Raw genomic sequence first — 144,179 nt, 5'->3', positions numbered from 1 at the left:
TATCAGACTTTCACATAGGGCAAATGTCATTGAGCGTTCCGATTTCAGTTCCAGAGCGATACGCCCAATGAGTCCTTGATATTTAGTCTTTTTCAGCCAATTTTCTGGATTTTTGAAAATGTCACTTTTTTGTGAAAATATCCACTAAATGACGGAATAATATGTGTGAGGATACAACAGGAGAGTTCCAAAAGTGTTTGGGTAGAATATATATCCCACGGGGGTAAAATTGAAAAAAGTTGAAAAAAATATTTTTTGGGACTTAGTCATTTTTCCAGCGTTTATCAGACTTTCAGATAGGGCAAATGTGAGTGAGCGTTCCAATTTCAGTTCCAGAGCAATTCGCCCAATGAGACCATGAAATTTAGTCGTTTTCAGCCAATTTTCTGGATTTTTGAAAATTTCACTTTTTTGTGAAAATATCCACTAAATGAGAGAATAATGTGTGTGGGTAGAATATATATCCCACGGGGGTAAAATTGAAAAAAGTTGAAAACATTTTTTTCTTTGGACTTAGTCATTTTTCCGAAGTTTATCAGACTTTCAGATAGGGGAAATGTCAGTGAGTGTTCCGATTTCAGTTCCAGAGCGATTCGCCCAATGAGACCATGAAATTTAGTCGTTTTCAGCCAATTTTCTGGATTTTTGAAAATTTCACTTTTTTGTGAAAATATCCACTAAATGAGAGAATAATGTGTGTGGGTAGAATGTATATCCCACGGGGGTAAAATTGAAAAAAGTTGAAAACATTTTTTTCTTTGGACTTAGTCATTTTTCCGAAGTTTATCAGACTTTCAGATAGGGGAAATGTCAGTGAGTGTTCCGATTTCAGTTCCAGAGCGATTCGCCCAATGAGTCCTTGATATTTAGTCTTTTTCAGCCAATTTTCTGGATTTTTGAAAATTTCACTTTTTGTGAAAATATCCACTAAATGAGGGAATAATATGTGTGAAGGTACCCCAGGAGAGTTTCAAATGTGTGTGGGTAGAATATATATCCCACGGGGGTAAAATTGAAAAAAGTTGAAAAAAATATTTTTTGGGACTTAGTCATTTTTCCAGCGTTTATCAGACTTTCAGATAGGGCAAATGTCAGTGAGCATTTCGATTTCAGTTCCATAGCGATTCGCCCAATGAGTCCTTGATATTTAGTCGTTTTCAGCCAATTTTCTGGATTTTTGAAAATGTCACTTTTTTGGGAAAATATCCACTAAATGACGGAATAATATGTGTGAGGATACAACAGGAGAGTTCCAAAAGTGTTTGGGTAGAATATATATCCCACGGGGGTAAAATTGAAAAAAGTTGAAAAAATTTTTTCTTTGGACTTAGTCATTTTTCCAGCGTTTATCAGACTTTCAGATAGGGCAAATGTGAGTGAGCGTTCCAATTTCAGTTCCAGAGCAATTCGCCCAATGAGACCTTGAAATTTAGTCGTTTTCAGCCAATTTTCTGGATTTTTGAAAATTTCACTTTTTGTGAAAATATCCACTAAATGAGGGAATAATGTGTGTGGGTAGAATATATATCCCACGGGGGTAAAATTGAAAAAAGTTGAAAAAATTTTTTTCTTTGGACTTAGTCATTTTTCCGAAGTTTATCAGACTTTCAGATAGGGGAAATGTCATTGAGCGTTCCGATTTCAGTTCCAGAGCAATTCGCCCAATGAGTCCTTGATATTTAGTCTTTTTCAGCCAATTTTCTGGATTTTTGAAAATTTCACTTTTTTGTGAAAATATCCACTAAATGAGGGAATAATATGTGTGAGGGTACGTACCCCAGGAGAGTTCCAAATGTGTGTGGGTAGAATATATATCCCACGGGGGTAAAATTGAAAAAAGTTGAAAAAATTTTTTTCTTTGGACTTAGTCATTTTTCCAGCGTTTATCAGACTTTCAGATAGGGCAAATGTGAGTGAGCGTTCCAATTTCAGTTCCAGAGCAATTCGCCCAATGAGACCTTGAAATTTAGTCGTTTTCAGCCAATTTTCTGGATTTTTGAAAATTTCACTTTTTTGTGAAAATATCCACTAAATGAGAGAATAATGTGTGTGGGTAGAATATATATCCCATGGGGGTAAAATTGAAAAAAGTTGAAAACATTTTTTTCTTTGGACTTAGTCATTTTTCCGGCGTTTATCAGACTTTCAGATAGGGGAAATGTCACTAAGCATTACAAATTCAGTTCCAGAGCGAATTGCCCAATGAGTCCTTGATATTTAGTCTTTTTCAGCCAATTTTCTGGATTTTTGAAAATTTCACTTTTTGTGAAAATATCCTCTAAATGAGGGAATAATATGTGTGAAGGTACCCCAGGAGAGTTTCAAATGTGTGTGGGTAGAATATATACCCCACGGGGGTAAAATTGAAAAAAGTTGAAAAAATTTTTTTCTTTGGACTTAGTCATTTTTCCAAAGTTTATCAGACTTTCAGATAGGGGAAATGTCATTGAGCGTTCCGATTTCAGTTCCAGAGCAATTCGCCCAATGAGTCCTTGATATTTAGTCTTTTTCAGCCAATTTTCTGGATTTTTGAAAATTTCACTTTTTTGTGAAAATATCCACTAAATGAGGGAATAATATGTGTGAGGGTACGTACCCCAGGAGAGTTCCAAATGTGTGTGGGTAGAATATATATCCCACGGGGGTAAAATTGAAAAAAGTTGAAAAAAATTTTTTCTTTGGACTTAGTCATTTTTCCGAAGTTTATCAGACTTTCAGATAGGGCAAATGTGAGTGAGCGTTCCAATTTCAGTTCCAGAGCAATTCGCCCAATGAGACCTTGAAATTTAGTCGTTTTCAGCCAATTTTCTGGATTTTTGAAAATTTCACTTTTTTGTGAAAATATCCACTAAATGAGGGAATAATGTGTGTGGGTAGAATATATATCCCAAGGGGGTAAAATTGGAAAAAGTTGAAAACATTTTTTTCTTTGGACTTAGTCATTTTTCCGGCGTTTATCAGACTTTCAGATAGGGGAAATGTCACTGAGCATTCCAATTTCAGTTCCAGAGCGAATTGCCCAATGAGTCCTTGATATTTAGTCTTTTTCAGCCAATTTTCTGGATTTTTGAAAATTTCACTTTTTGTGAAAATATCCACTAAATGAGGGAATAATATGTGTGAAGGTACCCCAGGAGAGTTTCAAATGTGTGTGGGTAGAATATATATCCCACGGGGGTAAAATTGAAAAAAGTTGAAAAAAAATTTTTTTTGGACTTAGTCATTTTTCCGGCGTTTATCAGACTTTCAGGTAGGGCAAATGTCAGTGAGCATTTCCTTTTCAGTTCCAGAGCGATTCGCCCACTGCATCCTTGATATTTAGTTGTTTTCAGCCAATATTTTGGATTTTTGAAATTTTCACTTTTTTGTGAAAATATCCACTAAATGAGGGAATAATATGTGTGAGGGTACCCCAGGAGAGTTCCAAATGTATGTGGGTAGAATATATATCCCACGGGGGTAAAATTGAAAAAAGTTGAAAAAAAAATTTTTTTGGACTTAGTCATTTTTCTGGCGTTTATTAGACTTTCAGATAGGGCAAATGTCAGTAAGCGTTCCGATTTCAGTTCCAGAGCGATTCGCCCAATGAGTCCTTGATATTTAGTCATTTTCCGCCAACTTTCTGGATTTTTGAAAATTTCACTTTTTTGTGAAAATATCCACTAAATGAGGGAATAATATGTGTGAGGGTACGTACCCCAGGAGAGTTCCAAATGTGTGTGGGTAGAATATATATCCCACGGGGGTAAAATTGAAAAAAGTTGAAAAAAATTTTTTCTTTGGACTTAGTCATTTTTCCGAAGTTTATCAGACTTTCAGATAGGGCAAATGTGAGTGAGCGTTCCAATTTCAGTTCCAGAGCAATTCGCCCAATGAGACCTTGAAATTTAGTCGTTTTCAGCCAATTTTCTGGATTTTTGAAAATTTCACTTTTTTGTGAAAATATCCACTAAATGAGGGAATAATGTGTGTGGGTAGAATATATATCCCACGGGGGTAAAATTGGAAAAAGTTGAAAACATTTTTTTCTTTGGACTTAGTCATTTTTCCGGCGTTTATCAGACTTTCAGATAGGGGAAATGTCACTGAGCATTTCGATTTCAGTTCCAGAGCGATTCGCCCACTGAGTCCTTGATATTTAGTTGTTTTCAGCCAATATTTTGGATTTTTGAAAATTTCACTTTTTTGTGAAGATATCCACTAAATGAGGGAATAATATGTGTGAGGGTACCCCAGGAGAGTTCCAAATGTGTGTGGGTAGAATATATATCCCACGGGGGTAAAATTGAAAAAAGTTTAAAAAAATTTTTTTAGACTTAGTCATTTTTCTGGCATTTATCAGACTTTCAGATAGGGCAAATGTCAGTGAGCATTTCGATTTCAGTTCCAGAGCGATTCGCCCACTGAGTCCTTGATATTTAGTTGTTTTCAGCCAATATTTTGGATTTTTGAAAATTTCACTTTTTTGTGAAGATATCCACTAAATGAGGGAATAATATGTGTGAGGGTACCCCAGGAGAGTTCCAAATGTGTGTGGGTAGAATTTATATCCCACGAGGGTAAAATTGAAAAAGTTGAAAAAAATTTTTTTTTGGACTTCGTCATTTTTCCAACGTTTGTCAGACTTTCAGATAGGGGAAATGTCAGTGAGCGTTCCGATTTTAGTTCCAGAGAAATCCGCCCAATGAGTCCTTGATATTTAGCCAATTTTCAGCCAATTTTCCAAATGTTCCAAATGTGTGTGGGTAGAATATATATCCCACGGGGGTAAAATTGAAAAAAGTTTAAAAAATTTTTTTTTTGGACTTAGTCATTTTTCCAGCGTTTATCAGACTTTCAGATAGGGCAAATGTCAGTGATCGTTCCGATTTCAGTTCCAGAGCGATTCCCCCAAGGCGTCCTTGATATTTAGTCGTTTTCAGCCAATTTTCTGGATTTTTGCAAATGTCACTTTTTTGGGAAAATATCCACTAAATGACGGAATAATATGTGTGAGGATACAACAGGAGAGTTCCAAAAGTGTTTGGGTAGAATATATATCCCACGGGGGTAAAATTGAAAAAAGTTGAAAAATTTTTTTTCTTTGGACTTAGTCATTTTTCCGAAGTTTATCAGACTTTCAGATAGGGGAAATGTCATTGAGCGTTCCAATTTCAGTTCCAGAGCAATTCTCCCAATGAGTCCTTGATATTTAGTCTTTTTCAGCCAATTTTCTGGATTTTTGAAAATTTCACTTTTTTGTGAAAATATCCACTAAATGAGGGAATAATATGTGTGAGGGTACCCCAGGAGAGTTCCAAATGTGTGTGGGTAGAATATATATCCCACGGGGGTAAAATTGAAAAAAGTTGAAAAAAATTTTTTCTTTGGACTTAGTCATTTTTCCGAAGTTTATCAGACTTTCAGATAGGGCAAATGTGAGTGAGCGTTCCAATTTCAGTTCCAGAGCAATTCGCCCAATGAGACCTTGAAATTTAGTCGTTTTCAGCCAATTTTCTGGATTTTTGAAAATTTCACTTTTTTGTGAAAATATCCACTAAATGAGGGAATAATGTGTGTGGGTAGAATATATATCCCACGGGGGTAAAATTGAAAAAAGTTGAAAACATTTTTTTCTTTGGACTTAGTCATTTTTCCGGCGTTTATCAGACTTTCAGATAGGGGAAATGTCACTGAGCGTTCCAATTTCAGTTCCAGAGCAAATTGCCCAATGAGTCCTTGATATTTAGTCTTTTTCAGCCAATTTTCTGGATTTTTGAAAATTTCACTTTTTGTGAAAATATCCACTAAATGAGGGAATAATATGTGTGAAGGTACCCCAGGAGAGTTTCAAATGTGTGTGGGTAGAATATATATCCCACGGGGGTAAAATTGAAAAAAGTTGAAAAAAATTTTTTGGACTTAGTCATTTTTCTGGCGTTTATCAGACTTTCAGATAGGGCAAATGTCAGTGAGCGTTTCGATTTCAGTTCCAGAGCGATTCGCCCACTGAGTCCTTGATATTTAGTTGTTTTCAGCCAATATTTTGGATTTTTGAAAATTTCACTTTTTTGTGAAGATATCCACTAAATGAGGGAATAATATGTGTGAGGGTACCCCAGGAGAGTTCCAAATGTGTGTGGGTAGAATTTATATCCCACGGGGGTAAAATTGAAAAAAGTTGAAAAAAATTTTTTTTTGGACTTCGTCATTTTTCCAACGTTTGTCAGACTTTCAGATAGGGGAAATGTCAGTGAGCGTTCCGATTTTAGTTCCAGAGCAATCCGCCCAATGAGTCCTTGATATTTAGCCAAATTTCAGCCAATTTTCCAAATGTTCCAAATGTGTGTGGGTAGAATATATATCCCACGGGGGTAAAATTGAAAAAAGTTTGAAAAATTTTTTTTTTGGACTTAGTCATTTTTCCAGCGTTTATCAGACTTTCAGATAGGGTAAATGTCAGTGATCGTTCCGATTTCAGTTCCAGAGCGATTCCCCCAAGGCGTCCTTGATATTTAGTCGTTTTCAGCCAATTTTCTGGATTTTTGAAAATATCACTTTTTTGGGAAAATATCCACTAAATGACGGAATAATATGTGAGAGGATACAACAGGAGAGTTCCAAAAGTGTGTGGGTAGAATATATATCCCACGGGGGTAAAATTGAAAAAAGTTTAAAAAAAATTTTTTTTTGACTTAGTCATTTTTCCGGCGTTTATCAGACTTTCAGATAGGGAAAATGTCAGTGTTCGTTCCGATTTCAGTTCCAAACCGATTCGCCCAATGCGTCCTTGATATTTAGTCGTTTTCAGCCAATTTTCTGGATTTTTGAAAATTTCACTTTTTTGTGAAAATATCCACTAAATGAGGGAATAATATGTGTGAGGGTACCCAAGGAGAGTTCCAAATGTGTGTGGGTAGAATATATATCCCATGGGGGTAAAATTGAAAAAAGTTTTAAAATTTTTTCCAGCGTTTCTCAGACTTTCAGATAGGAAGAGACGTGGAGGTCAAAGTGGATTAAAAAGACAATATCAATGCCCCTTGGAAGAGTGGTGGAGGTCGCAGTTGATTAAAAAGACAATATCAATGCCCCTTAGAAGAGTGGTGGAGGTCGCAGTGAAATAAAAAGACAATATCAATGTCCCTTGGAAGAGTAGTGGAGGTCGCATTGGAATAAAAAAACAATATCAATGCCCCTTGGAAGAGTGGTGGAGGTAACAGTGGATTAAAAAGACAATATCAATGCCCCTTGGAAGAGCAATGGAGTTCAGAATAGTTAAACCAGACGGTGTTAATGCCCATTTTAAGTGACGTGGAGGTCACAGTAGCTTAAAAAGACGTTTTTAATGCCCCTTGGAAAAGTGATGGAGGTCGCAGTGGATTAAAAAGACAATATCAATGACCCTTGGAAGAGTGGTGGAGGTGGCAGTGGAATAAAAAGACAATATCAATGCCCCTTGGAAAAGTGGTGGAGATTACAGTGGAATATAAAGACAATATCAATGCCCCGTGAAAGAGACGTGGATGTCACAGTAGCTTAACAAGACGTTTTAATGTCCCTTGGAAGAGAGGTGCAAGTTGCAGTGGAATAAAAAGACAATATCAATGCCCCTTGGAAGAGTGCTGGAGGTTACATTGGAATTAAAAGACAATATCAATGCCCCTTGCAAGATCTGTGGAGTTCAGAGTGGTTTAAATTGACGGATATAATGCCCCTTGGAAGGGACGTGGAGGTGACAGTAGCTTAACAATACGGTTATAATGCCCCTTGGAAGAGTGGTGGAGGTCGCAGTGGATTAAAAAGACAATATCAATGCCCCTTGTAAGAGTGGTGGAGGTTACAGTTGAATAAAAAGACAATTTCAATGCCCTGTGGAAGAGATGTGGAGGCCACAATAGCTTAACAAGACGGTTTTAATGCCCCTTGGAAGAGTGGTGTAGGTCGCAGTGGATTAAAAAGACAATATCAATGGGCCTTGGAAGAGTGGTGGAGGTCGCAGGGGAATAAAAAGTCATTATCAATGCCCCTTGGAAGAGTGATGGAGGTCGCAGTGGAATAAAAAGACAATATCAATGCCCCTTGGACGAGTGGTGGAGGTTACAGTGGAATAAAAAGACAATATCAATGCCCCATGGAAGAGATAAGGAGGTCACTGTAGCTTAAATATATCATTTTAATTCCCCTTGGAAGAGTTGTGGAGGTCGCAGTTTAATAAAAAGACAATGTCAATGCCCCTTGGAAGAGTGGTGGAGGTTAGAGTGGAATAAAAAGACAATATAAATGCCCCTTGGAAGAGCTGTGGAGTTCAGAGTGGTTTAACCAGATGGTTTTAATGCCCCTTGGAAGAGAAGTCGACGTCACAGTAGCATAACAAGACGGTTTTAATGCCCCTTGGAAGAGTGGTGGAGTCCACAGTGGATTAAAAAGACAATATCCATGTCCCTTGGAAGAATGGTGGAGGTCGCAGTGGAATAAAAAGACAATATCAATGCCCCATGGAAGGGACGTGGAGGTCACAGTAGCTTAACAAGATGGTTTTAATGCCCCTTGGAAGAGTGGTGGAGGTTGCAGTGGATTAAAAAGACAATATCAATGCTCCTTGGAAGAGTGGTGGAGGTCGCATTGAAATAAAAAGACAATATCTATGCCCCGTGGAAGGGACGTGGAGGTCACAGTAGCTTAACAAGGCGGTTTTAATGCCCCTTAGAAGAGTGGTGGAGGTTGCAGGTGATTAAAAAGACAATAACAATGCCCCTTGGAAGAGTGGTGGAGGTTACAGTGGAATAAAAAGACAATATCAATGCCCCTTGGAAGAGCTGTGGAGTTCAGAGTGGTTTGACCAGACGGTTTTAATCCCCCTTGGAAGAGACGTGGAGGTCACAGTAGCTTAACAAGACTGTTTTAATGCCCCTTGGAAGAGTGGTGGAGGTCGCAGTGGATTAAAAAGACAATATCAATGCTCCTTAGAAGAGAGGTGGAAGTCGCAGTGGAATAAAAAGACAATGTCAATGCCACTTGGAAGAGTGGTGGAGGTTACAGTGGATTAAAAAGACAATATCAATGCACATTGGAAGAGTGGTAGAGGTCGCAGTGGAATAAAAAGACAAAAACAATGCCCCTTGGAAAAGTGGTGGAGGGTACAGTGGAATAAAAAGACAATTTCAATGCCTCTTGTAAGAGCTGTGAAGTTCAGATTGTTTAATCAGACGGTTTTATTGCCCCTTGGAAGAGACGTGGAGGTAGCAGTAGCTTAACAAGACTGTTTTAATGCCCCTTGGAAGAGTGGTGGAGATCATTGTGGATTTAAAAGACAATATCAATGCCCCTTAGAAGAGTGGTGGAGGTCGCAGTGGAATAAAAAGACAATATCAATGCACTTGGAAGAGTGCAGAAGGTTACAATGGAATAAAAAGATATTGTCAATGCCCCTTGGAAGAGCTGTGGAGCTCAGAGCGGTTTAACCAGACTGGTTTAATGCCCCTTGGAAGAGACTTGGAGGTCAAAGTAGCTTAACAAGACAGTTTTCATGCCCCTTGGAAGAGTGGTGAAGGTCGCAATGGAATAAAAAGTGTAATGTACACGCCCGGACTGACTGGCATGTGCGTGTTTAGTGGTTCCACTGTGCCATGAACCGGAGAGTGTCTGGAGGGGTGTAACTAAGTATCTGCCCGATCCGACCAAGGTCGCACGACGGCATACGACTCCCGTGCACCAGGGAGGAACCGAGCAGAGGGACCAGGGTCTACTCCAGGTCAGACTCCGGACACGGCTGTTGACCCACACCGGGCAATACAGGAACAAGCAGACTAGAGAGCAGGCTGGGTAGGGTCCAGTACAAACTGGGAGACAGATTCGGAGCCGCAGATGCGGTAAAAAAACAGAGTAAAGCGAAACCGCAGGTGCGGTAGTCAAGGCCGAGCAGAGCAGAACCGCAGACGCGATAGAGAAGGCTGAGCAGAGCAAAACCTCAGACGCGGTAGACAATGCTGAGCAGAGCGAAACCGCAGACGCGGTGGACAGGGCTGAGCAAAGCGAAACCGCAGACGCGGTGGACAGGGCTGAGCAAAGCGAAACCGCCGACGCGGTGGACAGGGCTGAACAAGGCGAAACCGCAGACGCGGTGGACAGGGCTGAGCAAAGCGAAACCGCAGATGCGGTGGACAGGGCTGAGCAAAGCGAAACCGCAGACGCGGTGGACAGGGCTGAGCAAAGCGAAACCGCAGACGTGGTGGACAGGGCTGAGCAAAGCGAAACCGCAGTCGCGGTGGACAGGGCTGAGCAAAGCGAAACCACAGACGCGGTGGACAAGGCTGAGCAAAGCGAAACCGCAGACGCGGTGGACAGGGCTGAGTAAAGCGAAACCGCAGACGCGGTGGATAGGGCTGAGCAAAGCGAAACCGCAGACGCGGTGGACAAGGCTGAGCAAAGCGAAAACCGCAGACGCGGTGGACAGGGCTGAGCAAGCAAGAACAGTCGAAGCGGCAAGCAAGGCAGAGCGGAGGGGACAGGGCTCAGTTCACACGGAACACACAGGAAGGGAAAGGCAGAACCAGATACCCAGAGGGTACTTGCAGTGAAGTAGCGAGTGGACCACAAACTCACAAACGGAAGTACAGTGACAACGAGCAGGAGTTAGGTACGAGTTCAGACTCTGCAGAAAAAGGGAAGGTACGGACATAGAGAAAAACAAGAAACAGGCTAGGAGAGTATTCAGACAAGAACAGACACAGCAGCAAGATACAGGAGCGGGTCTAGGTATGCGGCCCCTAGAAGGCGGAAAGAACAGGCTAGGAGCGTGCTCACACAGGCCTGGAAATACAGCCTCCAGGATAGGCAGAAGACAACAGGCTAGAAAATAATACAGACAGGACACAGTTCAGACACGGGAACTGATACCGAAGGCAGGAAACATAAACGGGACCTGGCATATCAGTGTCCAGAAGCCAACTGACAGAACACAATGCTCAGGCATGGGTTAATTGGAGCAGCTGGTTTAAATACCAGGTGACAGACAGCAATAGGCTGAGGACGCACAAGGGGTGTGCCTGCAGCAGGTACAAAAAGCAGGAAGTGATCGGGCGCCGCCCTTAAGCAGCAGAAACAGAAGCAAACAGACAGCATGGAGGGAAGCTAGAGAGATATTCTGGATTGGAGATCAAGTGCGTGCTCTTGCACAGTGGGAGATGAACCACTATGCAAGGACGCTGCCAGGTGTGTTACAGTACCCCCCCTTACGCCCCCTCTTCTTCAGGCCTGCCAGAATCTTCCACAGAGAATTCGAGGGCCAATCCTTCACTTCAAGGAGATCACTTCCACTGTCCACAGGAAAAACTGGTCTCATTTGGTTAGCTAGGATGCTACCTCCTATCCAGACATCCTCAGCAACAGAAGAAATGGGTGGAGTACCAGGAACAGCACACAAGGAAGTCTCTCTCCACATATTTTCAGGTGGCACCCCAGAGGGTACAGAAGACAACTGGAAGTCCTCCGCCGGGTTGGAGGGGGGCAGAGACTCGGGGGTAACCTCCGCTTCGGATTACACTTGTTCAGACTCACTGGATGAAGCAGGCGAGGTATCAGGTACCGAGTATAGGAGAGTCTCTGTCCATTCGCTATCAAGTAGCACCCCGAAGGGTTCAGGAGACACCTGGAGGTCCTCTGCCGGGTCAGAGGAGTGCAGAGACTCGGGGGTAACCTCTGCTTCAGAAAACACTAGGTCGGGCTCACTGGACGAAGCAGGCGAGGTATCGGGTGCCGAGCATAGGAAAGTCTCTGTCCATTCACCACCAGGTGGCACCCCGAAGGGTTCTGAAGACAAGTGGAGGTCCTCCGCCTGGTCGGAGGGGTGTAGAGACTCGGGGTTAACTACCGCTTTGAGGTACCCATTGTCAGGCTCACAGGACGGAGCGGACGAATTATCGGGTATCGGGTGTAGGGAAGTCTCTCTCCATTTATCATCAGGTGGTATCCCGGAGGATTCTAGGTGGGTAGAAGTCTCTTCGGGCAGGAGAACAGGTGTGCTACCCACGCATATTACCCATAGGGGCTGCTCCGGGATACAGGGAAATGCAGCTTCAGCAGGGATTTCAAGGTTGGGATCAGGAGGTCTTTGGGAGGACAGACCCAGGCGTGACGGCTTGCCTCTACTCCTAGCACGCCTGGACTGCCTCTTGAGGTTGGGAGAAGTATTCAGACATTCTGGATTGGAGATCAAGTGCGTGCTCTTGCACAGTGGGAGATGAACCACTATGCAAGTACGCCGCCAGGTATGTTACAGTACCCCCCCCCTTACGCCCCCTCTTCTTCAGGACTGCCAGAATCTTCCACAGGGAATTCGAGGGCCAATCCTTCACTTCAAGGAGATCACTTCCACTGTCCACAGGAAAAACTGGTCTCATTTGGTTAGCTAGGATGCTACCTCCTATCCAGCCATCCTCAGCAACAGACGAAACGGGTGGAGTACCAGGAACAGCACACAAGGAAGTCTCTCTCCACATATTTTCAGGTGGCACCCCAGAGGGTGCAGAAGACATCTGGAATTCCTCCGCCGGGTTGGAGGGGGGCAGAGACTCGGGGGTAACCTCCGCTTCGGAGTACACTTGTTCAGACTCACTGGATGAAGCAGGCGAGGTATCAGGTACCGAGTATAGGAGAGTCTCTGTCCATTCGCTATCAAGTAGCACCCCGAAGGGTTCAGGAGACACCTGGAGGTCCTCTGCCGGGTCAGAGGAGTGCAGAGACTCGGGGGTAACCTCTGCTTCAGAAAACACTAGGTCGGACTCATTGGACGAAGCAGGCGAGGTATCGGGTGCCGAGTTTAGGAAAGTCTCTGTCCATTCACCACCAGGTGGCACGACGAAGGGTTCTGGAGACAACTGGAGGTCCTCCGCCTGGTCGGAGGGGTGTAGAGACTCGGGAATTTCCTCTGCTTCAGAGTACACTAGGTTAGACTCACTAGTCGAAGCGAGCGAGGTATCAGATCCAGGATATAGGAAAGTCTCTGTCCATTCACCACCAGGGGTGTAGAGACTCGGGGATAACCTCTGCTTCGGAGTACACTAGGTCGGACTAACTGGAAGAAGCGGGTGAGGTTTCAGGTACCGAATATAGGAGAGTATCTGTCCATTCGCTATCAGGTAGCACCCCGAAGGGTTCAGGAGACAACTGGAGGTCCTCCGCCTGTTCGGAGGGGTGTAGAGACTCGGGGATAAACTCTGCTTCGGAGTACACTAGGTCGGACTCACTGGACGAAGCGGACGAGGTATCAGGTACAGAGTATAGGGAAAACTCTGTCCATTTACTACCAGGTAGCACCGCGAAGGGTTCTGGAGACAACTGGAGATCCTCCGCCTGGTCGGAGGGGTGTAGAGACTCGGGGTTAACTACCGCTTTGAGGTACCCATTGTCAGGCTCACAGGACGGAGCGGACAAAGTATCGGGTACCGGGTGTAGGGAAGTCTCTCTCCATTTGTCATCAGGTGGTATCCCGGAGGATTCTAGGTGGGCAGAAGTCTCTTCATGCAGGAGAACAGGTGCGCTACCCACGCATATTACCCGTAGGGGCTGCTCCGGGATACAGGGAAATTAAGCTTCAGCAGGGACTTCAAGGTTGGGATCAGGAGGTCTTTGGGAGGACAGACCCAGGCGTGACGGCTTGCCACTACGCCTAGCACGCCTGGACTGCCTCTTTAGGTTGGGAGAAGTATTCAGAAGAGCATAGTCATCCTGTGTGGATTCTGGATGGACAGTAGTCTCTTCGGGCAGGAGGACTAGTGTGCTACCTACACACATTACCCATCGGGGCTGCTCCGGGATATTGGGAAGTGATCTTCCGCAGGAGCCTCCGGTTTAGGATCATCGAAGACATTAGAAAGGTCACCAGGAAGGCCATTATGTCCAGGACGATAGAATCCTGTGCGTCCCCTAGGGGGGTGATCCATTTCAAGGCATCACCCGCTAGGTAAGACATCATGAATCCCACCTTAGCCCGATCGGTGGGAAAACAAAGAGGGTAGAACTTGAAGTGTAGCATGCATTGCTCCACAAATGCACGACTCTGTCTTGGATCCCCATAGTACCGTGGCGGATCCGCAGGAACGAGTGCAGAAAGAGCCATCTGGACGGGTGCGAAATTCGCCTGGAACTCAGCTAAAGAAAAAAAATATATATATATATTTTTTTTATTTAATTTTAATGCACGTAGTCGCTGGAAAACGTCTCAGAGAGCGAAGGCCGTGGGACTCAACGGGAACTATGGCCTGAGCATGCTGTAATGCACACGCCCAGACTGACTGGCGTGTGCGTGTTTAGTGGTTCCACTGTGCCATGAACAGGAGAGTTTCTGGAGGAGCGTAACTAAGTATCTGCCCGATCCGACCAAGGTCGCACGAGGGCATACGACGCCAGTGCACCAGGGAGGAACCGAGCAGAGGGACCTGGGTCTACTCCAGGTCAGACTCCGGACACGGCTGTTGACCCACACTGGGGAATACAGGAACAGGCAGACTAGAGCGCAGGCTGGGTAGGGTCCAATACAGACTGGGAGACAGAATCGGAGCCGCAGATGCGGTAAACAAACAGAGTAAAGCGAAACCGCAGGTGCGGTAGTCAAGGCCGAGAAGAGCAGAATCACAGACGCGGTAGACAAGGCTGAGCAGAACAAAGCCACAGACGCGGTAGACAAGGCTGAGCAGAGCGAAACCGCAGACGCGGTAGACAAAGCTGAGCAAAGGGAAACCGCAGACGCGTTGGACAGGGCTGAGCAAAGCGAAACCGCAGACGCGATGGACAGGGCTGAGCAAAGCGAAACCGCAGACGCGGTGGACAGGGCTGAGCAAAGCGAAACCGCAGACGCGGTGGACAGGGCTGAGCAAAGCGAAACCGCAGACGCGGTAGACAGGGCTGAGCAAAGCGAAATCGCAGATGCGGTGGACAGGGCTGAGCAAAGCGAAACCGCAGACGCGGTGGACAGGGCTGAGCAAAGCGAAACCGCAGAGGCGGTGGACAGGGCTGAGCAAAGTGAAACCGCAGACGCGGTGGACAGGGCTGAGCAAAGCAAAACTGCAGAAGCGGTGGACAGGGCTGAGCAAAGCAAAACCACAGACGCGGTGGACAAGGCTGAGCAAAGCGAAACCGCAGACGCGGTGGACAGGGCTGAGCAAAGCGAAACCACAGACGCGGTGGACAGGGCTGAGCAAAGCGAAACCGCAGACGCGGTGGACAGGGCTGAGCAAAGCGAAACCGCAGACGCGGTGGACAGGGCTGAGCAAAGCGAAACCGCAGACGCGGTGGACAGGGCAGAGCAAAGCGAAACCGCAGACGCGGTGGACAGGGCTGAGCAAAGCGAAACCGCAGACGCGGTGGACAGGGCTGAGCAAGCAAGAAACGCCAAAGCGGCAAGCAAGGCAGAGCGGAGGGGACAGGGCTCAGTTCACACGGAACAGACAGGAAGGGAAAGGCAGAACCAGATACTCACAGGGTACTTGCAGTGAAGTAGCGAGTGGACCACAAACTCACAAACGGAAGTACAGTGACAACGAGCAGGAGTTAGGTACGAGTTCAGACTGTGCAGAAAAAGGGAAGGTACGGACATAGAGAAAAACAGGAAACAGGCTAGGAGAGTATTCAGACAAGAACAGACACAGCAGCAAGATACAGGAGCGGGTCTATATATGCGGCCACTAAAAGGCGGAAAGAACAGGCTAGGAGCGTGTTCACACAGGCCTGGAAATACAGCCTCCAGGATAGGTAGAAGACAACAGGCTAGAAGATAATACAGACAGGACACGGTTCAGACACGGGAACTGATCCCGAAGGCAGGAAACATAAACGGGACGGGGCATATCAGTGACCAGAAGCCAACTGACAGAACACATTGCTCAGGCATGGGTTAATTGGAGCAGCTGGTTTAAATACCAGGTGACAGACAGCAATAGGCTGAGGGCGCACAAGGGGTGTGCCTGCAGCAGGTACAAAAAGCAGGAAGTGATCGGGCGCCGCCCTTAAGCAGCAGAAACAGAAGTAAACAGACAGCATGGAGGGAAGCCTGAGAGACATTCTGGATTGGAGATCAAGTGCGCGCTCTTGCACAGTGGGAGATGAACCACTATGCAAGTTATGTTACAAAAAGACAATATCAATGCCCCGTGGAAGGAACGTGGAGGTCACAGTAGCACAACTAGACTATTTTAATGCCCATTGGAAGAGTGGTGGATGTCTCAGTGGATAAAAAAGACAATATCAAAGACCCTTGGAAGAGTGGTGGAGGTCGCAGTGGAAAACAGAGACAATATCAATGCCCCTTGGAAGAGTGGTGGAGGTTACAGTCGAATAAAAAGACAATATCAATGCCTCTTGGAAGAGCTGTGGAGTACAGAGTGGTTTAACCAGATGGTTTAATGCCCCTTGGAAGAGACGAGTGTAACGGGTCTGGGAGGCAGAACCTCTGAGCAACTTATATAAGGGGGCGGTCTTTGTAAGGAAGCGGGTGGCGACCAGGGAAGACAGGCAGGTAGTCACAGCAGGTGACCGGGACAGTCTCTGGGTAAACAGGCAGGAGGTCACAGCAAGTGACCGGGGAAGTCTCTCGGTGAACGGGCAGGAGGTCACGGCAAGTGACCGGGACAGTCTCTGGGTAAAGGGTAGGTACGACCTGTGACGGCTGAGCCTCCAGGTAGGCTAGCAGGTAGATGGCAGATGTGTGCTCCCAGGTGAGCAGGCGAGAGTCTCTGGATAAGCAGGTGGTCACAGCATGTGACGGTTGAGCCTCCAGGTAGGCTAACAGGCAGGTAGCAGATGAGCGCTCCCAGGTGAGCGGGCAAGAGTCTCTGGACTGGCAGGTGGTCACAGCACGTGACGGCGGAGCCTCCAGGTAGGGTAACAGGCAGGTAGCAGATGAGCGCTCCCAGGTGAGCGGGCAAGAGTCTCTGGACTGGCAGGTGGTCACAGCACGTGACGGCGGAGCCTCCAGGTAGGCTAGCAGACAGGTAGCAGGTGGGCGCTCCCAGGTGAGCGGGCAAGCTGGTCCATAGACAGACTGACAGGTTTCGGAAGGCAGACCGTCGGACCTCAGGCTAGCAAGCAGGTAAGAGGATAACAGGCAGGAATCAGACAGCAATCTGGCAGGAAACTGGCAGGTAACTGGAAACGGGACCTGAGGGCTGAAGCAGAGTAGTGAACAGTGCAACAACATTGCTCGGGCACCTCCATTTTGGAGAAGGTGCCTTATATATGGTGAAGTCCTCCGGCCATTGGCCGGGGACTCCTTAGGACGGTGCGCGCGGCCCCTTTAAGAGGGGGGGAGCGCGCGCACGCGCGCCCTAAGCACCGTGGCCGGGAAGGAGCGCGCGCTGCAAGCAGAGCGGGAGGAGGACGTCGGGCTCGGAGCGGAGAGGTGAGGGGAACAGCGTCCCTGCCAAACAGAGGGCAGGGTCGCCCACGCTACAGTACCCCCCCCCTTTAGGCCCCCCCTTTTTTAGGCCAGACAGAAATTTAGCAAGGATGAGAGGGGCATGGATGTTCTCCTGGGGCTCCCACGTTCTCTCTTCAGGACCAAACCCCTTCCAATCTACTAGAAAAAAGGTCTTTCCTCTTACCCTTTTTGTGGCCAGAATGTTCTCTACCTCAAACTTGTTTTCAGCGGAAACCGGAGCAGGAGGCGTACCTGTAGACTTGGAAAAAGAGTTAAGTACCACGGGTTTGAGGAGAGATACATGGAAGGAGTTAGGGATCCGCAAGTTGGCCGGGAGTTTCAATTTATAGGCCACCGGGTTGATCTGACTGATGACCTCCAGAGGACCGATGAACCGAGGCCCTAACTTATAGGAAGGAATCTTGAGCCGGACATACTTGGACGAGAGCCAGACCTTATCCCCTGGACGGAATTGAGGAGGATCCAGACGTTTTTTGTCAGCATGTCTTTTCATACGCTTGGACGACTGAAGGAGTGCGGACCGGGTACTCTCCCATAAGGAGGAAAATTTGTTAACAAGAGATTCCGCAGCCGGATTATCCACCGAGGTGGAGACGGGAAATGGGATCCGAGGATGCTGACCGAAGACTACAAAAAATGGGGATTTGGAGGAAGATTCGCTCTCGTGATTGTTGTAAGAGAATTCGGCCCATGGCAGGAGATCCACCCAGTCAGAATGGTGGGCATTAACGAAGTGCCGGAGGTAACTGGTCAGGATCTGATTGATCCGCTCCACTTGACCATTAGACTCTGGGTGGTAAGCGGAGGAAAAGTCCAGGGTGACGTCTAGCAATTTACAAGTGGCTCTCCAGAAACGTGAGGTGAACTGTACCCCACGATCCGACACGATGTGGAGGTGGCAGGCCATGAAGACGGAAGATGTGGCGGATAAAGTCTTTAGCCAGCTCGGGTGCAGACGGGAGGCCTGGCAGGGGAATAAAGTGAGCCATCTTGGAAAAGCGGTCAGCGACCACCCAAATGACCGGCAGAGACGGGGAGATCAGTTATGAAGTCCATAGCAATATGCTGCCAGGGGGCAGCAGGCACAGGAAGCGGAAGGAGGCGACCGGCTGGCAGGTGTCTCGGGACTTTGTTGCGGGCGCAGGACACACAGGCAGAAACAAAGTCTATTACGTCCTTGTGCAGGGTAGGCCACCAGTAGTGCCGGGTAATAAGCTGGAGGGTCTTTTTCTGACCGGCGTGGCCAGCTAGTTTAGACGAATGGCCCCAGTGTAGGATCTTCTCCCGATCAGGTACTGAAACGAACGTCTTACCGGGAGGGAGACGATTTAGACTCACGGGAGCCACTTGCATTACTCTGGCGGGATCGATGATATGCTTGGGTTCTTCCTCGAGATCAGACACCAGAAAGGATCGGGACAAGGCGTCTGCTTTGATGTTTTTGTCAGCCGGGCGAAAATGAAGAACAAAATCAAAGCGAGCAAAAAACAAGGACCACCGGGCTTGGTGCGGGTTAAGTCTCTGGGCATGCTGGAGGTAAGCCAAGTTCTTGTGGTCAGTGTAGATTATTACCGGGTGAAGAGCCCCCTCGAGTAGGTAACGCCACTCCTCCAATGCCAGCTTGATGGCCAATAACTCTCGGTCTCCTATGGAATAGTTGCGCTCAGAAGAGGAGAAGAGTTTGGAGAAGAAGCCACAAGTTACCATTCTCTCGGAAGATGATTTTTGGGTAAGTACCGCTCCGGCTCCAGAGGAGGAGGCGTCAACTTCCAGGAAGAACTGCTTGTTGCCGTCCGGGCGATGCAGCACCGGGGCGGAAGAGAAGGCCTGTTTTAAGGAAAGAAAGGCCTCCTCTGCTTCGGGCGGCCACTCTCTGGGATTAGTGCCCTTACGGGTGAGCGCGGAAATTGGGGCAGTCCGGGAAGAGAAGTGCGGTATGAAGAGGCGGTAGTAGTTGGTGAAGCCCAGGAACCGCTGAATAGCCTTCAACCCTTCCGGTCGAGGCCATTTCTCGATGGCAGACAGTTTCTCTGGATCCATTCGGAGGCCGGTCTGAGAAATAATGTAGCCCAAAAACGAAAGCGAGGTCTGCTCAAAGAGGCACTTCTCATATTTAGCGAAGAGGTGATTCTGCCTGAGCAGGACCTGACGAACATCCCTCCGGTGAGTCTGGAGATCCAGAGAGAAGACCAAGATGTCGTCCAGGTACACCACTACGCAGGAGTAGAGAAGGTCCCGGAAGATGTCGTTGACCAACTCTTGAAAGACGGCAGTAGCATTACAGAGACCAAAGGGCATTACCAGATATTTATAGTGGCCGTCCCGGGTGTTGAATGCAGTCTTCCATTCATCCCCCTGACGGATACGGACCAGGTTGTACGCCCCACGGAGGTCCAGTTTGGTGAAGATTCTAGCCCCCCTCAGACGATCAAATAACTCCGGAATGAGGGGAAGGGGGTACTTATTCTTCACCGTGATCTGGTTAAGGCCTCTATAGTCTATACAGGGACGGAGAGAGCCGTCCTTCTTTTTAACGAAAAAGAATCCTGCTCCCGCCGGGGAGGTAGATTTCTGGATGAATCCCCGGGCCAGATTCTCCTCAATATATTCGGACATCGACCGGGTCTCAGCAGCGGACAATGGGTAAATACGCCCACGGGGAGGCGTAGTACCGGGTAACAGGTCGATAGGACAGTCGTATGGTCTATGAGGGGGTAAAGTCTCTGCCTCCTTTTTATTAAAGACATCAGCAAATGACCAATAAGGAATCGGAAGTCCAGGTAGATTAGTTGGGGTAGGAGAAGGATGGACGGGATGAACGGGAACCAAACAAATCTTATGGCAGTCCTGTCCCCAACGAAGGACTTCTCCGGTCCTCCAGTCAAGCACGGGTGCATGTCTCTGGAGCCAAGGTAGGCCTAGTAAGAGGGCGTGAGAGAGTCCAGGCAGAACATGAAAAGAGATGCTCTCAGAATGCAGCATTCCCACCTGCAGAGTAATGGATTCGGTGATGAGTTGGATGGGACGTGGTAAGAGGCCCCCATCCACGGCAGCGACAGATAAGGGTACAGCCAGAGGTTTGGTGGGAATGCGGTGTTTTTCTTCCAGGGACTGTGAAATAAGATTCCCGGCTGCTCCAGAGTCAAGTTGGGCTAGTTCGAAAAAACGGTTCTCCCCGCAGATAATTGAGACTGACAGCAGCAGAGATGGAGAGGATTTATTCTTGTCTAGGTCGACCTCTCTGAGCGAACCTAGACACAGGCGTTTCCCGACCTCTCCGGGCAGGTAAGGATCCGGTGCTCCTTGCTGCAACAGTAGAAGCAGCTCCCCTCGGCACGGCGTAAGTCCTGACGGGTTTTGACCATCTTGGTCTGGTCGACCTGCATAGGCTCAGGAGAGTGAACCTGGGGAGAAACGGAGGGAGTGACGGGTTTCTGGAAGGTAGGAGCTAGACGTGGAAACCTCTTCTCACGGGTGACCTCTTTGGCACGCTCCTGGAACCGTAGGTCAATCCGGGTGGCAAGAGTTATTAAGTCATCGAGAGTGGTAGGAATGTCCCGACCGGCGAGTTCATCTTTAATACGGCCGGACAGATCCTCCCAGAAGACAGACACCAGAGTGTCGTTATCCCAGGCCAGCTCCGAGGCAAGGGTACGGAACCGTATGGCATATTGGCCCACGGTGAGACTTCCCTGACGGAGGCGTAGCAGAGACGATGCGGATGAGGTCTTCCGTCCGGGTTCGTCGAAGACTTTCCGGAAAGCCGTGAGAAAGGTAGGCAAGTCGGACACCAGGGGGTCTCCTCTCTCCCATAGATGATTTAGCCAAGCCAGTGCCTCCCCCGTGAGATGGGACATGATGAAGACTACTTTGGCCCGGTCGGAGTTAAACTGGTGGGACAGGAGTTCAAAGTGCAGGGTGCACTGGTTTATGAAGCCCCGAGCCAGAGCGGAGTCGCCTCCGAAGCGAGGAGGTGCAGAAAGCCGGGGTCCGGAGCAGGATACCATGGTATTGGTGGGCAGCGGAGCTGCTGGGTTGCGAGTCAAGACACTAGCGGTGGTAGACATTCCGCAGGTGACTCAGGATGGACTCCTGTTGGGACCTCTGATGGGACAGTTCATGACAAAGGTCCGAGAGAGAGGGAGCTTGGGTGCCACCGGGTTCCATGGCCCGAGCAAACTGTAACGGGTCTGGGAGGCGGAACCTCTGAGCAACTTATTCAAGGGGGCGGTCCTTGTAAGGAATCGGGTGGCGACCAGGGAAGACAGGCAGGTAGTCACAGCAGGTGACCGGGACAGTCTCTGGGTAAACGGGCAGGGGGTCACAGCAAGTGACCGGGGCAGTCTCTGGGTGAACGGGCAGCAGGTCACGGCAAGTGACCGGGACAGTCTCTGGGTAAAGGGTAGGTACGACCTGTGACGGCTGAGCCTCCAGGTAGGCTAGCAGGTAGATGGCAGATGTGTGTGTTAGAACCTTGCTGTTAGGTTTTTTTTTCCTTTGCTGGTCACATGACCTTGTTGGCCTATTTAATCCTGCTCCGCCCTTCTGGCTTTGCTGGACTTCATTGTATATCTACTTTCTAGCTAGCCTGTGCTCTGTATCTAACTCTGTTAGTTTGCTTGGTCTACGGACCTCTAGGTTCTATCTATTTTGTTTGTTCGTCTGTCTGCTGCTATTTCTGTTAGGAGGTGTCCCATATTCCTCCCAGTCCTTAGTACTTGTAGGGATTCCCTCCCCAAATCTATAGGTCTCCGTACAGACTAGATTAGGACTTTAGCAGGTCTGATCGCAGGATCAGGTTCCCTGTTACATCGTAGGGATTCAGCTGAGTCTTATAGTAGGGACAGATCTCCTCTCTTTCCTTAGCTTTGGTAGCAGAACATAACAGTAAGTCCAGCCTGTAAATTCTCTAAGGAAAGATTTTTTTTTTGTTCCATCATGGTGTCGGTTCAGGATTTGGCTAAACACCTGCAGGGACTCTCTCTGGAAGTGGCCGAGCTCCGTCAGCACGTGAGTAACTGTCCTGGAGCATATTTCTTGGAGCCTAAGGTATGTTTGCCGGATTTATTTTTTGGTGAACATCGAGAATTTTTTTCATTTAAAAATGCTTGCTTATTGTATTTTCGTTTGAGACCCAAGTCCTCTGGGGATGAATCCCAGCGCGTAGGGTTCATAATGTCACTTTTGCGCAAAGAGCCTCAGGAGTGGGCCTTTTCTTTGCAACCTAGTGATACATGCTTCAGATCAGTGGATAGTTTTTTTTCTGCTTTAGGACTATTATATGATGATCCTGACCGTGTGGCATCAGCTGAGACTGAGTTGAGACGTTTAAAACAAGGATCAGGTAATATGGAAAAATATTGTACACATTTTCGTCGTTGGTCCACTCAAACAGGGTGGAACGATTCTGCTCTGAAAAGTCTATTTCTTGCTGGGCTCAGTGAAAAGGTTAAAGACCTGCTAATTGCTTATCCTACACCTGAGGATTTGCAACAGGCTATGCAATTAGCTATACGGGTGGACAGAAGACTGCGTGCTAGGGTTAATGAGAGCAAATCCTCTGCTATGTCAGTTTCTGGTTATGATAATGTGTGTACTAACAGTGGTGAACCGATGGAGATTGGATCGGTGGCACCCCGCTCTCAAGAAAAACACCGTCGTTTTTCAGAAGGCTTGTGTTTCTATTGTGGAAAATCTGGTCATTTGATTAAAGGCTGTGAGCTTCGTATGAAGAAAGAAAAAAAAATGGTCAGTCACGCCCGTATTGCCTGTTTAAATTCCAAGGGTATATTTTTAGCTGCTTCCACGATTGCTCAGGAAAAATTAATGGAATTTCGGGTGTTTGTTGATTGCGGGTCTACACTGAATGTTATTGATGGGGGATTCGTGGAAAAACTCAATTTAAAACCTGAACCTTTATCATCCCCCATTGCTGTGGTTTCTGTGGATGGTTCCCCTTTGAAGAATATTACTCTCAAGGTCAGTGAATTTCCTCTCACTATTAATGGTGTTCACCATGAGAAATTGGATTTGGTAGTGTTGAATAACTTGCCTTCTCCAGTAATATTGGGTTTGCCCTGGTTAAAATTTCACAATCCTGTACTGGATTGGTCTACCAGTGAAATTAAATCCTGGAGCCATAAATGTTATGACAAGTGTTGTAACGGGCGTATTGCAGCTTTGGATAGGGGAGAATTGCCTGTTCCTATTCAGGATTTTTGGAGAGTTTTTTCTGAGAAAGAATCGCAGGTTTTGCCTCCCCATAGAGACTATGATTGTTCTATTGAATTTGTCCCTGGAGCGACTCTTCCTAAAAGTCGTTTATTTAACCTTACTATTCCTGAGAGGAAGGCTTTGGAGGAATACATACAGACAAGTTTGGCCGCCGGTCACATTAGGCCCTCTAAGTCTCCTGTGGCGGTTGGATTTTTTTTTGTAAAAAAAAAGGACGGCGGTTTACGTCCTTGTCTGGATTTTCGTGAGATTAACAAAATTACGGTACGCAATCCTTACCCACTGCCATTGATTCCTGATCTGTTTAACCAGTTATTGGGGGCCAAGTGGTTCTCTAAAATTGACCTTAAGGGGGCATACAATCTGTTGCGCATGAAGGAGGGTGATGAATGGAAGACTGCTTTTAACACTCCTGTGGGTCATTTTGAGAATCTGGTTATGCCTTTTGGTCTTACTAATGCTCCTGCATTTTTTCAGAATCTGATTAATGACATCCTTAGACCTTTGATCGGTAAAAATGTGGTTGTGTATTTGGATGACATTTTGATTTATTCGCCAGATCTGGAGTCTCATTGGCGGAGCGTGCGTGAGGTATTACAGTTATTAATGGACAATTCGCTTTTTGCTAAGCTGGAGAAATGTGAGTTCGCTGTACAGAGAATTAGTTTTTTGGGCTACATTATCTCCAGCAAAGGTTTTGAGATGGATCCGGTTAAGGTTCAGGCTGTGCAGGAATGGCCTAGGCCTATTGGTTTGAAATCAATACAGAGGTTTTTGGGTTTCGCCAATTACTATAGAAAATTCATAAAAAATTTTTCTAGTATTGTCAAACCTCTGACTGATCTCACCAGGAAAGGTGCTGATGCGGTTCAGTGGTCTTCTGAGGCCATTGAAGCTTTTGTGTATCTCAAGGAGAGGTTCACCTCTGCTCCCATCCTTATGCAGCCTGATGTTACTAGGCCGTTTTTGGTTGAGGTTGATGCTTCCTCTGTGGGGGTTGGCGCAGTATTGTCTCAGGATAACGGGGATGGATTACATCCCTGTGCATTTTTTTCAAAAAAAATTTTCGGAGACTGAATTGAATTACGATATTGGTAATCGGGAATTATTGGCTATTAAACTCGCATTTGAACACTGGCGCCACTTCTTGGAAGGTGCGGAATTTCCCGTTCAGGTTCTTACGGATCATAAAAATCTGATATATCTTGACGCTGCCAAGCGCCTGAATGCCCGTCAGGCTAGGTGGGCACTGTTTTTCTCGCGGTTTAATTTCTCCGTTACTTACATCCCTGGTACTAAGAATGTTAAGGCGGATGCCTTGTCTCGCAGTTTTTCTCCCATAGTCGGTGCTGAGAAAGAGGAAAACATTTTACAAGAAGGTGTTGTGATAGCTGCTTTAGACTCCGTTTTGGAAGATGAGATTCTTAAAGCTCAGGAGAATGCCCCATCTAACACTCCTCATGGGAGGTTGTTTGTGCCTGGGACCTTTAGGAGAGATTTGTTTGTTGAGTGTCACGAATCTCGGTTGGCAGGTCATCCCGGAATCTCTGAGACCAAGAGACTGGTGGGTCGCAGTTTTTGGTGGCCTGGATGGCAGAAGGAAGTCATTAAGTGGGTGCGCCAATGTACTATATGTGCTAGATCTAAGTCCTCACATACTCCTGCTGCGGGGTTGCTTTGTCCTTTGGAGGTCCCCAGTGCTCCTTGGACACATTTGGCTATGGACTTTATAACTGACCTTCCCCCCTCTGAGGGTTTTACTGTCATCTGGGTGGTCGTGGACCGTTTTAGCAAGATGTGTCACTTGGTTCCCTTCGTCAAACTGCCCTGCGCTAAAACTCTCGCTAAGGCCTTTGTCAAGGAAATTGTCAGACTTCATGGCGTTCCTACTGACATTGTTTCTGATAGGGGTCCTCAGTTCGTGGCTCGTTTTTGGCGTGCCTTTTGTGACAGGTTGGGAATTCATTTGTCGTTTTCGTCCGGATATCATCCTGAATCTAATGGCCAGACAGAAAGGAAAAACCAGGATGTTGAGCAGTTCTTGCGTTGTTTTGTGGCAGACAATCAAGAGGGGTGGTCTGAGTTTCTGCCACTTGCCGAATTTGCTCTGAACAATCATACATCTTCTTCTGCTGGTTGTTCGCCTTTTTTTTGTTGTTCTGGGAGACATCCGTCGTTTGGGTCGTTCTCCAAGTTGGGATCTGCCGTGCCTGAGGAGGAGAATTTTTCCGGTGATTTGGAAAGAGTTTGGACGGATGTGCGTGGTAATCTTCAGGAGGCCAACAGAAAATCTAAAGACTACTTTGATAGGAAACGACAGGAGGTTTTGTTCGCTGTTGGTGACATGGTTTGGTTGTCCTCTAGGAATCTGCGGTTGAGGATTCCTTCTAAGAAATTGGGTCCCAAGTTTGTAGGGCCCTTTAAGGTGCTTCAGGTTGTCAACCAATCTGCTGTTAGGTTGGAGGTTCCTACCTCCTGGAGAATTAATCCGGTCTTTCATGTCTCTCTGTTAAAAAAAGCTGTTGTGTCGGATGGTGACGCCTCTGCCTCTGTTCCTCCGGTGGTGGAGGACGGGGAATATGAAATTTCTCGCATCCTTGACTCTAGACGGTATAGAGGTAGTTTGCAGTATCTTGTGGCCTGGAAAGGTTTCGGACCCGAGGATAACTCTTGGGTGAGGTCAGATGATGTTTCCGCGTCCAGACTTATCAGAGCGTTTCACAGGAGATTTCCTGATAAGCCTGGTCCTAGGGGATCCGGAGGATCCTCTTAGAAGGGGGGGTACTGTTAGAACCTTGCTGTTAGGTTTTTTTTTCCTTTGCTGGTCACATGACCTTGTTGGCCTATTTAATCCTGCTCCGCCCTTCTGGCTTTGCTGGACTTCATTGTATATCTACTTTCTAGCTAGCCTGTGCTCTGTATCTAACTCTGTTAGTTTGCTTGGTCTACGGACCTCTAGGTTCTATCTATTTTGTTTGTTCGTCTGTCTGCTGCTATTTCTGTTAGGAGGTGTCCCATATTCCTCCCAGTCCTTAGTACTTGTAGGGATTCCCTCCCCAAATCTATAGGTCTCCGTACAGACTAGATTAGGACTTTAGCAGGTCTGATCGCAGGATCAGGTTCCCTGTTACATCGTAGGGATTCAGCTGAGTCTTATAGTAGGGACAGATCTCCTCTCTTTCCTTAGCTTTGGTAGCAGAACATAACAGTGTGCTCCCAGGTGAGCAGGCGAGAGTCTCTGGATAAGCAGGTGGTCACAGCATGTGACGGCGGAGCCTCCAGGTAGGCTAACAGGCAGATAGCAGATGAGCGCTCCCAGGTGAGCGGGCAAGAGTTTCTGGACTGGCAGGTGGTCACAGCACGTGACGGCGGAGCCTCCAGGTAGGCTAACAGGCAGGTAGCAGATGAGCGCTCCCAGGTGAGCGGGCAAGAGTCTCTGGACTGGCAGGTGGTCACAGCACATGACGGCGGAGCCTCCAGGTAGGCTAGCAGACAGGTAGCAGATGAGCGCTCCCAGGTGAGCGGACAAGAGTGTCTGGACTGGCAGGTGGTCACAGCACGTGATGGCGGAGCCTCCAGGTAGGCTAGCAGACAGGTAGCAGGTGGGCGCTCCCAGGTGAGCGGGCAAGCTGGTCCATAGACAGACTGACAGGTGTCGGAAGGCAGACCGTCGGACCTCAGGCTAGCAAGCAGGTAAGCGGATAACAGGCAGGAATCAGACAGCAATCTGGCAGGAAACTGGCAGGTAACTGGCAGGTAACTGGAAACGGGACCTGAGGGCTGAAGCAGAGTAGTGAACAGTGCAACAACATTGCTCGAGCACCTCCATTTTGGAGGAGGTGCCTTATATATGGTGAAGTCCTCCGGCCCTTGGCTGGGGACTCCTTAGGACGGCGCGCGCGGCCGCTTTAAGAGGGGGGGAGCGCGCGCGCCCTAAGCACCGTGGCCGGGAAGGAGCGCGCGCTGCAAGCAGAGCGGGAGGAGGACGCCGGGCTCGGAGCGGAGAGGTGAGGGGAACAGCGTCCCTGCCTAGCAGAGGGCAGGCACGCCGACGCTACAATGAGGAGGTCACAGTAGCTTATCAAGACTGTTTTAATGGTCCTTGGAAGAGTAGTGGAGGTTGCAGTGGATTAAAAAGACAATATCAATGCCCCTTAGAAGAGTGGTGGAGGTTACAGTGAAATAAAAAACAATATCAAAGCCCTTAGCAAGAGCTGTGGAGTTCAGAGTGGTTTAAATTGACGGTTTTAATGCCCCTTGGATGAGACGTGGAGGTCACAGTAGATTAACAAGACTGTTTTAATGCCCCTTGGAAGAGTGGTGGAGGTCTCAGTGGATTAAAAAGACAATATCAATGCCCCTTAGATGAGAGATGGAAGTCACCGTGGAATAAAAAGACAATATCAATACCCCTTGGAAGAGTAACGGAGGTCGCAGTGGATTAAAAAGACAATATCAATGCTCCGTGGTAGAGATGTGGAGGTCACTGTAGCTTAACAAGACAGTTTTAATGCCTCTTGGAAGAATGGTGGGGATCGCAGTGGAATAAAAAGACAATATCAATTCCCCTTGGAAGAGATGTGGAGGATACAGTGGAATAAGAAGACAATATCAATGCCTGGTGGAATAGACATGGATGTTACAGTAGCTAAACAAGATGTTTTTAATGCACCTTGGGAGAGTGGTGGAAGTCGTAGTGGAATAAAAAGACAATATTAATGCCACTTGAAAGAGTGCTGTAGGTTACAGTGGAGTAAAAAGACAATATCAATGCCTTGCCTCTTGCAAGACCTGTGGAGTTCAGAGTGGTTTAAATTGACGGTTTTAATGCACCTTGGAAGAGACGTGGAGGTCACAGTAGCTTAACAATACGGATTTAATGCCCCTTGGAATATTGGTGGAGGTCGCAGTGGATTAAAAAGACAATATCAATACCCATTGGAAGAGTGGTGGAGGTTACAGTGGAAAAGAGCGACAATATCAATGCCCCTTGGAAGAGCTGTGGAGTTCAGAGTGGTTTAACCAGGCAGTTTTAATGCCCCTTGGAAGAGTGGTGGAGGTCACAGTTAATTAAAAAGACAATATCAATGCCCATTGGAAGAGTGGTTAAGGTCGCAGTGGAATAAAAAGACAAAATCAATGCCCCTTGGAAGAGTGGTGGAGGTCACAGTGGAAAAGAGCGACAATATCAATGCCCCTTGGAAGAGCTGTGGAGTTCACAGTGGTTTAACCAGAAGGTTTTAAGGCACCGTGGAATAGACGTGGAGGTCACAGTAGATAAACAAGATGGTTTTAATGCTTCTTGGAAGAGTGATGGAGGTCGCAGTGGATTAAAAAGACAAAATCAATGCCCCTTGGAAGAGTGGTGGAGGTTACAGTGGAATAAAAAGACAATATCAATGCTTCTTGCAAGAGCTGTGGAGTTCAGAGTTGTTTAAATTGACGGTTTTAATGCCCCTTGGAAGAGACGTGGAGGTCACAGTAGCTTAACAAGACGGTTTTAATGCCCCTTGGAAGAGTGGTGGAGGTTACAGTCGAATAAAAAGACAATATCAATGTTTCTTGGAATAGCTGTGGAGTTCAGAGTGGTTTAACCACACGGTTTTATTGCCCCTTGGAAGAGACGTGGAGGTCACAGTAGCTTATCAAAACTGTTTTAATGCCCCTTGGAAGAGTGGTGGAGGTCGCAGTGGAATAAAAAGACAATATCAATTCCACTTGGAAGAGATGTGGAGGTCGCAGTGGAATAAAAAGACAATATCAGTGCCTCGTGGAAGAGACATGGAGGTCACAGTAGCTTAACAAGACTGTTTTAATGCCTCTTGAAAGAGTGGTGGAGGTCGCATTGGATTAAAAAGACAATATCAATGCCCCTTAGATGAGAGGTGGAAGTCGCAGTGGAATAAAAAGACAATATCAATACCCCTTCGAAGAGTGGTGGAGGATACAGTGGAATAAAAAGACAGTATCAATGCCCCGTGGAATAGACATGGACGTTACAGTAGCTAAACAAGATGTTTTTAATGCACCTTGGGAGAGTGGTGGAAGTCGTAGTGGAATAAAAAGACAATATCAATGCCCCTTGAAAGAGTGCTGTAGGTTAAAGTGGAATAAAAAGACAATATCAATGCCTCTTGCAAGAGCTGTGGAGACCAGAGTGCTTTAAATTGACGATTTTAATGCACCTTGGAAGAGACATGGAGGTCACAGTAGCTTAACAATACGGTTTTAATGCCCCTTGGAAGAGTGGTGGAGGTCGCAGTGGATTAAAAAGACAATATCAATGCCACTTGGAAGAGTGGTGAAGGTCCCAGTGGAATAAAAGGACAATATCAATGCCCCTTGGAAGAGTGGTGGAGGTTACAGTGGAATAAAAAGACAATATCAATGCCCCATGAAAGAGACGTTGAGGTCACAGTAGCTTAACAAGACGGTTTTAATGCCCCTTGGAAGAGAGGTGGAAGTTGTAGTGGAATAAAAAGACAATATCAATGCCCCTTGCAAGAGTGCTGGAGGTTACATTGGAATAAAAAGACAATATCAATGCCCCTTGCAAGAGCTGTGGAGTTCAGAGTGGTTTAAATTGACGGTTTTAATGCCCCGTGTAATTGACGTGGAGATTAAAGTAGCTTAACAACACGGTTTTAATTGCCCTTGGAAGAGTGGTGGAGGTCGCAGTTGATTAAAAAGACTATATAAATGGCCCTTAGAAGAGTGGTGAAGGTTGCAGTGGAAAAAAAGACAGTATCAATGCCCCTTGGAAGAGTAGTGGAGGTCGCAGTGGAATAAAAAAACAATATCAATGCCCCTTGGAAGAGTGGTGGAGGTAACAGTGGATTTAAAAGACAATATCAATGCCCCTTGGAAGAGCAGTGGAGTTCAGAGTAGTTAAACCAGACGGTTTTATTGCCCATTGGAAGTGACATGGAGGTCACAGTAGCTTAAAAAGACATTTTTAATGCCCCTTGGAAAAGTTGTGGAGGTGGCAGTGGAATAAAAAGACAATATCAATGCCCATTGGAAGAGTGGTGGAGTTTACAGTGGAATAAAAAGACAATATCAATGCCCCGTGAAAGAGACGTGGATGTCACAGTAGCTTAACAAGATGGTTTTAATGTCCCTTGGAAGAGAGGTGAAAGTCGCAGTGGAATAAAAGTCAATATTAGTGTTGAGCAAACATGCTCGACACTGCTCGGTACTCTCTCGAGCATCACGCTACTCGGGATGTTCGGCGAGCACCGAGCATTTCCGGGTTACTCGGGCGGGAGCTCGGGTCTCCGCCCTGCATGTTTGGCGCTCTTTACAGAGCCAATGAACTTGCAGGGATTGCCAGCCAGTCACTGTAATGCCGCAGCCATGTTGTTTGTGGGCATTACAGTGATTGGCTGGCCGCACAGCGTCACCTCGAGTATTTAAAACCGGGCACCGCCATCTTGGACACAGTCGCTCCGGATCAAACAGTGTAGGGACAGCGCTGCTGATTTAGGGAGAGATATATCCTGCAAAATAGTTAGTGTAGGGTCTGTAAAGGCTGCCAGGTCAATCAAACAGTCCTTCTCAGGACTAATATCCATCCCAGGTATATCAGGCAAGCAGGCAGGCAGGCTGTATAGGAGACGCAGTGGTTATACCAGCAAACGCTGCATTACAGTCCTGTGTGCTCCAGTTGCTGAAATTGCTGGACTTAGCTACAGGTCCCGGGGGCCAGGAAAAATCCTTTTTTTTATATCTAAATCCTCTTTTTTTTTTCCTCCTTCACAATGTACAAATACCCATCTTATTAACCTTTTGGTGCCCCCCCCCCAAAAAAAAAAAGTGTGCCTCTGATTTTTCAGACACAAATATATCTGTTGAAAATAGTCTGGTGTAGGCCAGAGAAATAGAAGTGTGGTTTTGCAGTTCTATGGGCCATTTGTATCTAAAAAAAAACAGTTTGAGTGTGTCGCTCACTGTTCAGCCGCAAATATATATATATTTTAAAAAGCCTGGTATACACCAGTAAATTATTACTGTGGTTTTGATGTTCCACGGTAAAACATCTCTATTATCCTGTTTTTGGCATTTTTTGCTGTATAAAAATAATAATAGTGTCTCCCTGATTTTTCAGACACAAATATATCTGTTGAAAATAGTCTGGTGTAGGCCAGAGAAATAGAAGTGTGGTTTTGCAGTTCTATGGGCCATTTGTATCTAAAAAAAAACAGTTTGAGTGTGTCGCTCACTGTTCAGCCGCAAATATATATATATTTTAAAAAGCCTGGTATACACCAGTAAATTATTACTGTGGTTTTGATGTTCCACGGTAAAACATCTCTATTATCCTGTTTTTGGCATTTTTTGCTGTATAAAAATAATAATAGTGTCTCCCTGATTTTTCAGACACAAATATATCTGTTGAAAATAGTATGGTGTAGGCCAGAGAGACAGAAGTGTGCTTTTGCTATTCCACGGTAAAAAATCTCTATTATCCTGCTTTTTGCATTTTTTGCTGTAAAAAAAAAAAAAATAGTGTCTCCCTGATTTTTCAGACACAAATATATCTGTTGAAAATAGTCTGGTGTAGGCCCGAGAAATACAAGTGTGGTTTTGCAGTTCCACGGTACAAACCTCTGTATTATCCACTTTTGGGCCATTTGTATCTAAAAAAAACAGTTTGAGTGTGTCGCTCACTGTTCAGCCGCAAATATATATATATTTTAAAAAGCCTGGTATACACCAGTAAATTATTACTGTGGTTTTGATGTTCCACGGTAAAACATCTCTATTATCCTGTTTTTGGCATTTTTTGCTGTATAAAAATAATAATGGTGTCTCCCTGATTTTTCAGACACAAATATATCTGTTGAAAATAGTCTGGTGTAGGCCAGAGAGACAGAAGTGTGCTTTTGCTGTTCCACGGTAAAAAATCTCTATTATCCTGCTTTTTGTATTTTTTGCTGAAAAAAAAAAAAAAATAGTGTCTCCCTGATTTTTCAGACACAAATATATCTGTTGAAAATAGTCTGGTGTAGGCCCGAGAAATACAAGTGTGGTTTTGCAGTTCCACGGTACAAACCTCTGTATTATCCACTTTTGGGCCATTTGTATCTAAAAAAAACAGTTTGAGTGTGTCGCTCACTGTTCAGCCGCAAATATATATATATTTTAAAAAGCCTGGTATACACCAGTAAATTATAACTGTGGTTTTGCTGTTCCACGGTAAAAAATCTCTATTATTCAGATTTTGGTAGTTTTTTCCGTAAAGAAAAACAGTAGTGTCTCCTGACTGTTGTGACACAAAAATATATCTGTTGAAAATAGTCTTGTGTAGGCCCGACATCCCAGTGTGGTTTCGCAGTTCCACGGGTCAAATCGCTGTACTATCCAGTTTTGGGCCTTTGGTATCTAAAAAAAAAAGCAGTTTGAGTGTGTCGCTCACTGCTCAGCCGCAAATATCTCTATTTAAAAAAAGTGTGGTATACCCCAGTAAACAATAACTGTGGTTTTCCTCTTCCATGGTTCTAATCTACTCTTTATTACCCTTTTTCCATTGATAGTGCAAGTGTAAGCTATTTTACTTCATTTACAATGGGCAAGGCACGTGGCAAGGGACGTGGAAGTGGACGTTCTGGTGATGGTTCGTGCAGAGGACGGGGACGTGACCAAGGTGAAAATGTGCCACAACCAACAGCCACATCTTCTCGCTCCCACTTCTTGACAGAATTACTAGGGAAGCACAGAAGAACACCAGTATTGAGAACTGATCAGTGTGAACAGGTTATTAATTGGATAGCAGACAATACTTCCAGTTACCTGGGCACCACCACCTCCGGTCTGTCTTCCACACGGTCAACTCTTAGTAGCCGTGAGTCTCGACCTCATACTCCTCCTCACCCTGATGCTCCTTCCTCCCACCATGCCGAGTGTCGTCAGACAGCAAGTGATCCCACACTTGGACACTCTGAAGAGCTGTTCCCTGGTCCATTTCCATATTTGGGCCCCTCGCCTGATACGCTTGAAGTGGTGGAAGAGGAGATCCCATGTTGCGATGCCCAAATATTTGAACAGCCACGGCCACAGGAAGTCGACGTTGGCAATCTGTCACAAGAGGTGGATGATGACGAGACACAATTGCCAGGAAGTGAGGAGGAGGATCGTGGTGCGCAAGTGGAAGAGGAGGAGGTGGTGGATGATCTAGTAACTGACCCAACATGGAAGGAGGACATGCAGAGTGAGGCCAGCAGCACACAGAGGGAGGGAGGCAGAGTACCTCAACAGGCAGGAAGAAGCAGTGTGGTGGCTGCAGACAGAAGGCAGGCAACCGTTCCCCGTAACACCAACACGAGGGACGTTGCCAGTACAAGCGGTAGGTCTTCCAGAGTCTGTAATTTTTTTAAAGACTCTGCTGATAACCCCAAAAAGGCCATATGTTCCACCTGCCATGCCAGCATCAGCAGGGGTGACAAAACTACCAGCCTGACCACCACCAGCATGATCAGGCACATGGCAGCAAAGCACCCGACTTTGTGGGGCGAAACCCAGGGTCCACGACCAGTGTCAGTGGGTGTCACCACTGCTTCTTCCACTGTTGTGCGTGCAATAGAACCCCCTGTTGTGTGTGCAAGGCAATCCCCTGTCCATACTGCATGTAAAGATGCCCCCTCCTCTCAGTCTTCACTTGTTATGGCAGTTTCTCAAGAAACAGCATCAACATCCACGTCCACGTCCCACCGCAGCATTCAATTGTCCATATCCCAGACCTTTGAACGAAAGCGGAAATTCGCAGCTAACGCCCCACAGGCCACAGTCCTAAATTCGCACATTTCGCGACTGCTTGCATTGGAAATGCTGCCTTTTAGGCTGGTGGAGACGGAATCCTTCCGCAATCTTATGCCGGTGGCCGTCCCTCGGTACTCGGTCCCCAGCCGACACTATTTTGCCCGGTGTGCCATCCCCGCACTACACAAGCACGTGTCCCAAAGCATCTGCCGTGCCCACAACAATGCAGTTACTGGGAGAATCCACCTGACAACGAACACGTGGACAAGTGCTTGTGGCCAGGGACGGTACATCTCTCTGACGGCACACTGGGTAAACATAGTGGAAGCCGGGACCCAGTCGGACCTTGGGACGGAACACATCCTCCCCACACCGAGGATTGCGGGCCCTATGTCAGTCAGAGTTGCCCCCACAGTGTACAGCTCCTGCGCATCCTCCTCCTCCTCCTCATGTTCAACCTCCATCTCAGATATCACCACATCAGTTACAAGCTGGAAACATTGCAGTACTGCCTCCGCCAAGCGGCAATAGGCTGTGCTGAAACTCATAAGCTTAGGTGATAAACCTCACACTGCTTGTGAGTTGTGGACAGCTGTGAAAGAGCAGGCAGATCTGTGGCTGAGACCGCTGAACCTACATCCCGGCATGGTCGTGTGTGACAATGGCCGTAACCTGGTGGCGGCTCTGAGGCGAGGTGAGATCACACACGTACCATGCCTGGCTCATGTGCTTAACCTCGTGGTTCAGCGGTTTCTTAAATCGTACCACGAGTTGCCAGATCTGCTCGTGAAAGTACGCCGCCTGTCAGCTCATTTTCGCAAGTCGGCTACAGCTTCCGCCGCCCTTGCTGTGTTGCAGCAGCGTTTGCAGCTTCCGGCACACCGACTGGTGTGTGATGTCCCCACATGTTGGAACTCTACCCTCCACATGTTGCAAAGGATTTGTGAGCAGAAGAGGGCAGTTGTGGAGTACCAGCTGCAACAAGGCCGTCGATATTCAGGTCAGACTCCACACATAAGACCTCAGGAGTGGACCTGGATGTCTGACATATGTACCATCATGACAAACTTTGAGGAGGCCACCAAGATGGTGAGTGGCGATGACGCCATCATTAGTGTCAGCATCCCACTTGTCTGTCTTTTGCAATGCTCTCTGCAGAGAATTAAAAAGGAGGCATTGCAGCCAGAGTATGATGAGATGGATCAAGAAGCCGTAGCGGGCGATTACACACAGCCCAGCCTCATCTCATCCCAACGTGCATTGGGGGACAATGAGGGAGAGGAGGAGGAGGAAGAACAGGAGCTGCTATCATGCGTTGTAGAAGGTAGTACCTGTACAAGTGTCATACTGTCGGCTCAGCATGGGTGGCCTGAGGACAGGGGGGAGGAGGAAGAGGAGGAGGAGGAGGAGGAGGAGAGCATGGTCAGTCGTCATCTTGGTGAGGACACGGAAATCTTGCCCGTTACCAGTCTGGCACGCATGGCTGACTTTATGTTACGCTGCCTTAACCGTGACCCTCGCGTTGTCAAAATGTTGGGTGACAGTCATTACTGGTTGGTGACACTTGTAGACCCCCGCTACAAGGAGAACTTTCACTCTCTTATTCCTGAGGTGGAGAGGTCTACAAAAATGGGGCAATACCAGAAGGCCCTTGCTGCAGAACTCTTAAAAAAATTCCCATCTGAACACGCTAGCGGCAGAGGTCACAGTTCGTTGCCCAACCAAGGCGTACAGGCGAGAGAGATGCAACTCCAATCCAGCAGAGGCAAGGGAACACTGTCAACGTTCTGGGACAGTTTTCTGACACCCGCCCAGCTTACAGGCCCTGAGGCGCGGGGTACTCTCACAAGGAGTGGAAAGTTTCAAAAGATGGTGAGGGAGTACCTTGCCGATCGTACCAGCGTCCTCCGTGATTCCTCTGTGCCTTTTAATTATTGGGTATCCAAGCTGGACACTGAACTCGCTCTGTACGCCTTGGAGGTCCTGGCCTGCCCTGCCGCTAGTGTGTTATCGGAGCGTGTTTTTAGTGCCGCTGGGGGAATTTTAACTGATAAGCGCACTCGCCTGTCAACTGACAATGCTGACAAGCTGACCCTTATCAAAATGAACAAGGGCTGGATTGGGCCAGACTTCTCATCACCACCAAATGACAGCAGAGTAACATAAAGTCAAATCCACTGTGTTATTTCGGGAGGTATATTCACATGCACCGCTTCACACCCACACATGGGTATACGCTTCCTCGTTTCGTCTGTTTAATCTTCTTCTCCTTATCCTCAGCCTCCACCACCACTATAACACCAGGGTGCCAGCATTGCAAGTTCCTCCATCCTAATTTTTGGCAGCTTTTGCTGGGAAAGCATAAGCAAATACCATGGGACACCCACTCCCCAATAATGGGACTTATGTTTGTAATATGCTGTACTGCATGGCTCTTGTAAGGGGCATTGCAAGTTGCTCCGTCCTAATTTTTTGGCAGCTTTTGCTTGCAAGGCATAAGCAAATACTATGGGACACCCACTCCCCAATAATGGGACTTATGTTTGTAATATGCTGTACTGCATGGCTCTTGTAAGTGGCATTGCAAGTTGCTCCGTCCTAATTTTTGCCAGCTTTTGCTTGCAAGGCATAAGCAAATACTATGGGACATCCACTCCCCAATAATGGGACTTATGTTTGTAATATGCTGTACTGCATGGCTCTTGTAAGGGGCATTGCAAGTTGCTCCGTCCTAATTTTTGGCAGCTTTTTCTGGGAAAGCATAAGCAAATACTATGGGAGACCCACTCCCCAATAATGGGACTTATGTTTGTAATATGCTGTACTGCATGGCTCTTGTAAGGGGCATTGCAAGTTGCTCCGTCCTAATTTTTGGCAGCTTTTGCTTGCAAGGCATAAGCAAATACTATGGGACATCCACTCCCCAATAATGGGACTTATGTTTGTAATATGCTGTACTGCATGTGACGCGCCCCCTGGGCCGTGTGTACACGTGTGTGGGATACCCGGTGCCGGGTCTCTGGGGTCTGTAGTCTCCGTTGCGGTGACCCGGTCCCGTGGCTCAGGCTGGTCAAACCAGTGGCAGTCTTTCTTAGGTTTTGAGGTTAATTGTTCGACTGCGCCACCCGTGGATTGCGGTCAGGGAGTACCACCGCTGCGAGGCAGACCGCTGAGGCTCTTGTTGTGTGCGCAGCATAGAATGGGATAACTCCCCTCGGGAGGAGTATAGCCTCAGGGCAGTGAGTGTGGATGATGGGGGTGATGGTGCACAAGCGCAGCAGGAACGACTCAGAGTCTTTGCAGTGCAGTTCAGGGTCTTTACTCATGATTATAAGGTAGACCCTCCCAGGAGTACTGGCTAGCATAAGAGGCCTGGTCAGTCTGTGAGCAAGCAGGAGTTCCCCTGGCCAGGTAGAGTTGTAGGCCTCTCCATCTGTCTGCACTCTTCCTGGCTACCTTGCTGTAAGCGGGTAGAAGTAGCCCACGTCCCTGAGTGTACCGTGTAGTGCTCACCCGTATGGCTGGTGACTTGGGGCCTTCTGTTAGCCTCCGCTCCACGATTGCGGTGCTGGTCCCTTGCTTGTGACTGAGCCTCCGGGCTTCTCTGGCCAGAGGACCTGAAATCCCATGCCGGCTGGTTTCTGCTGCTGGATATATAAGTCCTCACAGCTTTGGACTCCTGTGTCCGGTTCCTATTGTCTTCTGCCAGGGCGAGCTCTGCTCAGCTTCCAGCCCCTGGTCTTTAGCTCCTAGCTCCTACAGAGCTCCTTGCTGTTACTTTCCCTTGCTCTCACTCTGACTCTGACTGTTCTGTGACTCACTCAACCCCGCCCCAGATCCAGTTTATAAGGGCAGAATTCTCCCCTCCCAGGACTGGGGCAGGAGGATGTTGCATGTTTAAGGGATCCTGACCAGGAAACCTCCCACTTGCTCTCCGACGTAATATCTCTATTACTGTGGTGACCAGACCCCTGGGGTGCCACACATGGCTCTTGTAAGGGGCATTGCAGTTCCTCATAATTTTTGGAAAGCCTTCCATTCACTGCTTAGGCCAACAGTGCACGGGAGACCCAGCTGCTATAAAATCGAAAAAAAGGTTTAGTTAACGCCCTCTGACCTCCATGTCATTTCCAAGGGGCATTGGAGTGGCTCGAAATTTTTGGTAGGCATTGCACTCACTGTATGCCCTATAACTGTGTAGCCGAACCGCTCCTTTTGTTACAGAAACATATCCTAAAAGACATATCTGGTTGACTGGCCTGATATTGATGTGAATGGTCCCTGTTCCTCCTGCTCTTTCTCCTTTGCCACCACCTCATCCATCATTTATCACCTGAAGATTTGTTTTAACGGGAGTCATAGAACTGGGATAGTAGCAGGAAAACATCCAGCAATCCTCGGAGGAGGTAGGATATGCGCCAAAACGCGGACCACCTCAGGCCTAGCCGCTACTACATACATGCGCTTGCATTCCAAGAAAACAAAACAGATGCTAACTTCTATCATCATCATCATGCTCCTCACCTAGGCACTCTCAACTCCCCTGATGGAGAAGCCAGGGCCCACCGGAGGAGTCTGGTTCTCTGGTGGGCTCGTCCAATGCTGCCCTAAAGCAGGCCAGGCTAAGAAAAGTGTGGGGGAAGGTGACAGGAGAAATCAGGGCGGCTGGGGACCGAGTATGGACACCTGGCCACCACCTGGTGGCTGGGGACCGAGCGTGAACACCCGGCCGCCGGGCGGCTGGTGACAGAGTATGGATACCTCGCTGCCGAAGCGGCCATGAGGTAGTGGCCAGCTTCGGCCTCCACCAAACTAAAAGTCCCCATTTAAAGTGAAAGCTAGCAGTATGGTATTGCAGCCTGCGGGTGGGTGGGTGGTTGGCTGCATATTTTCGCTTGCATTGCAAGGAATGGGGGAGGTACAATTGAACACTGCCCTGGGACAAGGACTTGCACGGGGATAGTTGCAAGTCTGCATCTTCTGATGCGGCAAGGATCACTTCTGATGGGCACACTTTTAGACAGTGACCTGGGGGTCAGAGATGCTTCCAGGGGTCTTCCCCATGCTGATCCCTTGTCTTTTCAGCACTGTATGCATGTGTCACACAGCACATAGCCAGATAAGGTTGTAAAATGTTAAAATGACATTTCCCGGTGAACGCATTTGTCACGGTTGAAAGCAATACAAAAGTGCAAAAACGCATGAAAAATGCTACTTGTGAACATAGCCCAAGGTGTGGAAGAGTATTTTTGTTTTTGGTTATTTATTTTACCTTATGCACAAGTTTTTACCCTGGAAAGGAAATTCCTTAACATATTTCACAGGAAAACCGTTTCAGTTTCGTTTTTGAACGTTTTATTGTGAGCCCGCAAAAGTGGCTTAATACCTCTGACCACGTTGTTGACAGCAGTGACCTGGGGGTCAGAAATGCTTCCAGGGGCGATCCCCATGCTGCCCCCATGTCTTTTGAGTACTGTCACTATCGTTTTGGGCACTTTTTAGGCTTTCTACAGACTGCCGGGGGTGCTGCCGCAAAAATGCTCGGGTCTCTCATAGACTAACATTGGGCTCGTTGCTCGGGTCGAGCACCCGAGTATCACGGTAAGCTCGGCCCGAGCTTCGAGCACCCGAGCATTTTAGTGATCGCTCAACACTATCAGTCGTCATCTTGGTGAGGACACGGAAGTCTTGCCCGTTACCAGTCTGGCACCCATGGCTGACTTTATGTTACGCTGCCTTAACCGTGACCCTCGCATTGTCAAAATGTTGGGTGACAGTCATTACTGGTTGATGACACTTTTAGACCCCCTCTACAAGGAGAACTTTCACTCTCTTATTCCTGAGTTGGAGAGGTCTACAAAAATGGGGCAGTACCAGAAGGCCCTTGCTGCAGAACTATTAAAAAATTCCCATCTAAACACGGTAGCGGCAGAGGTCACAGTTCGCTGCCCAACTAAGGCATACAGGCGAGAGAGATACAACTCCAATCCAGCAGAGGCAGGGGAACACTGTCAATTTTCTAAGACAGTTTTCTGAGACCTGCCCAGCTTACAGGCCCTGAGGCGCAGGGTACTCTCACAAGGAGTGGAAAGTTTCAAAAGATGGTGAGGGAGTACCAGCGTCCTCCGTGATTCCTCTGTGCCTTTTAATTATTGGGTATCCAAGCTGGACACTTGGAATGAACTCACTCTGTATGCCTTGGAGGTCCTGGCCTGCCCTGCCGCTAGCGTGTTATCGGAGCGTGTTTTTAGTGCTGCTGGGGGAATTATAACTGATAAGCACACTCGCCTGTCAACTGACAATGCTGACAAGCTGACCCTTATCAAAATGAACAAGGGCTGGATTGGGCAAGACTTCTCATCACCGCCAAATGACAGCAGAGTAACATAAAGTCAAATCCACTGTGTTATTTCGGGAGGTGTATTCCCATGCATCGCTTCACACCCACACATGGGTATACGCTTCCTCATTTCGGCTGTTTTTTGCTCTTCTCCTTATCCTCAGCCTCCACGACCACTATACCACCAGGGTGACCGTGGTCCATGTTGCCAGCATTGCAAGTTCCTCTGTCCTAATTTTTGGCAGCTTTTGCTTGGAAGGCATAGGCAAAGACTATGGGAGACCTACTCCCCAATAATGGGAATAATGTTTTTAATATGCTGTACTGCATGGCTCTTGTAAGGGGCATTAAAATCATCTTGTTAAGCTACTGTGACCTCCACGTCTCTTCCAAGGGTCGTTAATATTGTCTTTTTATTCCACTGCGACCTCCACCACTCTTCCAAGGGGCATCAAAAGCATCTTGTTAAGCTACTGTGACCTCCACTTCTCTTCCACAGGGCGTTGACATTGTCTTTTTATTCCACAGTAACCTCCACCACTCTTCCAAGGGGCATTGATATTGTCTTTTTATTCCACTGCGACCTCCACCACTCTTCCATGGGGCATTAAAACCGTCTTGTTAAGCTACTGTGACCTCCACGTCTCTTCCACGGGGCATTGATATTGTCTTTTTTTTCCACTGTAACCTCCACCACTCTTCCAAGGGGCATTAAAACTGTCTTGTTAAACCACTCTGAACTCCACGTCTCTTCCAAGGTGCATTAAAACCATCTTGTTAAGCTACTGTGACCTCCACATCTCTTCCAAGGGGCATTAAAACTGTCTTGTTAAACCACTCTGAACTCCACGTCTCTTCTAAGGGGCATTTAAACCATCTTGTTAAACCACTCTGAACTCCACAGCTCTTCCAAGGGGCATTGACATGTTGTTTTTAATTACCTCTAACCTCCACGACTCTTGCAACGGGCATTGCATTTCCTCCTAATTTTTGTCAGCTTTTGCTTTTCAATGCATAGGCGAACACTAAGGGAGACCCACTCCCCAATAATGGGTAGAAGGTTTTTAATACGCTGTAATCCACGTCTGTTTCAAGGGGCATTGCAGGGGCTAATAATTTTTGGAAAGCCTTCCATTCCCTGCTTAGGCCAACAGTGTACAGGGGACCCAGTTGCTATAAATGGAAAAAACGGTTTAGTTAAGGCCCTCTGACCTCCATGTCACTTCCAAGGGGCATTGGAGTGCCTCGAAATTTTTGGTAGGCATTGCATTCACTGTATGCCTTATAACTGTGTAGCTGAACCGCTCCTTTTGGTACAGAAACATATCCTACAAGACATGTGTGGTTGGCTGGCCTGATAGTGATGTGAATGGTCCCTTTTCCTCCGGCTCTTTCTCCTTTGCCACCACCTCATCCATCATTCATCACCTGAAGCTTTGGTTTAACGGGAGTCATAGAACTGGGATAGTAGCAGGAAAACATCCAGCAATCCTCGAAGGAGGTAGAATATGCGCCAAAGCGCTGACCACCTCAGGCCTAGCTGCTACTACATACATGCGCTTGCATTCCAAGGAACAGAAAGCTAAGGAGGTGGATGGCCTCATGATCATGAATAATTTACTCGTTGTGTAGGAGGCCGACCACTGCTGCTGTCTACCTTCTGAACTTTGTGTTGAAGCCTGATTGACCCAGGACCCGCAATCCTCTATGTCTGGAGGACGTGTTGCATCCCAGTGTCCAACTGTGTCCCGGCTTCCACAATATTAACCCAGTGTGAAGGCATCAGTGAGATGGACCATTCCTGGCCACATTCACTTGTCCACGTGTTTGTGGTTAGGCTGTCCTTCCCACTAAATGCAATGGGGATGGCACAGGTAATGTTTTGGTATGCGCGCTTGTGTATAAGGCGCACCGGGACAAATAGGGGCGGCTGGGGAACGTTTATGGACACCCGGCCACCCCCACGCGGCTGGGGACTGTGTGTGGGCACCCGGCCACGGGGCGGCTGGGGACTGAGTATGGACACCCGGCCGCCCCCTGGCGGCTGGGGACCAAGCGTGGACACCCGGCCACCGGGCGGCTGGGGACTGAGTATGAATACCAGGCTACCGATGCAGCCATGACGTGGTGGCCAGATTCCACCTCCACATGCCTAAAAGGCCCAATTTCAAGTGCAAGAAAGGTAGCAGTATGGTATTGCAGCCTGGGGGTGGGTGGGTGGCAGGCTGCATACTTGCGCTTGTATTGCAAGTTATGGGGGAGGTACAATTGAACACTGCCTTGGGACAAGGACTTGCACGGGGATAGTTGCAAGTCTGCATCTTCTGATGCGGCAAGGATCACTTCGGATGGGCACACTTTTAGGCAGTGACCTGGGTGTCAGAGATGCTTCCAGGGGTCTTCCCCATGCTGTTCCCATGTCTTTTTAGCACTGTATGCATGTGTCACACAGCACATGGCCAGATAAGGTTGTAAAATGTTAAAATGACATTTCCCGGTGAATGCATTTGTCACGATTGAAAGCAATACAAATGTGCAAAAACGTATGAAAAATGCTACTTGTGAACATAGCCCAAGGTGTGGAGGAGTATTTTTGTTTTTGGTTATTTATTTTACCTTATACACAAGTCTTTACCCTGGAAAGGATGTTCCTTAACCCCTTTCCGACCTGGTCAGTAATAGTACGCACGCGGTCGGGAAGGCCGGTTCAGCGGGGGCTCCGGCGGTGAGCCCGCACTGAAGCGAGCACATGTCAGCTGATCATTGGAATCGCAATCCACCCGCGGCTGTTAACATGTTAAATCTCTGACAGTGGCATTTAACTCGCGCTTCCGGGAGTCCTAAGCCCCGCCCATCAGTGAACCCGTCACGTGATCGCGGGTCACCAATGGGTGGGCATGACAACTCAGGGTCTGCAGCAGATGCCTGTGGTTGTCATGTCTCAATTGCTATGAGCGCCACCTGGTGGTCAGCGCTCATAGCAAGTGAGCATTTCTCCTGCATACAAGCGATCTGCTCATCGCTTGTATGCAGTAGAAGCAATCAGACAACTGCTGCTTCTAGTCTCCTCTGGAGACTATAGAAGCAAGCAGAAAGTGTAAAAAAAAAGTTTTTAAAAAAAAATAAAAAATAAAAAATATATAAAAGTTTAAGTCACCCCCCTTTCGCCCCATTCAAAATAAAATATATATATATATATATATAAAAAAAAAACACATACACATATTTGGTATCTCCGCGTTCAGAATCGCCCGATCTATCAATATTAAAGAAGAATTAATACAATCAGTAAACGGCGTAACGAGAAAAAAATTTTAAACGCCAGAATTAAGCTTTTTTGATCGCTACAACTTTGCAATAAAATGCAATAACGGGCGATCTAAACATCGGATCTACTCCAAAATGGTATCAATAAAAACGTCAGCCCGGCATGCAAAAAATAAGCCCTCATCTGGCCCCAGATCCCGAAAAATGGAGAAGCTAAGGGTCTCGGAAAATGGCGTCATTTTTTTTGTTTTTTTTAGCAAGCTTTGGATTTTTTTTTCACCACTTAAATAAAAAAGAACCTATACATGTTTGGTGTCTATGAACTCATAACGACCTGGAAAATAATGATGGCAGGTCAGTTTTAGCAATCTGTGAACGTGGTAAAAAAAGGACCCAAAAAACAACTGTGGAATTGCATTTTTTTGCAGTTTCACTGCACTTGGAATTTTTTTCCCATTTTCCAGCACACGATATGGTAAAACCAGTGATGGTGTTTAAAAGTACAACTCGTCCCACAAAAAATAAGCCCTCACATGGCCATATTGAACGAAAATTAAAAAAGTTCTGGTTCTGGGAATAAGGGGAGCAAAAAAGGAAAACACAAAAACAGAAAGACCCATGGTCGTTAAGGGGTTAACATATTTCACAGGAAAGCACTTTCACTTTCGTTTTTGAACGTTTTATTGTGAGCCTGTAAAAGTGGCTTAATACCTCTGACCACGTTGTTGACAGCAGTGACCTGGGGGTCAGAAATGCTTCCAGGGGCGATCCCCATGCGGTCCCCATATCATTTGAGCACTGTCACTATCGCTTTGGGCACTTTTTAGGCTTTCTACAGACTGCCAGGGGAGCCGCCGCAAAAATGTTCGGGTCTCCCATAGACTAACATTGGGCTCGTTGCTCGGGTCGAGCACCCGAGTATCACAGTGAGCTTGGCCCGAGCTTCGAGCACCCGAGCATTTTAGTGCTCGCTCAACACTAGTCAATATCAATGCCCCTTGGAAGAGTGCTGGAGGTTACAGTGGAATAAAAAACAATATCAAAGCCCCTTGCAAGAGCTGTGGAGTTGAGAGTGGCTTAAATTGACGGTTTTAATGCACCTTGGAAGAGACATGGAGGTCACAGTAGATTAACAAGACTGCTTTAATGCCCCTTGGAAGAGTGGTGGTGGTCGCAGTGGACTAAAAAGCCAATGTCAATGCTCCTTGAAGGAGTGGTTGAAGTCTCAGTGGAATGAAAAGACAATTATAATGCCCCTTGGAAGAGCTGTGGAGTTCAGAGTGGTATAACCAAATGGTTTTAACGCTCCTTGGAAGAGACGTGGATGTCACAGTAACTTAACAAGATGGTTTTAATGCCCCTTGGAAGAGTGGTGGAGGTCGCAGTGGAATAATAAAACAATACCAATGCCACTTGGAAGATTGGTGGAGGTTAGAGTGGAATAAAAAGACAATATCAATGCCCCTTGAAGAGCTGTGGAGCTCAGAGTGGTTTAACCAGATGGTTTTAATGCCCCTTGGAAGAGAAGTCGACGTCACAGTAGCATAACCAGACGGTTTTAATGCCCCTTGGAAGAGTGGTGGAGGTCGCAGTGGAATAAAAAGACAATAATAATGCCCCTTGGAAGAGCTGTGGAGTTCAGAGTGGTTTAATCAGATGGTTTTATTGCAGCTTGGAAGAGAAGTCGACGTCACAGTAGCATAACAAGACAGTTTTAATGCCCCTTGGAAGAGTGGTGGAGTTCGCAGTGGATTAAAAAGACAATATCAATGCCCCTTGGAAGAGTGGTGGAGGTTACAGTGGAATAAAAAGACAAAATCAATGACCCATGGAATAGACATGGACGTGACAGTAGCTTAACAAGACGACTTTAATGCCCCTTGGAAGAGTGGTGGAGGTTGCAGTTGATTAAAAAGACAATATCAATGCCCATTGGAAGAGTGGTAGAGGTCGCAGTGGAATAAAAAGACAAAATCAATGCCCCATGGAAAAGTTGTGGAGGTCACTGTAGCTTAACAAGATGGTCTTAATGCCCCTTGGAAGAGTGGTGAAGGTCGCAGTCTAATAAAAAGACAATATCAGTGCCGTTTGGAAGAGTGGTGGATGTTACAGTCGAATAAAAAGACAATATCAATGCCTCTTGTAAGAGCTGTGGAGTTCAGAGTGTTTAACCTGACGGTTTTAATGCCCCTTGGAAGAGACGAGGAGGTCACAGTAGCTTAACAAGACTGTTTTAATGCCGCTTGGAAGAGTGGTGGAGATCGTAGTGGATTTAAAAGACAATATCAATGCCCCTTAGAAGAGTGGTGGAGGTCGCAGTGGAATAAAAAAACAATATCAATGCCCCTTAGAAGAGTGGTGGAGGTTACAGTGGAATAAAAAGACAATATCAATGCCCTGTGTAAGAAACTTGGAGGTCACAGTAGCTTAACAAGACGGTTATAATGCCCCTGGGTAGAGTCGTGGACGTCGCAGAGGAATAAAAAGACAAAATCAATGCACTTGGAAGAGTGCAGAAGGTTACAATGGAATAAAAAGACATTGTCAATGCCCTTTGGAAAAGCTATGGAGCTCAGAGCGGTTTAACCAGACGGTTTTAATGCCCCTTGGAAGAGACTTGGAGGTCACAGTAGCTTAACAAGACGGTTTTAATGCCCATTGGAACAGTGGTGGAGGTCACAGTGGAAAAAAAAGACAATATCAAAGCCCCTTGGAAGAGTGGTGGAGGTCGCAGTGGAAAACAGAGACAATATCAATGCCCCTTGGAAGAGTGGTGGAGGTTACAGTCGAATAAAAAGACAATATCAATGCCTCTTGGAAGAGCTGTGGAGTAAAGAGTGGTTTAACCAGACGGTTTAATGCCCCTTGGAAGACACGTGGAGGTCACAGTAGCTTATCAAGACTGTTTTAATGCCCCTTGGAAGAGTGGTGGAGGTCGCAGTGGATTAAAAAGACAATATCAATGCCCCTTAGAAGAGTGGTGAAGGTTCCAGTGGAATAAAAAGACACTATCAATGCCCCTTGGAAGAGTGTTGGAGGTTACAGTGGAATAGAAAGACAATATCAATGCCCCTTGGAAGAGTGTTGGAGGTTACAGTGGAATGAAAAGACAATATCAATGCCCCATGGAAGAGTGTTGGAGGTTACAGTGGAATAGAAAGACAATATCAATGACCCTTGGAAGAGTGGTGGAGGTTACAGTGGAATAAAAAGACAATATCAATGCCCCTTGGAAGAGTGGTGGAGGTTACAGTGGAATGAAAAGACTGTATCAATGCCCCTTGGAAGAGCTGTGGAGTTCACAGTGGTTTAACCAGAAGGATTTAAGGCACCGTGGAATAGACGTGGAGGTCACAGTAGCTAAACAAGATGGTTTTAATGCTTCTTGGAAGAGTGATGGAGCTCGCAGTGGATTAAAAAGACAAAATCAATGCCCCTTGGAAGAGTGGTGGAGGTTACAGTGGAATAAAAAGACAATATCAATGACTCTTGCAAGAGCTGTGGAGTGCAGAGTGGTTTAAATTGACGGTTTTAATGCCCCTTGGAAGAGTGTTGGAGGTTGCAGGGGATTAAAAAGACATTATCGATGCCCTTGGAAGAGTGGTGGAGTTTGCAGGGGATTAAAAAGACAATAACAATGCCCATTGGAAGAGTGGTGGAGGTCGCAGTGGAATAAAAAGACAAGATCAATGCCCCTTGGAAGAGTGGTGGAGGTTACAGTGGAATAAAAAGACAATATCAATGCCCCTTGAAAGAGCTGTGGAGTTCATAGTGGTTTAACCAGATGGTTTTAATGCCCTTTGGAAGAGATGCGGAGGTCACAGTAGCTTAACAAGAATGTTTTAATGCCCCTTGGAAGAGTGGTGGAGGTTGCAGTGGATTAAAAAGACAATATCAATACCCTTAGAAGAGAGGTGTAAGTCGAAGTGGAATAAAAAGACAATGTCAATGCCACTTGGAAGAGTGGTGGAGGTTACAGTGGAATAAAAAGACAATATCAATGCCCCGTGGAATAGACATGGACGTGACAGTAGCTTAACAAGACGACTTTAATGCCCTTTGGAAGAGTGGTGGAGGTTGCAGTTGATTAAAAAGACAATATCAATGCCCATTGGAAGAGTGGTAGAGGTCGCAGTGGAATAAAAAGACAAAATCAATGCCACTTGGAAGAGTGGTGGAGGTTACAGTGGAATAAAAAGACAAAATCAATGCCCCATGGAAGAGTTGTGGAGGTCACTGTAGCTTAACAAGATGGTCTTAATGCCCCTTCGAAGAGTGGTGGATGTTACAGTCGAATAAAACGACAATATCAATGCCTCTTGAAAGAGCTGTGGAGTTCAGAGTGTTTAACCAGACGGTTTTAATGCCCCTTGAAAGAGACGAGGAGGTCACAGTAGCTTAACAAGACTGTTTTAATGCCGCTTGGAAGAGAGCTGGAGATCGTAGTGGATTTAAAAGACAATATCAATGCCCCTTGGAAGATTGGTGGAGGTTACAATGGAATAAAAAGACAATATCAATGCCCCTTAGAAGAGTGGTGGAGGATACAGTGGAATAAAAAGACAATATCAATGCCTCTTGGAAGAGCTGTGGAGTAGAGAGTGGTTTAACCAGACGGTTTAATGCCCCTTGGAAGACACGTGGAGGTCACAGTAGCTTATCAAGACTGTTTTAATTCCCCTTGGAAGAGCTGTGGAGTTCACAGTGGTTTAACCAGAAGGTTTTAAGGCACCGTAGAATAGACGTGGAGGTCACAGTAGCTAAACAAGATGGTTTTAATGCTTCTTGGAAGAGTGATGGAGCTCACAGTGGATTAAAAAGACAAAATCATTGACTCTTGCAAGAGCTGTGGAGTGCAGAGTGGTTTAAATTGACGGTTTTAATGCCCCTTGGAAGAGACGTGGAGGTCACAGTAGCTTAACAAGACGGTTTTAATGCCCCTTGGAAGAGTGTTGGAGGTCGCAGGGGATTAAAAAGACATTATCGATGCCCCTTGGAAGAGTGGTGGAGGTCGCAGTGGAATATAAAGAAAATATCAATGGCCCTTAGAAGAGTGGTTGAGGTTACAGTGGAAAAAAAGACAATATCAATGTTCCTTGGAAGAGGGGTGAAGGTCGCAGTGGAATAAAAAGACAATATCAATGTCCCTTGTAAGAGTGGTGGAGGTCGCAGTGGATTAAAAAGACAATATCAATGCCTCTTCGAAGAGTGGTGGAGGTCGCAGTGGAATAAAAAGACAATATCAATGCCCCGTGGAAGGGACGTGGAGGTCACAGTAGTTAACAAGACGGTTTTAATGCCCCTTGGAAGAGTGGTGGAGGTCGCAGTGGATTAAAAAGACTATCAAATCCCCTTGGAAGATTGGTGGAGGTCGCAGTGGATAAAAAAGACAATATCAATGTCCCTTTGAAGAGTGGTAGAGGTTACAGTTGAATAAAAAGACAATATCAATGCCTCTTGGAAGAGCTGTGGAGTTCAGATTGGTTTAACCATGTGGTTTTAATGCCCTTTGGAAGAGACGTGGAGGTCACAGAAGCTTATCAAGACTGTTTTAAAGCCCCTTGGAGGAGTTGTAGAGGTCGCAGTGTATTAAAAAGACAATATCAATGCCCCTTGGAAGAGTGGTGGAGGTTAGAATGGAATAAATAGACAATATCAATGTCACTTGGAAGAATGGTGGAGGTTACAGTGGAATAAAAAGACAATATCAATGCCCCTTGGAAGAGTGGTGGAGGTTCCATTTAAATAAAAGACAATATCAATTCCCCTTGGAAGAGACGTGGAGGTCACAGTGGAATAAAAAGACAATATTAATGCCCCTTGGAAGAGTGGTGGAGCTCGCACTAAAATAAAAAGACAATATCAATGCCGCTTGCAAGAGTGTTGGAGGTTAGAGTGGAATAAAAAGACAATATCAATGCCCCTTGGAAGAGATGTGGAGTTCACAGTGGTTTAACCAGAAAGTTTTAATGCACCGTGGAATAGACGTGGAGGTCACAGTAGCTTAACAAGATGGTTTCAATGCTTCTTGGAAGAGTGATTGAGGTCGCAGTGGATTAAAAAGAGAATATCAAGGCCCCTTGAAAGAGTGGTGGAGGTTACAGTGGAATAAAAATGCCCTGTGTAAAAAACTTGGAGGTCACAGTAGCTTAACAAGATGGTTTTAATGCCCCTTGTAAGAGTCGTGGACGTCGCAGAGGAATAAGAAGACAATATCAATGCACTTGGAAGAGTGCAGAAGGTCACAATGGAATAAAAAGACATTGTCAATGCCCCTTAGAAGAGCTGTGGAGTCAGAGCGGTTTAACCAGATGGTTTTAATGCCCCTTGGAAGAGACTTGGAGGTCACAGTAGCTTAACAAGATGGTTTTAATGCCCTTGGAAGAGTGATGTAGGTCACAGTGGAATAAAAATACAATATCATTGCCCCTTGAAAGAGTGGTGGAAGTTACAGTGAAATAAAAAGACAATATCAATGCACCTTGGAAGAGCTGTGGAGTACAGAGTGGTTTAACCAAACGGTTTTGGTGCCCTTTGGAAGAGACGTGGAGGTCACAGTAGCTTAACAAGATGGTTTTAATGCCCTTTGGAAGACTGGTGGAGGTCGCAGTGGATTAAAAAGACAATATCAATGAACCTTGGAAGAGTGGTGGAGGTTGCGGTGGAATAAAAAGACAATATCAATGCCCCTTGGAAGAGTGGTAGAGGTTACAGTGGAATAAAAAGACAATATCAATGCCTCTTGGAAGAGTGGTGGAGGTTACATTGGAATAAAAAGACAATATCCATGCCCCGTGGAAGAGACATGGACATCACAGTAGCTTAACAAGATGGTTTTAATACCCCTTAGAACAGTGGTGGAGGTTACAGTGGAATAAAAGACAATATCAATGCCCTTTGGAAGAGTGGCGGAGAATGCAGTGGAATAAAGAGACAATATCAATGTCCCTTGGAAGAGTGGTGGAGGTCGCAGTGGATTAAAAAGACAATATCAATGCACCTTGGAAGAGTGGTGGAGGTCGCAGTGGAATAAAAAGACAATATCAATGCTCCTTGGAAGGGACGTGGAGGTCACAGTAGCTTAACAAGACGGTTTTAATGCCCCTTGGAAGAGTGGTGAAGGTCACAGTGGAATAACGTCAATGATACATGCTCTGCATAAGTTCTCTGCTTGCTGTGTCTGCTGTAATCTAATGCTCTGCTTTGCTGATTCACCTCACTGGTACATGCTCTGCATAACTTCTCTGCTTGTTGTGTCTGCTGTAATCTAATGCTCTGCTTTGCTGATTCACCTCACTGGTACATGCTCTGCATAACTTCTCTGCTTGCTGTGTCTGCTGTAATCTAATGCTCTGCTTTGCTGATTCACCTCACTGGTACATGCTCTGCATAACTTTTCTGCTTGCTGTGTCTGCTGTAATCTAATGCTCTGCTTTGCTGATTCACCTCACTGGTTCATGCTCTGCATAACTTCTCTGCTTTATCTGTCCCACTCCATTCAATACCCACATATGTCTGTCCCTTCCCCACTATAGATCTTATCTGATTTTTAGAGGTGCTAAACTGCAGAGACTAGAGTCCTAGCTCTGTGTTTGATCACCCAGCCATCTCCTGGTGAGACGACCAGCTGCTAATTTAGCCATATGCAGCTCCCACAATGCCCTTCACCTGATAGTTTAATGTGCCATATATATTTAGAAGCTCTGTAAGGGGTGCACTTGTGCTGGGGTGTGCACGCGTCTTCTTGTGTAAAGTGGCTTCGGAGATAAGTGGCAGTTATTTCAGAGGCAGTTAGTCAGGGCAGGAGTCAGGTAACCAACACTTTGACGACTTACTCTCTTTTAACTATGTTGATGTTAGCTCTCACTTTTTCCTCTATAGTCCTCCACTTTCTAGTAACCCCTCAAATCCCAACACCTAGTAAGAAAATCTTCATCTCACCTCCTCCTCCAAATTATTCCTAAACATTCAATCCTGGATCTCCAAACACAGACAGCCACCTCATGCTCTCTCTTGCTCCCACCTGCTAACACTTTCTCTGCTCCTCCTCACTGCTGGAGATATCTCTCCAAATCCTGGTCATCCTCGCCATATCCCCACAGTTACTTCTTCCTCCTATCCACGACCTTCCACAAACTGTCGCAACCCTTCTAACCTCATACCCATCCAACCAATCCCCACTCCCTTAGTTGCTCTAACAGGAGCTCTATGGAACGCTCGCTCTGTCTGCAACATACTTTCCTTCATCCACGATCTTTTCATTACAAACAAACTTTCCTTCCTCGCCATCACTGAAACCTGGCTCACACCCTCTGACACAGCCTCCCCAGCTGCACTTTCATATGGCGGATTGCACCTTTCCCACACCCCCCGCCCCAACGGCAAACATGTCGGAGGCGTAGGTTTTCTCCTATCAGAACACTGCGCTTTCACCAAAATCCCACTGCCACCCTCCGTTACACTCCCCTCTTTTGAGGTGCACTGTGTGCGCATCTATTCCCCCTCCAACCTCCAACTGGCCGTCATTTACCGACCCCCAGGGCAAGCCACCACCTTCTTAGACCACTTCACCACCTGGCTGCTTCACTTCCTCTCCACTGACATCCCCACTATCATAATGGGTGACTTCAACATCCCCATTAACACTTCCCACTCGTCTGTCTCTAAGTTCCTATCTCTCACTTCCTCCTTCGGACTCACTCAATGGTCTTACACACCCACTCACAAAGATGGCCACACACTGGACCTCATCTTCACCCGCCTCTGTTCCCTATCTAACCTCTCTAACTCACCTTTCCCTCTCTCTGATCACAGCCTACTTACATTCTCTTCTCTCTCCTCCCCGGGGCAACAATCCCCACTCCACAAACTTGCATACCCTCGCAGAAATCTCAAACACCTTGACTTACACTCACTCTCTGAATCCCTCCTCCCTCTTACAGACATAAATTCCTTACACGATGCAGATGTTGCTACTGCTTCTTATAACACCACAATAGCTGCAGCTCTAGACTCGATCGCCCCTCTCACACACACCACATCTCGCACATTCAACAGGCAACCCTGTCACACTAAACTTACTAAAGAACTGCGCCGGGCCTCCAGAGTTTCGGAGCGGAGATGGAAATGGTCTCACTCCATCGAACACTTCATCGCATTCAAGCAATCCCTCACTAATTTCACGTCCGCACTCACTACAGCAAAACAAACCTACTTCTCATCTCTCATATCCTCCCTATCTCACAATCCTAAACAGCTATTTAACACTTTCAACTCTCTCCTTCTTCCCCCAGCACCTCCTCCCTCTTCTCTCATCTCAGCCGACGACTTTGCCTCATTCTTCAAACAGAAGATGGACACCATCAGACAAAACTTTAGCCTAAAGTCCACACAACCCCTCCTCATATCTATTCAACCCTCCTCCTCCAAACCCCACTTCTCCACCACTACAGAAAGTCAAGTCTCCTCTTTACTCTCCAAATCACACCTCACCACCTGCGAACTTGACCCAATCCCATCCCACCTCATCACTAACCTTACCACAGTCTTCATCCCAACCCTAACCCACCTCTTTAATCTGTCACTAACAACCGGTGTCTTCCCCTCATGTTTCAAACATGCCGCAATCACACCCATCCTCAAAAAGCCCTCCCTTAACCCTTCCTCTCTGACTAGCTACAGCCCCATATCACTCCTCCCCTTTGCCTCAAAACTACTAGAACAACATATCCACCTTGAACTGTCCTCCCACCTCTCCTCCTGATCCCTCTTCGACCGCCTGCAATCTGGCTTCCAACCGCATCACTCGACTGAAACTGCCTTGACCAAAGTCACCAACGACCTACTAAATGCCAAATCCAAGCGATACTACTCCATCCTCCTCCTTCTGGACCTGTCATCTGCCTTTGACACAGTGGACCATTCCCTCTTACTCCAGATTCTCTCATCTCTTGGCATCACGGACTTGGCTCTATCTTGGATCTTCTCATACTTAACAGACAGGACATTCAGAGTCTCCCACTCACGCATCACCGCCTCATCTCACCCCCTGTCTGTCGGTGTCCCCCAAGGTTCAGTTCTAGGACCTCTGCTCTTCTCCATCTACACCTTTGGTCTGGGACAGCTCATAGAGTCTCACGGTTTTCAGTATCACCTCTATGCTGACGACACACAGATCTACCTCTCTGGACCCGATATCTCCTCCCTACTAACCAAAATCCCTCAATGTCTGTCCGCCATATCATCCTTCTTCTCTGACAGATTTCTAAAACTCAACATGGATAAAACAGAGTTCATCATCTTTCCACCCTCTCATTCACATCCCCCATCTGACCTAGCCATCAACGTCAATGGCTGTTCCCTCTCCCCAGTCACACAAGCTCGCTGCTTTGGAGTAACCCTGGACTCTGATCTCTCCTTCAAGCCACATATTCCACTTCCTGCCGACTCCAACTCAAAAACATCTCCCGGATCCATGTATTCCTAAGCAAAGACTCTACAAAAACACTAGTGCATGCCCTCATCATATTCCGCCTCAACTACTGCAACCTCCTGCTCCGTGGCCTCCCTTACAACACTCTTGCGACTCTCTAATCTATCCTAAACTCTGCTGCTCGACTAATTCACCTGTCCCCCCGCTATTCCCCGGCCTCTCCTCTCTGTCAATCCCTTGACTGGCTCCCTATTGCCCAGAGAATCCAGTTCAAAACTCTAACCATGGCATACAAAGCCATCCACAACCTGTCAACCCCATACGTTTGTGACCTAGTCTCCCGGTACTTACCTGCACGCAACCTCCGATCCTCACACGATCTCCTTCACTACTCCCCTCTTATCTCCTCCTCCCACAATCGTATACAAGATTTCTCCCGTGCATCCCCCCTACTCTGGAACTCTCTACCCCAACACATCAGACTCTCGCCGACCGTGGAAACCTTCAAAAGAAACCTGAAGACTAGAGATGAGCGTTGTTCTACTCGAACTGTTCGCCAATCTCAAATTCGAGCTGTTTTGGGCGGTGTTCGAGCCGTTCGGCGAACACGAACAATTTGAGAAAAATTCGGCTGTTCGAGGTTATGTTCGATAACTGTTCGTGCACCAAAATCATAACTGGATTTTTTCTCAGTAATGATGAAAATTAATGTTAATGTTTGAGTGTACAGCGGGGTGGGAGGAGGGGCAGGGGATGGATCTCTGCAGGAACAATGAAGATCTCCATTTTTTTTTTCTCTTTCCCGCATTTACAGTGGGGAGGTGCAATCTGTCAGCCTATCAGCAGCGCACACACGGAGCGAAGTGCTTTTTTTCACACAAGCAAGGGCATGTGTCATTGGCAGTGTATGTCACATGTCCTTGCCCTATAAGACCAAGCCATTTTCCCCGTCGCCACCATTTTCTCACTGCTGCAGCTGCGTGTTAGACGGCACCGTTGTTGCTGTGTGCGCTATACCTTGTTAATTTCAAGCCAATTTTCGCACAAATCTACAGATAGCTTGGGAGTAGGGAATAGTTGTGATTGCAGTCCTTTTAAGGACTAGGTTACAGCATTTCCTACGACTTTTATCAGGCAGGTCTGTGCTCTTAAATAGATAGATTGTGGGAGTAAAGACTAATTGTAATTGGAGTCCTTTTCAGGACTAGGTTACATCAGTTCCTATCAGTTTTTGCCAGGCAGGTCTGTGCCAGTGCTGTGCAAGTTTTTTTCACAGCATTTGGCTGAATCTAGCAAAGCTAATCCTTTTTGGCCTATTGCAGAGTGTGTTAGTCAGTGGAGTAGCTTATCTGTGTTGCAAGATATACCACCTGTGTATAGAATACCAATTTTTTTACTGCACCTAGTGAAGTAAAATCTTTTGGGCATAGCATCATTCTATTAGTCCATCTATACTGACCTCCATCAGGTTGCAAATTGAATATAATTTTTTTCTGCATCTAGCTCTGAAAAAATATTGGGCTTCTAGCTGTGTGTGGGACTTGTTGTATTAGTCCATCTATACTGACCTCCATCAGGTTGCAAACTGCATATATTTTTTTCTTCATCTACCTCTGAAAAAATATTGGGCTTCTAGCTGTGTGTGGGACTTGTTCTATTAATCCATCTATACAGACCTCCATCAGGTTGCAAACTGAATATATTTTTTTCTGCATCTACCTCTGAAAAAATATTGGGCTTCTAGCTGTGTGTGGGACTTGTTGTATTAGTCCATCTATACTGACCTCCATCAGGTTGCAAACTGAATATATTTTTTTCTGCATCTACCTCTGAAAAAATATTGGGCTTCTAGCTGTGTGTGGGACTTGTTCTATTAATCCATCTATACAGACCTCCATCAGGTTGCAAACTGAATATATTTTTTTCTGCATCTACCTCTGAAAAAATATTGGGCTTCTAGCTGTGTGTGGGACTTGTTGTATTAGTCCATCTATACTGACCTCCATCAGGTTGCAAACTGAATATATTTTTTTCTGCATCTACCTCTGAAAAAATATTGGGCTTCTAGCTGTGTGTGGGACTTGTTCTATTAATCCATCTATACAGACCTCCATCAGGTTGCAAACTGAATATATTTTTTTCTGCATCTACCTCTGAAAAAATATTTGGCCTTCTAGCAGTGTGTGGGACTTCTCTATTAGTCCATCTATACTGACCTCCATCAGGTTGCAAATTAAAAATAATTTTTATCTGCATCTAGCTCTGAAAAAATATTTGGCCTTCTAGCAGTGTGTGGGACTTTCTCTATTAGTCCATCTATACTGACCTCCATCAGGTTGCAAATTGAATATAATTTTTTTCTGCATCTAACCCAGCCAATAGTTTTGGCCTAATACCACAGTTTGGCCACTCAGCTCTGCTCGGTTCCCATCCATTGTTTTTTTGTGCAAACAACTCCAGAGTTGTGAATTAGTTAACCACCAAAATGAGTGGAAAAAGGCCTGCTGCTGGTGGAAAGGGGAATAGGCGTGTTGGGAAGGGGAAAAAAGGTTGTGTCCGTGGGGTAGGTGTTAAAGCAACAGTAACATCTGCAGAAGAAAGACCATCTTCCAGCCAAACTAAAATATCTACTTCTTTTAGCGGACAATGTGATAAGATCCCTTTCTTACGGCCACGCCAATCGCTACAAATTCCAGATGAGGCACAAAAACAGCAGGTGCTTCAATGGATATCAAGTGCTCCTTTAAGTGGGCTCTCCTCCACATCAACTTCAACATCACAAATACTCCAGTCCTCAAATGTGTCACCCCAATCGCACTTGCTTCCTCACAGCTCCCAAATCTCCAGCTGCCCGTCTGAGTATGAGGTAGAACAGATGGTTGAGTCTGCAGAGCTGTTTACTCATACTATAGCCTGGGAATCAGAGGTCAACTCCAGCGCTTCTGTGAATCCAGACGAGGAAATGATCTGCACTGATGCCCAGAATCTTTATGAGTCGGATCCAGGACCAGACGCAGAAGGTTCTGACCATAATGTAGACCCTCATTCCCAAACTGTAACTCCTGTTGGTGGAGACAATGAGGAAGACGATGATAAGACTCAAATACCTGATTGGAGCGACAACTTTAGTTTTTTGTCAGGGCAGGAACAGGTTGGCTCTGAGGACGACGGGTGTGATAACGCACAGGGTGATGATGATGAGGTTGGAGATCCCACTTACTGTCAACCCACAGTCAGCCAAGAGATGAGGTCAGCAGAGGAGGTGGAGGAAGATGCTAGTGACGACGAGGTCAGGTTGCGCCTTCCTGGACAGAGACGTAGTACTGGAAGCACGTCAACAACTGCATCCTCAAACACAACTCTGCCTCTCACCACAAGTCGTGGTGGCTCTTCAGGTCGCATGGGTGCTAAGCCTTGCATAGCCTGGGCATTTTTTCAGATCGATAAAGATGACCCAACTCGTGTTATCTGTAACATTTGTCAGCAAAAGCTAAGTAGAGGCCAAAAAATACATAGTTTGAGTACTTCATGCATGAACCGGCACATGGACATGAAGCATAAGTTGCAGTGGGAAGCTCAGTGTGCTACAATGCGGCCTAGCCGGCCGGGCCAACCACCGTCTGCCATATCTTGTGCATCCGTGGCCTCTTCATCCTCTGTGACTGGGGGGACAGCAGTCACACCTGTTTTGGGGCGCAGACCTGCCACCTCTTTACCCGCAACAGCCAGCGTGATTGGCAGGTCATCATTTTCTTTGGAGGTGGTAACACCAGCTGGTGTTGAACGCTGTCCGACATCGATAGCACCACCTTTGGATCAAGGCAACCTAACATGTCCGCCTGCATCTTCCTCACAGACCGGCAGTTTGCCAGGGACACCCTTATCAACCCCGTCTAAGCACAATAGCCAGCCCTCGGTCCCTCAGATGTGGACAAGTAAAAGACCATTTCCTCCTAGCCATGAGAAAGCTAAGAGGCTGAATTTCACCATCTGCATGTTCTTGGCTACAGAAATGCTGCCTTTCCGCCTGGTGGACACAGAGGATTTTCGAGACCTTATGTCCGTCGCAGTGCCCCAGTACCAGATGCATAGTCGGCACTACTTCTCAAAGAAAGGTGTGCCTGCGCTCTACCAGCATGTCACACACAACATCACCGCTTCTTTGAGAAACTCTGTGTGTGACAGGGTGCATTTCACCACAGACACTTGGACGAGTAGGCATGGACAGGGGCGTTACATGTCGCTGACTGGGCACTGGGTAACTATGGTGACAGCAGGACAAGGGGCTGCTGTCCAAGTCTTGCCGTCCCAACGAGTTGTGCGTCAATCCTCTTTATGTCAAAGTTCCTCCACTGCTTCTGCCTCCTCAACCTCCTCTCGGTCTTCCACCTGCACCCAAAGCCTGTCTGGTCATGCCACAAGCTTTCTAACTGCGCAGAAGGGATCCTGCACACCTCCTTACTATGCTGGCAGTAGGGCTCAACGTCATCAGGCGGTTTTTACATTGAAATGTCTGGGAAATGTGAGTCACACAGCTGAGGAGTTGTGGTCAGCTCTGGAGAACCAATTTCATGAATGGTTGTCTCCACTGGACCTGAAACCAGGGAAGGCCGTGTGCGACAATGCTGCAAACCTGGGTGCGGCCCTTCGCCGGGGCAATGTCACACACGTGCCTTGTATGGCTCACGTGTTGAACCTGGTTGTCCAGCAATTTTTAGCCCACTATCCCAGACTAGATGGCCTTCTGCAGAGGGCACGGTCACTGTGTGCTCACTTTCGCCGTTCGCATCCCGCAGCTCAGCGACTTACATCTCTACAGAAGTCGTTGGGCCTGCCACTTCACCGGCTAAAATGCGATGTGCCTACCCGGTGGAATTCAACTCTGCACATGTTGCAGCGACTGTGGCAGCACCGACAAGCCCTGGTGCAATACGTTCTGACGTATAGCCTGGGCCAACGAGATCCAGAGGTGGGGCAAATCACGCTGGAGGAGTGGTCTCAGATCGTGGACCTATGCACCCTTCTGCACAGTTTTGAAAAGCCGACGAAGATGTTTAGTGCTGACGATGCCATTATCAGCATGACTATTCCGTTGATTTACATGCTGGAGCACATGTTAAACAGAATTCGGAGTCAGGTGGTGGCACAAGAGGAGGTGGAGGAAGTAGAGGAGGAGGAGTTGTATGCGGAAGGGCTAACATCTGCAAGGTCCAGACGGTCGGCAGCACCAAGGCGGCAGGCATGTGAGGGTGGGGGAGATGGTTTTACCAGGGCACATGGTAGCAGCCAAACTAGTGAGGAAGGTGCAGGTGCCCAGAAAGAAGTGGAGGACGAACTGATGGAAGACTCATCAGATGAGGGAGACCTTGATCACATTTCTGTTGTGCGAGGTTGGGGGGAGAGGACAGAGGAAGGAAGCAAGATTGTTACCTCGCCACCAACACAACAGGGACTCGGTGCTCCTGGATGCGCAACACACATGAGTGCCTTCTTGCTGCACTACCTGCAACATGACCCTCGAATTGTGAGAATTAGAAATAATCCTGACTACTGGGTTGCCACACTGTTAGATCCCCGGTACAAAAGTAAATTTGCAGAAATTATTCCTGCCATAGAAAGGGATGCACGCATGCAGGAGTATCAGCAGAGACTGTTGCAGAATCTTACATGTGCTTTTCCACAAAATACCAGTGGTGCACGTAGTGAATCTCACAGTTCCAACTTGCCAACCGTGGTCTGTATGGAGTTGTTCAATAAAGGGCCCAAAATTAAGATAACATAGATGGGAGAGGTCTCTATGAATAGGAATTCCTAAGTATTTGATACCCTGTGAGGGCCAGGCAAAGGGAAAGTTGGACTGGATGGAATCCTATATGGATTTGGGGAGGGAGACATCGAGGGCCTCAGACTTCGGTGCATTGATTTTAAAATTTGACCATGTAACAAAGTGATCTATTTCAGCCATAACAGCATGGATGGATATATGTGATTGAGTGATATATACTAGAACATCATCAGCAAATAGAGAGCACTTGTACTCGGTGCCTCCCACCTCAATCCACCTAATATTGGGGTTATGGCGAATTGATGAGAGCAGGTGCTCCGTCACTAGGATGTATAAGAGAGGGGACAGAGAACATCCCTGCCTTGTCCCATTGGTGATTGTGAAAGGTGATGAAAATGTTCTGACGCGCCCCCTGGGCCTTGGGACACCCGGAGCCGGACCCTTTTTGGTGGATGCTGGTGGTTGTAGTCTCCGTGGCGGCAACCCGGTTCCGTGGCTCAGGGCAGTCAAACCAGTGGCGGAACTATTTATGTGGTTTTGATGTTTAAATGTCCGACTACGCCACCCGTGGATTGCGGTCAGAGTGAACCGCCGCTCCAGGGCAGACCGCAGAGGCTGGTGTTGTGGGTGCAGCAGAGCGTAGCATAACTCCCCACGGGAGGAGTATAGCCTCAGGGCAGTGTATGCGGAGGATGGGGGTGATGGTGTAGGGCAGCAGCAGTAATGACACGGAGTCAGTGATGCAGTCCAGGGCCTTTACTCACAGTTCTTATTATCCAGACCACGTCTGCAGGTAACGGCTGCCCACGTCGTACTGTGCTCACCAGGTGAGGGGCTCAGACAACTCCCAGATAACTTTGGAGTGCTTCACAGGACCCCCTTTGTGTGTCCTTTGTCTGGCCTTTCTTACCAACCCTTCTGTCCGGCTGCCTCGGGCCTCCTCTTGGTAAACTCTGCGCCAGTTTCCCTTACCCTATGTGGTGCCTTCCTAGCGGGTGTAGCGAGGGGCTGCGCCACATAAAATGTCACAGCCTCCTGTTTCTAGCTGAGGGTCATTTCCTGCCTCCACTAGTTTCGGGGACCGGTCTCCCCCTTTGGCCTGACCCCTCCACGCAGGTGGATTCGGGCATGCGGTGGCGACTCGCCCGTCCGCACCCCTGAGATCCCTTCATTCCTCGTTCCTGGAGCCTTCTCCGCTCCTCTTCCTTCCTTCTCCCTCTTCCAGGCCTGAGCCTCTGTTACTAGGCCCGCCTCTGGAGCAGAGCTCATGCAGAGCCCCTGCTCCCTGCCACTTCTGCTCAGACTTCTCTGCACTGAACTAAGATGGTGCCCACCTTTTATACTCCCTTCTCAATGCACCCAGGAACTGCTTCCTCCCTGCTCCTGCACTACAGGGTTCCCATTCCTCAGTGTTCCCTCCCCCCACTCCAGCCAGGGACAGGGACTGTCGTGCCCATCTCAGGGGCATATTGGTCGCCCTGCCCCACGGCAATGTGGTGTAATGCATGCAGGTGTCGGGTCCTGATCCACACTACATCCTTACCTGAGAGTGAGATATCACTCCTCTGGGTGAGGTGCAATACCTCTGTAGCAACCGAGCCCTCAGGGTGCTACAGTTCCATTTATCTTCAGCCTAGGTGACGTATTGCGATACAGGGCCGTGATTTTGGCTATAAAAGTGTCCCCTAGACCCCTACCCCAAGCTTTTTAAGAGAATCATATATGGCGTGCCAGGAGACTCTATGGAATGCTTTCTCAGCATCCAACGAGAGTATCTAATTACAAATTTTTAACTGCATCTAGCCCAGGAAATACTTTGTGCCTAGTAGCAGTGTCTGCTAGTCAGCGGATTATCCCGGCTGTTAACCGAGCTACACCACCTGTAGTTTGGACACTTAATTTTTTCAAAGGAAATGCTTCGGGACCACGGGATACTCAGTGAAGAGCATCAGGAGGCACCCCAAGGCATAGGGGCTGGGACTGGCAGTAGGATGCCTTGCGGTGGACAGCCGAGCTCGATCCTTATAAAAGCTTTTTAACTGCAGCAGCTTTAGTGGACGCTACTGGAGCTGGAATTACGCGGCTGCTGGCATGAGACTTGCCCTCCAATAGATCCTTGTAAATGGATTTAAAGTGTATTCATTCAAATTAGAGAGACAATTTAAATTAAAAAGCTTAGAGCTGCCTCCACCACAGGGGGGCTCGCTCGACCCACCAGCGGACAGGCACCAGTATTGGGAGAGGGGGGCTGGCCGTCAGGGTTCACCGCGGCTCTGGCACAAACCCGGCGACGCGGAGGTGGCACGGGCAGGAGCGGACTGAACGTGTCGGCTTCTCACTTTTTGGATTTTAGAAGGGCATGACATGCCTATATCTGTGTCTCCGCCTCCTTTTACTCCTCCACCTCTTTTCTTTTCGCATGACTATATGTACTTGTCACTTTTCCATGTGTTAGTTGTGTCTTCTGAGCAGTTTGTCAGCTTTTGGACACCTTTGAAGGTGTTTTCTATGTGTTTCTATGTGTTTTTGTTCGCCTGCCATAGGTTTTAACGGTGTTCGAAGGTGTTCGACGAACAGTTCGACGAACAGTTCGGCGAACACACGGGTGTTCGACGAACCGTACCGAACTCGAACACTACGGGGGTGGCTCAACACTACTGAAGACCCACCTCTTCCGACAAGCCTACAACCTGCAGTAACCACCGCTGCACGGCCAGCTCTACCCTCACCTAACGTATCCTCACCCATCCCTTCTAGAATGTGAGCCCTCACGGGCAGGGTCCTCGCTCCTCCTGTACCAGTCGCTGACTCGTTTTGTTAAGATTATGTAAATGCTTTTGTTATGTATATCCCTATCACATGTAAAGCGCCATGGAATAAATGGCGCTATAATAATAAATAATAATAATAATAATAATAATTAAAAGACAATATCAATTCCCATAGGAAATGTGGTGGAGTAAAAAGACAATGTCAATGCCCCTTGGAAGAGTGGTGGAGGTTAGAGTGGAATAAAAAGACAATACAAATGCCCCTTGGAAGAGCTGTGGAGTTCAGAGTGGTTTAACCAGACGGTTTTAATGACCATTGGAAGTGACGTGGAGGTCACAGTAGCTTAAAAAGACGTTTTTAATTCCCCTTGGAAAAGTAGTGGAGGTCGCAGTGGATTAAAAAGACAACATCAATGCCCCTTGGAAGAATGATGGAGGTCGCAGTGGAATAAAAAGACAATGTCAATGCCCCTTGGAAAAGTGGTGGAGGTCGCAGTGGATTAAAAAGACAATATGAATGCCCCTTGGAAAAGTGTTGGAGGTCGCAGTGGAATAAAAAGACAATATCAATGCCCCTTGGAAGAGTGGAGGAGGTTACAGTTAAATAAAAAGACAATATCAATGCCCCGTGGAAGAGTTGTGGATGTCACAATAGCTTAACAAGATGGTTTTAATGCCCCTTGGAACAGTGGTGGAGGTCGCAGTGGAATAAAAAGACATTATCAATGCCCCTTGGAAGAGTGGTGGAGGTCGCAGTGGAATAAAAAGACAATATCAATGCCCCTTGGACGAGTGGTGGAGGTTACAGTGGAATAAATAGACAATTTCAATGCCCCGTGGAAGAGACGAGGAGGTCACAGTAGCTTAACAAGACGGTTTTAATGCCTCTTGGAAGACTGGTGGAGGTCGCAGTGGAATAATAAGACAATATCAAAGCCCCTTGGAAGAGTGGTGGAGGTTACAGTGGAATAAAAAGACAATAATAATGCCCCTTGGAAGAGCTGAGGAGTTCAGAGTGGTATAACGAGATGGTTTTACCGCTCCTTGGAAGAGACGTGAAGGTCACAGTAACTTAACAACACGGTTTTAATGCCCCTTGGAAGAGTGGTGGAGGTAGCAGTGGAACAAAAAAAACAATATCAATGCCCCTTGGAAGATTGGTGGAGGTGACAGTGGAATAAAAAGACAATATCAATGCCCCGTGGAATAGATGTGGAGGTCACTGTAGCTTAACAATATGGTTTTAATGACCTTTGGAAGAGTGGTGGAGGTCGCAGTGGAATAAAAAGACAATGTCAATGCCCTTTGGAAGAGTGGTGGAGGTTAGAGTGGAATAAAAAGACAATACAAATGCCCCTTGGAAGAGCTGTGGAGTTCAGAGTGGTTTAACAAGATGGTTTTCATGCCCCTTGGAAGAGAAGTCGGCATCACAGTAGCATAACAAGACTGTTTTAATGCCCCTTGGAAGAGTGGTGGAGTTCACAGAGGATTAAAAACACAATATCAATTTCCCTTGGAAGAGTGGTGGAGGTCGCAATGGAATAAAAACACAATATCAATGCCCCGTGGAAGGGACGTGGAGGTCACAGTAGCTTAACAAGACGGTTTTAATGCCTCTTGGAAGACTGGTGGAGGTCGCAGTGGAATAAAAAGACAATGTCAAAGCCCCTTGGAAGAGTGGTGGAGGTTACAGTGGAATAAAAAGACAATAATAATGCCCCTTGGAAGAGCTGTGGAGTTCAGAGTGGTATAACGAGATGGTTTTACCGCTCCTTGGAAGAGACGTGAAGGCCACAGTAACTTAACAACACGGTTTTAATGCCCCTTGGAAGAGTGGTGGACGTAGCAGTGGAACAAAAAAACAATATCAATGCCCCTTGGATGATTGGTGGAGGTAACAGTGGAATAAAAAGACAATATCAATGCCCCGTGGAATAGATGTGGAGGTCACTGTAGCTTAACAATATGGTTTTAATGCCCCTTGGAAGAGTGGTGGAGGTCGCAGTGGAATAAAAAGACAATGTCAATGCCCTTTGGAAGAGTGGTGGAGGTTAGAGTGGAATAAAAAGACAATACAAATGCCCCTTGGAAGAGCTGTGGAGTTCAGAGTGGTTTAACAAGATGGTTTTAATGCCCCTTGGAAGAGAAGTCGACATCACAGTAGCTTAACAAGACGGTTTTAATGCCCCTTGGAAGAGTGGTGGAGTTCACAGAGGATTAAAAACACAATATCAATGTCCCTTTGAAGAGTGGTGGAGGTCGCAGTGGAATAAAAAGACAATATCAATGCCCCGTGGAGGGGACGTGGAGGTCACAGTAGCTTAACAAGATGGTTTTAATGCACCTTGGAAGAGTGGTGGAGGTTGCAGGGTATTTTAAAGACAATAACAATGACCATTGGAAGAGCGGTGGAGGTTACAGTGGAATAAAAAGACAATATCAATGCACCGTGGAATAGACATGGACTTGACAGTAGCTTAACAAGATGGCTTTAATGCTCCATGGAAGAGTGGTGGAGGTTGCAGTGGATTAAAAAGACAATATCAATGTCCATTGGAAGAGTGGTAGAGGTCGCAGTGGAATAAAAAGACAAAATCAATGCCCCTTGGAAGAGTGGTGGAGGTTACAGTGGAGTAAAAACACAATATCAATGCCCAATGGAAGAGTTGTGGAGGTCTCTGTAGCTTAACAAGAAGATCTTAATGCCCCTTGGAAGAGTGGTGGAGGTCGCAGTGGAAATAATATACAATGTCAATGCCTCTTGGAAGAGTTGTAGAGGTTAGAGTAGAATAAAAAGACATTACCAGTGCTGCTTGGAAGAGCTGTGTAGTACAGAGTGGTTTAAATTGATGGTTTTAATGCCCCTTAGAAGAGACGTGGAGGTCACAGTAGATTAAAAAGACAATATCAATGCCCCTTGGAAGAGTGGTGGAGGTCTCAGTGGATTAAAAATACAATATCAATGCCACTTGGAAGAGTGGTGGAGGTCGCAGTGGAATAAACAGACAATATCAATTCACCTTGGTAGAGATGTGGTGGTCGCAGTGGAATAAAAAGACAATATCAATGCCTCGTGGAAGAGACTTGGAGGTCACAGTAGCTTAAGATGGTTTTAATGCCCCTTGGAAGAGAGGTGGAGGTCGCAGTGGAATAAAAAGATAATATCAATGCCCATTGGAAGAGTGGTGGAGGTTGCAGTGGATTAAAAAGACAATATCAATGACCCTTGGAAGAGTGGTGGAGGTCGCAGTGGAATAAAAAGACAATATCAATGCCCCTTGGAAGAGTGGTGGAGGTTACAGTGGAATAAAAAGACAATATCAATGACCCTTGGAAGAGTGGTTGAGGTCGCAGTGGAAAAAAAAGACAATATTAATGCCCCTTGGAAGAGTGGTGGACGTTACAGTGGAATAAAAAGACAATATCAATGACCCTTGGAAGAGTGGTGGAGGTCGCAGTGGAATAAAAAGACAATATTAATGCCCCTTGGAAGAGAGGTGGAGGTCGCAGTTGATTAAAAAGACAATATCAATGCCCCTTGGAAGAGTGGTGGAGGTCGCAGTGGAATAAAAAGACAATATCAATGCCGCTTGGAAGAGTGGTGGATGTTACAGTCGGATAAAAAGACAATATCAATGCCTCTTGTAAGAGCTGTGGAGTTCAGAGTGTTTAACCAGACTGTTTTAATGCCCCTTGGAAGAGACGAGGAGGTCACAGTAGCTTAACAAGACTGTTTTAATGCCCCTTGGAAGAGTGGTGGAGGTCGCCGTGGAATGAAAAGACAATATCAATGCACCTTGGAAGATTGGTGGAGGTTACAGTGGATTAAAAAGACAATATCAATGCCCCTTGGAAGAGTGGTGGAGGTTACAGTGGAATAAAAAGAAAATATCAATGCTCTGTGTAAGAAACTTGGAGGTCACAGTAGCTTAACACGGTTTTAATGCCCCTTGGAAGAGTCGTGGACGTCGCAGAGGAATAAAAAGACAATATCAATGCGCTTGGAAGAGTGCAGAAGGTTACAATGGAATAAATAGACATTGTCAATGCCCCTTGGAAGAGCTGTGGAGCTCAGAGCGGTTTAACCAGTTGGTTTTAATGCCCCTTGGAAGAGACTTGGAGTTCACAGTAGCTTAACAAGACAGTTTTAATGCCCCTTGGAAGAGTGGTGGAGGTCGCAGTGGAAAACAGAGACAATATCAATGCCCCTTGGAAGAGTGGTGGAGGTTGCAGTCGAATAAAAAGACAATATCAATGCCTCTTGGAAGAGCTGTGGAGTACAGAGTGGTTTAACCAGACGGTTTAATGCCCCTTGGAAGAGACGTGGAGGTCACAGTAGCTTATCAAGAATGTTTTAATGCCGCTTGGAAGAGTGGTGGAGGTCGCAGTGGATTAAAAAGACAATATCAATTCCCCTTGGAAGAGATGTGAAGGTCGCAGTGGAATAAAAAGACAATATCAATGCCTCTTGGAAGAGACTTGGAGGTCACAGTAGCTTAACAAGATGGTTTTAATGCCCCTTGGAAGAGAGGTGGAAGTCGCAGTGGAATAAAAAGACAATATCAATGCCCCTTGGAAGAGTGGTGGAGGTTACAGTGGAATAAAAAGAAAATATCAATGCCCTTTGGAAGATTGGTGGAGGTTACAGTGGAATAAAAAGACAATATCAATGCCCCTTGGAAGAGCTGTGGAGTTCACAGTGGTTTAACCAGAAGGTTTTAAGGCACCGTGGTATAGACGTGGAGGTCACAGTAGCTAAACAAGACGGTTTTAATGCTTCTTGGTAGAGTGATGGAGGTCTCAGTGGATTAAAAAGACAAAATCAATGCCCCTTGGAAGAGTGGTGGAGGTCGAAGTAAAATAAAAAGACAATATCAATGCCCCTTGGAAGAGTTGTGGAGTTCACAGTGGTTTAACCAGAAAGTTTTAATACACCGTGGAATAGACGTGGAGGTCACAGTAGCTTAACAAGACGGTTTCAATGCTTCTTGGAAGAGTGTTGGATGTCGCACTGGATTAAAAAGACAATATCAATGAACCTTGGAAGATTGGTGGAGGTCGCAGTGGAAAACAGAGACCATATAAATGCCCCTTGGAAGAGTGGTGGAGGTCGCAGTTGATTAAAAAGACAATATCAATGCCCCTTGGAAGAGTGGTAGAGGTTACAGTGGAATAAAAAGACAATATTAATGCCCCTTAGAAGAGTGGTGGAGGTCGCAGTAAAATAAAAAGACAATATCAATGCCCCTTGGAAGAGTGGTGTAGGTTACAGTGGAACAAAAAGACAATATCAGTGCCCCGTGGAAGGAACGTGGAGGTCACAGTAGCTTCACAAGATGGTTTTAATGCCCCTTGGAAGAGTGTTGGAGGTGGCAGTTGATTAAAAAGACAATATCAATGCCCCTTCGAAGAGTGGTGGAGGTCGCAGTGGAATAAAAAGACAATATCAATGCCGCTTGGAAGAGTGGTGGATGTTACAGTCGAATAAAAAGACAATATCAATGCCTCTTGTAAGAGCTGTAACTAGAAGGAATATAGAGTGCACATAGGGTCTTATCCGAGATAAAGGAAATATATGTGAAAGATAAATCAAATTCACTCACCTATTGGGGTTGTGTAAGACACAACCACTGTACTTAGCATTGGCGGCTGCTGCAAACCCCGAAACAATGATCCTTTGTTGGGTGAAGAGAATGGGGCATCAGACTGCGCTGCTCGCCTGTCAAAATAGACTTTATTTCTACGCGTTTCGTGGTGATCACACTTCCTTCCTTATTTATAGCAAAAGGATACACATGGAGAAGCCTCCCTTACAAAAAATCACCACACCCAGTGGGCGGGGAATCAGACTAAATGAATGTATACACCATAAGGCACACACAAGACAATCATAAAGCATAATGGAATATATTGCTTAAACATTTAAAAATATGACTGCTGTTTTTTTTTTGTTTTTTTTTTGTTTTGTTTTGTTTTTTTTAATATATTAAAAAATGATTAAATAAATTGTATTAAATTTTACAAGCTAGGGGCGTGCTTGAACCAATGATGTTGACCCATTTGTTCTTTGTCAGCACCCTGCTGCTACTGCTGCTTTAAACCAGTGAGCCATGGGTGAATTTGATTTGATCTCTTTATTTGGTAATGGTTTCACAAGAATCAAAATAAATGATAATATTAATGATAATAATAATACTAATGGATAAAAGGAGCTCCAAAGCTCTTAGACTAGGTTAAAACAAGGGATATTCAATTTTATAAGAAATTGCAGTTAGGTGATCCTTATAAAAATCACATAGCAATTGATGGGTCAAAAATAATGGAAAAAACGGGGGTTAGATAAAAGGGAGCAAAGACAAACCACACTGAAAGGGATGAAACCCCTTCCTAGAAAGAGCTGATTTTTTTCAGTAACATTCATTATTACAAAATACAAAGAAAAAAAGGAGGTGGGTTGTACAGAGGAATAAAGCAGAGTCCATAAATATATCTCAATTAATTGAACAAATCAGTTGTTTCATTGAGTTCATGTGGATTTATAGTGTTCAGCTTGTGAATCCAGAAGATCTCTTTCCTGTTAAGAGTCTGGACTCGGTTGGACTATTCCAGTATCCCACATGATTTGGGACTGGTGTGTTTCAAAATGTTCATAGACATTGATCCACGGTTGACACCCATACAAAAAGATTTTCTGTATGAAAGCATGCAGTTTATACTTTATAACAATTTCTTTACTTTTCAAGATACCTTATACCATCAGATACTTGGGACCACAATGGGCTCGAAGGTGGCACCAACTTATGCAAATTTGTTCATTGCCATCTTCGAGTCCATCTTCATATACAGTAGTATACATGCACCCAATATCATCATTTACAAACGTTACATAGATGATTTATTTTTTATTTATGATAATTCAAAGGATGATGTGGGGTCTTTCCTCAGGAGCATTGAAAATAATACCTGGGGTTTGGGTTTCACCCCCGTAGTAAACCCGGACAAAGTCGACTTCCTTGACCTCACTTTCTTTCATGACAATAAAGAAATTCACACAAGAACCTACTTTAAACCTGTAGATGCGAACAGTTATGTCCATTATCAAAGTGGACACTACACTAAATGGTTGAGAAATATCCCGCTCAACCAATACAAAAGAATTAGGAGGAACTGTAGTATGGACATAGATTTCATCAACCAATCAAAAGTTTTATCACATAGATTTCTTGAAAGAAGTTACCCGAAAAAATTGATCCAGAGAGCATTCTCTGAAAGCAAAAAAATAGAACAGATAGATTTAATCTCTAATAATACAAAAACAAAAAAATCAGCATCCAACACTACGTTTAATTTTAATTTTATCACCACTTTTTCAGCCCAGAACAAGAGAATTCGTTTAGTTCTGAAAAAACATTGGGGTATACTTCTCAATGATCCCATATTGGGGAGGCTTCTACCCAACAACCCCCTGATAACCTTCCGAAGGGCCCCGACATTAAAAAATATGTTGGCCCCAAGTCGGCTAAAGAAAAAAGAGGATTTTACTTCCTCTGTAGAAAAGCCCAGACAAGGCTCCTATAGATGTGGCATCCCGAGATGCCTATGTTGCTCCAGCATCATTCATAATGCGAAAAATGTTCCACCAGACAGTGAAAATCCCGGTGAGTTCCAAATCAAATATCATTTGACTTGCCAATCCAGTTTCGTCATCTATGTCATTATATGCGAATGTAAGAAATTATATGTGGGAAGGACAACACAACAGCTACATAAAAGAATAAACTCACACAGGTATAATATAAAAGAAGGATTTTTACAACATGGCCTTTCTAGGCATTATGCGATATATCACAATAAAAGGATCGCATTTCGGGTGATCCCCATTGACCATGTCCCCCATGAGACCTCCAACCGAGTCCAGACTCTTAACAGGAAAGAGATCTTCTGGATTCACAAGCTGAACACTATAAATCCACATGGACTCAATGAAACAACTGATTTGTTCAATTAATTGAGATATATTTATGGACTCTGCTTTGTTCCTCTGTACAACCCACCTCCTTTTTTTCTTTGTATTTTGTAATAATGAATGTTACTGAAAAAAATCAGCTCTTTCTAGGAAGGGGTTTCATCCCTTTCAGTGTGGTTTGTCTTTGCTCCCTTTTATCTAACCCCCGTTTTTTCCATTATTTTTGACCCATCAATTGCTATGGGATTTTTATAAGGATCACCTAACTGCAATTTCTTATAAAATTGAATATCCCTTCTTTTAAACTAGTCTAAGAGCTTTGGAGCTCCTTTTATCCATTAGTATTATTATTATCATTAATATTATTTTCATTTATTTTGATTCTTGTGAAACCATTACCAAATAAAGCAATCAAATCAAATTCACCCATGGCTTACTGGTTTAAAGCAGCAGTAACAGCAGGGTGCTGACAAAGAACCAATGGGTCAACATCATAGGTTCAAGCACACCCCTAGCTTGTAAAACTTAATAAAATTTATTTAATCATTTTTTAATATATTAAAAAAAAAACAAAAAAAACAGCAGTCATATTTTTAAATGTTTAAGCGATATATTCCATTATGCTTTATGATTGTTTTGTGTGTGCTTTACGGTGTATACATTCATTTAGTCTTATTCCCCGCCCACTGGGTGTGGTGATTTTTTGTAAGGGAGGCTTCTCCATGTGTATCCTTTTGCTATAAATAACAGACCCTGTATGTGTATGTGTATAGACTGTCCTGAGGAAGTGGTGTGATCACCACGAAACGCGTAGAAATGAAGTCTATTTTATTATTACATCGACTTGGATTCCTCTGGTACATAATTCTGACAGGCGAGCAGCGCAGTTTGATGCCCCATTCTCTTCACCCAACAAAGGATCATTGTTTCGGGGTTTGCAGCAGCCGCCAATGCTAAGTACAGTGGTTGTGTCTTACACAACCCCAATAGGTGAGTGAATTTGATTTATCTTTCACATATATTTCCTTTATCTCGGATAAGACCCTATGTGCGCTCTATATTCCTTCTAGTTACCTGGCAGCTACTTCTGACAGAGTCGGCCAAAGAAAAGACCGCTTTTATTACGCCGGAGGGTCTCTATCACTACATTGTCTTGCCTTTTGGATTACATGGGGCCCCGGCCATGTTTCAGAGGTTGATGGACGTAGTCTTAAAAGCTCATCAGAACTACGCTTCAGTATATTTGGATGATATCATCTTTAGTACCGACTTGCATACCTACCTGTCCCAGGTTCAAGCGGTGTTGGATTCGCTCAAAGTCATGGGATTAACAGCGAACCCCAAAAAATGAGCGATAGGTCTCAGGGAAGCCCAGTACTTAGGGTACGTGATTGGCAGTGGGGTTATTAAACCACAAATAAACAAGATCGAAACCATTCAAAACTGGCCCTGGCCTCTTACTACTAAACAGGTAATATCGTTCCTCGGCATGGTTGGGTACTACCGATGATTTATACCTAATTTTGCTGGGAGATCAGCAACCCTGACCGATCTGTTAAAGGGTAAGAAGTCTGTTATGGTTCAGTGGAACCCTCAAGTGGAGGAAGCCTTCCAGTACATGAAGTTGGCATTGTGCGGACAGCGGGTCCTCACCAGCCCCAATTAAATCCGGTCATCTACTTGTGAAGGAAACTTACCCTGGCATTGAAAAATTGTAGCGTAGTGGATAAGGGGTGCCTGGCCATTAATTGGGTCTTGGAGTGCCTACGCTATTATTTGCTCGTGCGACAGTTTCAGTTAGTTACGGACCATTCACCCTTGGCCTGCATGAGAAATGCAAAGGAAAGGAAGTGTAGAGTCATCCAATGGTTTCTGTCCTTTCAGTGGAACATCAAGGTGGGAAGTCGCAAGGGAATGCGGATGCCCTGTCATGGGCACCCTGTATGGTGACAGGTGTTCAACCCCACAAGTTTCAACAGATGGGGGGTATGTGAGGCAGTGAGGGGAATTATATGCGAGGGACGGTATGTATCACCTAGGATGCGTATAGAAGCATATTGAACCTGCTGGAGTGCATTGCAATCACAGAAACAGCTGTGCTTGCAGTGAAAAATAAAAGTAAAAGTTTGGACTTGGTCAAGCTATTTGACCAAGTCGGATTCAAGAAAACCTGACCTGGGCTTTTATTTTTGAGGGATCAACAGGATGGTAGTGGGGCTGGTCACTCCCTCCACCCCGGGTCTTACAACTGGCTCATGTCTGGGATTCACATTTAAACCTCAGCAAAGGTTTGGGTGAGTCAGTGTTTTGTTTGCTAGCTGCAGAGCAGGAGGCTCTGTGCACTGCATGCCTGGGTGAAGGCATAACACAGGCCTGTGAAGGCAACGTAACAGGTGCACCTCAGAGCAAATGGCGCTGCCGTCACCTACGACAACCAGTTTATACGGACTGTTTGGGCCACCCGGCTGCGATCCGGAGGACATCATTTGCATTTAAATTGTGAGTTTTTGCAAATAAAGACATTTACGTTGAACTTTCCTTGGGTCACTGCCTCATGACCGCACAGTGTGAACACCGCCACACTACAATGTATTTATGTGCTGTGTAAATGCATATACGTCTGTATATGTGCTCTTTGTTCACATATATCTGTATGCACTGTGGGGAAAAAAAGTATTTAGTCAGCCACCAATTGTGCAAGTTCTCCCACTTAAAAAGATGACAGAGGCCTGTAATTGATATCATAGGTAGACCTCAACTATGAGGTAGAGACAAAATGAGAAAAAAAATCCTCAAAATCACATTGTTTGATTTGGAAATAATTTTTTTTCAAATTTTGGCGGAAAATAAGTATTTGGTCAATTACAAAAGTTCATCTCAATACTTTGTTATTTATCCTTTGTTGGCAATGATAGAGGCCAAACGTGTTCTGTAGTCTTCACAAGGTTAGCACAAACTGTTGCTGGTATGTTGGCCTATTCCTCCATTCAGATCTCCTCTAGAGCAGTGATGTGTTGGGGCTGTTGCTGGACAACCTTTGGAGAGAGTTGAAAGTACGTGTTTTCTATAGGGTTTAGATCTGGAGACTGGCTAGGCCACTCCAGGACCTTGAAATTCTTTTTACGAAGATTCTCCTTCGTTGCCCTGGTGGTGTGCTTGGGATCATTGTCATGCTGAAAGACCCAGCCACGTTTCATCTTTAATGCCCTTGCTGATGGAAGGAGGTTTGCACTCAAAATCTCATGATACATGGCCCCATTCATTCTTTCATGTACACGAGTCAGTCGTCCTGGTCCCTTGGCAGAGAAACAACCTCAAAGAATAATGTTGCCACCCCCATGCTGCACAGTAGGTATGGTGTTCTTTGGGTGCAACTCAGCATTCTTTCTCCTCCAAACACGACGAGTTGTGTTGTGTTTCTACCAAACAGTTCAACTTTGTTTTCATCTGACCATATGACATTCTCCCAATACTCTTCTGGATCATCCAAATGCTCTCTAGCAAACTTCAGACGGGTCTGGACATATAATGGCTTAAGCAGGGGGAAATGTCTGGCACTGCAGGATCTGAGTCCCTGGCGGCGTAGTGTGTTACTGATGGTAGCCTGTGTAAAGTTGGTCCCAGCTCTCTGCAGGTCATTCACTATGTCCCCCCCCATGTGGTTCTGGGATTTTTGCTCACCGTTCTTGAGATCATTCTGACCCCACGGGGTGAGATCTTGTGTGGAGCCCCAGATCGAGGGAGATTATCAGTGGTCTTGTATGTCTTCCATTTTCTAATTATTGCTTCCACAGTTGATTTCTTCACACCAAGCTGCTTCCCAGCCTGGAGCGGGGCTACAATTTTGTTTCTGGTGTTCTTTGACAGCTATTTGGTCTTCACCATAGTGGACTCTGGAGTGTGTTTGAGGTTGCGGACAGGTGTCTTTTATACTGATAACAAGTTCAAACAGGTGCTAGTACTACAGTTAATGAGTGGAGGACAGAGGAGCCTCTTAAAGAAGAAGTTACAGGTCTGTGAGAGCCAAAAATCTTGCTTGTTTGTAATTGACCAAATACTTAGTTTCTGCCAAACTTTGAAAAAAATCTCTTTCCAAATCAAACAATGTGATTTTCAGGATTTGTTTTCACATTTTGTCTCTCATAGTTGAGGTCTATCTATGATGTCAATTACAGGCCTCTCTCATCTTTTTAAGTGGGAGAACTTGCACAATTGGTGGCTAAATACTTTTTTTCCTCACTGTATGTGTTCTGTGTATACATGTATTTGTCTGTATGTGCTACATATATTGGCCAATCTATGCGCTAAGTACCTTCCTTTACTGTAATTTTCATATTAATATTACAGAATTTTTTAAACATTTTGTAGCCCTTTCATAATTTTCTATAGCAGCAACATAGTTTCTATGATTCAGAGCAATCACTCTGAGGCTATGTGCCCACGATGCAGAAATGCTCAGGATTTTTTCCTGAGCGTTTCTGCATCTCCCTGGAAGAAAAAATACATGCGGATTGTACATGCGGATTGTACATGCAGATTGTACATGCGTTTTTCCTGCAGGTACATGCGGAAATGAAGCGTTCTTCACATGCATTTCCGCATGCGGGTTGACAAGCGCTTTCCAAGTGATTAGCATCACTTGGAAAGTGCTTGTGACAACTAGGTCACACTATATAAATCCATGCAAACAGCATGGATTTATATAGTGTGACCCGAGAGAGTGGTTAAAAATAAAAAAATAAACCTATACTTACCTTCCGATGGCCCCTGCAGGCTTGCTGCGCTCCTGTGCTGGCTGCCGGCAGATCGCAGTACGCTGTACTGAAAAGACCTGCCGTCACATGACTGTGATGTCACCGCAGGTCCTTCAGTCCTGTGCGATCTGTCGGCAAGCGAGGAGAAGGAGTCCAGGGGCCGTCGGAAGGTGAATATAATCTTTATTTTTTATTTTATTCTTTTTTTATGGTACTTGGGTGTGGATGAGACTCTCCTCTCCTCTACACCCGGGTACCATCCGCACATTATAACGCGCCAATTACGCAAGTACAGATGCAGTCTTGCGGAATTGGCGCGTTCTAATGCAAGTCAATGGCGGCAAAAATGCAGCGCTTCCGCAAAATTAATGGACATGCTGTGGATTTTTGAGCGCAGCATAAACGCTGCGGAAAAATCCGCAGCATGGGCATTGAAAGTTTGGAATTGCATTGGAGACCATGGGGGAAGGTTTACCAAACGTTTCCCAAGCGTTTACGCTGCGGAAATGCCGCAGCGTAAACGCTTGAAAAACGCATCGTGGGCACACAGTCTAAGCAATTCAGGATGCAACTTTGACATTTCCTCATAGTTTGAATTTTTTAAGTTGGCTCATGTTCACACTGGATGTGCTGGTCATTTTCGCTATTTGCTTCTAATTCTCTCTTTGTCATGTGCTCTCCCATCCCCATCAGCCTCAGGTGATTTTAAATTCTGAGAACAATGGAAGAGTTCCAAAGCATTTTTAAACTTCAGCAGAATTCCGAGAACAACAGAAGAGTTCCAATGCATTTTTAAATTTCAGCAGAATTCCGAGAACAATGGTATAGTTCCAAAGCATTTTTACACTTCAGCAGAATTCCGAGAACAATGGATGAGTTCCAAAGCATTTTTAAACGTCAGGAGAAAACCGAGAAAAATGGAAGAGTTCCGAAGCATTTTTAAACGTCAGCGGAATTCCGAGAACAATGGAAGAGTTCCAAAGCATTTTTAAAACTTCAGCGGAATTCCAAGAAAAATGGAAGAATTCCGAAGCATTTTTAAACATCAGCAGAATTCCGAGAACAATGGGAGATTTCCGAAGGATTTTTAAACGTCAGCAGAATTCCGAGAACAATGGAAGAGTTCCGAAGGATTTTTAAACGTCAGCGGAATTCCGAGAGCAATGGAAGAGTTCCAAAGCATTTTTAAACTTAAACGGAATTCTGAGAACAATGGAAGAGTTCCAAAGCTTTTTATACTTCAGCGGAATTCCTAGAACAATGGAAGAGTTCCGAAGCATTTTTAAACTTCGGCGGATTTCCGAGAACAATGGAAGTATTCCGAAGTATTTTTAAACGCCAGCGGAATTCCGAGAGCAATGAAAGAGTTCCGAAGCATTATTAAATGTCAGCGGAATTCTGAGAACAATGGAAGAGTTCCGAAGCATTTTTAAACGTCAGCGGAATTCCTTGAACAATGAAAGAGTTCGGAAGCATTTTTAAACTTCAGTAGCATTCAGAGAACAATGGAAGAGTTCCGAAGCATTTTTAAACATCAGCAGAATTTCCAGAACAATGGAAGAGTTCCGAAGCATTTTTAAACTTCAGCAGAATTGCGAGAATAATGGAAGAGTTCCGAAGCATTTTTAAACTTCAGCAGAATTCCGAGAACAATGGAAGAGTTCCGAAGCATTTTTAAATTTCAGCAGAATTCTGAGAACAATGGAAGAGTTCCAAAGCATTTTTAAACTTCAGCAGAATTTCGAGAACAACAGAAGAGTTCCGATGCATTTTTGAAACTTCAGCGGAATTCCAAGAAAAATGGAAGAATTCCGAAGCATTTTTAAACATCAGCAGAATTCCGAGAACAATGGAAGATTTCCGAAGGATTTTTAAACGTCAGCAGAATTCCGAGAACAATGGAAGAGTTCCGAAGGATTTTTAAACGTCAGCGGAATTCCTTGAACAATGAAAGAGTTCGGAAGCATTTTTAAACTTCAGTAGCATTCAGAGAACAATGGAAGAGTTCCGAAGCATTTTTAAACATCAGCAGAATTTCCAGAACAATGGAAGAGTTCCGAAGCATTTTTAAACTTCAGCAGAATTGCGAGAATAATGGAAGAGTTCCGAAGCATTTTTAAACTTCAGCAGAATTCCGAGAACAATGGAAGAGTTCCGAAGCATTTTTAAATTTCAGCAGAATTCTGAGAACAATGGAAGAGTTCCAAAGCATTTTTAAACTTCAGCAGAATTTCGAGAACAACAGAAGAGTTCCGATGCATTTTTGAAACTTCAGCGGAATTCCAAGAAAAATGGAAGAATTCCGAAGCATTTTTAAACATCAGCAGAATTCCGAGAACAATGGAAGATTTCCGAAGGATTTTTAAACGTCAGCAGAATTCCGAGAACAATGGAAGAGTTCCGAAGGATTTTTAAACGTCAGCGGAATTCCGAGAGCAATGGAAGAGTTCCAAAGCATTTTTAAACTTCAACGGAATTCTGAGAACAATGGAAGAGCTTTTTATACTTCAGCGGAATTCCTAGAACAATGGAAGAGTTCCGAAGCATTTTTAAACTTCGGCGGATTTCCGAGAACAATGGAAGTATTCCGAAGTATTCTTAAACGCCAGCGGAATTCCGAGAAAATTGGAAGAATTCCGAAGCATTTTTAAATGCCAGCGGAATTCCGAGAACAATGGAATAGTTCCGAAGGATTTTTAAACGTCAGCGGAATTCCGAGAACAATGGAATAGTTTCGAAGCATTTTTAAACTTCAGAAGAATTCCGGGAACAATAGAAGAGTTCCAAAGCAATTTTAAATTTCAGCAGAATTCCGAGAACAATGGAAGAGTTCCGAAGCATTTTTAAACATCAGCAGAATTTCCAGAACAATGGAAGAGTTCCGAAGCATTATTAAATGTTAGCGGAATTCCGAGAACAAAGGAAGAGTTACGAAGCAAATTTAAACTTCAGCAGAATTACGAGAACAATGGAAGAGTACTGAAGCATTTTTAAACTTCAGCAGAATTCCGAGAACAATGGAAGAGTTCTGAAGCATTTTTAAATTTCAGCAGAATTCTGAGAACAATGGAAGAGTTCCAAAGCATTTTTAAACTTCAGCAGAATACCGAGAACAATGGAAGAGTTCAGAAGCATTTTTAAACTACAGCGGAATTCCAAAAACAATGGAAGTATTTCCAAGCATTTTTAAATGCCAGCGGAATTCCGAGAAAAAAGAAAGAGTACTGAAGCATTATTAAATGTCAGCAAAATGCCTTGAACAATGAAAGAGTTTGGAAGCATTTTTAAACTTCAGCGAAATTCCAGGAACAATGGAAGAGTTCCGAAGCATTTTTAAATGTCAGCAGAATTCCTAGAACAATGGAAGAGTTCCGAAGCATTTTTAAATGTCAGCAGAATTCCGGGAACAATGGAAGTGTTCCGAAGCATTATTAAACATCAGCGGAATTCAAAGAACAATAGAAGAGTTCCGAACCATTTTTAAACATCAGCGGAATTCTGAGAACAATGGAAGAGTTCTGAAGCATTATTAAACGTCAGCAGAATTCTGAGAACAATGGAAGAGTTCCGAAGCATTTTTAAACGTCAGCGGAATTCCTTGAACAATGAAAGAGTTCGGAAGCATTTTTAAACTTCAGCAGAATTCAGAGAACAATGGAAGAGTTCCGAAGCATTTTTAAACATCAGCAGAATTTCCAGAACAATGGAAGAGTTCTGAAGCATTTTTAAACTTCAGCAGAATTGCGAGAACAATGGAAGAGTTCCGAAGCATCTTTAAACTTCAGCAGAATTCCGAGAACAATGAAAGAGTTCCGATGCATTTTTAAATTTCAGCAGAATTCCGAGAACAATGGAAGAGTTCCAAAGCATTTTTAAACTTCAGCAGAATTCCAAGAACAACAGAAGAGTTCCGATGCATTTTTAAATTTCAGCAGAATTCCGAGAACAATGGTTTAGTTGCAAAGCATTTTAAAACGTCAGGAGAATACCGAGAAAAATGGAAGAGTTCCGAATCATTTTTAAACGTCAGCGGAATTCCGAGAACAATGGAAGAGTTCCGATGCATTTTTAAATTTCAGCAGAATTCCGAGAACAATGGAAGAGTTCCAAAGCATTTTTAAACTTCTGCAGAATTCCGAGAACAACAGAAGAGTTCCGATGCATTTTTAAATTTCAGCAGAATTCCGAGAACAATGGTATAGTTCAAAAGCATTTTTAAAAGTCAGCAGAATTCCGAGAACAATGGAAGAATTCCGGAGCATTTTTAAACATCAGCAGAATTCCGAGAACAATGGAAGAGTTCCAAAGCATTTTTAAAACTTCAGCGGAATTCCGAGAACAATGGAAGAATTCCGGAGCATTTTTAAACATCAGCAGAATTCCGAGAACAATGGAAGAGTTCCAAAGGATTTTTAAACGTCAGCGGAATTCCGAGAACAATGGAAGAGTTCCGAAGCATTTTTAAACGTCAGCAGAATTCCGAGAACAATGGAAGAGTTTCGAAGCATTTTTAAACATCAGCAGTATTCAGAGAACAATGGAAGAGTTCCGAAGCATTTTTAAACTTCATCGGAATTCCGAGAACAATGGAAGAGTTCCAAAGCATTTTTAAACGTCAGCGGAATTCCGAGAATAGTGGACGAGTTCCGAAGCATTTTTAATCTTCAGCGGAATACTGAGAACAATGGAAGAGTTCCGAAGCTTTTTAAACTTCAGCAGAATTCTGAGAACAATGGAAGAGTTCCAAAGCATTTTTAAACTTCGGCGGATTTCCGAGAACAATGGAAGAGTTCCGAACCATTTTTAAACGTCAGCGGAATTCTATGAACAACGGAAGAGTTCCGAAGCATTTTTAAATGCCAGCGGAATTCCGAGAACAATGAAAGAGTTCCGAAGCATTTTTAAACATCAGCAGAATTCCTTGTACAATGAAAAAGTTTGGAAGCATTTTTAAACTTCAGCAGAATTCCGGGAACAATGGAACAGTACCGAAGCATTTTTATACGTTAGCAGAATTCCGAGAACAATGGAAGAGTTCCAAAGCATTTTTAAAAGTCAGCAGAATTCCGAGAACAATGGAAGAGTTCCGAAGCAATTTTACACGTCAGTGGAATCCTAGAACAATGGAAGAGTTCCGAAGAAATATTAAATGTCAGCGGAATTCCAAGAAAAATGGAAGAGTTCCGAAGCATTTTTAAACGTCAGCGGAATTCCGAGAACAATGGAAGAGTTCCAAAGCATTTTTAAAACTTCAGCAGAATTCCGAGAACAATGGAAGAGTTCCGAAGGATTTTTAAACGTCAGCGGAATTCCGAGAACAATGAAAGAGTTCCGAAGCATTTTTAAAATCCGGCGGATTTCCGAGAACAATGCCAGTGTTCTGAAGCATTTTTAAACGTTAGCAGAAATCCGAGAACAATGGAAGAGTTCCAAAGCATTTTTAAAAGTCAGCAGAATTCCGAGAACAATGGATGAGTTTCAAAGCATTTTTAAACGTCAGCAGAATACCGGGAAAAATGGAAGAGTTCCAAAGCAATTTTAAACGTCAGTGGAATTCCTAGAACAATGGAAGAGTTCCGAAGCAATATTAAATGTCAGCGGAATTTCAAGAAAAATGGAAGAGTTCCGAAGCATTTTTAATCTTCAGCGGAATACTGAGAACAATGGAAGAGTTCCGAAGCTTTTTAAACTTCAGCAGAATTCTGAGAACAATGGAAGAGTTCCAAAGCATTTTTAAACTTCGGCGGATTTCCGAGAACAATGGAAGAGTTCCGAACCATTTTTAAACGTCAGCGGAATTCTATGAACAACGGAAGAGTTCCGAAGCATTTTTAAATGCCAGCGGAATTCCGAGAACAATGAAAGAGTTCCGAAGCATTTTTAAACATCAGCAGAATTCCTTGTACAATGAAAAAGTTTGGAAGCATTTTTAAACTTCAGCAGAATTCCGGGAACAATGGAACAGTACCGAAGCATTTTTATACGTTAGCAGAATTCCGAGAACAATGGAAGAGTTCCAAAGCATTTTTAAAAGTCAGCAGAATTCCGAGAACAATGGAAGAGTTCCGAAGCAATTTTACACGTCAGTGGAATCCTAGAACAATGGAAGAGTTCCGAAGAAATATTAAATGTCAGCGGAATTCCAAGAAAAATGGAAGAGTTCCGAAGCATTTTTAAACGTCAGCGGAATTCCGAGAACAATGGAAGAGTTCCAAAGCATTTTTAAAACTTCAGCAGAATTCCGAGAACAATGGAAGAGTTCCGAAGGATTTTTAAACGTCAGCGGAATTCCGAGAACAATGAAAGAGTTCCGAAGCATTTTTAAAATCCGGCGGATTTCCGAGAACAATGCCAGTGTTCTGAAGCATTTTTAAACGTTAGCAGAAATCCGAGAACAATGGAAGAGTTCCAAAGCATTTTTAAAAGTCAGCAGAATTCCGAGAACAATGGATGAGTTTCAAAGCATTTTTAAACGTCAGCAGAATACCGGGAAAAATGGAAGAGTTCCAAAGCAATTTTAAACGTCAGTGGAATTCCTAGAACAATGGAAGAGTTCCGAAGCAATATTAAATGTCAGCGGAATTTCAAGAAAAATGGAAGAGTTCCGAAGCATTTTTAAACGTCAACGGAATTCCGAGAACAATGGAAGAGTTCCAAAGCATTTTTAAAACTTCAGCGGAATTCCGAGAAAAATGGAAGAATTCCGAAGCATTTTTAAACATCAGCAGAATTCCGAGAACAATGGAAGATTTCCGAAGGATTTTTAAATGTCAGCAGAATTCCGAGAACAATGGAAGAGTTCCGAAGGATTTTTAAACGTCAGCGGAATTCCGAGAGCAAGGGAAGAGTTCCGAAGCATTTTTAAACTTCAACGGAATTCTGAGAACAATGGAAGAGTTCCAAAGCTTTTTATACTTCAGTGGAATTCCTAGAACAATGAAGAGTTCCAAAGCATTTTTAAACTTAGGCGGATTTCCGAGAACAATGGAAGTATTCCGAAGTATTTTTAAACGCCAGCGGAATTCCGAGAACAATGGAAGAGTTCTGAAGCATTTTTAAATGCCAGCGGAATTCCGAGAACAATGGAATAGTTCCGAAGGATTTTTAAACGTCAGCGGAATTCCGAGAACAATGGAATAGTTTTGAAGCATTTTTAAACTTCAGAAGAATTCCGGGAACAATGGAAGAGTTCCAAAGCATTTTTAAACTTCAGCAGAATTCCGAGAACAATGAAAGAGTTCCGAAGCATTTTTAAACATCAGCAGAATTTCCAGAACAATGGAAGAGTTCAGAAGCATTTTAAAACTTCAGCAGAATTGCGAGAATAATGGAAGAGTTCCGAAGCATTAGTAAATGTCAGCGGAATTCCGAGACCAATGGAAGAGTTCCGAAGCATTTTTAAACTGCAGCGGAATTGCGAGAACAATGGAAGAGTTCCGAAGCATTTTTAAACTTCAGCGGAATTCCGAGAACAATGGAAGAGTTCCTTAGCATTTTTAAACGTCAATAGAATTCCGAAAACAATGGAAGATTTCTGAAGCATTTTTAAACATCAGCGGAATTCCTAGAACAATGGAAGAGTTCCGAACCATTTTTAAACGTCAGCGGAATTCTATGAACAACGGAAGAGTTCCGAAGCATTTTTAAATGCCAGCGGAATTCCGAGAACAATGAAAGAGTTTCGAAGCATTTTTAAACATCAGCAGAATTCCTTGAACAATGAAAGAGTTTGGAAGCATTTTTAAACTTCAGCAGAATTCCGAGAACAATGGAACAGTACCGAAGCATTTTTATACGTTAGCAGAATTCCGAGAACAATGGAAGAGTTCCAAAGCATTTTTAAAAGTCAGCAGAATTCCGAGAACAATGGATGAGTTCCACAGCATTTTTAAACGTCAGCAGAATACCGAGAAAAATGGAAGAGTTCCGAAGCAATTTTAAACGTCAGTGGAATTCCTAGAACAATGGAAGTGTTCCGAAGCAATATTAAATGTCAGCGGAATTCCAAGAAAAATGGAAGAGTTCCGAAGCATTTTTAAACGTCAGCGGAATTCCGAGAACAATGGAAGAGTTCCAAAGCATTTTTAAAACTTCAGCAGAATTCCGAGAACAATGAAAGAGTTCCGAAGCATTTTTAAACTCCGGCGGATTTCCGAGAACAATGCCAGTGTTCTAAAGCATTTTTAAACTTCAGCATAATTCTGAGAACAATGGGAGAGTTCCGAAGCATTTTCAAACGTTAGCAGAATTCCGAGAAAAATGGAAGAGTTCAAAAGCATTTTTAAAAGTCAGCAGAATTCCGAGAACAATGAATGAGTTTCAAAGCATTTTTAAACGTCAGCAGAATACCGAGAAAAATGGAAGAGTTCCGAAGCAATTTTAAACGTCAGTGGAATTCCTAGAACAATGGAAGAGTTCCGAAGCATTATTAAATGTCAGCGGAATTCCAAGAAAAATGGAAGAGTTCCGAAGAATTTTTAAACGTCAGCGGAATTCCGAGAACAATGGAAGAGTTCCAAAGCATTTTTAAAACTTCAGCGGAATTCCGAGAAAAATGGAAGAATTCCGAAGCATTTTTAAACATCAGCAGATTTCCGAGAACAATGGAAGAGTTCCGAAGGATTTTTAAACGTCAGCGGAATTCCGAGAGCAATGGAAGAGTTCCGAAGCATTTTTAAACTTCAACAGAATTCTGAGAACAATGGAAGAGTTCCAAAGCTTTTTATACTTCAGCGGAATTCCTAGAACAATGGAAGAGTTCCAAAGCATTTTTAAACTTCGGCGGATTTCCGAGAACAATGGAAGTATTCCGAAGTATTTTTAAACGCCAGCGGAATTCCGAGAACAATGGAAGAGTTCTGAAGCATTTTTAAATGCCAGCGGAATTCCGAGAACAATGGAATAGTTTCGAAGCATTTTTAAACTTCAGAAGAATTCCGGGAACAATGGAAGGGTTCCAAAGCATTTTTAAACTTCAGCAGAATTCCGAGAACAATGGAAGAGTTCCGAAGCATTTTTAAACATCAGCAGAATTTCCAGAACAATGGAAGAGTTCCGAAGCATTTTAAAACTTCAGCGGAATTGCGAGAATAATGGAAGAGTTCCGAAGCATTATTAAATGTCAGCGGAATTCCGAGACCAATGGAAGAGTTCCGAAGCATTTTTAAACTGCAGCGGAATTGCGAGCACAATGGAAGAGTTCCGAAGCATTATTAAATGTCAGCGGAATTCCGAGAACAAAGGAAGAGTTACGAAGCAAATTTAAACTTCAGCAGAATTACGTGAACAATGGAAGAGTACCGAAGCATTTTTAAACTTCAGCAGAATTCCGAGAACAATGGAAGAGTTCTGAAGCATTTTTAAATTTCAGCAGAATTCTAAGAACAATGGAAGAGTTCCAAAGCATTTTTAAACTTCAGCAGAATACCGAGAACAATGGAAGAGCTCAGAAGCATTTTTAAACTACAGCGGAATTCCAAGAACAATGGAAGTATTTTGAAGCATTTTTAAATGCCAGCAGAATTCCGAGAAAAAAGAAAGAGTACTGAAGCATTATTAAACGTTAGCAAAATTCCTTGAACAATGAAAGAGTTTGGAAGCATTTTTAAACTTCAGCGGATTTCCGGGAACAATGGAAGAGTTCCGAAGCATTTTTAAATGTCAGCAGAATTCCTAGAACAATGGAAGAGTTCCGAAGCATTTTTAAATGTCAGCGGAATACCTGGAACAATGGAAGTGTTCCGAAGCATTATTAAACATCAGCAGAATTCAAAGAACAATAGAAGAGTTCCGAAGCATTTTTAAATGTCAGCGGAATTCTGAGAACAATGGAAGAGTTCCAAAGCATTTTTAAAACTTCAGTGGAATTCCGAGAACAATGGAAGAATTCCGGAGCATTTTTAAACATCAGCAGAATTCCGAGAACAATGGAAGAGTACCGAAGGATTTTTAAACGCCAGCGGAATTCCGAGAACAATGGAAGAGTTCTGAAGCACTTTTAAATGCCAGCGGAATTCCGAGAACAATGGAATAGTTCCGAAGGATTTTTAAACGTCAGCGGAATTCCGAGAACAATGGAATAGTTTCGAAGCATTTTTAAACTTCAGAAGAATTCCGGGAACAATGGAAGAGTTCCAAAGCATTTTTAAACTTCAGCAGAATTCCAAGAACAATGGAAGAGTTCCGAAGCATTTTTAAACATCAGCAGAATTTCCAGAACAATGGAAGAGTTCCGAAGCATTTTAAAACTTCAGCGGAATTGCGAGAATAATGGAAGAGTTCCGAAGCATTTTTAAAAGTCAGCAGAATTCCGAGAACAATGGATGAGTTTCAAAGCATTTTTAAACGTCAGCAGAATACCGAGAAAAATGGAAGAGTTCCGAAGCAATATTAAATGTCAGCGGAATTCCAAGAAAAATGGAAGAGTTCCGAAGCATTTTTAAACATCAGCGGAATTCCGAGAACAATGGAAGAGTTCCAAAACATTTTTAAAACTTCAGCAGAATTCCGAGAAAAATGGAAGAATTCCGAAGCATTTTTAAACATCAGCAGAATTCCGAGAACAATGGAAGATTTCCGAAGGATTTTTAAATGTCAGCAGAATTCCGAGAACAATGGAAGAGTTCCGAAGGATTTTTAAACGTCAGCGGAATTCCGAGAGCAATGGAAGAGTTCCGTAGCATTTTTAAACTTCAACGGAATTCTGAGAACAATGGAAGAGTTCCAAAGCTTTTTATACTTCAGCAGAATTCCTAGAACAATTTAAGAGTTCCAAAGCATTTTTAAACTTCGGCGGATTTCCGAGAACAATGGAAGTATTCCGAAGTATTTTTAAACGCCAGCGGAATTCCGAGAACAATGGAAGAGTTCTGAAGCATTTTTAAATGCCAGCGGAAATCCGAGAGCAATGGAACAGTTCCGAAGGATTTTTAAACGTCAGCGGAATTCCGAGAACAATGGAATAGTTTCGAAGCATTTTTAAACTTCAGAAGAATTCCAGGAACAATGGAAGGGTTCCAAAGCATTTTTAAACTTCAGCAGAATTCCGAGAACAATGGAAGAGTTCCGAAGCATTTTTAAACATCAGCAGAATTTCCAGAACAATGGAAGAGTTCCGAAGCATTTTAAAACTTCAGCGGAATTGCGAGAATAATGGAAGAGTTCCGAAGCATTATTAAATGTCAGCGGAATTCCGAGACCAATGGAAGAGTTCCGAAGCATTTTTAAACTGCAGCGGAATTGCGAGAACAATGGAAGAGTTCCGGAGCATTATTAAATGTCAGCGGAATTCCGAGAACAAAGGAAGAGTTACGAAGCAAATTTAAACTTCAGCAGAATTACGTGAACAATGGAAGAGTACCGAAGCATTTTTAAACTTCAGCAGAATTCCGAGAACAATGGAAGAGTTCTGAAGCATTTTTAAATTTCAGCAGAATTCTAAGAACAATGGAAGAGTTCCAAAGCATTTTTAAACTTCAGCAGAATACCGAGAACAATGGAAGAGCTCAGAAGCATTTTTAAACTACAGCGGAATTCCAAGAACAATGGAAGTATTTTGAAGCATTTTTAAATGCCAGCAGAATTCCGAGAAAAAAGAAAGAGTACTGAAGCATTATTAAACGTTAGCAAAATTCCTTGAACAATGAAAGAGTTTGGAAGCATTTTTAAACTTCAGCCGAATTCCGGGAACAATGGAAGAGTTCCGAAGCATTTTTAAATGTCAGCAGAATTCCTAGAACAATGGAAGAGTTCCGAAGCATTTTTAAATGTCAGCGGAATACCGGGAACAATGGAAGTGTTCCGAAGCATTATTAAACATCAGCGGAATTCAAAGAACAATAGAAGAGTTCCGAAGCATTTTTAAATGTCAGCGGAATTCTGAGAACAATGGAAGAGTTCCAAAGCATTTTTAAAACTTCAGTGGAATTCCGAGAACAATGGAAGAATTCCGGAGCATTTTTAAACATCAGCAGAATTCCGAGAACAATGGAAGAGTTCCAAAGGATTTTTAAACGTCAGTAGAATTCCGAGAACAATGGAAGAGTTCCGAAGCATTTTAAAACTTCAGCGGAATTGCGAGAATAATGGAAGAGTTCCGAAGCATTTTTAAAAGTCAGCAGAATTCCGAGAACAATGGATGAGTTTCAAAGCATTTTTAAACGTCAGCAGAATACCGAGAACAATGGAAGAGTTCCGAAGCATTTTTAAATGTCAGCAGAATTCCTAGAACAATGGAAGAGTTCCGAAGCATTTTTAAATGTCAGCGGAATACCTGGAACAATGGAAGTGTTCCGAAGCATTATTAAACATCAGCGGAATTCAAAGAACAATAGAAGAGTTCCGGCATTTTTAAATGTCAGCGGAATTCTGAGAACAATGGAAGAGTTCCAAAGCATTTTTAAAACTTCAGTGGAATTCCGAGAACAATGGAAGAATTCCGGAGCATTTTTAAACATCAGCAGAATTCCGAGAACAATGGAAGAGTTCCGAAGGATTTTTAAACGCCAGCGGAATTCCGAGAACAATGGAAGAGTTCTGAAGCACTTTTAAATGCCAGCGGAATTCCGAGAACAATGGAATAGTTCCGAAGGATTTTTAAACGTCAGCGGAATTCCGAGAACAATGGAATAGTTTCGAAGCATTTTTAAACTTCAGAAGAATTCCGGGAACAATGGAAGAGTTCCAAAGCATTTTTAAACTTCAGCAGAATTCCAAGAACAATGGAAGAGTTCCGAAGCATTTTTAAACATCAGCAGAATTTCCAGAACAATGGAAGAGTTCCGAAGCATTTTAAAACTTCAGCGGAATTGCGAGAATAATGGAAGAGTTCCGAAGCATTTTTAAAAGTCAGCAGAATTCCGAGAACAATGGATGAGTTTCAAAGCATTTTTAAACGTCAGCAGAATACCGAGAAAAATGGAAGAGTTCCAAAGCAATATTAAATGTCAGCGGAATTCCAAGAAAAATGGAAGAGTTCCGAAGCATTTTTAAACATCAGCGGAATTCCGAGAACAATGGAAGAGTTCCAAAACATTTTTAAAACTTCAGCGGAATTCCGAGAAAAATGGAAGAATTCCGAAGCATTTTTAAACATCAGCAGAATTCCGAGAACAATGGAAGATTTCCGAAGGATTTTTAAATGTCAGCAGAATTCCGAGAACAATGGAAGAGTTCCGAAGGATTTTTAAACGTCAGCGGAATTCCGAGAGCAATGGAAGAGTTCCGTAGCATTTTTAAACTTCAACGGAATTCTGAGAACAATGGAAGAGTTCCATAGCTTTTTATACTTCAGCAGAATTCCTAGAACAATGGAAGAGTTCCAAAGCATTTTTAAACTTCGGTGGATTTCCAAGAACAATGGAAGTATTACGAAGTATTTTTAAACGCCAGCGGAATTCCGAGAACAATGGAAGAGTTCTGAAGCATTTTTAAATGCCAGCGGAAATCCGAGAACAATGGAACAGTTCCGAAGGATTTTTAAACGTCAGCGGAATTCCGAGAACAATGGAATAGTTTCGAAGCATTTTTAAACTTCAGAAGAATTCCGGGAACAATGGAAGGGTTCCAAAGCATTTTTAAACTTCAGCAGAATTCCGAGAACAATGGAAGAGTTCCGAAGCATTTTTAAACATCAGCAGAATTTCCAGAACAATGGAAGAGTTCCGAAGCATTTTAAAACTTCAGCGGAATTGCGAGAATAATGGAAGAGTTCCGAAGCATTATTAAATGTCAGCGGAATTCCGAGACCAATGGAAGAGTTCCGAAGCATTTTTAAACTGCAGCGGAATTGCGAGAACAATGGAAGAGTTCCGGAGCATTATTAAATGTCAGCGGAATTCCGAGAACAAAGGAAGAGTTACGAAGCAAATTTAAACTTCAGCAGAATTACGTGAACAATGGAAGAGTACCGAAGCATTTTTAAACTTCAGCAGAATTCCGAGAACAATGGAAGAGTTCTGAAGCATTTTTAAATTTCAGCAGAATTCTAAGAACAATGGAAGAGTTCCAAAGCATTTTTAAACTTCAGCAGAATACCGAGAACAATGGAAGAGCTCAGAAGCATTTTTAAACTACAGCGGAATTCCAAGAACAATGGAAGTATTTTGAAGCATTTTTAAATGCCAGCAGAATTCCGAGAAAAAAGAAAGAGTACTGAAGCATTATTAAACGTTAGCAAAATTCCTTGAACAATGAAAGAGTTTGGAAGCATTTTTAAACTTCAGCGGAATTCCGGGAACAATGGAAGAGTTCCGAAGCATTTTTAAATGTCAGCAGAATTCCTAGAACAATGGAAGAGTTCCGAAGCATTTTTAAATGTCAGCGGAATACCGGGAACAATGGAAGTGTTCCGAAGCATTATTAAACATCAGCGGAATTCAAAGAACAATAGAAGAGTTCCGAAGCATTTTTAAATGTCAGCGGAATTCTGAGAACAATGGAAGAGTTCCAAAGCATTTTTAAAACTTCAGTGGAATTCCGAGAACAATGGAAGAATTCCGGAGCATTTTTAAACATCAGCAGAATTCCGAGAACAATGGAAGAGTTCCAAAGGATTTTTAAACGTCAGTAGAATTCCGAGAACAATGGAAGAGTTCCGAAGCATTTTAAAACTTCAGCGGAATTGCGAGAATAATGGAAGAGTTCCGAAGCATTTTTAAAAGTCAGCAGAATTCCGAGAACAATGGATGAGTTTCAAAGCATTTTTAAACGTCAGCAGAATACCGAGAACAATGGAAGAGTTCCGAAGCATTTTAAAACTTCAGCGGAATTGCGAGAATAATGGAAGAGTTCCGAAGCATTTTTAAAAGTCAGCAGAATTCCGAGAACAATGGATGAGTTTCAAAGCATTTTTAAACGTCAGCAGAATACCGAGAAAAATGGAAGAGTTCCGAAGCAATATTAAATGTCAGCGGAATTCCAAGAAAAATGGAAGAGTTCCGAAGCATTTTTAAACGTCAGCGGAATTCCGAGAGCAATGGAAGAGTTCCGTAGCATTTTTAAACTTCAACGGAATTCTGAGAACAATGGAAGAGTTCCAAAGCTTTTTATACTTCAGCAGAATTCCTAGAACAATGGAAGAGTTCCAAAGCATTTTTAAACTTCGGCGGATTTCCGAGAACAATGGAAGTATTCCGAAGTATTTTTAAACGCCAGCGGAATTCCGAGAACAATGGAAGAGTTCTGAAGCATTTTTAAATGCCAGCGGAATTCCGAGAACAATGGAATAGTTTCGAAGCATTTTTAAACTTCAGAAGAATTCCGGGAACAATGGAAGGGTTCCAAAGCATTTTTAAACTTCAGCAGAATTCCGAGAACAATGGAAGAGTTCCGAAGCATTTTTAAACATCAGCAGAATTTCCAGAACAATGGAAGAGTTCCGAAGCATTTTAAAACTTCAGCGGAATTGCGAGAATAATGGAAGAGTTCCGAAGCATTATTAAATGTCAGCGGAATTCCGAGACCAATGGAAGAGTTCCGAAGCATTTTTAAACTGCAGCGGAATTGCGAGCACAATGGAAGAGTTCCGAAGCATTATTAAATGTCAGCGGAATTCCGAGAACAAAGGAAGAGTTATGAAGCAAATTTAAACTTCAGCAGAATTACGTGAACAATGGAAGAGTACCGAAGCATTTTTAAACTTCAGCAGAATTCCGAGAACAATGGAAGAGTTCTGAAGCATTTTTAAATTTCAGCAGAATTCTAAGAACAATGGAAGAGTTCCAAAGCATTTTTAAACTTCAGCAGAATACCGAGAACAATGGAAGAGCTCAGAAGCATTTTTAAACTACAGCGGAATTCCAAGAACAATGGAAGTATTTTGAAGCATTTTTAAATGCCAGCAGAATTCCGAGAAAAAAGAAAGAGTACTGAAGCATTATTAAACGTTAGCAAAATTCCTTGAACAATGAAAGAGTTTGGAAGCATTTTTAAACTTCAGCGGAATTCCGGGAACAATGGAAGAGTTCCGAAGCATTTTTAAATGTCAGCAGAATTCCTAGAACAATGGAAGAGTTCCGAAGCATTTTTAAATGTCAGCGGAATACCTGGAACAATGGAAGTGTTCCGAAGCGTTATTAAACATCAGCGGAATTCAAAGAACAATAGAAGAGTTCCGAAGCATTTTTAAATGTCAGCGGAATTCTGAGAACAATGGAAGAGTTCCAAAGCATTTTTAAAACTTCAGTGGAATTCCGAGAACAATGGAAGAATTCCGGAGCATTTTTAAACATCAGCAGAATTCCGAGAACAATGGAAGAGTTCCGAAGGATTTTTAAACGCCAGCGGAATTCCGAGAACAATGGAAGAGTTCTGAAGCACTTTTAAATGCCAGCGGAATTCCGAGAACAATGGAATAGTTCCGAAGGATTTTTAAACGTCAGCGGAATTCCGAGAACAATGGAATAGTTTCGAAGCATTTTTAAACTTCAGAAGAATTCCGGGAACAATGGAAGAGTTCCAAAGCATTTTTAAACTTCAGCAGAATTCCAAGAACAATGGAAGAGTTCCGAAGCATTTTTAAACATCAGCAGAATTTCCAGAACAATGGAAGAGTTCCGAAGCATTTTAAAACTTCAGCGGAATTGCGAGAATAATGGAAGAGTTCCGAAGCATTTTTAAAAGTCAGCAGAATTCCGAGAACAATGGATGAGTTTCAAAGCATTTTTAAACGTCAGCAGAATACCGAGAAAAATGGAAGAGTTCCGAAGCAATATTAAATGTCAGCGGAATTCCAAGAAAAATGGAAGAGTTCCGAAGCATTTTTAAACATCAGCGGAATTCCGAGAACAATGGAAGAGTTCCAAAACATTTTTAAAACTTCAGCGGAATTCCGAGAAAAATGGAAGAATTCCGAAGCATTTTTAAACATCAGCAGAATTCCGAGAACAATGGAAGATTTCCGAAGGATTTTTAAATGTCAGCAGAATTCCGAGAACAATGGAAGAGTTCCGAAGGATTTTTAAACGTCAGCGGAATTCCGAGAGCAATGGAAGAGTTCCGTAGCATTTTTAAACTTCAACGGAATTCTGAGAACAATGGAAGAGTTCCAAAGCTTTTTATACTTCAGCAGAATTCCTAGAACAATGGAAGAGTTCCAAAGCATTTTTAAACTTCGGCGGATTTCCGAGAACAATGGAAGTATTCCGAAGAATTTTTAAACGCCAGCGGAATTCCGAGAACAATGGAAGAGTTCTGAAGCATTTTTAAATGCCAGCGGAAATCCGAGAGCAATGGAACAGTTCCGAAGGATTTTTAAACGTCAGCGGAAATCCGAGAACAATGGAATAGTTTCGAAGCATTTTTAAACTTCAGAAGAATTCCGGGAACAATGGAAGGGTTCCAAAGCATTTTTAAACTTCAGCAGAATTCTGAGAACAATGGAAGAGTTCCGAAGCATTTTTAAACATCAGCAGAATTTCCAGAACAATGGAAGAGTTCCGAAGCATTTTAAAACTTCAGCTCAATTGCGAGAATAATGGAAGAGTTCCGAAGCATTATTAAATGTCAGCGGAATTCCGAGACCAATGGAAGAGTTCCGAAGCATTTTTAAACTGCAGCGGAATTGCGAGAACAATGGAAGAGTTCCGGAGCATTATTAAATGTCAGCGGAATTCCGAAAACAAAGGAAGAGTTACGAAGCAAATTTAAACTTCAGCAGAATTACGTGAACAATGGAAGAGTACCGAAGCATTTTTAAACTTCAGCAGAATTCCGAGAACAATGGAAGAGTTCTGAAGCATTTTTAAATTTCAGCAGAATTCTAAGAACAATGGAAGAGTTCCAAAGCATTTTTAAACTTCAGCAGAATACCGAGAACAATGGAAGAGCTCAGAAGCATTTTTAAACTACAGCGGAATTCCAAGAACAATGGAAGTATTTTGAAGCATTTTTAAATGCCAGCAGAATTCCGAGAAAAAAGAAAGAGTACTGAAGCATTATTAAACGTTAGCAAAATTCCTTGAACAATGAAAGAGTTTGGAAGCATTTTTAAACTTCAGCGGAATTCCGGGAACAATGGAAGAGTTCCGAAGCATTTTTAAATGTCAGCAGAATTCCTAGAACAATGGAAGAGTTCCGAAGCATTTTTAAATGTCAGCGGAATACCGGGAACAATGGAAGTGTTCCGAAGCATTATTAAACATCAGCGGAATTCAAAGAACAATAGAAGAGTTCCGAAGCATTTCTAAATGTCAGCGGAATTCTGAGAACAATGGAAGAGTTCCAAAGCATTTTTAAAACTTCAGTGGAATTCCGAGAACAATGGAAGAATTCCGGAGCATTTTTAAACATCAGCAGAATTCCGAGAACAATGGAAGAGTTCCAAAGGATTTTTAAACGTCAGTAGAATTCCGAGAACAATGGAAGAGTTCCGAAGCATTTTAAAACTTCAGCGGAATTGCGAGAATAATGGAAGAGTTCCGAAGCATTTTTAAAAGTCAGCAGAATTCCGAGAACAATGGATGAGTTTCAAAGCATTTTTAAACGTCAGCAGAATACCGAGAACAATGGAAGAGTTCCGAAGCATTTTAAAACTTCAGCGGAATTGCGAGAATAATGGAAGAGTTCCGAAGCATTTTTAAAAGTCAGCAGAATTCCGAGAACAATGGATGAGTTTCAAAGCATTTTTAAACGTCAGCAGAATACCGAGAAAAATGGAAGAGTTCCGAAGCAATATTAAATGTCAGCGGAATTCCAAGAAAAATGGAAGAGTTCCGAAGCATTTTTAAACGTCAGCGGAATTCCGAGAGCAATGGAAGAGTTCCGTAGCATTTTTAAACTTCAACGGAATTCTGAGAACAATGGAAGAGTTCCAAAGCTTTTTATACTTCAGCAGAATTCCTAGAACAATGGAAGAGTTCCAAAGCATTTTTAAACTTCGGCGGATTTCCGAGAACAATGGAAGTATTCCGAAGTATTTTTAAACGCCAGCGGAATTCCGAGAACAATGGAAGAGTTCTGAAGCATTTTTAAATGCCAGCGGAAATCCGAGAACAATGGAACAGTTCCGAAGGATTTTTAAACGTCAGCGGAATTCCGAGAACAATGGAATAGTTTCGAAGCATTTTTAAACTTCAGAAGAATTCCTGGAACAATGGAAGGGTTCCAAAGCATTTTTAAACTTCAGCAGAATTCCGAGAACAATGGAAGAGTTCCGAAGCATTTTTAAACATCAGCAGAATTTCCAGAACAATGGAAGAGTTCCGAAGCATTTTAAAACTTCAGCGGAATTGCGAGAATAATGGAAGAGTTCCGAAGCATTATTAAATGTCAGCGGAATTCCGAGACCAATGGAAGAGTTCCGAAGCATTTTTAAACTGCAGCGGAATTGCGAGAACAATGGAAGAGTTCCAGAGCATTATTAAATGTCAGCGGAATTCCGAGAACAAAGGAAGAGTTACGAAGCAAATTTAAACTTCAGCAGAATTACGTGAACAATGGAAGAGTACCGAAGCATTTTTAAACTTCAGCAGAATTCCGAGAACAATGGAAGAGTTCTGAAGCATTTTTAAATTTCAGCAGAATTCTAAGAACAATGGAAGAGTTCCAAAGCATTTTTAAACTTCAGCAGAATACCGAGAACAATGGAAGAGCTCAGAAGCATTTTTAAACTACAGCGGAATTCCAAGAACAATGGAAGTATTTTGAAGCATTTTTAAATGCCAGCAGAATTCCGAGAAAAAAGAAAGAGTACTGAAGCATTATTAAACGTTAGCAAAATTCCTTGAACAATGAAAGAGTTTGGAATCATTTTTAAACTTCAGCGGAATTCCGGGAACAATGGAAGAGTTCCGAAGCATTTTTAAATGTCAGCAGAATTCCTAGAACAATGGAAGAGTTCCGAAGCATTTTTAAATGTCAGCGGAATACCGGGAACAATGGAAGTGTTCCGTAGCATTATTAAACATCAGCGGAATTCAAAGAACAATAGAAGAGTTCCGAAGAATTTTTAAATGTCAGCGGAATTCTGAGAACAATGGAAGAGTTCCAAAGCATTTTTAAAACTTCAGCGGAATTCCGAGAACAATGGAAGAATTCTGGAGCATTTTTAAACATCAGCAGAATTCCGAGAACAATGGAAGAGTTCCAAAGGATTTTTAAACGTCAGTAGAATTCCGAGAACAATGGAAGAGTTCCGAAGGATTTTTAAACGTCAGCGGAATTCCGAGAGCAATGGAAGAGTTCCGAAGCATTTTTAAACTTCAACGGAATTCTGAGAACAATGGAAGAGTTCCAAAGCTTTTTATACTTCAGCGGAATTCCTAGAACAATGGAAGAGTTCCAAAGCATTTCTAAACTTCGGCGGATTTCCGAGAACAATGGAAGTATTCCGAAGTATTTTTAAACGCCAGCGGAATTCCGAGAACAATGGAAGAGTTCTGAAGCACTTTTAAATGCCAGCGGAATTCCGAGAACAATGGAATAGTTCCGAAGGATTTTTAAACGTCAGCGGAATTCCGAGAACAATGGAATAGTTTCGAAGCATTTTTAAACTTCAGAAGAATTCCGGGAACAATGGAAGAGTTCCAAAGCATTTTTAAACTTCAGCAGAATTCTAAGAACAATGGAAGAGTTCCGAAGCATTTTTAAACATCAGCAGAATTTCCAGAACAATGGAAGAGTTCCGAAGCATTTTAAAACTTCAGCGGAATTGCGAGAATAATGGAAGAGTTCCGAAGCATTATTAAATGTCAGCAGAATTCCGAGACCAATGGAAGAGTTCCGAAGCATTTTTAAACTGCAGCGGAATTGCGAGAACAATGGAAGAGTTCCGAAGCATTATTAAATGTCAGCGGAATTCCGAGAACAAAGGAAGAGTTACGAAGCAAATTTAAACTTCAGCAGAATTACGTGAACAATGGAAGAGTACCGAAGCATTTTTAAACTTCAGCAGAATTCCGAGAACAATGGAAGAGTTCTGAAGCATTTTTAAATTTCAGCAGAATTCTGAGAACAATGGAAGAGTTCCAAAGCATTTTTAAACTTCAGCAGAATACCGAGAACAATGGAAGAGTTCAGAAGCATTTTTAAACTACAGCGGAATTCCAAGAACAATGGAAGTATTTCGAAGCATTTTTAAATGCCAGTGGAATTCCGAGAAAAAAGAAAGAGTAATGAAGCATTATTAAACGTCAGCAAAATTCCTTGAACAATGAAAGAGTTTGGAAGCATTTTTAAACTTCAGCGGAATTCCGGGAACAATGAAAGAGTTCCAAAGCATTTTTAAATGTCAGCAGAATTCCTAGAACAATAGAAGAGTTCCGAAGCATTTTTAAACGTCAGCGGAATTCCTAGAACAATGGAAGAGTTCCAAAGCATTTTTAAAACTTCAGCGGAATTCCGAGAAAAATGGAAGAATTCCGAAGCATTTTTAAACATCAGCAGAATTCCGAGAACAATGGAAGATTTCCGAAGGATTTTTAAACGTCAGCAGAATTCCGAGAACAATGGAAGAGTTCCGAAGGATTTTTAAACGTCAGCAGAATTCCGAGAGCAATGGAAGAGTTCCGAAGCATTTTTAAACGTCAGCGGAATTCCGAGAGCAATGGAAGAGTTCCGAAGCATTTTTAAACTTCAATGGAATTCTGAGAACAATGGAAGAGTTCCAAAGCTTTTTATACTTCAGCGGAATTCCTAGAACAATGGAAGAGTTCCAAAGCATTTTTAAACTTCGGCGGATTTCCGAGAACAATAGAATAGCTCCGAAGGATTTTTAAACGTCAGCGGAATTCCGAGAACAATGGAAGAGTTTCGAAGCATTTTTAAACTTCAGAAGAATTCGGGGAACAATGGAAGAGTTTCAAAGCATTTTTAAATTTCAGCAGAATTCCGAGAACAATGGAAGAGTTCCGAAGCATTTTTAAACATCATCAGAATTTCCAGAACAATGGAAGAGTTCCGAAGCATTTTAAAACTTCAGCGGAATTGCGAGAATAATGGAAGAGTTCCGAAGCATTATTCAATGTCAGCGGAATTCCGAGACCAATGGAAGAGTTCCGAAGCATTTTTAAACTGCAGCGGAATTGCGAGAACAATGGAAGAGCTCCAAAGCATTATTAAATGTCAGCGGAATTCCGAGAACAAAGGAAGAGTTACGAAGCAAATTTAAACTTCAGCAGAATTACGTGAACAATGGAAGAGTACCGAAGCATTTTTAAACTTCAGCAGAATTCCGAGAACAATGGAAGAGTTCTGAAGCATTTTTAAATTTCAGCAGAATACCGAGAACAATGGAAGAGTTCAGAAGCATTTTTAAACTACAGCGGAATTCCAAGAACAATGGAAGTATTTCGAAGCATTTTTAAAGGCCAGTGTAATTCCGAGAAAAAAGAAATAGTAATGAAGCATTATTAAACGTCAGCAAAATTCCTTGAACAATGAAAGAGTTTGGATGCATTTTTAAACTTCAGCGGAATTCCGGGAACAATGGAAGAGTTCCGAAGCATTTTTAAATGTCAGCAGAATTCCTAGAATAATGGAAGAGTTCCGAAGCATTTTTAAATGTCAGCGGAATACCGGGAACAATGGAAGTGTTCCGAAGCATTATTAAACATCAGCGGAATTCAAAGAACAATAGAAGAGTTCCGAAGCATTTTTAAACGTCAGCGGAATTCTGAGAACAATGGAAGAGTTCCAAAGCATTTTTAAAACTTCAGCGGAATTCCGAGAACAATGGAAGTGTTCCAAAGCATTTTTAAAACTTCAGCGGAATTCCGAGAACAATGGAAGAATTCCGGAGCATTTTTAAACATCAGCAGAATTCCGAGAACAATGGAAGAGATCCAAAGGATTTTTAAACGTCAGCAGAATTCCGAGAACAATGGAAGAGTTCCGAAGCATTTTTAAACGTCAGCGGAATTCTGAGAACAATGGAAGAGTTCCAAAGCATTTTTAAAACTTCAGCGGAATTTCGAGAACAATGGAAGAATTCCGGAGCATTTTTAAACATCAGCAGAATTCCGAGAACAATGGAAGATTTCCAAAGGATTTTTAAACGTCAGCAGAATTCCGAGAACAATGGAAGAGTTCCGAAGGATTTTTAAATGTCAGCGGAATTCTGAGAACAATGAAAGAGATCCGAAGCATTTTTAAACTCCGGCGGATTTCTGAGAACAATGCCAGTGTTCCGAACCATTTTTAAACTTCAGCATAATTCTGAGAACAATGGAAGAGTTCCGAAGCATTTTTAAACGTTAGCAGAATTCCGAGAACAATGGAAGAGTTCCGAAGCATTTTTAAAAGTCAGCAGAATTCCGAGAACAATGGATGAGTTCCAAAGCATTTTTAAACGTCAGCAGAATACCGAGAAAAATGGAAGAGTTTCAAAGCAATTTTAAACGTCAGTGGAATTCCTAGAACAATGGAAGAGTTCCGAAGCAATATTAAATGTCAGCGGATTTCCAAGAAAAATGGAAGAGTTCCGAAGCATTTTTAAACGTCAGCGGAATTCCGAGAACAATGGAAGAGTTCCGAAGCATTTTTAAAACTTCAGCGGAATTCCGAGAAAAATGGAAGAATTCCGAAGCATTTTTAAACATCAGCAGAATTCCGAGAACAATGGAAGATTTCCGAAGGATTTTTAAACGTCAGCAGAATTCCGAGAACAATGGAAGAGTTCCGAAGGATTTTTAAACGTCAGCGGAATTCCGAGAGCAATGGAAGAGTTCCGAAGCATTTTTAAACGTCAGCGGAATTCCGAGAGCAATGGAAGAGTTCCGAAGCATTTTTAAACTTCAACGGAATTCTGAGAACAATGGAAGAGTTCCAAAGCTTTTTATACTTCAGCGGAATTCCTAGAACAATGGAAGAGTTCCAAAGCATTTTTAAACTTCGGCGGATTTCCGAGAACAATGGAAGTATTCCGAAGTATTTTTAAACGCCAGCGGAATTCCGAGAACAATGGAAGAGTTCTGAAGCATTTTTAAATGCCAGCGGAATTCCGAGAGCAATGGAAGAGTTCCGAAGCATTTTTAAACTTCAACGGAATTCTGAGAACAATGGAAGAGTTCCAAAGCTTTTTATACTTCAGCGGAATTCCTAGAACAATGGAAGAGTTCCAAAGCATTTTTAAACTTCGGCGGATTTCCGAGAACAATGGAAGTATTCCGAAGTATTTTTAAACGCCAGCGGAATTCCGAGAACAATGGAAGAGTTCTGAAGCATTTTTAAATGCCAGCGGAATTCCGAGAACAATGGAATAGTTCCGAAGGATTTTTAAACGTCTGTGGAATTCTGAGAACAATGGAATAGTTTCGAAGCATTTTTAAACTTCAGAAGAATTCCGGGAACAATGGAAGAGTTCCAAAGCATTTTTAAACTTCAGCAGAATTCCGAGAACAATGGAAGAGTTCCGAAGCATTTTTAAACATCAGCAGAAATTCCAGAACAATGGAATAGTTCCGAAGGATTTGTAAACGTCAGCGGAATTCCGGGAACAATGGAATAGTTTCGAAGCATTTTTAAACTTCAGAAGAATTCCGGGAACAATGGAAGAGTTCCGAAGCATTTTAAAACTTCAGCGGAATTGCGAGAATAATGGAAGAGTTCCGAAGCATTATTCAATGTCAGCGGATTTCCGAGACCAATGGAAGAGTTCCGAAGCATTTTTAAACTGCAGCGGAATTGCGAGAACAATGGAAGAGTTCCAAAGCATTATTAAATGTCAGCGGAATTCCGAGAACAATGGAAGTATTTCGAAGCATTTTTAAATGCCAGTGGAATTCCGAGAAAAAAGAAAGAGTAATGAAGCATTCCGAGAACAATGGAAGAGTTCTGAAGCATTTTTAAATTTCAGCAGAATTCTGAGAACAATGGAAGAGTTCCAAAGCATTTTTAAACTTCAGCAGAATACCGAGAACAATGGAAGAGTTCAGAAGCATTTTTAAACTACAGCGGAATTCCAAGAACAATGGAAGTATTTCGAAACATTTTTAAATGCCAGTGGAATTCCGAGAAAAAAGAAAGAGTAATGAAGCATTATTAAACGTCAGCAAAATTCCTTGAACAATGAAAGAGTTTGGAAGCATTTTTAAACTTCAGCGGAATTCCGGGAACAATGGAAGAGTTCCGAAGCATTTTTAAATGTCAGCAGAATTCCTAGAACAATGGAAGAGTTCCGAAGCATTTTTAAATGTCAGCGGAATACCGGGAACAATGGAAGTTTTCCGAAGCATTAATAAACATCAGCGGAATTCAAAGAACAATAGAAGAGTTCCGAAGCATTTTTAAACGTCAGCGGAATTCTGAGAACAATGGAAGAGTTCCAAAGCATTTTTAAAACTTCAGCGGAATTCCGAGAACAATGGAAGAATTCCGGAGCATTTTAAAACATCAGCAGAATTCCGAGAACAATGGAAGAGTTCCGAAGGATTTTTAAATGTCAGCGGAAATCCGAGAACAATGAAAGAGTTCCGAAGCATTTTTAAACTTCAGCATAATTCTGAGAACAATGGAAGAGTTCCGAAGCATTTTTAAACGTTAGCAGAATTCCGAGAACAATGAAAGAGTTCCAAAGCATTTTTAAAAGTCAGCAGAATTCCGAGAACAATGAAAGAGTTCCAAAGCATTTTTAAAAGTCAGCGGAATTCCGAGAACAATGGAAGAGTTCCAAAGCATTTTTAAAACTTCAGCGGAATTCCGAGAAAATGGAAGAATTCCGAAGCATTTTTAAACATCAGCAGAATTCCGAGAAGAATGGAAGATTTCAGAAGGATTTTTAAACGTCAGCAGAATTCCGGGAACAATGGAAGAGTTCCAAAGCACTTTTAAACTTCAGCAGAATTCCGAGAACAATGGAAGAGTTCCGAAGCATTTTTAAACATCAGCAGAATTTCCAGAACAATGGAAGAGTTCCGAAGCATTTTAAAACTTCAGCGGAATTGCGAGAATAATGGAAGAGTTCCGAAGCATTATTAAATGTCAGCGGAATTCCGAGACCAATGGAAGAGTTCCGAAGCATTTTTAAACTGCAGCGGAATTGCGAGAACAATGGAAGAGTTCCGAAGCATTATTAAATGTCAGCGGAATTCCGAGAACAAAGGAAGAGTTACGAAGCAAATTTAAACTTCAGCACAATTACGTGAACAATGGAAGAGTACCGAAGCATTTTTAAACTTCAGCAGAATTCCGAGAATAATGGAAGAGTTCTGAAGCATTTTTAAATTTCAGCAGAATTCTAAGAACAATGGAAGAGTTCCAAAGCATTTTTAAACTTCAGCACAATACCGAGAACAATGGAAGAGTTCAGAAGCATTTTTAAACTACAGCGGAATTCCAAGAACAATGGAAGTATTTCGAAGCATTTTTAACCCTGCTGTTCTGTTCGCATTTACTATACACTTGTAGTGTTCAGGGTCACTATGACCCGGCTTATTAAACCTTGATTTTAGACACTCTAACTCAATTTTTTTTATACTTTTTGCTTACAAGACTGTTTGTGATCATGTTTGGTAGTAAAAAAAAAAGAAAAATGAAATAGAAATCTTTTTTTTTTTTTTTATTCAGAAAAAACAGAGCAATGAGCAAAACAAAAATAGAAAACTACACAACACTGTAATAAAAAAAAACCGTTGAAAGTAAACAATAATAATAAAGCCTGAGAAAAAAAACAGCTTCAAAAACAATAAGAGCTTCTATACTACATCAAAGCATACCAGTGCTCAATATCCAGCAATCTATCATGCTAAGTGTAGAGCAGTGTATCACACAGTAATAACACTAATTACATGTAATAAAATAAATTAAAAGTATTCCTTTACAATATACAATCTATCAACAGAATTGATTAGGAAAAGCATAACAAGAAACATACCTGTAGAAAACAAAGATACTGCCTGGAACAGAGATATCCTGGAACAGAGGTATGTACACAGCTGCTGTCCAAAGAAACTGAAAGGTAAAATGTCTGTGCTAGCATATGTGTACTGATAAGAGCAGAGAAGATAAGAACCCTTCTGAAAACAAGCAGATAAGCCAGGAAGACAGACTTACTTAGCAAAAAAAAATTATTTGCAAGACTTTACAGCTCAGCTTTACAAAAAAAAACATCTTAGACAGCGTGTTCTGAGCAGTCCGTTCTGCGCATAATATACACGTGTAGTGCACACCTAGTGATCTCTCCAGATGCACTCTACATTTTAGAATAGACTGTGCACCAAAAATAATCAATATAAAGCCATTTTTATGGTGCGCAGATCTCAATACATACCTCCGGTAGAGAGCGTGTATGCCCCATTGAAATAATTTAGGAAATAAATCAATTGATATACAATAGTAGATGCAATAAATAGACCCAACTGAGGTTATAACTCCTTTATTTCACTGAAAATATGGCCTCACAGCTGTAAAAAAAGATGTTGGGTCACTATGACCCGAACAAAACAAGTGTAACTTTTTGCGTGTAGCAAAAAGTAAACGAAAAAAAAAAAAAAAAAAATACTCATAGGTAGGTCCCCCCAAATGAGGAAAAGTCAAGGAGTCTCAAGTTTTAGAGACTTACAGAAAAAAATCTACAGGGCCGCAAAAAGTCTGTTCGGGTCACTATGACCCGAACAGAACAGCAGGGTAAGTGTTCATAAAGAACAAAATGTCATCATACGCTGTATAGATTGGCATTAAGAATAACATAGTGAAACCAATGGATTTCTTTATTAACTTACCTATTAGTGATTCAATGTACACTGCCCTTCTTGACATCACCTTACAACTGTGATGTTCTAGTTGCATACTGTATAAAGAGCCTGTCTTGTAAACAGGCATTCATGATTGTGAATCCACCGATAGCTTTTCTTCATTTACTTACTAATAAGCTTCCTATAGAGGCAATGGAAATTTGAATTGTTTTGGCTTCATATAGTGCAATTGTGAAGTATAGAATATGTATTACATGTTCATAAAGAACAAGATGTCATCATACGCTGTATAGATTGGCATTAAGAATAACATAGTGAAACCAATGGAATTCATTTTTAACTTACCTATTAGCGATTCAATGTTCACTGCCCTTCTTTACATTATCTTATACCTGTGATGTTCCAGTGGCTTACTGTGTTAATGCGACTGTCTTGTAAACAGGCATTCATGAGTTTAAATCCACGGATAGCTTTTTTTCATTTACTTACTAGTAATCATTCTATAGAGGCAATGGAAATTTGCATTGTTTTTGGCTTGAGATAGTGCAATTGTGAAGTATAGAATATATATTAAGTGTTAATAAAGAACAAGATGTCATCATACGCTGTATAGATTGGCATTAAGAATAACATAGTGAAACCAATGGATTTCTTTTTTAACTTACCTATTAGCGATTCAATGTTCACTGCACTTCTTGACATTGCTTGACACCTGTGATGTTCTAGTGGCTTACTGGGTAAATGTACTTGTCTTGTAAACAGGCATTCATGAGTTTGAATCCACCAATAGCTTTTCTTCATTTAATAACTAATAAGCTTCCTATAGAGGCAATGGAAATTTGTATTGTTTTGGCTTGAGATAGTGCAATTGTGAGATATAGAATCTGTATTAAGTGTTCATAAAGAACAAGATGTCATCATACGCTGTATAGATTGGCATTAAGAATAACATAGTGAAACCAATGGATTTTTTATTTAACTTACCTATTAGCGATTCAATGTACACTGCCCTTCTTGACATCACCTTACAACTGTGATGTTCTAGTTGCATACTGTATAAAGAGCCTGTCTTGTAAATAGGCATTCATGAGTTTGAATCCACCATTAGCTTTTCTTCATTTACTTACTAATAAGCTTCCTATAGAGGCAATGGAAATTTGAATTGTTTAGGCTTGCGATAGTGCAATTGTGAGATATAGAATCTGTATTAAGAGTTCATAAAGAACAAGATGTCATCATACGCTGTATAGATTGGCATTAAAATATCATAGTGAAACCAATGGATTTCTTTATTAACTTACCTATTAGCGATTCAATGTTCACTGCCCTTCTTGACATCACCTTTCAACTGTGATGTTCTAGTTGCATACTGTCTAAAGAGCCTGTCTTGTAAACATGCATTCATGATTTTGAATCCACCGATAGCTTTTCTTCATTTACTTACTAATAAGCTTCCTATAGAGGCAAAGGAAATTTGAATTGTTTTGGCTTGAGATAGTGCAATTGTGAAGTATAGAATATATATTAAGTGTTAATAAAGAACAAGATGTCATCATGCGCTGTATAGATTGGCATTAAGAATAACATAGTGAAACCAATGGATTTCTTTTTTAACTTACCTATTAGCGATTCAATGTTCACTGCACTTCTTGTCATTGCTTGACACCTGTGATGTTCTAGTGGTTACTGGGTAAATGCACTTGTCTTGTTAACAGGCATTCATGAGTTTGAATCCAGCGATTGCTTTTTTTCATTTACTTACTAGTAATCATTCTTTAGAGGCAATGGAAATTTGCATTGTTTTTGGCTTGAGATAGTGCAATTGTGAAGTATAGAATATATATTAAGTGTTAATAAAGAACAAGATGTCATCATTCGCTGTATAGATTAGCATTAAGAATAACATAGTGAAACCAGTGGATTTCTTTTTTAACTTACCTATTAGCGATTCAATGTTCAGTGCCCTTCTTTACATTGCTTTACTCCTGTGATGTTCCAGTGGCTTACTGCGTAAATGCATCTGTCTTGTAAACAGGCATTCATGAGTTTGAATTCACTAATAGCTTTTCTTCATTTAATAACTAATAAGCTTCCTATAGAGGCAATGGAAATTTGTATTGTTTTGGCTTGAGATAGTGCAATTGTGAGATATAGAATCTGTATTAAGTGTTCATAAAGAACAAGATGTCATCATACGCTGTATAGATTGGCATTAAGAATAACATAGTGAAACCAATGGATTTATTATTTAACTTACCTATTAGCGATTCAATGTACACTGCCCTTCTTGACATCACCTTACAACTGTGATGTTCTAGTTGCATACTGTATAAAGAGCCTGTCTTGTAAGCAGGCATTCATGAGTTTGAATCCAACGATAGCTTTTCTTCATTTACTTACTAATAAGTAGAGATGAGCGTTGTTCTACTCGAACTGTTCGCCAATCTCAAATTCGAGCTGTTTTGGGCGGTGTTCGAGCCGTTCGGCGAACACGAACAATTTGAGAAAAATTCGGCTGTTTGAGGTTATGTTCGATAACTGTTCGTGCACCAAAATCATAACTGGATTTTTTCTCAGTAATGATGAAAATTAATGTTAATACGCAGTTTGAGTGTACAGCGGGGTGGGGGGAGGGGCAGGGGATGGATCTCTGCAGGAACAATGAAGATCTCCATTTTTTTTTCTCTTTCCCGCATTTGCAGTGGGGAGGTGCAATCTGTCAGCCTATCAGCAGCGCACACACGGAGCGAAGTGCTTGTTTTCACACAAGCAAGGGCATGTGTCATTGGCAGTGTATGTCACATGTCCTTGCCCTATAAGACCAAGACATTTTCCCCGTCGCCACCATTTTCTCACTGCTGCAGCTGCGTGTTAGACGGCACCGCTGTTGCTGTGTGCGCTATACCTTGTTAATTTCAAGCCAATTTTCGCACAAATATACAGATAGCTTGGGAGTAGGGAATAGTTGTGATTGCAGTCCTTTTAAGGACTAGGTTACAGCATTTCCTACGACTTTTATCAGGGAGGTCTGTGCTCTTAAATAGATAGATTGTGGGAGTAAAGATTAATTGTAATTGGAGTCCTTTTCAGGACTAGGTTACATCAGTTCCTATCAGTTTTTGCCAGGCAGGTCTGTGCCAGTGCTGTGCAAGTTTTTTTCACAGCATTTGGCTGAATCTAGCAAAGCTAATCCTTTTTGGCCTATTGCAGATTGTGTTAGTCAGTGGAGTAGCCTATCTGTGTTGCAAGATATACCACCTGTGTATAGAATACCAATTTTTTTACTGCACATAGTGAAGTAAAATCTTTTGGGCATAGCATCATTCTATTAGTCCATCTATACTGACCTCCATCAGGTTGCAAACTGAATATAATTTTTTTCTGCATCTAGCTCTGAAAAAATATTTGGCCTTCTAGCAGTGTGTCGGACTTTCTCTATTAGTCCATCTATACTGACCTCCATCAGGTTGCAAACTGAATATATTTTTTTCTGCATCTACCTCTGAAAAAATATTGGGCTTCTAGCTGTGTGTGGGTCTTGTTCTATTAATCCATCTATACAGACCTCCATCAGGTTGCAAACTGAATATAATTTTTTTCTGGATCTAGCTCTGAAAAAATATTTGGCCTTCTAGCAGTGTGTGGGACTTTCTCTATTAGTCCACCTATACTGACCTCCATCAGGTTGCAAATTCAAAATAATTTTTATCTGCATCTACAGTACCTCTGAAAAAATATTTGGGCTTCTAGCTGTGTGTGGGACTTGTTGTATTAGTCCATCTATACTGACCTCCATCAGGTTGCAAACTGAATATATTTTTTTCAGCATCTACCTCTGAAAAAATATTGGGCTTCTAGCTGTGTGTGGGTCTTGTTCTATTAATCCATCTATACAGACCTCCATCAGGTTGCAAATTCAAAATAATTTTTTGTATGCATCTAGTTCTGAAAAAATATTTGGCCTTCTAGTAGTGTGTGGGACTTTCTCTGTTAGTCCATCTATACTGACCTCCATCAGGTTGCAAACTGAATATAATTTTTTTCTGCATCTAGCTCTGAAAAAATATTTGGCCTTCTAGCAGTGTGTGGGACTTGTTGTATTAGTCCATCTATACTGACCTCCATCAGGTTGCAAACTGAATATATTTTTTTCTGCATCTACCTCTGAAAAAATATTGGGCTTCTAGCTGTGTGGGACTTGTTGTATTAGTCCATCTATACTGACCTCCATCAGGTTGCAAACTGAATATATTTTTTTCTGCATCTACCTCTGAAAAAATATTGGGCTTCTAGCTGTGTGTGGGTCTTGTTCTATTAATCCATCTATACAGACCTCCATCAGGTTGCAAACTGAATATAATTTTTTTCTGCATCTAGCTCTGAAAAAATATTTGGCCTTCTAGCAGTGTGTGGGACTTTCTCTAGTAGTCCACCTATACTGACCTCCATCAGGTTGCAAATTCAAAATAATTTTTTGTATGCATCTAGCTCTGAAAAAATATTTGGCCTTCTAGTAGTGTGTGGTACTTTCTCTGTTAGTCCATCTATACTGACCTCCATCAGGTTGCAAACTGAATATAATTTTTTTCTGCATCTAGCTCTGAAAAAATATTTGGCCTTCTAGCAGTGTGTGGGACTTGTTGTATTAGTCCATCTATACTGACCTCCATCAGGTTGCAAACTGAATATATTTTTTTCTGCATCTAACCCAGCCAATAGTTTTGGCCTAATACCACAGTTTGGCCACTCAGCTCTGCTCGGTTACCATCCATTGTTTTTTTGTGCAAACAACTCCAGAGTTGTGAATTAGTTAACCACCAAAATGAGTGGAAAAAGGCCTGCTGGTGGTGGAAAGGGGAATAGGCGTGTTGGGAAGGGGAAAAAAGGTTGTGTCCGTGGGGTAGGTGTTAAAGCAACAGTAACATCTGCAGAAGAAAGACCATCTTCCAGCCAAACTAAAATGTCTACTTCTTTTAGCGGACAATTTGATAAGATCCCTTTCTTACGGCCACGCCAATCGCTACAAATTCCAGATGAGGCACAAAAACAGCAGGTGCTTCAACGGATATCAAGTGCTCCTTTAAGTGGGCTCTCCTCCACATCAACTTCAACATCACAAATACTCCAGTCCTCAAAGGTGTCACCCCAATCGCACTTGCTTCCTCACAGCTCCCAAATCTCCAGCTGCCCGTCTGAGTATGAGGTAGAACAGATGGTTGAGTCTGCAGAGCTGTTTACTCATACTATAGCCTGGGAATCAGAGGTCGACTCCAGCGCTTCTGTGAATCCAGACGAGGAAATGATCTGCACTGATGCCCAGAATCTTTATGAGTCGGATCCAGGACCAGACGCAGAAGGTTCTGACCATAATGTAGACCCTCATTCCCAAACTGTAACTCCTGTTGGTGGAGACAATGAGGAAGACGATGATAAGACTCAAATACCTGATTGGAGCGACAACTTTAGTTTTTTGTCAGGGCAGGAACAGGTTGGCTCTGAGGACGACGGGTGTGATAACGCACAGGGTGATGATGATGAGGTTGGAGATCCCACTTACTGTCAACCCACAGTCAGCCAAGAGATGAGGTCAGCAGAGGAGGTGGAGGAAGATGCTAGTGACGACGAGGTCAGGTTGCGCCTTCCTGGACAGAGACGTAGTACTGTAAGCACGTCAACAACTGCATCCTCAAACACAACTCTGCCTCTCACCACAAGTCGTGGTGGCTCTTCAGGTCGCATGGGTGCTAAGCCTTGCATAGCCTGGGCATTTTTTCCAATCGATAAAGATTACCCAACTCGTGTTATCTGTAACATTTGTCAGCAAAAGCTAAGTAGAGGCCAAAAAATACATAGTTTGAGTACTTCATGCATGAACCGGCACATGGACATGAAGCATAAGTTGCAGTGGGAAGCTCAGTGTGCTACAATGCGGCCTAGCCGGCCGGGCCAACCACCGTCTGCCATATCTTGTGCATCCGCGGCCTCTTCATCCTCTGTGACTGGGGGGACAGCAGTCACACCTGTTTTGGGGCGCAGACCTGCCACCTCTTTACCCGCAACAGCCAGCGTGATTGGCAGGTCATCATTTTCTTTGGAGGTGGTAACACCAGCTCATGTTGAGCGCTGTCCGACATCGATAGCACCACCTTTGGATCAAGGCAACCTAACATGTCCGCCTGCATCTTCCTCACAGACCGGCAGTTTGCCGGGGACACCCTTATCAACCCCGTCTAAGCACAATAGCCAGCCCTCGGTCCCTCAGATGTGGACAAGTAAAAGACCATTTCCTCCTAGCCATGAGAAAGCTAAGAGGTTGAATTTCACCATCTGCAAGCTCTTGGCTACAGAAATGCTGCCTTTCCGCCTGGTGGACACAGAGGATTTTCGAGACCTTATGTCCGTCGCAGTGCCCCAGTACCAGATGCCCAGTCGGCACTACTTCTCAAAGAAAGGTGTGCCTGTGCTCCACCAGCATGTCGCACACAACATCACCGCTTCTTTGAGAAACTCTGTGTGTGACAGGGTGCATTTCACCACAGACACTTGGACAAGTAGGCATGGACAGGGGCGTTACATGTCGCTGACTGGGCACTGGGTAACTATGGTGACAGCAGGACAAGGGGCTGCTGTCGAAGTCTTGCCGTCCCCACGAGTTGTGCGTCAATCCTCTTTATGTCAAAGTTCCTCCACTGCTTCTGCCTCCTCAACCTCCTCTCGGTCTTCCACCTGCACCCAAAGCCTGTCTGGTCATGCCACAAGCTTTCTAACTGCGCAGAAGGGATCCTGCACACCTCCTTACTATGCTGGCAGTAGGGCTCAACGTCATCAGGCGGTTTTTACATTGAAATGTCTGGGAAATGTGAGTCACACAGCTGAGGAGTTGTGGTCAGCTCTGGAGAACCAATTTCATGAATGGTTGTCTCCACTGGACCTGAAACCAGGGAAGACCGTGTGCGACAATGCTGCAAACCTGGGTGCGGCCCTTCGCCGGGGCAATGTCACACACGTGCCTTGTATGGCTCACGTGTTGAACCTGGTTGTCCAGCAATTTTTAGCCCACTATCCCAGACTAGATGGCCTTCTGCAGAGGGCACGGTCGCTGTGTGCTCACTTCCGCCGTTCGCATCCCGCAGCTCAGCGACTTACATCTCTACAGAAGTCGTTGGGCCTGCCACTTCACCGGCTAAAATGCGATGTGCCTACCCGGTGGAATTCAACTCTGCACATGTTGCAGCGACTGTGGCAGCACCGACAAGCCCTGGTGCAATACGTTCTGACGTATAGCCTGGGCCAACGAGATTCAGAGGTGGGGCAAATCACGCTGGAGGAGTGGTCTCAGATCAGGGACCTATGCACCCTTCTGCACAGTTTTGAAATGGCGACGAAGATGTTTAGTGCTGACGATGCCATTATCAGCATGACTATTCCGGTGATTTACATGCTGGAGCACATGTTAAACAGAATTCGGAGTCAGGTGGTGGCACAAGAGGAGGTGGAGGAAGTAGAGGAGGAGGAGTTGTATGCGGAAGGGCTAACATCTGCAAGGTCCAGACGGTCGGCAGCACCAAGGCGGCAGGCATGTGAGGGTGGGGGAGATGGTTTTACCAAGGCGCATGGTAGCAGCCAAACTAGTGAGGAAGGTGCAGGAGCCCAGGAAGAAGTGGAGGACGAACTGATGGAAGACTCATCAGATGAGGGAGACCTTGATCACATTTCTGTTGTGCGAGGTTGGGGGGAGAGGACAGAGGAAGAAAGCATGATTGTTACCTCGCCAGCAACACAACAGGGACTTGGTGCTCCTGGATGCGCAACACACATGAGTGCCTTCTTGCTGCACTACCTGCAACATGACCCTCGAATTGTGAGAATTAGAAATAATCCTGACTACTGGGTTGCCACACTGTTAGATCCCCGGTACAAAAGTAAATTTGCAGAAATTATTCCTGCCATAGAAAGGGATGCACGCATGCAGGAGTATCAGCAGAGACTGTTGCAGAATCTTACATGTGCTTTTCCACAAATTACCAGTGGTGCACGTAGTGAATCTCACAGTTCCAACTTGCCAACCTTGGGACCGTCAATTGTTCAGCACTCAAACCGTAACAGAACCACAGTATCTGCTGGTAACATCAATTTTGCGGAATCATTTCACCACTTTTTTAGCCCATCCTTTGCAAGGCCACAGGAGACAAGAAGTCTGACACATAGTCAACGCCTAGAGACGATGGTACAGGAGTATCTCCAAGTAAACATTGAAGCCACGACTGTGTCACTGGACCCTTGCTCTTTTTGGGCTTCCAATCTGGATAAATGGCCGGAGCTAGCCACTTACGCCTTGCAGATCTTGTCATGCCCCGCAGCCAGCGTTCTGTCTGAACGTGTGTTCAGCGCTGCTGGTGGTGTGCTGACAAATAAGCGCACGCGGCTCTCCACTGATAATGTAGACAGACTCACGTTCATAAAGATGAACAAATCATGGATCTGAAACGACTTTTCTACCCCTGTGTCATCCTGGGGAGAGTAAAAGCTTGATGATTGGTTAAAATCACCCTACCAACCGTTTTAAGCTTTCAAATTACTAATCATGTTTATCTGTATCTTGACTGGAAAATAATTTGGGCTTTGTAGCAGTGTGCAGCACTGATCCTATTAGGCCATCTATACTAAAGCTTCACCAGATTTAAAATTAAAAATAATTTTTAGCTGCATCTAGCCCGGAAAATAATTTTGGGGCTCCGAGATGCGCAAGGCACATAAGTGCCTTCTTGCTGCACTACCTGCAGCATGACCCTCATATTGTCAGAATTCGAAGTAATCATGACTACTGGGTTGCCACACTCTTAGATCCCCCAAACTTTTCGATCAACCTTTTCATTTTAATAAAGACCAAAAAAATGGTCATTTTTGAAATTATAAGCATTAGCAGGTTGTTAGAAACTGAAATCAAACAGTTTTCAACTCAAAACTTTATTCTAGGTGATGTTACATTTTCACATAGGACCCCTTGTTCGAAAGGAGCTTCTGAACTCTCTCGTCCATTGAATTTGTCAGGTTTTGGATGGTTTCTGCTTCAATTGTTTTGCATGAGGACAGAATACCCTCCCAGAGCTGTTGCTTAGATGTGAACTGCCTCCCGCCATCATAGACACTCCTTTTAATGATGCTCCAAAGGTTCTGAATGGGGTAGAGGTCAGGGGAGCATGGGGGTCACACCATAAGTTTGTCCCCTTTTATGCCCATATCAGCCAGAGATGCAGATGTTTTATGTGCAGCATGAGATGGTGCATTATCATGCAGAAAAATGATCTTGCTGTGAAATACACGGTTCTTCTTCTTGAACCATGGCAGGAAGTGCTGTTTGAGAAAGTCCACATACATTATGGAGTTCATCTTTAGCGCCTTCAGGGATCCTAAAGGGGCCGACAATCTCTCTCCCCATGATTCCAGCCCAAAACATTACTCCACCTCCTCCTTGTTGGCGCTGTAGCCGTGTTTGCGTGGGGTGTCCATCAACCAGCCATCCTCCACTCCATCCATCTGGACCATCGAGCGCTGCACGGCACTCATCCGTGAACAAAACAGTTTTGAAATCAGTCTTCATGTAATGTTTGGCCCACTGGAGCCGTTTCTGCTTGTGTGAAGTGGATAGAGGAGGTCGACAGGATGGCGCATGCACAGCTGCAAACCTCTGAAGGACCCTGCATCTTGTTGTTCGGGGGACGTTGGAGGCACAAGCAGCTTCAAAAACTTGTCTGCTGCTATGACAAGGCTTTTTTGCCGCTGCTCTTTTAACCTGACGTAATTGCCTGTAGGAAAGAGTCCTCAATTTGCCCTTATCAGCACGCACACGTGTGTACTGTGAATCAGCTACATACTTCTTGATTGCCAAGACACTTCATCCTGATCATCGCACAATGTTGATTGTAGTCATGCCTTGACCTAAACACTCCACAATTTGTTGCTTCTCAGCAGCCGACACATCCTTTTTCTTTCCCATTTTGGCAGAAAATGTAGGCTGCTTAATAATGTGAGAGAGCCTTCTTAAGTAGTCTGGCCTTTCATTGGACACACCTGCCAAACTAATTAGCACAGGTGTCTGCAATTGCTTACAGTGATATAAAGAGCCCTGACACACATCACCATCAATGAGTTTAACTGACAAACAAACAAATTCTCCCCTTATCACTCCTAAACACTTTTTGCATAATAATTTGGAACGCAGTGTACATGTGCTTTTCCACAAAACACCAGTGGTTCACGTAGTGAATCTTACAGTTCTAACTTGCCAACCGTGGTCTGTATGGAGTTGTTCAATAAAGGGCCCAAAATTAAGATAACATAGATGGGAGAGGTCTCTATGAATAGGAATTCCTAAGTATTTGATACCCTGTGAGGGCCAGGCAAAGGGAAAGTTGGACTGGATGGAATCCTATATGGATTTGGGGAGGGAGACATCGAGGGCCTCAGACTTCGCTGCATTGATTTTAAAATTTTACCATGTAACAAAGTGATCTATTTCAGCCATAACAGCATGGATGGATATATGTGATTGAGTGATATATACTAGGACATCATCAGCAAATAAAGAGCACTTGTACTCGGTGCCTCCCACCTCAATCCACCTAATATTGGGGTTATGGCGAATTGATGAGAGCAGGTGCTCCGTCACTAGGATGTATAAGAGAGGGGACAGAGGACATCCCTGCCTTGTCCCATTGGTGATTGTGAAAGGTGATGAAAATGTTCTGACGCACCCCCTGGGCCTTGGGACACCCGGAGCCGGACCCTTTTTGGTGGATGCTGGTGGTTGTAGTCTTCGTGGCGGCGACCCGGTTCCATGGCTCAGGGCGGTCAAACCAGTGGCGGAACTATTTATGTGGTTTTGATGTTTAAATGTCCGACTACGCCACCCGTGGATTGCGGTCAGAGTGAACCGCCGCTACAGGGCAGACCGCTGAGGCTGGTGTTGTGGGTGCAGCAGAGCGTAGCATAACTCCCCACGGGAGGAGTATAGCCTCAGGGCAGTGTATGCGGAGGATGGGGGTGATGGTGGAGGGCAGCAGCAGTAACTACACGGAGTCAGTGATGCAGTTCAGGGCCTTTACTCACAGTTCTTATTATCCAGACCACGTCTGCAGGTAACGGCTGCCCACGTCGTACTGTGCTCACCAGGTGAGGGGCTCAGACAACTTCCAGATAACTTTGGAGCACTTCACAGGACCCCCTTTGTGTGTCCTTTGTCTGGCCTTTCTTACCAACACTTCTGTCCGGCTGCCTCGGGCCTCCTCTTGGTAAACTTGGCGCCAGTTTCCCTGACCCTATGTGGTGCCTTCCTAGCGGGTGTAGCGAGGGGCTGCGCCACATAAAATGTCAGAGCCTCCGGTTTCTAGCTGAGGGTCGTTTCCTGCCTCCACTAGTTCGGGGACCGGTCTCCCCCTTTGGCCTGACCCCTCCACGCAGGTGGATTCGTGCGTGCGGTGGCGACTCGCCCGTCTGCACCCCTGGGATCCCTTCATTCCTCGTTCCTGGAGCCTTCTCCGCTCCTCTTCCTTCCTTCTCCCTCTTCCAGGCCTGGGCCTCTGTTACTAGGCCCGCCTCCGGAGCAGAGCTCATGCAGAGCCCCTGCTCCCTGCCACTTCTGCTCAGACTTCTCTGCACTGAACTAAGATGGTGCCCACCTTTTATACTCCCTTCTCAATGCACCCAGGAGCTGCTTCCTCCCTGCTCCTGCACTACAGGGTTCCCCTTCCTCAGTGTTCCCTCCCCCCCACTCCAGCCAGGGACAGGGACTGTCGTGCCCATCTCAGGGGCATATTGGTCGCCCTGCCCCACGGCAATGTGGTGTAATGCATGCAGGTGTCGGGTCCTGATCCACACTCCATCCTTACCTGAGAGTGAGATATCACACATCTGGGTGAGGTGCAATACTTCTGTAGCAACCGAGCCCTCAGGGTGCTACAGTTCCATTTATCTTCAGCCTAGGTGACGTATTGCGATACAGGGCCGTGATTTTGGCTATAAAAGGGTCCTCTAGACCCCTACCCCAAGCTTTTTAAGAGAATCATATATGGCGTGCCAGGAGACTCTATGGAATGCTTTCTCAGCATCCAACGAGAGTATCTAATTACAAATTTTTAACTGCATCTAGCCCAGGAAATACTTTGTGCCTAGTAGCAGTGTCTGCTAGTCAGCGGATTATCCCGGCTGTTAAGCAAGCTACACCACCTGTAGTTTAGACACTTAATTTTTTCAAAGGAAATGCTTCGGGACCATGGGATACTTAGTGAAGAGCATCAGGAGGCACCCCAAGGCATAGGGGCTGGGACTGGCAGTAGGATGCCTTGCGGTGGCAGCCGAGCTCGATCCTTATAAAAGCTTTTTAACTGCAGCAGCTTTAGTGGACGCTACTGGAGCTGGAATTACGCGGCTGCTGGCATGAGACTTGCCCTCCAATAGATCCTTGTAAATGGATTTAAAGTGTATTCATTCAAATTAGAGAGACAATTTAAATTAAAAAGCTTAGAGCTGCCTCCACCACAGGGGGGCTCGCTCGACCCACCAGCGGACAGGCACCAGTATTGGGAGAGGGGCGCTGGCCATCAGGGTTCACCGCGGCTCTGGCACAAACCCGGCGACACGGAGGTGGCACGGGCAGGATCGGACTGGCCGTGTCGGCTTCTCACTTTTTGGATTTTAGAAGGGCATGACATGCCTATATCTGTGTCTCCCCCTCCTTTTACTCCTCCACCTCTTTTATTTTCGCATGACTATATGTACTTGTCACTTTTCCATGTGTTAGTTATGTCTTGTGAGCAGTTTCTCAGCTTTTGGACACCTTTGAAGGTGTTTTCTATGTGTTTCTATGTGTTTTTGTTTGCGTGCCATTGGTTTTAACGGTGTTCGAAGGTGTTCGACGAACAGTTCGACGAACACACGGGTGTTCGACGATCCGAACCGAACTTGAACACTACAGTGGTGGCTCAACACTACTAATAAGCTTCTTATAGAGGCAATGGAAATTTGATTTTTTTTGGCTTGAGATAGTGCAATTGTGAAGTATAGAATATGCATTACGTGTTCATAAAGAACAAGATGTCATCATACGGTGTATAGATTGGCTTTAAGAATAACATAGTGAAACCAATGGATTTCTTTTTTAACTTACCTATTAGCGATTCAATGTTCACTGCCCTTCTTTACATTGCTTTACTCCTGTGATGTTCCAGTGGCTTACTGGGTAAATGCATCTGTCTTGTAAGCAGGTATTCATGAGTTTGAATCCACCGATAGCTTTTCTTCATTTACTTACTAATAAGCTTCCTATAGAGGCAATGGAAATTTGTATTGTTTTGGCTTGAGATAGTGCAATTGTGAAGTATAGAGTATGTATTACGTGTTCATAGAAAACAAGATGTCTTCATACGCTGTATAGATGTGCATTAAGAATATCATAGTGAAACCAATGGATTTCTTTTTTAACTTACCTATTAGCGATTCAATGTTCACTGCCCTTCTTTACATTGCTTTACACCTGTGATGTTCCAGAGGCTTACTGGGTAAATGCACCTGTCTTGTAAACAGGCATTCATGAGTTTGAATCCACCGATAGCTTTTCTTCATTTACTTACTAATAAGCTTCCTATATAGACAATGGAAATTTGAATTGTTTTGGCTTGAGATAGTGCAATTGTGAAGTATAGAATATGTATTACGTGTTCATAGAAAACAAGATGTCTTCATACGCTGTATAGATGTGCATTAAGAATAACATAGTGAAACCAATAGATTGCTTTTTTAACTTACCTATTAGCGATTCAATGTTCACTGCACTTCTTGACATTGCTTGACACCTGTGATGTTCTAGTGGCTTACTGGGTAAATGCACCTGTCTTGTAAACAGGCTTTCATGAGTTTGAATCCACCGATAGCTTTTCTTCATTTACTTACTAATAAGCTTCCTATATAGACAATGGAAATTTGAATTGTTTTGGCTTGAGATAGTGCAATTGTGAAGTATAGAATATGTATTACGTGTTCATAGAAAACAAGATGTCTTCATACGCTGTATAGATGTGCATTAAGAATAACATAGTGAAACCAACAGATTTCTTTTTTAACTTACCTATTAGCGATTCAATGTTCACTGCCCTTCTTTACTTTGCTTTACATCTCTTATGTTCCAGTGGCTTACTGGGTAAATGCATCTGTCTTGTAAGCAGGCATTCATGAGTTTGAATCCACCGATAGCTTTTCTTCATTTACTTACTAATAAGCTTCCTATAGAGACAATGGAAATTTGAATTGTTTTGGCTTGAGATAGTGCAATTGTGAAGTATAGAATATGTATTACGTGTTCATAAAGAACAAGATGTCATCATACGGTGTATAGATTGGCATTAAGAATAACATAGTGAAACCAATGGCTTTCTTTTTTAACTTAGATATTAGCGATTCAATGTTCACTGCACTTCTTTACATTGCTTGACACCTGTGATGTTCTAGTGGCTTACTGGGTAAATGCACATGTCTTGTAAACAGGCATTTATTAGATTGAATCCACCGATAGCTTTTCTTCATTTACTTACTAATAAGCTTCTTATAGAGGCAATGGAAATTTGAATTGTTTTGGCTTGAGATAGTGCAATTGTGAAGAATAGAATATGCATTACGTGTTCATAAAGAACAAGATGTCATCATACGGTGTATAGATTGGCATTAAGAATAACATAGTGAAACCAATGGATTTCTTTTTTAACTTACCTATTAGCGATTCAATGTTCACTGCCCTTCTTTACATTACATTACATCTGTGATGTTCCAGTGGCTTACTGGGTAAATGCATCTGTCTTATAAGCAGGCATTTATGAGTTTGAATCCACCGATAGCTTTTCTTCATTTACTTACTAATAAGCTTCCTATAGAGACAATGGAAATTTGAATTGTTTTGGCTTGAGATAGTGCAATTGTGAAGTATAGAATATGTATTACATGTTCATAGAAAACAAGATGTCTTCATACGCTGTATAGATGTGCATTAAGAATAACATAGTGAAACCAATGGATTTATTTTTTAACTTACCTATTAGCGATTCAAAGTACACTGCCCTTCTTGACATCACCTTACAACTGTGATGTTCTAATTGCATACTGTATAAAGAGCCTGTCTTGTAAACAGGCATTCATGAGTTTGAATCCACCATTAGCTTTTCTTCATTTACTTATTAATAAGCTTCCTATAGAGGCAATGGAAATTTGAATTGTTTAGGCTTGAGATAGTGCAATTGTGAGATATAGAATCTGTATTAAGTGTTCATAGAAAATTACGTGTCTTCATACGCTGTATAGATGTGCATTAAGAATAACATAGTGAAACCAATGAATTTCTTTATTAACTTACCTATTAGCGATTCAATGTTCACTGCCCTTCTTTACATTGCTTGACACGTGTGATGTTCTAGTGGCTTACTGGGTAAATGCACTTGTCTTGTAAGCAGGCATTCATGAGTTTGAATCCAGTGATTGCTTTTCTTCATTTACTTACTAATAAGCTTCCTATAGAGGCAATGGAAATTTGAATTGTTTAGGCTTGAGATTGTGAGATATAGAATCTGTATTAAGTGTTCATAGAAAACAAGATGTCATCATACACTGTATAGATTGGCATTAAGAATAACGTAGTGAAACCAATGGATTTCTTTATTAACTTACTTATTAGCGATTCAATTAACACTGCCCTTCTTGACATCACCTTACAACTGTGATGTTCTAGTTGCATACTGTATAAAGAGCCTGTCTTGTAAATAGGCATTCATGATTTTGAATCCACCGATAGCTTTTCTTCATTTACTTATTAATAAGCTTCCTATAGAGGCAATGGAAATTTGAATTGTTTTGGCTTCAGATAGTGCAATTGTGAAGTATAGAATATGTATTACGTGTTCATAAAGAACAAGATGTCATCATACGCTGTATAGATTGGCATTAAGAATAACATAGTGAAACCAATGGATTTCTTTTTTAACTTACCTATTAGCGATTCAATGTTCACTGCCCTTCTTTACATTGCTTTACATCTGTGATGTTCCAGTGGCTTACTGGGTAAATGCACTTGTCTTGTAAACAGGCATTCATGAGTTTGAATCCACCGATAGCTTTTCTTCATTTACTTACTAATAAGCTTCCTATAAAGGCAATGGAAATTTGAATTGTTTTGGCTTGAGATAGTGCAATTGTGAAGTATAGAATATGTATTACGTGTTCATAAAGAACAAGATGTCATCATACGCTGTATAGATTTTCATTAAGAATAACATAGTGAAACCAATGGAATTCATTTTTAACTTACCAATTAGCGATTCTATGTTCACTGCACTTCTCGACATTAATTTACACCTGTGATGTTCCAGTGGCTTACTGGGTAAATGTTCCTGTATTGTGAGCAGGCATTCCTGAGTTTGAATCCATGTATGGCTTTTTTTCATTTACTTACTAATAAGCTTCCTATAAAGGCAATGGAAATTTGCATAGGTTTTTGGCTTGAGATAGTGCAATTGTGAGATATAGAATCTGTATTAAGTGTTCATAAAGAACAAGATGTCATCATACGCTGTATAGATTGGCATTAAGAATAACATAGTGAAACCAATGGATTTATTTTTTAACTTACCTATTAGCGATTCAATGTACACTGCCCTTCTTCACATCACCTTACAACTGTGATGTTCTAGTTGCATACTGTATAAAGAGCCTGTCTTGTAAACAGTCATTCATGATTTTGAATCCACCAATAGCTTTTCTTCATTTACTTACTAATAAGCTTCCTATAGAGGCAATGGAAATTTGTATTGTTTTGGCTTGAGATAGTGCAATTGTGAAGTATAGAATATGTATTACGTGTTCATAGAAAACAAGATGTCTTCATACGCTGTATAGATGTGCATTAAGAATAACATAGTGAAACCAATAGATTGCTTTTTTAACTTACCTATTAGCGATTCAATGTTCACTGCACTTCTTGACATTGCTTGACACCTGTGATGTTCTAGTGGCTTACTGGGTAAATGCACCTGTCTTGTAAACAGGCTTTCATGAGTTTGAATCCACCGATAGCTTTTCTTCATTTACTTACTAATAAGCTTCCTATATAGACAATGGAAATTTGAATTGTTTTGGCTTGAGATAGTGCAATTGTGAAGTATAGAATATGTATTACGTGTTCATAGAAAACAAGATGTCTTCATACGCTGTATAGATGTGCATTAAGAATAACATAGTGAAACCAACAGATTTCTTTTTTAACTTACCTATTAGCGATTCAATGTTCACTGCCCTTCTTTACTTTGCTTTACATCTCTGATGTTCCAGTGGTTACTGGGTAAATGCATCTGTCTTGTAAGCAGGCATTCATGAGTTTGAATCCACCGATAGCTTTTCTTCATTTACTTACTAATAAGCTTCCTATAGAGACAATGGAAATTTGAATTGTTTTGGCTTGAGATAGTGCAATTGTGAAGTATAGAATATGTATTACGTGTTCATAGAAAACAAGATGTCTTCATACGCTGTATAGATGTGCATTAAGAATAACATAGTGAAACCAACAGATTTCTTTTTTAACTTACCTATTAGCGATTCAATGTTCACTGCCCTTCTTTACTTTGCTTTACATCTCTTATGTTCCAGTGGCTTACTGGGTAAATGCATCTGTCTTGTAAGCAGGCATTCATGAGTTTGAATCCACCGATAGCTTTTCTTCATTTACTTACTAATAAGCTTCCTATAGAGACAATGGAAATTTGAATTGTTTTGGCTTGAGATAGTGCAATTGTGAAGTATAGAATATGTATTACGTGTTCATAAAGAACAAGATGTCATCATACGGTGTATAGATTGGCATTAAGAATAACATAGTGAAACCAATGGCTTTCTTTTTTAACTTAGATATTAGCGATTCAATGTTCACTGCACTTCTTTACATTGCTTGACACCTGTGATGTTCTAGTGGCTTACTGGGTAAATGCACATGTCTTGTAAACAGGCATTTATTAGATTGAATCCACCGATAGCTTTTCTTCATTTACTTACTAATAAGCTTCTTATAGAGGCAATGGAAATTTGAATTGTTTTGGCTTGAGATAGTGCAATTGTGAAGAATAGAATATGCATTACGTGTTCATAAAGAACAAGATGTCATCATACGGTGTATAGATTGGCATTAAGAATAACATAGTGAAACCAATGGATTTCTTTTTTAACTTACCTATTAGCGATTCAATGTTCACTGCCCTTCTTTACATTACATTACATCTGTGATGTTCCAGTGGCTTACTGGGTAAATGCATCTGTCTTATAAGCAGGCATTTATGAGTTTGAATCCACCGATAGCTTTTCTTCATTTACTTACTAATAAGCTTCCTATAGAGACAATGGAAATTTGAATTGTTTTGGCTTGAGATAGTGCAATTGTGAAGTATAGAATATGTATTACATGTTCATAGAAAACAAGATGTCTTCATACGCTGTATAGATGTGCATTAAGAATAACATAGTGAAACCAATGGATTTATTTTTTAACTTACCTATTAGCGATTCAAAGTACACTGCCCTTCTTGACATCACCTTACAACTGTGATGTTCTAATTGCATACTGTATAAAGAGCCTGTCTTGTAAACAGGCATTCATGAGTTTGAATCCACCATTAGCTTTTCTTCATTTACTTATTAATAAGCTTCCTATAGAGGCAATGGAAATTTGAATTGTTTAGGCTTGAGATAGTGCAATTGTGAGATATAGAATCTGTATTAAGTGTTCATAGAAAATTACGTGTCTTCATACGCTGTATAGATGTGCATTAAGAATAACATAGTGAAACCAATGAATTTCTTTATTAACTTACCTATTAGCGATTCAATGTTCACTGCCCTTCTTTACATTGCTTGACACGTGTGATGTTCTAGTGGCTTACTGGGTAAATGCACTTGTCTTGTAAGCAGGCATTCATGAGTTTGAATCCAGTGATTGCTTTTCTTCATTTACTTACTAATAAGCTTCCTATAGAGGCAATGGAAATTTGAATTGTTTAGGCTTGAGATTGTGAGATATAGAATCTGTATTAAGTGTTCATAGAAAACAAGATGTCATCATACACTGTATAGATTGGCATTAAGAATAACGTAGTGAAACCAATGGATTTCTTTATTAACTTACTTATTAGCGATTCAATTAACACTGCCCTTCTTGACATCACCTTACAACTGTGATGTTCTAGTTGCATACTGTATAAAGAGCCTGTCTTGTAAATAGGCATTCATGATTTTGAATCCACCGATAGCTTTTCTTCATTTACTTATTAATAAGCTTCCTATAGAGGCAATGGAAATTTGAATTGTTTTGGCTTCAGATAGTGCAATTGTGAAGTATAGAATATGTATTACGTGTTCATAAAGAACAAGATGTCATCATACGCTGTATAGATTGGCATTAAGAATAACATAGTGAAACCAATGGATTTCTTTTTTAACTTACCTATTAGCGATTCAATGTTCACTGCCCTTCTTTACATTGCTTTACATCTGTGATGTTCCAGTGGCTTACTGGGTAAATGCACTTGTCTTGTAAACAGGCATTCATGAGTTTGAATCCACCGATAGCTTTTCTTCATTTACTTACTAATAAGCTTCCTATAAAGGCAATGGAAATTTGAATTGTTTTGGCTTGAGATAGTGCAATTGTGAAGTATAGAATATGTATTACGTGTTCATAAAGAACAAGATGTCATCATACGCTGTATAGATTTTCATTAAGAATAACATAGTGAAACCAATGGAATTCATTTTTAACTTACCAATTAGCGATTCTATGTTCACTGCACTTCTCGACATTAATTTACACCTGTGATGTTCCAGTGGCTTACTGGGTAAATGTTCCTGTATTGTGAGCAGGCATTCCTGAGTTTGAATCCATGTATGGCTTTTTTTCATTTACTTACTAATAAGCTTCCTATAAAGGCAATGGAAATTTGCATAGGTTTTTGGCTTGAGATAGTGCAATTGTGAGATATAGAATCTGTATTAAGTGTTCATAAAGAACAAGATGTCATCATACGCTGTATAGATTGGCATTAAGAATAACATAGTGAAACCAATGGATTTATTTTTTAACTTACCTATTAGCGATTCAATGTACACTGCCCTTCTTCACATCACCTTACAACTGTGATGTTCTAGTTGCATACTGTATAAAGAGCCTGTCTTGTAAACAGTCATTCATGATTTTGAATCCACCAATAGCTTTTCTTCATTTACTTACTAATAAGCTTCCTATAGAGGCAATGGAAATTTGTATTGTTTTGGCTTGAGATAGTGCAATTGTGAAGTATAGAATATGTATTACGTGTTCATAGAAAACAAGATGTCTTCATACGCTGTATAGATGTGCATTAAGAATAACATAGTGAAACCAATAGATTGCTTTTTTAACTTACCTATTAGCGATTCAATGTTCACTGCACTTCTTGACATTGCTTGACACCTGTGATGTTCTAGTGGCTTACTGGGTAAATGCACCTGTCTTGTAAACAGGCTTTCATGAGTTTGAATCCACCGATAGCTTTTCTTCATTTACTTACTAATAAGCTTCCTATATAGACAATGGAAATTTGAATTGTTTTGGCTTGAGATAGTGCAATTGTGAAGTATAGAATATATATTAAATGTTAATAAAGAACAAGATGTCATCATGCGCTGTATAGATTGGCATTAAGAATAACATAGTGAAACCAATGGATTTCTTTTCTAACTTACCTATTAGCGATTCAATGTTCACTGCACTTCTTGACATTGCATGACATCTGTGATGATCTAGTGGCTTACTGGGTAAATGCACTTGTCTTGTAAACAGGAATTCATGAGTTTGAATCCACCGATTGCTTTTCTTCATTTACTAACTAATAAGCTTCCTATAGAGACAATGGAAATTTGAATTGTTTAGGCTTGAGATATTGCAATTGTGAAGTATAGAATATGTATTACGTGTTCATAGAAAACAAGATGTCTTCATACGCTGTATAGATTGGGATTAAGAATAACATAGTGAAACCAATGGAATTCATTTTTAACTTACCTATTAGCGATTCAATGTTCACTGCCCTTCTTTACATTACCTTATACCTGTGATGTTCCAGTGGCTTACTGTGTTAATTCGACTGTCTTTTAAACAGGCATTCATGAGTAGCGATTCAATGTACACTGCCTTCTTGACATCACCTTACAACTGTGATGTTCTAATTGCATACAGTATAAAGAGCCTGTCTTGTAAACAGGCATTCATGAGTTTGAATCCACCGTTAGCTTTTCTTCATTTACTTACTAATAAGCTTCCTATAGAGGCAATGGAAATTTGAATTGTTTAGGCTTGAGATAGTGCAATTGTGAGATATAGAACGTGTAATAAGTGTTCATAGAAAACGAGATGTCTTCATACGATATATAGATGTGCCTTAAGAATAACATAGTGAAACCAATGGATTTCTTTTTTAACTTACCTATTAGCGATTCAATGTTCACTGCCCTTCTTTACATTGCTTTACACCTGTGATGTTCCAGTGGCTTACAGGGTAAATGCACCTGTCTTGTAAACAGGCATTCATGAGTTTGAATCCATCATTAGCTTTTCTTCATTTACTTACTAATAAGCTTCCTATAGAGGCATTGGCAATTTGAATTGTTTTGGCTTCAGATAGTGCAATTGTGAAGTATAGAATATGTATTACGGGTTCATAAAGAACAAGATGTCATCATACGCTGTATAGATTGGCATTACGAATAACATAATGAAACCAATGGAATTCATTTTTAACTTACCTATTAGCGATTCAGTGTTCACTGCCCTTCTTTACATTATCTTATACCTGTGATGTTCCAGTGGCTTACTGTGTTAATGCGACAGTCTTGTAAACAGGCATTCATGAGTTTGATTCCACGGATAGCTTTTTTTCATTTACTTACTAGTAATCATTCTTTAGAGGCAATGGAAATTTGCATTGTTTTTGGCTTGAGATAGTGCAATTGTGAAGTATAGAATATATATTAAATGTTAATAAAGAACAAGATGTCATCATGCGCTGTATAGATTGGCATTAAGAATAACATAGTGAAACCAATGGATTTCTTTTCTAACTTACCTATTAGCGATTCAATGTTCACTGCACTTCTTGACATTGCTTGACACCTGTCATGTTCTAGTGTCTTACTGGGTAAATGCACTTGTCTTGTAAACAGGCATTCAAGAGTTTGAATCCACCGATTGCTTTTCTTCATTTACTAACTAATAAGCTTCCTATAGAGACAATGGAAATTTGAATTGTTTAGGCTTGAGATAGTGCAATTGTGAGATATAGAATCTGTATTAAGTGTTCATAAAGAACAAGATGTCATCATACGTTGTATAGATTGGCATTAAGAATAACATAGTGAAACTAATGGATTCATTTTTTAACTTACCTATTAGCGATTCAATGTACACTGCCCTTCTTGACAACATCTTGCAACTGTGATGTTCTAGTTGCATACTGTATAAAGAGCCTGTCTTGTAAACAGGCATTCATGAGTTTGAATCCACCGTTAGCTTTTCTTCATTTACTTACTAATAATTTTCCTATAGAGGCAATGGAAATTTGAAATGTTTTTGGCTCTAGATAGTGCAATTTTGAAGTATAGAATATGTATTAAGTGTTCATAAAGAACAAGATGTCATCATAAGCTGTATAGATTGGCATTAAGAATAACATAGTGAAACCAATGGATTTCTTTTTTAACTTATCTATTAGCGATTCAATGTTCACTGCACTTCTTGACATTGCTTTTCACCTGTGATGTTCTAGTGGCTTACTGGGTAAATGCATTTGGCTTGTAAACAAGCATTCATGAGTTTGAATCCACTGAATGCTTTTCTTCATGTACTTATTAATAAGCTTCCTATAGAGGCAATGGAAATTTGAATTGTTTTTGGCTCTAGATAGTGCAATTTTGAAGTATAGAATATGTATTAAGTGTTCATAAAGAACAAGATGTCATCATATGCTGTATAGATTGTCATTAAGAATAACATAGTGAAACCAATGGATTTCTTTTTTAACTTACCTATTAGCGATTCAATGTTCACTGCACTTCTTGACGTTGCTTTATACCTGTGATGCTCTAGTGGCTAACTGGGTATATGCTCCTGTCTTGTAAACAAGCATTCATTAGTTTGAATACACGGATAGCTTTTCTTCATTTACTTACTATTAAGCTTACTATAGAGGCATTGGAAATTAGCATTGTTTTTGGCTTGAGATAGTGCAATTGTGAGATATAGAATCTGTATTAAGTGTTCATAAAAAACAAGATGTCTTCATACGCAGTATAGATTGGCATTAAGAATAACATAGTGAAACTAATGGATTTCTTTTTTAACTCACCAATTAGCGATTCAATGTTCACTGCACTTCTTGAGATTGCTGTACACCTGTGATGTTCTAGTGGCTTACTGGGTAAATGCTCCTGTATTATAAGCATTCATGAGTTTGAATCCATGTATACATATTTTCATTTACTTACTAATAAGCTTCATATAGAGGCAATGAAAATTTGTATAGGTTTTGGGCTTGAGATAGGGCAATTGTGAGATATAGAATCTGTATTAAGTGTTCATAAAAAACAAGACGTCTTCATACGCAGTATAGATAGGCATTAAGAATAACATAGTGAAACTAATGGATTTCTTTTTTAACCTACCAATTAGCGATTCAATGTTCACTGCACTTCTTGAGATTGCTCTACACCTGTGATGTTCTAGTAGCTTACTGGGTAAATGCTCCTGTATTGTAAGTATTCATGAGTTTGAATCCATGTATACATTTTTTCATTTACTTACTAATAAGCTTCATATAGAGGCAATGAAAATTTGCATAGGTTTTGGGCTTGAGATAGGGCAATTGTGAGATATAGAATCTGTATTAAGTGTTCATAATGAACAAGATGTCATCATACGCTGTATAGATTGGCATTAAGAATTTAATAGTGAAACAAATGGATTTATTTTTAAACTTACCAATTAGCGATTCAATGTTCACTGCACTTCTTGACATTGCTTTCCACCTGTGATGTTCTAGTGGCTTACTGGGTAAATGCACCTGTCTTGTAAACAGGCATTCATGAGTTTGAATCCACCGATTGCTTTTCTTCATGTACTTATTAATAAGCTTCCTATAGAGGCAATGGAAATTTGAAATGTTTTTGGATCTAGATAGTGCAATTTTGAAGTATAGAATATGTATTAAGTGTTCATAAAGAACAAGATGTCATCATAAGCTGTATAGATTGGCATTAAGAATAACATAGTGAAACCAATGGATTTCTTTTTTAACTTATCTATTAGCGATTCAATGTTCACTGCACTTCTTGACATTGCTTTACACCTGTGATGTTCTAGTGGCTTACTGGGTAAATGCATTTGGCTTGTAAACAAGCATTCATGAGTTTGAATCCACTGAATGCTTTTCTTCATGTACTTATTAATAAGCTTCCTATAGAGGCAATGGAAATTTGAATTGTTTTTGGCTCTAGATAGTGCAATTTTGAAGTATAGAACATGTATTAAGTGTTCATAAAGAACAAGATGTCATCATACGCTGTATAGATTGGCATTAAGAATAACATAGTGAAACCAATGGATTTCTTTTTTAACTTACCTATTAGCGATTCAATGTTCACTGCACTTCTTGACGTTGCTTTACACCTGTGATGCTCTAGTGGCTAACTGGGTATATGCTCCTGTCTTGTAAACAAGCATTCATGAGTTTGAATACACGGATAGCTTTTCTTCATTTACTTACTATTAAGCTTACTATAGAGGCATTGGAAATTAGCATTGTTTTTGGCTTGAGATAGTACAATTGTGAGATATAGAATCTGAATTAAGTGTTCATAAAAAACAAGATGTCTTCATACGCAGTATAGATTGGCATTAAGAATAACATAGTGAAACTAATGGATTTCTTTTTTAACTTACCAATTAGCGATTCAATGTTCACTGCACTTCTTGAGATTGCTCTACACCTGTGATGTTCTAGTGGCTTACTGGGTAAATGCTCCTGTATTGTAAGCATTCATGAGTTTGAATCCATGTATACATTTTTTCATTTACTTACTAATAAGCTTCATATAGAGGCAATGAAAATTTGCATAGGTTTTGGGCTTGAGATAGGGCAATTGTGAGATATAGAATCTGTATTAAGTGTTCATAATGAACAAGATGTCATCATACGCTGTATAGATTGGCATTAAGAATTTAATAGTGAAACAAATGGATTTATTTTTAAACTTACCAATTAGCGATTCAATGTTCACTGCACTTCTTGACATTGCTTTACACCTGTGATGTTTTAGTGTCTTACAGGGTAAATGCACCTGTCTTGTAAGCAGGCATTCATGAGTTTGAATCCACCGATTGCTTTTCTTCATTTACTTATTAATAAGCTTCCTATAGAAGCAATGGAAATTTGAATTGTTTTTGGCTCTAGATAGTTCAATTTTGAAGTATAGAATATGTATTAAGTGTTCATAAAGAACAAGATGTCATCATACGCTGTATAGATTGGCATTAAGAATAACATAGTAAAACTAATGGATTTCTTTTTTAACTTACCTATTAGCGATTCAATGTTCACTGCACTTCTTGACATCGCTTTACACCTGTGATGTTCTAGTGGCTAACTGGGTATATGCTTCTGTCTTGTAAACAAGCATTCATGAGTTTGAATACACGGATAGCTTTTTTTTTACTTACTATTAAGCTTACTATAGAGGCATTGAAAATTTGTATAGGTTTTGGGCTTGAGATAGGGCAATTGTGAGATATAGAATCTGTATTAAGTGTTCATAAAAAACAAGATGTCTTCATACGCAGTATAGATTGGCATTAAGAATAACATAGTGAAACTAATGGATTTCTTTTTTAACCTACCAATTAGCGATTCAATGTTCACTGCACTTCTTGAGATTGCTCTACACCTGTGATGTTCTAGTAGCTTACTGGGTAAATGCTCCTGTATTGTAAGCATTCATGAGTTTGAATCCATGTATACATTTTTTCATTTACTTACTAATAAGCTTCATATAGAGGCAATGAAAATTTGCATAGGTTTTGGGCTTGAGATAGGGCAATTGTGAGATATAGAATCTGTATTAAGTGTTCATAATGAACAAGATGTCATCATACGCTGTATAGATTGGCATTAAGAATTTAATAGTGAAACAAATGGATTTATTTTTAAACTTACCAATTAGCGATTCAATGTTCACTGCACTTCTTGACATTGCTTTCCACCTGTGATGTTCTAGTGGCTTACTGGGTAAATGCACCTGTCTTGTAAACAGGCATTCATGAGTTTGAATCCACCGATTGCTTTTCTTCATTTACTTATTAATAAGCTTCCAATAGAGGCAATGGAAATTTGCATTGTTTTTGGCTTGAGATAGTGCAATTGTGAAGTATAGAATATATATTAAGTGTTAATAATGAACAACATGTTATCATACGCTGTATAGATTGGCATTAAGAATAACATAGTGAAACCAATGGATTTGTTTTTTAACTTACCTATTGCGATTCAATGTTCACTGCACTTCTTGACATTGTTTTACACCTGTGATGTTCTAGAGGCTTACTGGGTAAATGCACTTGTCTTGTAAACAGGCATTCATGAGTTTGAATCCACTGATTGCTTTTCTTCATGTACTTATTAATAAGCTTCCTATAGAGGCAATGGAAATTTGAAATGTTTTTGGATCTAGATAGTGCAATTTTGAAGTATAGAATATGTATTAAGTGTTCATAAAGAACAAGATGTCATCATATGCTGTATAGATTGTCATTAAGAATAACATAGTGAAACCAATGGATTTCTTTTTTAACTTACCTATTAGGGATTCAATGTTCACTGCACTTCTTGACATTACTTTACACCTGTGATGTTCTAGTGGCTTACTGGGTAAATGCACTTGTCTTGTAAACAGGCATCCATGAGTTTGAATCCACTGAATGCTTTTCTTTATGTACTTATTAATAAGCTTCCTATAGAGGCAATGGAAATTTGAATTGTTTTTGGCTCTAGATAGTGCAATTTTGAAGTATAGAATATGTATTAAGTGTTCATAAAGAACAAGATGTCATCATATGCTGTATATATTGTCATTAAGAATAACATAGTGAAACCAATGGATTTCTTTTTTAACTTACCTATTAGCGATTCAATGTTCACTGCACTTCTTGACATTGCTTTACACCTGTGATGTTCTAGTGGCTTACTGGGTAAATGCACTTGTCTTCTAAACAGGCATCCATGAGCTTGAATCCACTGATTGCTTTTCTTCATGTACTTATTAATAAGCTTCCTATAGAGGCAATGGAAATTTGAATTGTTTTTGGCTCTAGATAGTGCAATTTTGAAGTATAGAATATGTATTACGTGTTCATAAAGAACAAGATGTCCTCATACGCTGTATAGATTGGCATTAAGAATAACATAGTGAAACCAATGGATTTCTTTTTTAACTTACCTATTAGTGATTCAATGTTCCCTACCCTTCTTTACATTACCTTATACCTGTGCTGTTCCAGTGGTTTACTGTATTAATGCGACTGTCTTGTAAGCAGGCATTTATGAGTTTGAATCCAACGATAGCTTTTCTTCATTTACTTACTAATAAGCTTCCTATAGAGGCAATGGAAATTTGAATTGTTTTGGCTTGAGATAGTGCAATTGTGAAGTATAGAATATGTATTAAGTGTTCATAAATAAGAAGATGTCATCATATGCTGTATAGATTGGCATTAAGAATAACATAGTGAAACCAATGGATTTCTTTTTTAACTTACCTATTAGCGATTCAATGTTCACTGCACTTCTTGACATTGCTTTACACTTGTAATGTTCTAGTGGTTTACTGTGTTAATGCGACTGTCTTGTAAAAAGGCATGCATGAGTTTGAATACATGGATAGTTTCTCTTCATTTACTTACTAATAAGCTTCCTATAGAGGCAATGGAAATTTGAATTGTTTTGGCTTGAGATAGTGCAATTTTGAAGAATAGAATATATATTAAGTATTAATAAAGAACAAGATGTCATCATACGCTGTATAGATTAGCATTAAGAATAACATAGTGAAACCAAAGGATTTTTTTTTTTAACTTACCTATTAGCGATTCAATGTTCACTGCACTTCTTGACATTGCTTTTTACCTGTCTTGTTCTAGTGGTTTACTGGGTAAATGCACTTGTCTTGTAAACAGTCATTCATGTGTTTGAATCCACCGATTTCTTTTCTTGATTTACTTACTAATAAGCTTCCTAAAGAGGCAATGGAAATTTGCATAGGTTTTGGGCTTGATATAGTGCAATTGTGAAGTATAGAATATATATTAAGTGTTAATAAAGAATAAGATGTCTTCATACGCTGTATAGATTAGCATTAAGAATAACATAGTGAAACCAAAGGATTTCTTTTTTAACTTACCTATTAGCGATTCAATGTTCACTGCACTCCTTGACATTGCTTTACACCTGTGATGTTCTAGTGGCTTTCTGGGTAAATGCACTTCTCTTGTAAACAGGCATTCATGTGTTTGAATCCACCGATTGCTTTTCTTCATTTACTTACTAATAAGCTTCCTAAAGAGGCAATGGAAATTTGCATATGTTTTGGGCTTGATAGAGTGCAATTGTGAAGTATAGAATATATATTAAGTGTTAAAAAAGAATAAGATGTCATCATACGCTGTATAGATTAGCATTAAGAATAACATAGTGAAACCAAAGGATTTCTTTTTTAACTTACCTATTAGCGATTCAATGTTCACTGCACTTCTTGACATTACTTGACACCTGTGATGTTCTAGTGGCTTACTGGGTAAATGCTCTTGTCTTGTAAACAGGCATTCATGAGTTTGTATCCACTGATTGCTTTTCTTCATGTACTTATTAATAAGCTTCCTATAGAGGCAATGGAAATTTGAAATGTTTTTGGCTCTAGATAGTGCAATTTTGAAATATAGAATATGTATTAAGTGTTCATAAAGAACAATATGTCATCATACGCTGTATAAATTGGCATTAAGAATAACATAGTTAAACCAATGGATTTCTTTTTTAACTTACCTATTAGCGATTCAATGTTCACTGCCCTTCTTTACATTGCTTTACACCTGTGATGTTCCAGTGGCCTACTGGGTAGATGCTCCTGTCTTGTATGCAGGCATTCATGAATTTTAATCCACCGATAGCTTTTCTTCATTTACTTACTAATAAGCTTCCTAAAGAGGCAATGGAAATTTGCATAGGTTTTGGGCTTGAGATCGTGCAATTGTGAAGTATAGAATATATATTAAGTGTTAATAAAGAACAAGATGTCATCATACGCTGCATAGATTGGCATTAAGAATAACATAGTGAAACCAATGGATTTCTTTTTTAACTTACCTATTAGCGATTCAATGAACACTGCACTTCTTGACATTACTTGACACCTGTGATCTTCTAGTGGCTTACTGGGGAAATGCACTTTTCTTGTAAACAGGCATTCATGAGTTTGAATCCACTGATTGCTTTTCTTCATGTACTTATTAATAAGCTTCCTATAGAGGCAATGGAAATTTGAATTGTTTTTGGCTCTAGATAGTGCAATTTTGAAGTATAGAATATGTATTAAGTGTTCATAAAGAACAAGATGTCATCATATGCTGTATAGATTGGCATTAAGAATAACATAGTGAAACCAATGGATTTCTTTTTTAATTTACCTATTAGCGACTCAATGTTCACTGCACTCCTTGACATTGCTTTACAACTGTTATGTTCTAGTGGCTTACTGGGTAAATGCACTTGTCTTATAAACAGGCATTCATGAGTTTGAATCCAATGATAATTTTTTTTCATTTACTTACTAGTAATCATTCTATAGAGGCAATGGAAATTTGCATTGTTTTTGGCTTGAGATAGTGCAATTGTGAAGTATAGAATATATATTAAGTGTTAATAAAGAACAAGATGTCATCATACGCTGTATAGATTGGCATTAAGAATAACATAGTGAAACCAATGGAATTCATTTTTAACTTACCTATTAGAGATTCAATGTTCACTGCCCTTCTTTACATTACCTTATACCTGTGATGTTCCAGCGGTTTTCTGTGTTAATGCAACTGTCTTGTAAACAGGCATTCATGAGTTTGAACCCACGGATAGCTTTTTTTCATTTACTTACTAGTAATCATTCTGTAGAGGCAATGGAAATTTGCATTGTTTTTGGCTTGAGATAGTGCAATTGTGAAGTATAGAATATATATTAAGAGTTAATAAAGAACAAGATATTATCATACGCTGTATAGATTGGCATTAAGAAAAACATAGTGAATATATATTAAGAGTTAATAAAGAACAAGATATTATCATACGCTGTATAGATTGGCATTAAGAAAAACATAGCGATTCAATATTCACTGCACTTCTTGACATTACTTGACACCATTGATGTTCTAGTGGCTTACTGGGTAAAAGCACTTGTCTTGTAAACAGCCAGTCATGAGTTAGAATCCACTGATTGCTTTTCTTCATTTACTTATTAATAAGCTTCCTATAGAGGCAATGGAAATTGAATTGTTTTTTGGCTCTAGATAGTGCAATTTTGAAGTATAGAATATGTATTAAGTGTTCATTAGTGTTGAGCCACCCCCATAGTGTTTGAGGTCGGTTCGGTTCGTTGAACACCTTCGAACACCATTAAAACCAATGGCAGGCAAACAAAAACACATAGAAACACATAGAAAACACCTTCAAAGGTGTCCAAAAGCTGACAAACTGCTCAGAAGACACAACTAACACATGGAAAAGTGACAAGTACATATAGTCATGAGAAAAGAAAAGAGGTGGAGGAGTAAAAGGAGGGGGAGACACAGATATAGGCATGTCATGCCCTTCTAAAATCCAAAAAGTGAGAAGCTGACACGTTCAGTCCACTCCTGCCCGTGCCACCTACGTGTCGCCGGGTTTGTGCCAGAGCCGCGGTGAACCCTGACGGCCAGCCCCCCTCTCCCAATACTGGTGCCTGTCCGCTGGTGGGTCGAGCGAGCCCCCCTGTGGTGGAGGCAGCTCTAAGTTTTTTAATTTAAATTGTCTCTCTAATTTGAATGAATACACTTTAAATCCATTTACAAGGATCTATTGGAGGGCAAGTCTCATGCCACCAGCCGCGTAATTCCAGCTCCAGTAGCGTCCACTAAAGCTGCTGCAGTTAAAAAGCTTTTATAAGGATCGAGCTCGGCTGTCCACCGCAAGGCATCCTACTGCCAGTCCCAGCCCCTATGCCTTGGGGTGCCTCCTGATGCTCTTCACTCAGTATCCCGTGGTCCCGAAGCATTTCCTTTGAAAAAATTAATTGTCCAAACTACAGGTGGTGTAGCTTGCTTAACAGCCGGGATAATCCGCTGACTAGCAGACACTGCTACTAGGCACAAAGTATTTCCTGGGCTAGATGCAGTTAAAAATTTGTAAGTAGATACTCTCGTTGGATGCTGAGAAAGCATTCCATAGAGTCTCCTGGCACGCCATATATGATTCTCTTAAAAAGCTTGGGGTAGGGGTCTAGGGGACCCTTTTATAGCCAAAATCACGGCCCTGTATCGCAATACGTCACCTAGGCTGAAGATAAATGGAACTGTAGCACCCTGAGGGCTCGGTTGCTACAGACGTATTGCACCTCACCCAGAGGTGTGATATCTCACTCTCAGGTAAGGATGGAGTGTGGATCAGGACCCAACACCTGCATGCATTACACCACATTGCCGTGGGGCAGGGCGACCAATATGCCCCTGAGATGGGCACGACAGTCCCTGTCCCTGGCTGGAGTGGGGGGAGGGAACACTGAGGAAGGGGAACCCTGTAGTGCAGGAGCAGGGAGGAAGCAGTTCCTGGGTGCATTGAGAAGGGAGTATAAAAGGTGGGCACCATCTTAGTTCAGTGCAGAGAAGTCTGAGCAGAAGTGGCAGGGAGCAGGGGCTCTGCATGAGCTCTGCTCCGGAGGCGGGCCTAGTAACAGAGGCCCAGGCCTGCAAGAGGGAGAAGGAAGGAAGAGGAGCGGAGAAGGCTCCAGGAACGAGAAATGAAGGGATCCCAGGGGTGCGGACGGGCGAGTCGCCACCACACGCCCGAATCCACCTGCGTGGAGGGGTCAGGCCAAAGGGGGAGACCGGTCCCCGAACTAGTGGAGGCAGGAAACGAACCTCAGCTAGAAACCGGAGGCTCTGACATTTTATGTGGCGCAGCCCCTCGCTACACCCGCTAGGAAGGCACCACATAGGGTCAGGGAAACTGGCGCCAAGTTTACCAAGAGGAGGCCCGAGGCAGCCGGACAGAAGTGTTGGTAAGAAAGGCCAGACAAAGGACACACAAAGGGGGTCCTGTGAAGCGCTCCAAAGTTATCTGGGAGTTGTCTGAGCCCCTCACCTGGTGAGCACAGTACGACGTGGGCAGCCGTTACCTGCAGACGTGGTCTGGATAATAAGAACTGTGAGTAAAGGCCCTGAACTGCATCACTGACTCCGTGTCGTTACTGCTGCTGCCCTGCACCATCACCCCCATCCTCCGCATACACTGCCCTGAGGCTATACTCCTCCCGTGGGGAGTTATGCTACGCTCTGCTGCACCCACAACACCAGCCTCAGCGGTCTGCCCTGTAGCGGCGGTTCACTCTGACCGCAATCCACGGGTGGCGTAGTCGGACATTTAAACATCAAAACCACATAAATAGTTCCACCACTGGTTTGACCACCCTGAGCCATGGAACCGGGTCGCCGCCACGAAGACTACAACCACCAGCATCCACCAAAAAGGGTCCGGCTCCGGGTGTCCCAAGGCCCAGGGGGTGCGTCAGAACATTTTCATCACCTTTCACAATCACCAATGGGACAAGGCAGGGATGTCCTCTGTCCCCTCTCTTATACATCCTAGTGACGGAGCACCTGCTCTCATCAATTCGCCATAACCCCAATATTAGGTGGGTTGAGGTGGGAGGCACCGAGTACAAGTGCTCTCTATTTGCTGATGATGTCCTAGTATATATCACTCAATCACATATATCCATCCATGCTGTTATGGCTGAAATAGATCACTTTGTTACATGGTCAAATTTTAAAATCAATGCAGCGAAGTCTGAGGCCCTCAATGTCTCCCTCCCCAAATCCATAGAGGATTCCATCCAGTCCAACTTTCCCTTTGCCTGGCCCTCACAGAGTATCAAATACTTAGGAATTCCTATTCATAGAGACCTCTCCCATCTATGTTATCTTAATTTTGGGCCCTTTATTGAACAACTCCATACAGACCACGGTTGGCAAGTTAGAACTGTAAGATTCACTACGTGAACCACTGGTGTTTTGTGGAAAAGCACATGTACACTGTGTTCCAAATTATTATGCAAAAAGTGTTTAGGAGTGATAAGGGAAGAATTTGTTTGTTTGTCAGTTAAACTCATTGATGGTGATGTGTGTCAGGGCTCTTTATATCACTGTAAGCAATTGCAGACAGCTGAGCTAATTAGTTTGGCTGGTGTGTCCAATGAAAGGCAAGACTACTTAAGAAGGCTGTCTCACATTATTAAGCAGCCTACATTTTCTGCCAAAATGGGAAAGAAAAAGGATGTGTCGGCTGCTGAGAAGCAACAAATTGTGGAGTGTTTAGGTCAAGGCATGACTACAATCAACATTGTGCGATGATCAGGATGAAGTGTCTTGGCAATCAAGAAGTATGTAGCTGATTCACAGTACACACGTGTGCGTGCTGATAAGGGCAAATTGAGGACTCTTTCCTACAGTCAATTACGTCAGGTTGAAAGAGCAGCGGCAAAAAAGCCTTGTCATAGCAGCAGACAAGTTTTTGAAGCTGCTTGTGCCTCCAACGTCCCCCGAACAACAAGATGCAGGGTCCTTCAGAGGTTTGCAGCTGTGCATACGCCATCCTGTCGAACTCCTCTATCCACTTCACACAAGCAGAAACGGCTCCAGTGGGCCAAACATTACATGAAGACTGATTTCAAAACTGTTTTGTTCACGGATGAGTGCCGTGCAGCGCTCGATGGTCCAGATGGATGGAGTGGAGGATGGCTGGTTGATGGACACCCCACGCAAACACGGCTACAGCGCCAACAAGGAGGAGGTGGAGTAATGTTTTGGGCTGGAATCATGGGGAGAGAGATTGTCGGCCCCTTTAGGATCCCTTAAGGCGCTAAAGATGAACTCCATAATGTATGTGGATTTTCTCAAACAGCACTTCCTGCCATGGTTCAAGAAGAAGAACCGTGTATTTCACAGCAAGATCATTTTTCTGCATGATAATGCACCATCTCATGCTGCACATAAAACATCTGCATCTCTGGCTGATATGGGCATAAAAGGGGACAAACTTATGGTGTGACCCCCATGCTCCCCTGACCTCTACCCCATTCAGAACCTTTGGAGCATCATTAAAAGGAGTGTCTATGATGGCGGGAGGCAGTTCACATCTAAGCAACAGCTCTGGGAGGGTATTCTGTCCTCATGCAAAACAATTGAAGCAGAAACCATCCAAAACCTGACAAATTCAATGGACGAGAGAGTTCAGAAGCTCCTTTCGAACAAGGGGTCCTATGTGAAAATGTAACATCACCTAGAATAAAGTTTTGAGTTGAAAACTGTTTGATTTCAGTTTCTAACAACCTGCTAATGCTTATAATTTCAAAAATGACCATTTTTTTGGTCTTTATTAAAATGAAAAGGTTGATCGAAAAGTTTGGGGGATCTAAGAGTGTGGCAACCCAGTAGTCATGATTACTTCGAATTCTGACAATATGAGGGTCATGCTGCAGGTAGTGCAGCAAGAAGGCACTTATGTGTCTTGCGCATCTCGAAGCCCCAAAATTATTTTCCGGGCTAGATGCAGCTAAAAATTATTATTAATTTTAAATCTGGTGAAGCTTTAGTATAGATTGTGCTGCACACTGCTACAAAGCCCAAATTATTTTCCAGTCAAGACACAGATAAAAATGATTAGTAATTTTAAATCTGGTGGAGCTTATTATAGATGGCCTAACAGAATCAGTGCTGCACACTGCTACAAAGCCCAAATTATTTTCCAGCCAAGATACAGATAAACATGATTAGTAATTTGAAAGCTTAAAACGGTTGGTAGGGTGATTTTAACCAATCATCAAGCTTTTACTCTCCCCAGGATGACACAGGGGTAGAAAAGTCGTTTCGGATCCATGATTTGTTCATCTTTATGAACGTGAGTCTGTCTACATTATCAGTGGAGAGCCGCGTGCGCTTATCTGTCAGCACACCACCAGCAGCGCTGAACACACGTTCAGACAGAACGCTGGCTGCGGGGCATGACAAGATCTCCAAGGCGTAAGTGGCTAGCTCCGGCCATTTATCCAGATTGGAAGCCCAAAAAGAGCAAGGATCCAGTGACACAGTCGTTGCTTCAATGTTTACTTGGAGATATTCCTGTACCATCGTCTCTAGGCGTTGACTATGTGTCAGACTTCTTTTCTCCTGTGGCCTTGCAAAGGATGGGCTAAAAAAGTGGTGAAATGATTCCGCAAAATTGATGTTACCAGCAGATACTGTGGTTCTGTTACGGTTTGAGTGCTGAACACTTGACGGTCCCACGGTTGGCAAGTTGGAACTGTGAGATTCACTACGTGCACCACTGGTATTTTGTGGAAAAGCACATGTAAGATTCTGCAACAGTCTCTGCTGATACTCCTGCATGCGTGCATCCCTTTCTATGGCAGGAATAATTTCTGCAAATTTACTTTTGTACCGGGGATCTAACAGTGTGGCAACCCAGTAGTCAGGATTATTTCTAATTCTCACAATTCGAGGGTCATGTTGCAGGTAGTGCAGCAAGAAGGCACTCATGTGTGCTGCGCATCCAGGAGCACCAAGTCCCTGTTGTGTTGGTGGCGAGGTAACAATCATGCTTCCTTCCTCTGTCCTCTCCCCCCAACCTCGCACAACAGAAATGTGATCAAGGTCTCCCTCATCTGATGAGTCTTCCATCAGTTCGTCCTCCACTTCTTCCTGGGCTCCTGCACCTTCCTCACTAGTTTGGCTGCTACCATGCGCCCTGGTAAAACCATCTCCCCCACCCTCACATGCCTGCCGCCTTGGTGCTGCCGACCGTCTGGACCTTGCAGATGTTAGCCCTTCCGCATACAACTCCTCCTCCACCTCCTCTTGTGCCACCACCTGACTCCGAATTCTGTTTAACATGTGCTCCAGCATGTAAATCACCAGAATAGTCATGCTGATAATGGCATCGACAGCACTAAACATCTTCGTCGCCATTTCAAAACTGTGCAGAAGTGTGCATAGGTCCCTGATCTGAGACCACTCCTCCAGCGTGATTTGCCCCACCTCTGGATCTCGTTGGCCCAGGCTATACGTCAGAACGTATTGCACCAGGGCTTGTCGGTGCTGCCACAGTCGCTGCAACATGTGCAGAGTTGAATTCCACCGGGTAGGCACATCGCATTTTAGCCGGTGAAGTGGCAGGCCCAACGACTTCTGTAGAGATGTAAGTCGCTGAGCTGCGGGATGCGAACGGCGAAAGTGAGCACACAGCGACCGTGCCCTCTGCAGAAGGCCATCTAGTCTGGGATAGTGGGCTAAAAATTGCTGGACAACCAGGTTCAACACGTGAGCCATACAAGGCACGTGTGTGACATTGCCCCGGCGAAGGGCCGCACCCAGGTTTGCAGCATTGTCGCACACGGCCTTCCCTGGTTTCAGGTCCAGTGGAGACAACCATTCATGAAATTGGTTCTCCAGAGCTGACCACAACTCCTCAGCTGTGTGACTCACATTTCCCAGACATTTCAATGTAAAAACCGCCTGATGACGTTGAGCCCTACTGCCAGCATAGTAAGGAGGTGTGCAGGATCCCTTCTGCGCAGTTAGAAAGCTTGTGGCATGACCAGACAGGCTTTGGGTGCAGGTGGAAGACCAAGAGGAGGTTGAGGAGGCAGAAGCAGTGGAGGAACTTTGACATAAAGAGGATTGACGCACAACTCGTGGGGACGGCAAGACTTGGACAGCAGCCCCTTGTCCTGCTGTCACCATAGTTACCCAGTGCCCAGTCAGCGACATGTAACGCCCCTGTTTATGCCTACTTGTCCAAGTGTCTGTGGTGAAACGCACCCTGTCACGCACAGAGTTTCTCAAAGAAGCGGTGATGTTGTGTGCGACATGCTGGTGGAGCGCAGGCACACCTTTCTTTGAGAAGTAGTGCCGACTGGGCATCTGGTACTGGGGCACTGCGACGGACATAAGGTCTCGAAAATCCTCTGTGTCCACCAGGCGGAAAGGCAGCATTTCTGTAGCCAAGAACTTGCAGATGGTGAAATTCAACCTCTTAGCTTTCTCATGGCTAGGAGGAAATGGTCTTTTACTTGTCCACATCTGAGGGACCGAGGGCTGGCTATTGTGCTTAGACGGGGTTGATAAGGGTGTCCCCGGCAAACTGCCGGTCTGTGAGGAAGATGCAGGCGGACATGTTAGGTTGCCTTGATCCAAAGGTGGTGCTATCGATGTCGGACAGCGCTCAACACCAGCTGGTGTTACCACCTCCAAAGAAAATGATGACCTGCCAATCACGCTGGCTGTTGCGGGTAAAGAGGTGGCAGGTCTGCGCCCCAAAACAGGTGTGACTGCTGTCCCCCCAGTCACAGAGGATGAAGAGGCCACGGATGCACAAGATATGGCAGACGGTGGTTGGCCCGGCCGGCTAGACCGCATTGTAGCACACTGAGCTTCCCACTGCAACTTATGCTTCATGTCCATGTGCCGGTTCATGCATGAAGTACTCAAACTATGTATTTTTTGGCCTCTACTTAGCTTTTGCTGACAAATGTTACAGATAACACGAGTTGGGTCATCTTTATCGATCTGAAAAAATGCCCAGGCTATGCAAGGCTTAGCACCCATGCGACCTGAAGAGCCACCACGACTTGTGGTGAGAGGCAGAGTTGTGTTTGAGGATGCAGTTGTTGACGTGCTTCCAGTACTACGTCTCTGTCCAGGAAGGCGCAACCTGACCTCGTCGTCACTAGCATCTTCCTCCACCTCTTCTGCTGACCTCATCTCTTGGCTGACTGTGGGTTGACAGTAAGTGGGATCTCCAACCTCATCATCATCACCCTGTGCGTTATCACACCCGTCGTCCTCAGAGCCAACCTGTTCCTGCCCTGACAAAAAACTAAAGTTGTCGCTCCAATCAGGTATTTGAGTCTTATCATCGTCTTCCTCATTGTCTCCACCAACAGGAGTTACAGTTTGGGAATGAGGGTCTACATTATGGTCAGAACCTTCTGCGTCTGGTCCTGGATCCGACTCATAAAGATTCTGAAAATCAGTGCAGATTATTTCCTCGTCTGGATTCACAGAAGCGCTGGAGTCGACCTCTGAATCCCAGGCTATAGTATGAGTAAACAGCTCTGCAGACTCAACCATCTGTTCTACCTCATACTCAGACGGGCAGCTGGAGATTTGGGAGCTGTGAGGAAGCAAGTGCGATTGGGGTGACACCTTTGAGGACTGGAGTATTTGTGATGTTGAAGTTGATGTGGAGGAGAGCCCACTTAAAGGAGCACTTGATATCCGTTGAAGCACCTGCTGTTTTTGTGCCTCATCTGGAATTTGTAGCGATTGGCATGGCCGTAAGAAAGGGATCTTATCACATTGTCTGCTAAAAGAAGTAGACATTTTAGTTTGGCTGGAAGATGGTCTTTCTTCTGCAGATGTTACTGTTGCTTTAACACCTACCCCACGGACACAACCTTTTTTCCCCTTCCCAACACGCCTATTCCCCTTTCCACCAGCAGCAGGCCTTTTTCCACTCATTTTGGTGGTTAACTAATTAACAACTCTGGAGTTGTTTGCACAAAAAAACAATGGATGGGAACCGAGCAGAGCTGAGTGGCCAAACTGTGGTATTAGGCTAAAACTATTGGCTGGGTTAGATGCAGAAAAAAATTATATTCAATTTGCAACCTGATGGAGGTCAGTATAGATGGACTAATAGAGAAAGTCCCACACACTGCTAGAAGGCCAAATATTTTTTCAGAGCTAGATGCAGATAAAAATTATTTTTAATTTGCAACCTGATGGAGGTCAGTATAGATGGACTAATAGAGAAAGTCCCACACACTGCTAGAAGGCCAAATATTTTTTCAGAGCTAGATGCAGATAAAAATTATTTTTATTTTGCAACCTGATGGAGGTCAGTATAGATGGACTAATAGAGAAAGTCCCACACACTGCTAGAAGGCCAAATATTTTTTCAGAGGTAGATGCAGAAAAAAATATATTCAGTTTTCAACCTGATGGAGGTCTGTATAGATGGATTAATAGAACAAGTCCCACACACAGCTAGAAGCCAAATATTTTTTCAGAGGTAGATGCAGAAAAAAATATATTCAGTTTGCAACCTGATGGAGGTCAGTATAGATGGACTAATACAACAAGTCCCACACACAGCTAGAAGCCCAATATTTTTTCAGAGGTAGATGCAGAAAAAAATATATTCAGTTTGCAACCTGATGGAGGTCTGTATAGATGGATTAATAGAACAAGTTCCACACAGAGCTAGAAGCCCAATATTTTTTCAGAGCTAGATGCAGAAAAAAATTATATTCAATTTGCAACCTGATGGAGGTCAGTATAGATGGACTAATAGAATGATGCTATGCCCAAAAGATTTTAATTCACTAGGTGTAGTAAAAAAAATTGGTATTCTATACACAGGTGGTATATCTTGCAACACAGATAGGCTACTCCACTGACTAACACACTCTGTAATAGGCCAAAAAGGATTAGCTTTGCTAGATTAAGCCAAATGCTGTGAAAAAAACTTGCACAGCACTGGCACAGACCTGCCTCGCAAAAACTGATAGGAACTGATGTAACCTAGTCCTGAAAAGGACTCCAATTACAATTAGTCTTTACTCCCACAATCTATCTATTTAAGAGCACAGACCTGCCTGATAAAAGTCGCAGGAAATGCTGTAACCTAGTCCTTAAAAGGACTGCAATCACAACTATTCCCTACTCCCAAGCTATCTGTAGATTTGTGCGAAAATTGGCTTGAAATTAACAAGGTATAGCGCACACAGAAACAGCGGTGCCGTCTAACACGCAGCTGCAGCAGTGAGAAAATGGTGGCGACGGGGAAAATGGCTTGGTCTTATAGGGCAAGGACATGTGACATACACTGCCAATGACACATGCACTTGTTTGTGTGAAAAAAAGCACTTCGCTCCGTGTGTGCGCTGCTGATAGGCTGACAGATTGCACCTCCCCACTGTAAATGCGGGAAAGAGAAAAAAAAAATGGAGATCTTCATTGTTCCTGCAGAGATCCATCCCCTGCCCCTCCCCCCACCCCGCTGTACACTCAAACTGCGTATTAACATTAATTTTCATCATTACTGAGAAAAAATCCAGTTATGATTTTGGTGCACGAACAGTTATCGAACATAACCTCGAACAGCCGAATTTTTCTCAAATTGTTCGTGTTCGCCGAACGGCTCGAACACCGCCCAAAACAGCTCGAATTTGAGATTGGCGAACAGTTCGAGTAGAACAACGCTCATCTCTACCAATGATAGCTTTTTTTCATTGCACTTCTTGACATTACTTGACACCTATGATGTTCTAGTGGCTTACTGGGGAAATGCACTTGTCTTGTAAACAGGCATT

This window comes from Phyllobates terribilis, unplaced genomic scaffold, assembly GCF_046119375.1.
Source record: "Phyllobates terribilis strain yellow unplaced genomic scaffold, ASM4611937v1 Scaffold_2__4_contigs__length_985480577, whole genome shotgun sequence".
Classification (NCBI taxonomy): domain Eukaryota; kingdom Metazoa; phylum Chordata; class Amphibia; order Anura; family Dendrobatidae; genus Phyllobates; species Phyllobates terribilis.
The sequence above is the reverse complement of the archived record's forward strand: the minus strand, read 5'-3'. Positions refer to the sequence as shown.